At 37.9% G+C, this 144,179-nt stretch overlaps 1 protein-coding gene across 25 annotated transcripts; it reads left to right on the plus strand.

Moving 5' to 3' along the window:
* Positions 1–1,886: 1,886 nt before the first annotated feature.
* On the plus strand, positions 1,887–111,197 carry EPB41L2 (erythrocyte membrane protein band 4.1 like 2). Of its 25 annotated transcripts, none has more exons than XM_071436656.1 (25): positions 1,887–1,987; positions 5,654–5,735; positions 49,604–50,079; positions 51,088–51,300; positions 64,253–64,357; positions 68,782–68,824; positions 74,666–74,741; positions 76,198–76,416; positions 76,858–76,945; positions 78,192–78,344; positions 78,739–78,836; positions 83,309–83,481; positions 84,972–85,153; positions 86,693–87,340; positions 89,264–89,296; positions 92,335–92,481; positions 93,786–93,890; positions 96,628–96,771; positions 97,744–97,797; positions 98,007–98,567; positions 100,380–100,502; positions 100,989–101,087; positions 103,147–103,227; positions 105,815–105,953; positions 109,960–111,197. In XM_071436656.1, the coding sequence occupies exons 3-24, from the start codon at positions 49,618–49,620 to the stop codon at positions 105,920–105,922; spliced, it is 3,915 nt and encodes a 1,304-aa protein (XP_071292757.1). In that variant the 5' UTR covers positions 1,887–1,987; positions 5,654–5,735; positions 49,604–49,617; the 3' UTR covers positions 105,923–105,953; positions 109,960–111,197. The 25 variants fall into 25 exon arrangements, with proteins under 25 accessions (XP_071292757.1, XP_071292730.1, XP_071292829.1 ...); XM_071436629.1 differs by lacking the exon at positions 89,264–89,296 and adding an exon at positions 89,524–89,586; XM_071436728.1 differs by having other exon boundaries at positions 87,275–87,340.
* The last annotated feature ends 32,982 nt before the right edge of the window (positions 111,198–144,179 follow it).

Raw genomic sequence — 144,179 nt, forward strand, 5'->3', positions numbered from 1 at the left:
GTTTTTGAATGTGGAGCAAGAGATACTAAAAATAATTCATCAGCTTTATTTAAATTATGCAGTGTAATACATAAAACATGAAGATTACAACATCAAGCAATATAGCTGGAACAAATTAAAACTGCTTCTGCATATGCATTATAATTCCTTCTTTAATTACTGGTCCCTAACCTCTTTCAGTGGATGCAGAATGAACATGTGGAATTAAGCACAGATACCTAATAGTGCCTGCTCTCTATTTATTGCCAACTCATTGCTTCTCTCTGCTTACATTAATTTCCTTTAAAAGCTCTCCTATGAGCTGCATGGTTGCTTTTGCTTCTGAAGCACTAAGATTTAAGAAAAAAATATTAATCGGTATCAAATAGGACTTGATTTCTTGACGTCGCTCATTATGAAACATGTAGAATATATGGTGTATTGCCTGTTGACTTAATTTTCACTAGCAGGCTACCCTAAATGAAACCCCAGCATCTTAAGATTGGCATTGTGAAAACACGTCCCTCAACCTCTTCACAAAAAATCAGATTAAACCTATGTGTTACATGGCATCACACAGAGATTTTTGAGAAAGAAAACTTTGTGTCTTACAATTTTTTCAGAATTCTGTAAAGGACAGTCAGCAACCTCAGTCATGATCCTGTTCCCTGCCTTCTAATTTTCCTAGAAATTTCCAAGGATTACATATGAAATGCCTCATTTTACTACACAGCTCTGCTCTAAAGTAGAAAAATCTATTCTGTGTACTACAAAAAAAGGCACGGTCTGGTACGCGTGAAGGCTAGGCAAGAAATCTGTGCTTTACTTTAGGTTATAATGCACAAAAGGGATGAACTTGTACAGACAACATATATTATGTGCTGGATTTTGCAAAATCAGTATGACTGCACACAATGTAAATAATTTTCTGTTTCCATAGCACTCCCAGGGCCTGCAGCCTGTGCAGCACAGCGGTTGCCATGAGTTTTTCACATCCAAGGCCTTTTAGCACTCAGAATCCACACACATATCCAAACACCTCAGGCAAGTGAAAGTCAACCCCCATTAGAAAATGCAGGTTGTAAGGAGGCCTCTCACTTAACCTCCAGCTCAACAGCAAGGCCAGCTGCGTGGTCAGTCCAGGTTGCTCAGGACTGCATCTGCTTGGGAGTGGAAATCCCTGAGGAACCCACTCCCACGGCCCAGCTGTCCGCAGCATGAGTAACTTTTTCCTTACACCCTGCCTGACGCTCTCCTTTCACCTCACTCCCGTTGTCCCTCGGCAGGACACTGAAGCCCCTGGCTGCCCCTTCTCGACCTGCTGATCCTATCGGCAGGCTGCGGCAGTCCCGACCCTCAACTTCCCCGCACGGGAGGATCGCTCCGGCCCGGCCGCCGCGGGGATCCCGCGGGTTCCCAGTGGCATGTCCATTCCACCCGCGCGCGGGGGCCCTGCTGGAGGCGGCAATTGCCGAGGGCTGCGGGGAGCCGGGAGGGGTCACCGCCTCCCCTCCGTACCCGCGCAGCCCGCGGTACCGCGGGAGCTCATTCCACTTGGAGACACCGCGGGACAGCGGCACCGCACCGCGCGCACGGCCGGCGCCCTGCCCAGACCCGCCCGGGACCATAGCTCGCCAGCGGCGCTGCCGGACTGTGTCTCTCCAGTGCGATACCCACGCTGCGACGACGCTCCCGAAACCCGTCCCGGCCCTGGGCTGGAACCGCACCCCCGACGGGCAGTGACCGCTGAAAACGGCCCAGGAAGAGCGGGCGGGGGCGAAGCGCTGCCCGCGGAGATTGACAACTGCGTTAACCAATGGCGACGCGGAGAGTGCGGGGGCGTGGCCAGCGCAGCCAGGCCGGGAAGGGACGGGGGCGGGGCGCGGGGGCGGGCGGGGCGCGGATTGGTCGGGGGGCGGGGCCGGCGGGGTTTTCTCCCGGGCTGGGCTGACGGCCGAGGCCGGGAACTTCGGGAGCGTGCGGGCGCCAGCCGTCGTCCGAGCGGCAGGTACCAGCGGGAGCGCTCCTGAGGGAGCGCCACTTACGCCGGCAGTGGGGAGCGGGGGATGGCAGGGAGGAGGGGGTCGGGCCACCATTGCGCTGCGCTGGGTGCGGCTTTGCCGCGTATCCGTCGCCGTTTTCGCTGGTCCGCTCCGCTTGCCGCGGGATGCGGAGGCTGCGGGCGGGGCTGGCTGGGCTGATCGGGTAGAGCTGCCTTCTTCCTTCCCTCCTTCTGTGCTGGCCCCGAGCTGCGGCGGGGTGGGTGGATGGGGGCTGTCAGTGCCGCGGCCGGCAGGGGGCGGCAGCGGCCCCGAGGACGCGCGTCCGGGGGCGGCGGGGGCGAGCGGCTCCGAGCCGCAGCCCCTCCGCCCCGGGCGGGCAGCGCAGCGGCCGGCGGGGCTGGCTCCTCCCTTCCTCCTTTTCCCGCAGCCTTGGGCGCTGGTCCCGGCGAGACGAGCCGTGCGGGGCCGCTCCTCGCCGCTCGCTTCCAAGCCTCCCTGGCGGGGCCGCCGGCGCGGGCAGTGCCGCGCCCGCCGCCTCCGGCCGCAGCTCGGGGCACCCCGGCCGGCGCTGCGCGGGCTCCCGTGGTCGCTGCCGTGCCTGCATCTGCCGCGCTCTTGGCTCGCCCGCTTCTGCTCTGGGGCCAGAAGAAAAGGGGTGTTTTTCCCCGAAAAAAATCTGTCCTGCTGGCTGTTGGTGCCTTTCCCGCACCCGTCGCGTGAATGCTGCGTGAAGCGAAGCGGTTGGTTTCTTAATTTCCTTCCTCCTAGAGCACCACTCCTCTCCTCCTGATAACTTCATCTGTTTGCATCTTGGGCTGTTCCTTTCTTTCGTCTCTAAGTTAGCAACTGCAGAAAAATGAGCTAAATAGGCCCCCGCATTGAGGCTGTTTGCCAAGAATCAGATAGGGGGTGAAATCGAGGAAGACTTCACATCGCTAATTTCCCTTCCCTTCAGGATTAGGGCAAAAATAAGTGTAGGATCCTCTTATATGGTTTGTGTCTACTGTTTTAAAATAAGGCCCCCTTCCAAGATGTGGCAACCTAGCCTCTGAGCATTATGCGCTAAGATCTTTAAAAAAAGATTGTTATTTATAATTTTAGGTCTAAAGTTCTTTTCCTATTATTGTTCTTTTGTAAGGCTTTGATTACAGTACTCTGAAGTCTGAGTACACTTAAAAGAGCTATTAACACTATGGTAACATTTTTTTAGTGTGCAGCATTTTTCACAGGTAAAGATTCCACTGAGTTGAACTTAATCCCTTTTGATGTTAATAGTGTTGTCCACACATGTGTATGGCTAGAAGGATTGCTGATTGACATGAAGGGAGTTGTTTTGAGGGTTTGTCAGCTTAATGATCATGATTTCCACCTTCCAAAAAAAATTGCTGCCAGAGAGCAAGTAATTGCCAGCTAAAGTAAACTTAAGGTGCTTTGATACCAGTAGTAACTGGCAAGCAGTTGATTTGGTGTGCGTTTTACTTCTTGTAAAGCTCTCCAAGACCAGTTTTTAATTTAAATTATATATTCTATATTTGCTTTAAAGTGCATTTTCTTAGCTTTATAACCTTCTTTTCTGTCTGCTGTCATGGGTGCTTTCAGAGTATTAGTGAAATGCAACAAGCACAGTTCTACAGAACTTAGCCTTCAGCAAATTCTCATCAACTCGTGTGTATCCAGTCCTGCAGAGGTTGAAATGACAAAATGCTTCTTTGAGAGACTAGCTAAAAGAAAAGCTGTGTCCTTTAGCATCATGTTTTGAACAGCAGGAAAATGGAGCCGCTAAGCTACGGAGCCAGCCAGTTACAGAACAGGAGCAGTTTGGTGGCACCCTGGGTTAGGCAGCAGTGGCCCTGGAAGGGCGTTCAGCAGAAGCACTCAGCTTCAGCTGCTGCTCTCCTCCCTTCCAAGTTTCCATTTCTGCTGGCCATGCTGCTTTCTGTCTGCTGTTGACCTCTTGGTGGGAAGTTGAGCTGCTTTCTTTTGCCTAAATTGCAACATTCTGCTGAGTTTCGTTACCTTTGGGCTTAGAAAATAACCTTCCCTTCAGTGTTTTCTGATCTCGAAAATTTCTATCAACAGTTTGTACCTGTGGCAGATGAGCTTGCATTGTAAAAATATAATTTACATGGCCTAGACAAGACTTGCAAAAATGTGTTCTCTCTGCACCTTTGTTGATAGTGGAGAAGAGGGGGAGTTAAAACTTCTTAACATCCAGGGCTGTGTGGAATAAACTTCCAGGCTTCATTCATCTGGAAATAGACCTTTTGTTCCACTTCTACTTGGATAATTTTCCAGTAACTGCAGTCAATTAATAAAGTTTTTTTAGATTCAAGGGCCAAAACAGGTAACATTCTGAAGCTAGTTTGGCTTTCTGATGTCTTACTGGGGATTCAGTGGCAGCACTGAAGAGCTCTCACTTAGAGAAGGTAACCTGAAGAATAACTGTATTACTTCTAGTAGCAGGTATGATCTGAATCAGTTTGTGAGTGTGGATATAGGCAGAATATTCATTTTTCATGGGACCAGGTCCCAAGTCATGTCTTTAGAGATGAAGAATGTGGGTCATAGGTGGAGAATGGAAAAGTGTTCTGGGAAGTATAGACATGTAAAGAAGGCATTGTGGGTTGTGATAAGTAACTTGGACACATGTTCTCTTTAAGCTGGTGCTCAAAAAAATCAAACTCGGTTTATAACCAATGTTTAAAATATATGACAAAGTAAAAAAAAATCTGTAGTTGGTGGTTGTGGGGTTTCTTTTTGAAACTGGCATTTCCTTTTGGTGTTAATCTGGGAAGCGTGTTTTAGTGCAAAAAATTGATCTATTTTAGGATTAAAAGGGAGGGAACAAAATAAAATGATATTGGGTATACCTGTTACATGGATGACAGCTATGAAAGTATTTACTGGTAGAAAAAGGATCTAAATGGTTTATGTTTTTAATAGCTGTCTGTAATGTGTAGCTCTATTCTAATTTTTGAAAGAGGAAGTTTTCCACATTTTAGTTTGCTGTGTGTAAGTTTCAGTAGGTTAAAAGTCATTTTACTGAAGATTGTAATGTGTACCATATTTGCCACTAGGTATTTGTAAAGCAAGGTTGAATGCTTTCCTGGGGAAGATGTACTAAGTCAAACTGTGGTTTCATTCTGGAATTGGTCTTAAGTAGGGGGGACATTCTGGAATTGGTCTTAAGTAGGGGGGAGTGAGAAGAGGGAAGGTGGGCTGTATTCCTCATTGCAAGCAAAATTAACCCAAGAAAAGCAGTGTTGGAAAACTGTTCATTGCGTACTCACACAATGGGTGAACACAAGAAAGAGGATGGGAGCAAGAAAAGGGGATGTGGAAGCATCTGATTGTTGTAGTCTGGACTATACAAGAAGCCAAACTGCATTGTAAGGGGTTATTTCTGGCCATCTGGTTTTGAAAGCAGACTACTTTAAGCTTTAAGAGTGTTAGACTTTAAAATAAACTGCCACACTTCTATTTTGTTAAGAGACAAAAATCAAAGTGCAAGTTAAATGATTAGGTGTGGGGTTTCTTTCTCTTCTTCTTTGTCAGGGTGTTCACATTTTCAAAATGTTTATCATTTCAGCATTGTTCACTTATCTGGTTTTCTAATTTATTTGGTGGGTTAATTTTTTGATGTAATGTGACTCTGAATTATTCCCTTACAGGCAAGCAAGATATTGTGCTGATATCCAGTTGTCATAGTTGATTTCACTCTACAAGTCTTCAAGATTCCTACTGGAGTGAAAGGTAATTTGTGCTTTATTTTTTTAGGTCAGAAGATTCATTGTGTGAATTTACTAAATAGGCAACATTTTGTGTTCTGTTTCAACTTCTCATTTACTTTAGCTATTGATGGGATAAATTTACATGGCTTGAGTTGTCAGTTTTGTGATGTTATATAGAAAAAACCATCTAGATGATACCGTAAATATTTTGACTTCTACTTAAGAGCTTTGTGGTGCGCACTCTTCTGTGAAGGTAAATTTTACAGGTAACTTATTTCCTCCATAGACTTCACCTTGTCTTTGAGAAGTTTGTAAAGATTTACAGACTAAGTGAAGGCCTTATCAACAGAATATTGATTAATTGCTATTGGGTAATCCAAAAATAGCTGTTGTTTGGCTAGTGAAATGAGGAAAGTATGTTCCATGTATAGTATGAGATTATAGACTTGTGTGTACTGCAGGTGGGACAGCTCAGCAAGAATGCAGGTTTATTTATTTTAATAGACTTAGGGGGGAAAAAAGGGTTTTTTTGCTGTATTGTCTGATGTCTTAGAGTTGTTGTAATGCACAAACACTGCATTACAACAACTCTGTGAGTTGGTGTTGTAACATGTCAGATGCCAACCCTTTGCTGTGCACATCACAGCTGCCTTTGATGGTATAATGTTTCATGACTGCGCTAAAGTATGGGATGCTTTCAAGGCCTGACTTCATTGAAGTTGGCCTCTTGTGTAAAAACTGATTGTCTCTGTGGATTCTCAGAAGCAGGTAGTAGTGTTTTGCTTATGTGTTTCTTTGATTGGATTTTTTTTTCTAAAGGAGATAAGGTACTACTACTGTTCATCTCTGTAGTGCTTTTATTAATAACAGCATGGCTCATCAGAGAGCTCTTGTGAAGAATTGCAGGAAGAGCCTCTCTTAAAACTGGTGACTCGTCAGTGTCTAGGGGGTTAACTGGGTGTTTTACTTGATATTGTATCTACCATGGGGCTCATATTTGCCTGTATCTTGGTTTTTCCTCCCTGTACTCTTTCTGAAGGGTGTGATAAAGCCTGTCTTCTAGCTTACCTTGCTCTTACTGAGTCATGCAGCATGTGTGCTCTGTAAGGTCATTGTTAGAAGATCTTGCCATTGAGTAGTAAAAGAGGGTTATCTAAGGACAGTTTAAAGAGAACTGTGGATTGCCATGGTCTCCTAGGCTTGAATCTTCCCTTTTACTTTTAACATTGTGTGTGGTTTTCTGTTTGCTAAGCAGTAGCTCTGGAAAAGTGTTTCATAGGAAAAGATGCTCAGTAACCAGAAAATAAAAATAGACTCAAAAAAAAACCAACCCCATGAACTCTCTGAAAGATCAGTTTCATCTTAAATTGCTTGCACTGATGACAAAGCAGAGTTTAACCAAATATTTATTGTTGAAATTACTCTCTAATTAGTAGTGTTGTACAGCTAAATGTAACACCAGATTTTACTGTAATTTGCTGCTATCCCCTTACTGTGGGTAGAGAAGTATACACTATAACTGTGGTATTCTTTATAGTGGCCTGGATAAGAATTTGACTACAACATTTTAAGAGCACAGAATGTTATTAAGAGTATGAGAAGCTTCAGTATATATTTAAAATGCATGATGTGCTCTCTTACCGCAATGGAAAATTAGAACAGCTTTTTCTAATTTGAAATACTCAGTTTTCCTGTATATGGGATTTGAAATACATATTCTTAATTCAAGTGTTTGAATTCATACTAGGCAGACCTTTGAATTCTAACTGATTGAGCACGAATTCTCCTACTTTGGAAAATCAAACCAAAATTTAAATCTGGTGATAAAAATGTCCTTGGGTTTCACATTTGTTGAAACACTTTTATTGTTTCCAGTTACTCACAAAAGCAGGGATTCATCAATTAAAATATGTCAGAATATACCAAGTATATCCTGCAAACTTCTTTGAAGGTTTCAGTTTTGGATCTGAAACTTTCAATTTCCAAACACAGTGTTTTGTACTTTGTAGACATTATTTGTAAACAGTTGATTTGCTGTTTGCTCAGCTGAAAGAAGCTGTTTTATCCCATTTGGTTTCTCCCTTTGAAGTTGCACTTAAAAGCTGTGTTTAAATAATACTGTAACTGCTGCTGTTTCATCATCAAGCAATTAAAGAAATATGCCCTATGTATCATTGATCTTCTCTTAGAGGACTGAATCCTTTTTTCTTGTATGGCTTTTTTGGTACTTTTCCTGGTAGGGCATTTCATTATTTGACCACAAGTCTGAAATAAACCCAGTGTCTGGGAGGGAAGGAGGTGGAGGGAGGGTGGACAGAGTGGGGAACATATATAACCAGAACCAAAGAATGCTGTAGCATTAAATTAATTTTTAAGTCTGTGTTTTGTCTTATGGCTGCCTTGTCTCCTCTGTAGACAACATTTGTCAAAGAGTATCTTATATTATGGTTAGAGGCAGCTGCTTGAAACAAGGCTGGGATTGCTACATATCAGTGTTACTGCTCCTTCTTTACAAACCCCGATTGTAAGCGATTTTAGTATTAAACCTGTTTCGGACCTCTAATTATCTCATTAGTTAACTTAAGCTGTTGTATTTGGCCTCACTTTCCCAGTGTGCTTTCTTGACTCTGTGTGTGTGCTTAAGAATATATTACAGAGAGTAAGTAATGCTTAATGAAATTTGTGCACTTACAGATTTTTTTTTTTGTTCCCCACCCCTCCCTGCTACCCTTACATTTGCTTATACTGAGACCATTGTATTTCCAAACATGTTGCATTTTTTTTTTTTCGCTTTGAAGGGTAAGGCATGTTTCTGAAGGCTGAAATTTCATATTCTCCAGATTTTTTTACTGTGTTGAAGTGTTAAGGTGAAATATGTAGCAGATTAGAACACTAGGTTTTTGTCACTTCTGGATTCAGTCCCAGTGACATTTCAGAAAGTAAGGATGCTGTTTAACTGTCATGGCATAGCTGCAGAATAATCACTTAGTGTTGAGGCTGAATAGTTGAGGTTTTTTTGGGGAAAAATTTACACTGTCACCAGCACATTATTCTTGTACTGTAGAAGAAATTAAACTATGTAAAAGGGAAGTTAGGAATACTGCAGCCCTGTGTTGTAGGTGAGAAGATTCTTGGAGGAAAGTGCCTTTTCCATAGAAATGCTATGTAAAATAAGTTCTGTTGTGAGATTTCTATGTTTAAAAACTTAATCCAAAGCAAAAATGAAGTTATGCTACAGAACACAGTAATAAATGACAGTGTTCTGACTTGGGTAGAGTGGCAGGGTCATGTCATCAATCTACTTTTAGAAAAACACACATATAACATTGCTGGCCCTTCCATATTCCCTCATATGCCCACTGGTTTTAGCAAATTTAGTAAAAGGCAAGTGACCCTACATTGTACTTTCATCTTTAGACCATTACAAGGTCAGGAATCCAAACAGAATATTTGCAGTCTTAACTAGAGACCAGGTATTACCTGTGAGACAGTTACCACTGAAGGAGGAGTTTGTACAATTTTAGCCCTGATATGGTAGGATGACTAGAAACTTCTTTAGTTCTTGTTTCTCATGTATTCTGGACTTCTGTTCCTTTTGTTTCAAAAAGCATAATGAAGCTCTATAAAAACACCCACACATTAGCTGCAGTATATTTTGCCTGAGCTGATTTGTTTGAAAATCAGAAAATTAGCCTGAGCTGATTTGTTTGATCTCAGAAATCCAACTCTGTATCTTGAGGAATCATGAGATTTGATATACTGGACTAAGAATTAATGTTTTTATGTACTGCTTGCAATTGAATTTTTAAAGGCTAGTGTGAGAGAGGCAAAACATGTCCCCACAATATTGGGAGCAAGTTTGCTTCAACCATTTTTTTGCCTAGGTAAAAGTGCATCTTCTTTGCCTTTTTCAGACCTTCTGCTCAGTTTCCCTGATTTTTTATTTAAGGGAAAAAAAAAAAACCACAACATTTTCTTCAGTTGTATTCCAGGGCAACAACTAGTATGAAACTGGTTGGCTTACCATAAAATTACTCAGTGGTGGTACATCCTGCCTTGGATAAAGGGCAAGACATGTGCTGTATGTAGCACATTAAGACTTTGGAATGGGACCAGATGAAAACAGTTTTTATTGGGTGAACTGTTTAGTCACTGTCATGAGCCCTGATTTTCTGTCTTGAAACATCTTGTCTCCATAAACTGTTGAATTATGTGGGAAGATTAATTTGCCTGGTGGAGTCACTTGCAAAAGAAGAGAGGCAAAAAGGCCAGTGTGTTGCGGTCCTCATGTTAAGCCTGTTGAAATCAAAATCAACCTGCTTCATTCTTTTACTCTGAATGACCTTTGCTTGCTCATAAAGGATACTCATTTAGAAAAAAGTCTGGATCTTTCCTGTTCAGAAGCTCACAAGGGTCTTCTTGTTTTACTCATATTTAAAACAGCTCAGATTTTCTTTAATGATTTTGGTTAAATGTTTTAAGACTTGAAGTAGTTATGCTACAGAGATTTTTCCTCAAGTGTTATTTTTACAATCCTGAGTGGGTTTTCATGGTGTGTTATTCCCAAGGTTAACAACAGTACATACTCTTGCTAGAAGGCTCAGTATGTAAGCAGTTAAACTAACAGCTCAAGACACAACAAGTGATTTTATGTTCTATGACTCTTTTTAGATCTCTGGTTATATCAAGGTGAAAGGATAAGTGCTAATTTCAGGGAAAATGTGTTTTTTCTCTGCTAGTTCATTTGGGTGTTTGGTGGTTTTTTATTTATTTTCTTTTTTACTTGCCTATCTAATGCTTTGTTTCAGGTAACTCAGGCAGTATGTTTGTATGTGAGCACTGGTAAACTGCTCATGAAGGTAGCAACTCAAATTCAAGGAAAATAAAGCTAATATTATCAGAGATCTTATTTAATGTAACTTTATTAATTGGTTAATTAAAATTAAAGTGGTTTCTGTAGCTTGTCAAATTATGCTTGTTCTTTCATCATACTTCTGTTTTTCAGTATAAAATGGAATAAAGATGATCCTTCTGATTTTGAGAAACCAAGTTAGTTTGTGTGGGGTTTTTTCTGGGTGTGGAATTTTTGATTTCCTTCAGAGAAGAGCAGCTTCTGCTGACTAACTTCAGGTTATGCCTCCCACCAGTTTGTTGTAACCAGTCACTTATCTCCTGTTATCTCTGTTTGCACTCTATGGGATTGTGGACAGACTCTGGTATAGCAGTGAGGCATCCTAAAGAAGGTCTAGGGAGGAAATTCCCCAATTTAGTGTTCCCATTAGAAAACTCCAAGCTATGTGCTGCTCACTTACTTCCCCCCTTCCCCCCACCCTTTCCCCTTCAGTTGGATAGAGAGGAGAATTGGAAACACATAAGGTAGAGAAAGTGGGTTGAGATAAGAGCAATTTACTGGAAATAGCAATGAAATAAGAAAAGGAGCAGTAAGAGCAAGAGTATTAATAACAGAGTGTACGAGGGAGGTGAGTCACATGAGTGCTCCCCACACAGGGCCTGGTGAATACCTGACTCTACTACCACACTAAATGATGTAGAAGGGACTCCTTCCTCTGTCCCCAGAAAATGCTGTGAGGTGATATAGAATAATCTTTGACTCCTGGCCAGGCCCCCTCTTGGCTACTGTAAAAATTAACCCTGTCCTTGCTCCCTCAGAACATTATCCTCCCCTCAGTCTATATCATTCATGTCATGCACAAATCCTACACCTACTAGCTATATATGTACATATATAAATGCACATAAGCATAGGTATAATTTCAGTAGTCAATGGCTGTCCCTCCAAGATGTCCATTGAGTTAATTTGGTGTCTGTACCTGGAAGACATCCTAGATGTCTTCCTTCCTATCTTCCAGGTAGTTGTGAGCTATATCAGGAGCCTCATGTATCTGGAGCAGACCATATTCATTGCCCATGGTAGTTATGGCATACAGTGTCAGTGCCATTCAGCAGCCAGTGTTACAAAAGTTAACATTACAGACTGTTCTCACTCAGAAATCAAATCCCTTTGAGGTACGCATTGTGTTTCCCCATCCCTCTGCATTACGCAGCAACTACTCGAGCAAAAACAGTCACACAGACAGGTTTGCCTTTGCTTTAGGCAGGACCAGTCCAAAGTGATATTCCTCAAATGCACCACGGAGACTTCATCCCCTTCTATGGTAGGTGGGGGTTTTGATTGGGTAGGACCAGCTTGATTGCTGGAGCCTCTGTAGTTAGCTAAACCAGGTAGCCTTTGCTAAGTGCAGATTCCAGTGTTTGAAGGCCCCATTATCTGCTGCTTTCAATGTGGTTTCTAACAGTCCTATGTTCTGTTCGGTTTTCCCAGAGGCTGGCACATGCTTGGGAATAGGGTACACCACTCAGTCCTGTGCTCTCTGGCCAGGTGTCTGTGAGACTAGTTCTGAAATGAGTCCTGTTGTCCGACTCAGTTCTCTCAGGGGTGCCATGTTGCCACAGGCCAAGGCCCAAGATGGTGTTCTGGGCAGTAGCACCAGGCACAGGGTCTGTATCCAGCCATCCAGGCTGGATGTTTCCACCATAGTAAACATGTAGCACTTGCCTGGTGTGTTTTCAGCAGTGTGATCTAGTCCATATGCAGGGCCTCCCTATGTTTCTATTTCAGCCTCTATCTTCAGTCCATAGAGGCCTTGCCTGCTGGATTGCAGCCCATGTTTCACAGTTATGGATAACTTGGGACATAGTGTCCATGGTTAAGCCCATCCCTCAGTCACAAGCCCACCTGTGTGTTGCATTGCTTCCCTGATGATGTGAGGCATGATGGGCCCACTGAGCCAGAAATTACTCACCTATATGCTACCTGTCCACATCCACCTGAGAGACTTTAATCTTGGCAGCTTGGTCTACCTGTCCATTGTTGGCAGTGTTCTTTGGTAGGCCAGCTCTTGGGAACATGTGCATTTTTGTGGCATACTTTTATGGCCAACTTCTTCACCTAGGCAGTGATGTCTTGCCACATTTCAGCAGCCCAGATGGGTTTCCCTCTGTGCTGCCAGTTGACCTTTTTCCATTATTTGCTGCCATCCATGAGTCAGCGTAGAGGTTGAGCACTGGCCATTTCTCTTTCAGCAGTATCTAAAGCCTGCTGGATGGCTTTCAGCTCTGCTCTCTGGCTTGATTCACCTTGATTCACCGTGTCCCTCAATAGCTTCTACAGCTTGTTGTGTAGGATTTCATATGGCAACTTTCCATCTTCAGTATGTGGCAGGAACTGTCAGTAAAGAGTGTATCGCTTTTCATTTTCTGGTGGTTGATTATATAATAGGGCCTCTTCAACATGTGGTACCTTCTCCTTTGATTATAGTAGTCTGAAATTTTTACCTTCATGCCAGTTCTTGCTGACTTCCAAGATCCCTGGGTGATTGGGGTTTTCTATTTAAGCTTGCTGTGTGATCAACACAAGCTGCCTACTCCATGTGGTGTCAGTGATGTGATGTGTGGCTGGGACTTTCCCTTTGAACATCCAGCCCAGTATTGGCAGTTGGGGTTCCAGGAGAAGCTGTGATTCAGTGCCAGTCACTTCTGAGACAGCTCAAGCTCCTTCATAAGTTGCTGGTATCTCAGTTGGGGTGTAACAGGCCTGGGATCCCTTGCATCCCTGACTGCAGAAATCACAGGCTTTGAGTCTCCCTGGATGCTTTTTGCCAAAGACTTCAGGAAGGACCTTTCTTCCTGGCTGCAGTGTAAAGCACATTTTTCACATCTTGTCCTTTCCTGACTGACCCAAGGGCTACTGCATGAACAATCTCTTGTTTAATTTGTTCAAAAGCTTGTTGTTGTTCAGGACCCCACTTGAAATCATTCTTTTTCTGGGTCAATTAATTGAGAGGATTTACGATCTGACTGTAATCTGGAATATATATCCTCCAAAAACCCACAGTGCCTGGGAAAGCTTGTGTTTCCTTCTTACTGCTTGGTGGGGACATGGCTACTGTTTTGTTGACCACATCCACTGGAATCTGACAATGTCCATCTTGCTGTTTTACTCTTAAAAACTACTTTCTCAGATGCTTCAGATATAATATTATTTTAGGTAAAGTATTAGTTCAAGTACCTAACTGGTAACCTGAAAAGCTGTGTGGAAATTCTCTTACTGAGGTTTTTGGGTGTTGGAAAGGCTCTCTTTCATGACAGACAGTTAGCCTTGTTTTAATCCAGAAACAATGCTAGAAAGTTTTGCAGTGTATATGTCTTTAATAAAACTACAGAGAAACAAAATCATAGAATAGCAGATTTGTCATCTGTCAAAGCAAAGCTTCATGAATTTTAAACATTCTTATTAGAACAGCAAGATTCTGCTATAATGGGAATTCCACCTCTACCATTTTCCTAGATGTTTGCTCTTACTAGGGTATTAACAATTTTTTATAAAAGACAATTCTGCCATTAGATTTTTTGCAAGCCTAAAGTTAGTTATTTCCATTTTTCAGTAATATAAATTAAAATTACAGAATTTTTTCTTTAATATATGTTTGCAGAGCATTATTAGCCTGAAATTATATGTAAATTATGATAGCATAGAGGGAAAATGTACCACTGTGTAGCAGTGAATTGGAATTGGGGATACTTGGGATGTTTCTATGATTCATTATTTCTTCGTCTGGTTTGGAGAGCTTTGAGTGTGGCTTTTGTATCTTTGATCATGTCTATCTTATATGTGCAAACATTTGAACAGCAAATTCAGTCACTAACTAGATAGTAATTCTTTTTTCTTCAATACTAATTTTGAGCTAATTGAAGTAGTGATGTCAGTGGGCAGCTCTGTGTCCGTGGATCATACTTTTGAACTATTTGCTCCTATTGTGGAAACTTTAAAAAGAAGAATGCACTTAGTAGGCTGAGTATCTCTAGTCTGTATGGAGGTAGTGTTAAGCAACAGAAGTTGGGTTTTCATTTTCAACAGTAGAGGTACTGTTGCATGTTTTTTTCCCTCTCCTCCAGTTTATGCTCTAAAAGTGTGGTTTCACTGTATTTTCTCCCCTTCATCCTTTCAGCTCCAAACAAGCCCTTTGCAACCTCTTCTCCCCACTTGATTTTCTTCTGTTCTTTTTTGTTTTCCCCTTGAATTAAAGTAAACACTGCTGTTGTTTACAAAGCTCTGTGCTGCTGAAGAATTGAAGATGGCTTTCACTCTGCTAGTCATCGCTAAAGAAACATTTCTAGTGAGTTGAGAGTGGTCTCATGCTTACATGCTGTGAAGTTATGCAAAACTTTTTGTCTCTGATGTGAGCAGTAATATGTTACTTGATCCACAGCTGTATTTTTAAAATGCAACACTATTTTAGTATGGAAGGCTTCTTGTTGCTTTATGTGAAACTGATCACATTCAGGGCTTTAACTGGAATTGAAGCAGTTACCTCAGAATACTTTAATTAAAATAGGCAACATAACTGTTGCTACAATGAGATAATCTAATACAGACCTTACAGCAACATGATTGTAACATAAAGACTCCTATGTAGAATCAAGCTAAGTTTAATATGTTCCCAAATTCAGCCAGGGCTTCTGACCTTTTCTTCTGAAAACAGCTGTTGCTTCTTTCACCCCCCTACACTAGAGGAGATGCCTGGTAGGCTATTAAGGTATATCTTCCTTTTCGTGAAAAACTTTCAGTTTTCTGACCTGTCTTTGTACTTGAAAAGCACTGCCATAGGCGACACTTACTTATCAATAGTACGCATCAATTCACATGACAGAACTGTCTTTGCTGATACCCTGAAGGCTGGTAATTCTGCAAAGGGCTTGAATAGTCTGCAAGAGTTTTATCAGTAATTCAGTGCTTTTCAGCCAAGAGAGTGTGTTACTACTATATTTAGTTTTGAAGTTTTTTCCACTGATTTGTTTGTAGTTACTGTTTGGAATTATTTTTACGCTTTGTTGTATTGCTGCTCTTCTTCAAAACACACTTGCAAATTTTAGCGTGGAAGTTTTGAAGAACTGAACAGAAAGATCAAATTCTTCAAACTCTTACCTTGCTGTTACACAGGGAGAAGTGGTAACAAGGGAAAAGTCACTGCATGTAGAGTGCATAGTTACAGGGATCCTGGGCTTTGACTTCTACTAACTTTCCATTTCTGATTGTTAAAGAGGGCTTAACAATCAGAAGTGGTGAGGCCTACAAGAAAAGGAGGAATCTAAAGTAGCCTTTTTTTTCCTTTGGGTCACCTATGTTTTTTGTTCTGCAGCCTTTTGTACCCTGGTAGGATAAGCTGTACTATTTCGCCTAATGGATCAATGCCTGTAGTCTTTTTCTCTCAGAGCTGGTGGGGCTTTGTGGTTGTTTTTCCAGCTTCCTAGAGCAGGTGGTGATACTTACAGGTCTGACTCGGAGCTAGTTACCAAATAGCATAAAGTGGAGAAAGTGAGAAGTAATCAGACTTGCAGTCTGAAGTAAAAGCATTGCTGCAGGTTTGTGCTTGCAAGACATTTGAGGCAGCCTAGCAATGTGTGATCAGTAAAATATTGATTTGTTTCCTGTAAATGGTTTTTATTTCCTCTTAATCTTGGGACATTTTGACTTAAGCATTTAACTTGATCTATGAAGCTAAAATATTTCTAAAACATCTTCACTGATTGTTGTTGATGTTGACTTAATGTTTTTCTTATATGGTATTTAATTAGAGGAATTAATCTCTTCTGATTATGATACTGTCATTGCCTACAGTAATACCATATTTTTTAACTGACCTCTCAGTTAAATAAGTTCTTGCATCAAAATGGTTAGTTATAGTGATTTTCTAGAATCATCACTAGCAGTTCACACAAGGGAGGATGCTGAAATAAAGCAGGAGATAGACATCTGGAAAATAACTTTTTGAGAGGAATGTAATGTGATGAAAATTATGATTCCTTTATCATCAAAATGTAGAGATGGATGCATTAAGAGTTTTCTGAATGTTTATAATTATTTTCTTTTTGGTGGTCGTGTGACTGTATTATCTATGTTTGCTCTGTAGCTTACATAAGCTCAGGAGACCAGAGTGTTGTTAAGTGAGGTATGTCCTGACCTTTCAGAAGAGTTTGAGATGCCATTGAGTTCTAAATCAGATCTGGCTAATTTTTGTAATAAGATGTCACAGACCCTTGACTTTTTTTCTCTTCCCCATAGAGTCTGAAAAATATCATAACTTGATTTTTATTTTTATTTTCTACCAAGTTAAGAAAATAAGGTGGCTTAAGTTCTACAAAGCCGGCAAGTGAACTTGTCTGATGTATTTTGTGTTAGATACTTCTAACGTAGCCTACTGAACTTGGTAGGTTTTTCAAAAGAATATATGGAATTTGGCATAGTCAATTCTCTGGGTGACACCATAGGGTTTTATATACTGTTTACGTCTGAAGGTATTTCTGTCTAAGCCATCATTGCATTTTGAAACTGTCCATTAGTGTGCAGATTGGAAGTAGATGGACTACCCAGCTGTGAGTAAAGGTTATCTTTTGATTTAGGACATGATACTTCTGTTCCATGCACAACTGATGTGTTTTTTGCTTCCAGGCTTAAGAGGTGACTATGCCCCCTAAACTGCCACAAATTCTCTGTCTTTGTGATGGGACTACAGAAATGATGTCATTAGTTATTTGTAATCTGAGGAATTGTTGCAGCCCAAATTTCAGGGTGACTCTCTTAAGTTTTGTGTTAGAGTACATTTCATAACCAGTGTAAGCAGAATCAGTTTGAATACTTGCAAAACCAGCATGAATATTTGACCAAAATTGTCAAACTAGCAATTCAGGAGAGAGGGTTGGGTTTTTTCAATCTACATCATCCTCTTTGCGTTGTTAGTTCAGACACCTGCAGCAGGCACAGCTTTGCAGCTCTATCTGCTTTTATGGTCAGCTAACTATTGACATGTTTGAGTTGCAGATTCTTTGGGTTAAAAGCACAAATTAGTTTACTTTCTGAACATGTAATGGTGGTGGATGGGGAGGAGATGGAAGAAACCCAGAATGCAAACTCATAAGTCCTGCAAAATGAATAAACTGAATTTAGAGATCCCATCTATCTAATATCCGCTGAAATTGTCTTACATTGCTAGATTTTCTTCTCCTACATTATTTCAAAAGAATTTTAATAATGATAATACTGTGGTAAAAGCAAGAGATGAGCAGTAGACTTTTGAGATAATAATAATAATAATAATAATTTTTTCATGAATTTGAAATATTGTTCCACTCATGTACTTTCTCATTTTTCCTCTTTTCATGCTCTTATGCTTCACTATACAATATTCAGTAATAGTTAGAAGTAGTACTATGGGAATAATGGCTTTAAATTTAAAGAGGATAGGCATAGCTTAGATGTTAGGAAGAAGTTTTTACTGTGAGTATGATGAGGCACTGGAACTGGTGGCTGTTGCCCAAGGATGTTACGCATGTCCCATCCCTACAAGTGTTCAGGGCCAGGTTGGATGGGGCCCTGAATGACCTGGTCTAGTGGGAGGTGTCCCTGCCTGTGGAAGGGGTTTGAAGCTACCTTTTAGGTCCCTTCCAACCCAAGTAATTCTGTGAATACTGCAATACTAGCCTCTCAAAGCTAGTGATAACAAATATGTTGTTGACCTTCTTGTAATCCTCCTCAGCATTCATTTCAGGTTTTCCTTGAAAGCATCAGATCTTTCAGTGTTTAAAACTGAGTTGCAGTGGAAGAACTTATGAGGCACAATATTCCATGACTTTTTCATGCTCTCCTTTATAACAAAATATCAGCTTTTCCCCCCTGCCACTTATAAATGTTTGTTCTGTCAGTACCTCTTTTCTTTGTTTTGTTGTATTATTCCCTGAGTATACTTGATGCTGAACCATCCAAATTAACACTAGATATGTATTTGTTTTGTGTGGCTGGTAGGTTCTGACAGTAAAACTGGTAAGGCAAATAAAATAGGTTTACTTATGGGTTTATAGTAGACTCTCTTCACTAATTGGGATTTCTTTCCTACCAAACTGGCTTTGCATGTCCTGTATAAATTAAGTATTATTGAGACCTCTGGACTGTTGCTAAATTTAGTTCAAATTGACCATTGAACTTAAACATTACAAGAAGAATAACAAACAGATGAACAGGCAGTATGATTGCATAGATCTTATTTCTGTAGGAAACCAGGCTAACAACTGCAATGTTTCAAACAGCATTCTTGTTGGAGTTCAATATAATCTTTTCCAGCCTTTTCCTAACACGTGGTGATGGTTGATATTTCTTGTTCTCAGGTTGATTAGGTTAATAGCTGGTTTTCTGAAATCTTTAGCCCTTTTCCCTGCTTTTTTACTTTTAAGAATGCTTAATACTTCTGTAAAAGTGAGTGTTTGTAGACTGCCTTTTACTGTCAGGTAGAGTTTTGCTGCTATATAAGCTCTGTTGTTCATTGGATCATATAATTATTCAGGTTGAAAAACACCTTTCAGATTATTAAATCCAAGTGTTAGGTTAACACTGCCAAATCCACCACTAAACCATGTCCCAAGCACCACATCTCCAAGTCTTCTAAATATTTCCAGAGATGGTGACAACTACATCCCTGGGCAGCCTGTTTCAGTGCCTGGCCATCCTTTCAGCAAAGAGATAATCCTTTCTATCCAATCTAAACCTCCCCTGGTGCAACCTATTTTATTTGTTGTTACTCGGGAGGCAGACACTCATCTTGCTTGCAACCTCTGTTCCAAAAACCACGTCAACTGCTTTCCTATATCCTCTCTAAGTTTTTATGTTCAGGCTGCTGAATATAATTTAGCAACTGAAGTCTCTGACAGCTTGTTATGAGTGAAAGGTCTTATTTCCTCCTTTTTTGCAAATAGGAAATGTTAACTAGCAGAAGGATGTTACAAGTTAGGGAAAATACAGTTGTGATTGTTACCTTAGTAACACTTAAGTTATTTGCTGGGTATCTTTCAGTACCTGGAAACTCAACTCTGTTAGACCTAAATGACCACTGTTTCTTCTTTGAAATCCTTATTATGAAAGCAAGAGTTTTCTTAAGTGTATTATGATTATTTTTGACATAGTGTTTTAATGCTGTATCAGTATTATCAGTATCTCCTTCACATTGTTTTTGAGATGTATTGTTAGCTACCTCTAATTTTTCCTTAATGAGGAGTCTTTTGAAATTCTAGCCTTGGTTTGTGTAGTATTTTACAAGTATCATTCATAGTAGTATACTAAATAAATTATTGAACATTTACCAATTACCATGCTACAGTAATGAAGTAAGCCTGAGAGTCTCAGCCCTGTACTGTTGTCTGTTATTTGATTCCCTGATACACAAATTTGCTTTTCGACAGAAGCTATCGCTCAACTTATATATATATATATCCAGGTTTCTAATTAAACTTTCTGGCTGAAAAGTTTGTAGCAAATTTCCCTACTCCTCATTTTAACCATGGGTATGCCATGATTCAAGGGTAAAACCCCTAATCCTTCTCAGGTGTTCCCTTGTTGTTTCCACCCAGGAGAGAAGCTACTAGTACAGGATGCTGTGGAGTGAGCCCAGCAACAACTGGGATCATGTCCACCAACAAATCCAGCCCTCCCACATGCTTTGAAGTGTCTCATGGGTAATATGAGGCAGAGACTCTCTTAGATTCCAAAACTTGTCTGGGTGATTGTTATCTGAGTTACTAAGAAAATACAGAATATGCTCAATCAAATAAACCTGAGTATTCCAGTCAGATAATTAACTGAGCTTCTTTTAAATGTGAAAGGTGTGCTGTTTCTTTTTCTCTGGCCTTAAGCATGTGGGAAAGAAGATCATTTCTAAGCAAAGGGAAAAGGAAATTGTCTCATATTTATTAAATCCTTTTCCTATCAGGAAGTATGCATCAGGATTATATGCTTGGCAAGCAAGAGTACATATTTTGGCACATTTTTCTCTTTGTAACTTGAACAGCCTGCCAGCATTGCAGGCAGCACTAGCAGCAGTCTGTGTCCCAGACAGTTTTGATTATAAATCCCAGTCTCTGCAGCGGGGCAGAAAGCTCTATGGGGATGGGCACTGTTTGGTCTCCTTGGCTCCTTTTCCTTCCCAAGTGCACTGGGGAAAGAGAGGGTGGGGGATAGATGGAGAAAGCAGGATGATGGTCATGCTTCTGGTAACTCCCCTCTGCATCCTAGTTAAGTATCCTGTGAATAAATATCCTGTGTAAGTTTGAAGAGAGTCCAGTCCTGTTGTGATGGAACTGATGGTCTGCAATCTAATTGTATCTGAAAGATCTCCAATAAACCATTGTTTGAGTGCACCAACCCCCAGAATTACAAATGGCATTGCCCACACAGGCATTCCAGAAATTGTGGACACAGTCTTTTCTTGGTTGTCAAGTGAAAGGTTAAAGGGTAAATATCTTTTAAAGTTCTGTTGGGACCAAACATAATGTTGTGAACTTTAATCCTCATTCAGTGCTCAGACCTGTATTGCTAATTGTGCCATTTGAGGTGGCAGTGGCTTCCCCATTTACACAAGAATGAGGAAAAAATAGCTGAGCATCGTTATGTTTGCTGTGAAGATTTTCTGGGAGAGTGATGGCCGTGCTGCTGAAATGACTTGCGTTTTTTAAATAAATAAAACTGAATTGTGAAGGGAGGCAAATGAGGAAGAGTAGATGTCCTTGTATGGGAAAGATTCTGAGGAAAAGGCTGGATATCCAACTATCCTTTGGTTTTTCAAGAAGAATTCAGTACCTTTAGTGCTTGTTTATTTCAGATACTCAAAGTGATTACATAAGCATGCTTAATAAGGTAGCTAAAGTGTTATGTTAATACAGTTTGAGTGTTATGTTAACTTCTTGTTCTTCCAAGTCATTTGACTAGAATACAGTTCTGAAATTTTATGGGAACCTTCCATCTACGAATCCATTTTATCATCATTCTGTGGAATGCATATGGAGAGTAGCAAATAATGGAATTTTATATGTCTTTCCAACTTATGCCTTCAAGCAACTTTTACTGCATTTAAAACTTGTTTTAAAGTGAGTAAAGCTTACATATTAAAATCTAGGATATTCCCTTCAATATTGAAGTTAATGTTTTTAGTGGATGGGAGAGAAATGTATAAGGAATATTTTGAGTAATTTTTGGATTGTAAACTGGTTTTATGATGAAATTAAATTACATATTTGGATTTTGTTTAAGATGGGATGTTTTTTGAAATATTTTTTTTAGCCAGCCAGTTTCTTCTAACACTAAGGACATTTAAAGTTATCTTAAACTTTATATCTTAACAAAAAATGGAAGCTTATCTACTGACATTCTTTTTAACCTCATGTAAGCAATATATTTGGGTCTGTTTTTATGGCATGTAGATTTCCTGTCTACCTATTTGGTTGTGTGAAATGCCTGACACAAATTGTTGGTGCTCTTAGCTTAGTTTTATTATATCTGTTGGTCTGTGGTTTGATCCCAGATGTAGCTTTTTAAGTCTGGAACAAGGAAAGCTGAAGTTACAAAGAGTGAAAACTTTGGTTACCATGCATATAGAAGCTATTCTTTGTAATGCAAAGAAATTGGTTTAACAAAACAAATTATTTCTTTTTCCTCAAGGGCAAACTGAAGTGCTGCCAGTAAAAGGACTCTTGAAATAACTGCAGTCTTCCACAGTTTCCTTGTATCTGCCACATGTGAAGTGTTTTGTACCTTTTTAGAATCAAGGTATTGAAGGAGACTTTGTCATGAAGATAAAGGAGGGTTGTTTTTTTTTTAATCTAGCATGGAATCTGTAATTGAGTTCATAACCTTGCAAACATGTGAAAGCTGTTTCCTGAAGATATTTTACAAAACTGGATTTCTCTGTACAGAGATTCAAGAAGTGGATTCCCAAAGGCAGTACCACAACTTGTCGAGATTGGTCTTTAACTCCAGGTATCTATCTTGAATCGTGAATTCTGAATCTCATTTCTGAGGACTTGGTATTTCACAAGAGAGTGTGTAACCATAGCCAAGGAAAGAAAATTACTTAAATTGTTACTATTTGTCTTAGTTGTATCATATAGATCATTCAATGAGTTGCTGTTAAATTAGCAGAAAAGTGTTATTGTGATTTCCTAGACTAAGTCTCTACTGTGTGTATAGCATGAAAACAGAAAGGTTTGATTGATTAGTTGTTATAATTCCTTTGGCAGCAGTTCTTCATTTAGGAAGCTTCTGCCACTGTGCCCAGTTCTGTACTCTCTTTTCCTTACCACATTAACAGACTGCTGCTTCAACTTCCTTCACACATCCTACAGAAAGATTGTCTCTTGTTTATTTCCATTTGCTGTTTAGGTGGCTTCTCCTTAAACAACATACCTGCAATAGTTCATTCTAGATATCAGCTGGGGAGTCACATATTAAACCAAAATTGTGATCAGCAGTTGTAGCCTTACTAGGTGGTACCTAGTAGGAGAAGAGGGAACATCCTTCTTCCAGGCAGGGAATTGCTGTTCATTCATTCAGTTAAAAATTAGCTTGGTTAGGAATGGGCTCACTTGATGTGCACTGCAATGAAAAATTTAATGAAAGAGCATGGTAGATGATTTTTGTTTGGGGGAGGGGCACCAAATGGGGCTAGATTTAACTGGATGGATACTATAATTTAAAAAAATGGTGTTATCCTTTCTACCTATTAAATCATGAATTTAAGTATTCCTGAATGAAGCAACAATACTTACCGCTATAATAATGCACAGAAATAACTCTTTGAAATTATTACTGAAAATACTTTATGCCTATGACATAATTCTGGCTAACCTGCAAAGCTCTTAATGACTGACAGATTGTGGAGAATAGTGGAGTACAATTTTTAAACACTTAAAGAATGAGCCTATGGCTGAGAAGTACTGGCAAGCTGTAGATACTGCAGATATGAAGAAGAGTGTTGAAGGGAAATGCAGATGTTATTACAATAGTTTTAATAATTTATATGTATGCCCTGAGTCTCTGTAAAATGCAGGTAGCTGATGGCAGCAGTTCAGTTAAGTATAGCTCTAAGCAGAGGGACAGCTGTAAAGGTATGAAGAATTTAGAGTATAGCTTTGTAGAATAATTGCAAGCTTAATGCAGAAGAATGTCTCCTGAGGCCCTTCAGGAGGTTCAAGTGAAATAATTCGCAGTGAATTTAGCAGTAGCTGGAAACAAACTAACTTCTTGTTTTGTTTCAGTAGTAGTAGTAGTAGCAGTCTGCTTTCCTTCTATACCCACCTTCACCCTCCCAAAAAATGAAGTTTAACTGAAATGCTTTGTTTAAACCCCTGTGAGGGCTCATAGGAATGATTATGCAAAAGTTTGCCAAACAGCTGGGGTTTTATAACCAAAAGTTAATGTTGAGGGCAAAGTCATAGTTTTAATGTTTTTGGAAGGAGGAGGTATAAACAAAATTTGCCTTTGTTATATGCTTTGCTTAACAGTTTTTGTCACTGAATTATCTGTAGGTGGGGCTGATAAGGGCAGCAAAACCTCAGTCTAAAACTAAAGGATAAGATTCTCTGGTGGAGGCTCTGTTTTGTCTGCTTTGGCACAAAGGCTGCAGGGCTGGCTGAGGGTGCTAATGCTGAGTGTGGTCTGCAGCCCTCTATGCCTCTGCATCCTGCCCTGTCCCTGGATCTAAGACAACTGCGTGTTGTTGCAATAGCTCTCTGTTGTGAAAGGCAGAGGCAAGCTAGAGCAAAGCTTAATTCCTGCAGTATCCTTAGCTCTGCTTCTTTTCTGCTTGAAGGTGGTCAGGTTCCTGGGAAGCTGTCAAAGGTTGGTAATTTGGATAGAGAAGTCAGGAGCACAATAACAGGAGTGAAGGTGGGGTTGTCACTAAACTATGGAAGAAAGGATGGAAGTTGGAGCTGGTACTGGTGCTGCAGCAAAAATGAATTTAGCTGGAAAAACCTAATTTTCTTGTTACTCTTGGGAAGCCTTTAATTTGTGCTGCCTTGTCCCCAAACTTTCAAAGGAATGGTGTTACTCAGTCATGTGACTGGTGCCTCTTAACAGAATAGACAAAAACTAAATATCAGCTATGCTTAAAAGTATCTTTGTGATTTGCTTTTGAAAATGCATTCATAATAATCGATACCATGCATCTCTCTGATAGCTTTTTCTAAAATAACCTTCCTTTTTATTCTTTGGCTTATCAGGATGTTAGGATAAAGGGTTGAAGGAACCTTGAAAAGCTTTAGTGTCTCAATAATGTGTACAAAACTTAAAGCTAAGGTAATTTGAGAAATGTGGTGCTTGACCTATGATACTGCTCTAGTTTGCTGTTAGAATTGGAGGAACTAGCCAAACCAGTAAATCCACTGTGTAGAAAACAGTATTCTGGAAAAAACCTTCAGCAAATCCTTTATAAATCAAATAAATATGTTATCAACTGTGAAAGTCTTCAGTTTCTCTATAAAGGGTCAGTGCAGAGTAACCAGTCTTATACTGGAATAAATATGGTTGTGTCATGGCAATAGAAAATTTTTTACTACTGAAGATTTCACTTCTCAAATTTGCTTCTTTCTAATATTTCTGGAGTTATGAAATGTTCACCTTTAAGACTGTTTTCTACTTACAGTACAACCATTTAAAAAACATTAATATTTATTGTACCTGTAATATTTATTTGGATGCCAGTCTTGGAGTTGCCCTGACAATGAGTTCTGAGATGATCAAATGTATCTCCTATAACTTCTAATGCATGTAGTGCCATAGAAGGATATTTCTCAGTTTCTGCAATACAATATACTTCAAACTGGAACTGATTATATATTTATATTGTATTCCAAAGGCAGCCATGAGTTAGAGATATTGACAAGTCAGTCATTGCAAAGTAATGTGCTGTGTGTCCTCGGATGAAACAAGTTTTCCTTGAAAATTTTATTTCTGTGGAATAACTCTCTCATTGTTGTGTTGCATAGTCAGATGGAAACCATTGTATTATGTCAGTCTATGCAAATTTTGGAAAGGAGATTAGAAGAATCTCTTTTGGGTGTGGATTTAGTCACTTCATTTTTTTCCTTATAGCAAGTATTCTTTCTATTATATTGAAATTTTCAGAAATAGCCATAATTTTAAATGGACATTGAAAGGGATGTGGTTTAACAGTCAGTAGGAAACAAAATTGTTTGTAGTTGCTTAGTGCCATCCTAAAGCAGCACTGCTGTTAAAGTGTCAGTAAACTTCATTGCTCCATGATTTCACACCAAGATTTCTGTTTGCTGAGAATTCAGGAGTTGTAGACTCTTTCTAGAGAGGGAAGCATTGGCAGTAATTCATGAGTGGGACTGCTGAGTGCAGTGTGTCCACATGGATTCACTGTTACCTCAGGATGGTCCTGTGATGTCCCTATGGCTAGTGGTGATTTAGGTGACCCTGTCTGACATTGTGATAGCCTGATATTGATAATTTGGAAGGGGACTGTCTTCTAGGCTGTCAGAAGGTACATTTACTGTAGTTGTGGACTGTCTGCGACCATGCTGTTGCTCAAAGGTAAAAGTTAGTTAGCTTCTGTAAGTTTTATTTATATAAATACATTTTTCTTATGCTTATGTCCATAGAGAATATTTGAAAAACACATTACTGTTCAGACTTAATTCTGAAATGGAAGATTTCTATGAAAGTGATAACTGGCAGTTTCTGGGAGTTTATAGATAGCCTGTATTAAATATCTGTATAAGGGTATATATAGTGAGGGACATTGCAGTCACTGCTTTCTGATAGGAAACAGCTTGTAGTTGGGGAGCTAGCAGGGGCACAAAGTTAAACAGCTAACAAACCAATGATCAAACCACCTTTTTTTTGAAGAGAAGCCTGATAGTCTAATTTTGTAGGTGAGATTGCTGGAGTGGACTTTTGTCTTGCTTTGTTTTGTATAGAATTTACATCTATTAATTGAAAAGTGGCAGAATTACATTTTTAGTGCATGAGTCCTAAATGTGAACATTGCTGAGTTAGAGGTTTTAACTGTGGCAGGCTTGGTGTATTTGCTTATTGAGGCACTGGTGTGTCTGACCTAATTGGGTCATAAATTCCAGCTTTTGTTCTCAGCATTTTTTTGAGGGCTCATCAGACTTTAATACTGATCACTGTATGAAAAATTGCTTCTCACCAAATACTCTGGAAAAGTCAAGAATGGTAACCTTTGGAGCTTGAAAAGATCTTGGAAGGTATTGGCTTGAGTCAGTTACTTCATTTTTTTTTTTGGTAGTTGCAGTGCTGCTCTATTGCTTTACTATTTTGACACCTACAAGTTGAATGGTATAGTGATTTGTAGCTTAGTGGGAAAGTAACCTGAAATTTTGCAATACTAATATTTTTGTGCTTATAAAGAAATAGCTCAAAATTTGTAATTTTCATTTAACTGGAAAAAGTATTATTACACAAAATATATGTAGAGGCTGAGTTAAATGTCTGTAAATGTGAGAATAGGCATGATGCTCTTCACACCAGTTTTTATGTGTATACATACTTTCTTAGACAACTCTGATATACTGTGGGTTTCTTATGGAAGTCACTTATTAACTTCAATTGTAAAAGTAGTTGCATTCAAAGCACATTTGCTTCTGGCAGCAAAAATTCACTTAAAGACAAGAAATACTTTAGTAACTGCCTAATACTTTGGCTCTGTTAATTAGCTGGAGTGCCTTGTATTACATGATTTAGTGTCCATGTGGAGAATTAAATATACTCTGACTCGTAAGCAAATCTTGCTGTAATGAAAAAAAAATTATCTATGGTTTGTCTGGAAATCTTTTCTGTCAGAGTTAAAGAAATACCTAATTTCTGTATGTTGTGAGAATTGCAATGGTAGCTTGGTCAGGTGAATTGCAAAACATAACATAATGCAAATCAGAGCATTCCAAATTGTCAGCATATGCAGTTCTTCCTCAATTTTTCTACACACAAATGTGTGAGGCTTTGGCAGACTGTACAGTGATGTCTGCCATGTCTCCCACATAGGTTGCCCTGTAGCATCCTACTGCTGCCAAAAGGATGGGTGGGTGAGGCTTCTGTGCCTTGCCAAGAAACTTAATGGCTGATTGCTTGAAGCAAAGCTTCTTTAGTTGGGTCTCTTTTTAAACTTAGCTGTAGATCTTTTCTAGGTTTATCTGCACATCCTGACTGAAAATGTTAACACTGGAAGTCTGGGCTTTTTTAACCACTACATTTTAAATTATAGCCTGCTTTTAAAGTTAAAGAGATGAGAGAACTGTAAGGATGGATATTGTGCAAGTGTTCTGCACATGGCACACAAAAAGGTAGGATTCAATGAGTTTCTATGGTTAAAAAAAAATACATATTCGGTTTCAGCAATTGCCAGTTAATATTTCTTAAAAGGCTTTAGCATTTATGATAATCTGAATGATTTTCTGACCAGTCTTTATTATAACAGAAATTACCTGATGTCACATGTGGGAGGGTATTTCCTGAGGAATTCTTGGCTGGATGGCATATTAGACTGTAGTATACAGAATTAAAAAATGGCTGGGGTTGAAAGGGACCCCTGGTGATCACACAGTCCTACCCCCCTGCTAAAGCAGGTTCACCTACCGCAGGTTGTACAGGATCATGGACAGACAGGTTTTGAATATCTCCAGATCTGGAGACTTCACAGCCTTTCTGGGTAGCCTGTTCAGTGCTCTGTCACCCTCACATAAGGAAGTTTTTCCTCATACTTGGATGGAACTTCCTGTGTTTGTGTTTGTGTCCCTGGTTATGTCACTGGGAACCACTGAAGAGTCTGGCCCCAGCTTCTTGACACCTGTCCTTAAGATATTTGTGTGCATTGATAAGATCACTTCAGTTGTCTGTAAGCCAAACAGTCACAGCTCTGAGAGAGATGCTTCTGTCCCCTGATCACCTTCATAGTCCTCACTTTAACTCTCTCCAGTAGTTCCTTGTCTCTTGTGGACTGGGAAGCTCAGAACTGGATGCAGAACTCCAGGTGCAGCCTCATTAAGGATGAGTAGAGGGGCAGGATCACCTCCCTCCACCTGCTGGCAATGCTCTTTCCAATGCATCCCAGGATAGCATTGGCGTGTTGGCCACAAGGGCACACTGCTGGTTCATGGACAGCTTGCTGTCCACCAGGATCCCCAGGTCCTTTTCTGCAGACCTGCTGCAGGTCAACTCCTAACTTTTACTGGTGCATAGGGTTATTCCTTGCTGGCCTTTGTTGAGCTTCATTGGGCTCTCCCCTGCCCAGCTCTCAAGCTGGTCTTGCTGAGTAGCACATAAACATTTGTGTGCAAGCATTAAAAAAATGTGTGTACTCATGCCTAACTCCTCCATCTTGTTGTAACTGCTAATGCATAGTGACAATTCTTGGATCAGCAATGTCTGGATCTCTTAGAGCTCATAGATGTTACTTGCATGAGTTTATTAACCTGGCACTGTGAGTAGGGCTTGTTAAATGCGTGCAGGTGTATTGGTCTGACTGCTATTTGGCAACTCCTGATTGTCCTACAGACTGGTAGCTCCCAAGCCTTTCCTTCTACAGCTCTTGCACTTTCATGGCAGCTGTGCTTTTGGTCTCTCAGCACAAAGAGCTGCTTCTTTCAGATATCCTGTGAGCTACTATGATGGGATTAAAATGACATTTTCTTCCATAAGTGCCTGATTTGGATGAGATATTATTAGTGTAACTTAATATTAAAATTTAAAGTTTTAATTAGCCTGCTCTGTGTGCATGTTTTGAGGTAAATACTGGTACTACTGCTTGAAGACTTTCTTTTGTTTCTCCTGTGAGACTAGGATGATGAAAGACTGTGAGACTTCTAGACTTAGCCTATGGATAATCAGAGGAAAGCAATTTGTTTGTTCACAAACTTTCCAGCAGCTCTGTAATGGATCTCTCGTGGCTGATGCATGTGACTATGTTGCTCATAAATTGACCATGCTTGAGTGCACTGATGATAAAATAAATGAGTGGATTATTTTTCTCAATAGGCTGTTATGTCTGTCAGTGATTAAATTATGAGAGAGTGCAGAACACATTCCTTGAGTGGCTAAAAAGAGAATTGTCTCTTCAAAGCAGCAGAGAAAGGACATTGGATTTCTGTGTTCCTATTCTGAAAAACTAAAGTGGTGCATAAAGGAGATGCTGAGTCCTATGATAGCAATGTAAATTGACAAAGTCATACTTTCAGTTTTGGTAAGTGTTAGGAGGTTTGAATTGTTAGATACTAAAGACTCAGAATAGGTCTCCTGCATCATCAAGAATTGAAAATAAACAACACCTATTTCAAGACTTCGCAAGTACCACTTGGCTTGTTAATCCTGTTGACTTTTAGGGAAACTGGTCCCAAAATCTCATTTGTTTGTTTTATGAAAAAATCCCAAACCACTTAACTTGTATTTAATATAGTTAGTCCAGAAATTTATAACCATTCATTTTTAGATCAGATTTTCTCAATTAAATTTGTTTACAATAGTACTGTTACTATATAGTTCAGATTTCCTCATCCGGTGGTAAGGGAACTCTGAAAGCTATTGTAGCTTTTGCATTGCAACAAACAAATGAGCATGATATGTGTGTGCCTACAACATGCTTTCCTTGCTCTTACATAATATCAGTTTTATTCATAAGTAATGTGATACAGCATATTCAGTAAGTCAAGCATATTTAGAGACATCATTAGAAATTGCTACTAATCACCTTAAACTTCTTGGGCTCTTTTGATCTGTGCAGCCCAGCATCTTGCCTTTCTTATGTTGCTGAGAAGTGGGGGTTGTGTGGCACTCCAGCCAAGTGCTTGGAGCGGAGAGGCTCCAGCCTTGTGTAGGGCTGTGTTGGAGTCAGTATCGTACAGTACTGAGGTATCATGAATGGAGGAAGGGATTACAGTAAGGAGAGGAACACTCACCTAGCTCTTTTTGTCTAAAATGTTTAATGTTATTGATAGATCTGATGGTTTAAAAATCTAGTTTAGATATTAATGTTGGGAAAAATTCAAATTGTATTGCACATTGCTAGTTAGGGTGGATTAATCTGGGTGGTCCCTCTGCACTGTGCAAAGCACTAAGCCAGCTAGATTGTTGATTAATTTAGCTGTAGCTACTTCATCTGCAAAAAAACACCAAAAAGTCTTAACGGGTAGTTAGAAGTCAAGAAAATGCAAGCTTAAAATAAAGGGTTGCTAGTGTTTGGTCTTAAATTCATTGAGTAGTTATACAGCTCCAATTTAAAGGGAGTAATTTGTTTGGAGTCTTTTGGCAAGGTGGAACTACCATACATGGTTGTGGACAAAGTTGTTCGGTTTGGTTTTATGCTATTCAGCAGCAGAGTTTGTATTAAAAGTTTCCTTGGAGGGCTCCTGATCCCGAAGTAGCAAAATAAATTGGATATTCATCGGGCACTTGCATGAAGGGCACTAACAGGGAAATCAGTTTACGGTTCTTTTGAAACTCAACCCTGTCTATTGAGACACTTTAGGAATGGAAAATTTGATTCTATAATAGTTTAGTAATTATTTTTTCTTTAATGTTTCATTCACCAAGAGTGCATACACGATTTAAAGCATGAGAAGAATGTGTTAGGGAAAAAATTATGTGTTTAGGGAAAAAATTATGGTGCTATTCAATTTATTAAACTTACCTAAATAATAGAATAATGAATATTAGAGCCTCGTTCTGTTAAATTTTGGGTTAGAACAATATGGAGATTTGGTAATACATCCTCTGGGGATCAGAACTTGCTGTATCTTTTTTGGCACTCGTGATATCTAGGTTAAAGCTAGGGAGGGTGTGTTATTTATGTAGTAGACATGCTTCTTAGTCATACTGGAAATAAATCTGTTGGCTCACTAAGACCACCTTTGAGTCAAGATTTCAGTCAAAATACTCTTACGTCTGCCCAGAATTAGTTTCTTTGCCTGCTTGCTGATTACATTTTTTTAGTTTCACCAAGGTAAGGAATGGAGTTTAATAAGGGAAATTAAATTCGACAGACTTTGTTTCCAATGGCTTTGTTTACACTCTTTTTTGTGTGTTTTCAGAGTGTGTTTATCCTATGGTCAGAAATGGGACTGCAGCTACTCTTAATGTAGTTAAGGATGAGGTACCAAAAATGCTGCAGCTTGGGGTGCCAGCCCCAAAATATAACGGGTATGTGCCAAACCAATACGCTGAGTATTACAGTTACTCCTTTTGAACTGCTGTTACTTGCTGAAGTAGTTTGGGTGGATACAGACACATACTTGCTGCTTTGAGACACTGGAGAAAAGCAGCTATAAGAACACCTATTTTCTAGAGTTTTGTGATTTTAAAAAGGGAAATGTTGAATAAGAAGTCCATGTTTTTCAGCAGTACCATATTTTGTGATATGGTTAGATAAGCAGAAGTACGTCAAGAACTGATGTTCTTTAGTAGTTACCAATCTAACAACAAGTTTATGTGCTGATGGATGTGACAAGAATAGCACTGTGAATTGTGAGACAGCATCTTCTGCCTTAACCTGTATGTAGTTTTGTTTGGGAATTAAATTCTGCTTGTTAAGAATTGATGTAAATATAGATATTTGGACACCACAGTTAAATTCAAAAGAGGGATAGCTCACACATCAGTTGGATACATTTGTATTATTAAAGTAACCCATTGCAAGCTTCTACCACGCCTGGAAGAATTTATGGTACATCTTCTTACTCTTCAAAATATAGTGACAGACTTTAGGTGCCATGGCAGAGCTGTAAAGGATCACTGGAATTTTCTGATAGGTGTACAAGAGATTGAGTAGGATTGGGGAAAAGACCTTGCTGCTTTGTATACTGTAAGTGACCTTATGGGTTGACCATGTGTGTAATTGAGTATCACAACAGCAATGCCAAATGTAGGATTACATTACTGCTGACAAAAAATCCATTTTAACAACTATCGAACAAAAAGAAAGTTTTTTTGAGAAAAATCCTGAAAATACCTATGTGCAGGCATATGCTCACAGTTTGACAGAACAGTAAGTACTGCCAACCAATTGAAATCAGAGGATGATTCTTCAAGATAGTTTTGTCATCCAATCAGTGCAATCTGTGTGTTTAGAAATGCTCAGAAATAATACCCTTCTGCAGACTGTGCTCACCTTTTAACATAAAAGGTTTTTCACCCCCTTATTGATGGACTTGGTCAATGAATACAGGCAACTGATATAAGAGTAGGATATGTAGCACAGTGGGTTACCTGTTCTAGTTGTTTAAGCAATACAACTTCTCTATTTCGGTATGTGGTCAGTTCTGGCTCTATTTAGAATGTACCTAAAAGTTAGCATCTAACCTTGGGGGCTTTTGTTGTTTTGCCTTATACAGAACTTAGGATTCCTTATTATTCTTTTTAGAAAAAAACTCTATTTATGAAAGATTAAACTGAATACTTTAGAAGGGCTTCACTGATGTCTCAAATAAAAACTTGAAACTCTTTAGAAAGTGGTTTTATGGAGTATTGCAGTCACTTCATTAATGAACTTGAAGATTTTAACATTTTCAAACTAGTTGTCAGATCTGTTTGACCATCTGTAATTAAAGCAGCCTAAAAGAATTTTTAAAACACACAAATAAAAATTTCTATACAAAACAGCCTATTTTTTTTTCTCTAGAAGTCTTTTATAAATGTTAGCTTTTTTTAATGAACTTAGTTTCTAAATGTTAACTTCTCTTGGATCATTCTCAAAGTGCTCAGAGCTAGAAAAAGAAAAACTTGCTGTAACAGAGCTTGTTAAAATTTGTTTGCATTCCTTTTATTCTTGCTGTGTTTCCTGAAGGGATTGAACACTAAGTAGAAGAAATATTGCACAGCTTCCAAGAAACTTCAGTATTTTCTCTTTTTCGGCAGGACCGTAATGCTAGAAATTAATGAAAAGACAAATGGCATCTTTCCCTCTTACAGTTTTTCTTTTGATAATTGATTTTTGTTCCTGCTGGGTTTATTTTCATTTACTCAAGCATGTATTTATTTTCATATACCAAAGGATTACTACGGATTAGTTAGAGCCAATCTCAAAGTAGTGTCATGGTCAAAATTGAGAGAAGAAAAAGACTGTGATGTTTCTACCACCTCTGCAGGAGGTCTGCAAGCAGTAAAACCTACTCCAAGTTGAGTAATGAAGAATATATCTTTTTGCTAAAACTTTATATTTATTCTTTGACCTGGAAAATCTACTCCTCAAATAAACCCAGTCCTCCTTTAGAGCGAAGATGAGGGCTATTCTTTGTCTGCCGCGCAGATTGCAGCTCTCCATGTATCTTAACGTGTACTGAGATTAACATGGGCTGTGCAGCACAGCATGCGCTTAAACCCTGGCTCAGATTGAGCAGTCACAAAATGGATTGGTGACTTAGGCTATTCATCCCAGCCATGACAGTTTAAAGGAGGTCGCTGACAACGTCAACAGAGCATGCAATCCTTTTCTTCTACATGGGCTTTGCCTTGTGGTTTTTGTCAGGCAGAATCAGAGCTATTTAAGTCTGCCACTTTCATCTCTGTTACTCAGGGGCTGTTCTGGAAGAGATTCCATATGAAAGGAAGTTTGGTGTTCATTTTTGATACCTGTAATCCCTTCAGTTAGGGAACACGAAGGTCTTCATAGGCTATGGATCAAGAAAATAATCAATCCATGCTTTTCAAAACAAGATACTTCAGGAGATGTGTGCAGAAAAATCTGATGATTTATAACATTCTCAGATGTTGTTATCACTTTGTTTAAAGAGTATTTCTGTCACTGCCCCAATTATTTGGGATGGTGAAAACGCTCACTGGAATGTATGTTGTGTTGCTCAGAAGAAGAAAAACTGAATCTCTTCAGCTTCCCAGAGTATCTTTGTGATATGTTGGCTGAACTGGTTTCCAGTTGCTTCAGGAAGAAAGAAAATCCCAATATTAGATTGTAGTATAGGTCTCATTAAAAAATTAGCTGCAGAAAGCATTCTTTATTTCTGAAGCTATTTCATTCATGTTATGTATTTACCTGTGGCTTAATTTGCCATTACTTGAATGGCTTTTAAGTACTACATTTGAATTTTCTTTTGTTTTGATCAGTTGGCAAATAAGGAGATTGACATAATTTTGAACAGCTTATTTTGCTTGTTCTTCTGTGGATAAGATTTGAAAGAAAAATCCAGCTTGCATATTAAATTGTTTGTATTATTTTTGTTCAGGTGAGGTCCTAAACTGTCTGGATGTAAGCCAGGCTCTTGACACAGTTTGGCACCCTGGCTTTCTAGCAATGGTGATGGAATTAAGAGTGGAAGACATAGTACTTAATTGATAATCAGGAAGATTCTAAAAAAAGCAAGTAAGATTAAGTGAAGGTACTAGAGGGGAGGGAGAAGAAAAGAGGATGAAAGAGATGCTTATACATGAAACTAATATGAAGTAAGAAGGGTTTCAGCATGTTACTAATGGTGAAACCCACACATATCTGAAAACAACCTTGTTTCTATGTCTTGGGAATTTTAGGGGACCCGTTTCCCATTACAGAATTATGGAAACGTGTGCTTGAACATGGTTCTTTCTTTACTGTTTTTTAATCTAAATATCGCTTGATCATATGATTATAAATATATTTAAAAGGCCTAAATATTCATTTTAGTGTTGAGTAACATAACCTGGTAGTACATTTTCAGAATAAGAATTATATAAATAACTTGAAACCTTTTTGGATAGTTTAGTGTATTTTCCATTTTATGTGAAGTACTGTACTTCACATAATATTTTGTATATTTCACATAATCTTTGTGGGACAAAAAATATTTTTTTTCTTTAAAAATTTAAAACTTTTACTTGGAAGTCACACCAGATATGCTGTATTACTTATCTGTATATATTAAAAGAAATGCCTTCAGTTTCATTCTGTGTTTCCCTTTTCCAGTAAGTTTAATATTTTAAATTTTTATCTCAAGTGTTACAGTATATTCTGTAGACATGTGCAGTGTAAAATTTATTCTCCTTTGTTAAAGAAGACAATGAAACATTGTTTTAATTGGCATGAGAAATGCTGCAGTTACTCTGTGAGGAAAGAAGACTGCATGTTCATTTTGCTTCAAGTATTGAATTGTTTCTGCGCAAATGTGGTCATGGTGATTAATGAAGTTGCTGGGAATCATGATGACAGCAGTACTCCTCTTAGAAGGAATCAACCAACACAGAATTCTTCACCTGATGAGCATTTGGTTCATTTTGTACATAAACATGGTGAAATTTAATTCTGTTGAATTAGAATGTATAGTTAATATTGTCTGTTTCCTCCAGACTTGAACTGGACTTCAGATTTTCAGTGATGTCCTACAGCATGAATTAGCTTGAAATATTCAACATGAAAATGTATTTCTTGATGTGCACAAACTTTTAGCTTGTCTGATAGTTTTCAGTAGAAATTAAGCTGGGAATACTTCTGTTCTTGTTTTTAATTTTACAAGTAAAAAAGCTCATTTCATAACTTGTAGCTTTCATAACTCCCACATAAACCATTCTGACACTGTATACAGGTAATGCAATTTTTGAGCACGTTTAGATGACCTCACAATGTGTAAACAGGTCAAAAAGACTTGTCTCCACTTATTCTCTTCTATGTGAAGTTAGGAAGATTGCTTTTGTCTAAAGAAAACTAAGCTTCCCCTGTGGACTATCACCCTTATATTTTAGGAGAGACATGACCTCTGAGTTTCAGCTGAAAGTAAGTGAAAGGCTATCATTTTGTCTCCTTTAATGGAACAATTAAAGTACTTCATGTCAGTGTTTGAGAACAGAGGTCTTGAGAACTGTTTTGGTTTTACTACTGTCGTAGTGAGCATGCCTCAACTATCACTTTCTCCTCGTAGAGCTCAAGTTTGTCTAGTTCTAAAATTTTTTTTTCTAAATTTTGAAAATCAGAAATATTTCTTTAGATGGGTCAGTTTTGTAAGTGCTGCAAAGCACTTAGCTCATGTTCAGATTGATATTTTACACATATGGTCTTGGAGCTCTTCAACAGAAAGTAAATGAGCTATAATTCATGATCTGTTTTAAACCAGAACAAAGCTTAATCTGTAGGAATTGGTGAGCCAAAGATATAGTTGAATTGTTGAGGTAGTGTGCCTCTAATCTTGATGTTAAATGGAACAAGGACATTGTAGATAAGCCAGAAAAACCAGAAGTGAACTAATCAGAATTCTGTCATTTGATGGATTTGGAGAAACAGTAACACAGTTTTTCCAGGAAGTACAACTTTTCACTTAGTTCATTAGGCAAAAGCAAGCATTTCCTACCTAAAAATAAATACATGAAATAATTACAAGTGCAAAGGAAGAAGTATTCTTGTTTAAAGCTTCCAACAGAGGAGCAAGTCTTGATACTTGTCACAAAATTGATGTGAAAAAGTGAAGAAGGTCCTCCTCTGGAAGAGCCTTAAAAGTGATGTGTGTATAGATGCTGGATCTCCTACAGCCTAGCACTTGAAGGACCAACACTTGGAGATCTTGTGGGCTGACCAGTAGCATCTGTGATATAACATAGCCTGTACTGGAATTCTGGTGTCTTCCCACCCTGCCCCCCTCTCTGGCCTCACTGCAGCTTTTTGGCTATTAGACATATCGTGACCTTCTTTCCTGTTTTGTCTTCAGTGTCTGTTTCCTGTTTTTTCCTTCCCTCCCTCACCCCATTTTATTTTTACTCCTGACTTTGTCCAGTGGGGTCTACTTTGTTTCATTGCTAGCTTGATTTTTCCAAGTTCTGTCTTTATAAAAGAAAGAGAGCAAGAAAAAGTTGAAAGCTATAGCTTCAGTCCTTCCCTTTTAGTCAGTTTTTGTATCCACTTTTTAGTGAATTTATTAAACGTTAATTTGCATGGTATTCATACTGTCTCCCAAAACTCAAGTCTGTCACATGGGTGTATTTCTCCCAGCCAGATAGACACATTTTCTAAGTCCTAGAAGCTTTCACACAGTTTTGTTGAGGTTCTTATGTTTTTGCAGAACTCTGAGTAGCATGCCTCAGACTTCATCCAGACCAGAGCTCCAGTTCTTCATCTCTGACATCTCACTTTGAGAAATAATCAGGTACTCCTGATTTGTGAAAGAACATGATGTCATTTTAAAGGGTCATAGGACTGTGACTCTTGTACTTGCTGTTGACACATGCTGTCTATTGCTTCCACACACAGGAGTATGGTCTTGCAAAAAACTCCAGTTGTTAACCAGTATACCATGATCAAAAAAATTTAGAATTAAATTTTGTCTGTACACTTCACCAATTTTAATTTTCTCATTGCTTCATATTTCAAAGTACTTCAGATTTTAAAAATCTAGACAGGACAAGGGAAATACTTCAGATTTTAAAAATCTAGACAGGACAAGGGAAATCAATGACTGTGAGTTCAAACATGATTTTGGATTTAACATTAAATGCATGAGAATCATACCTGTAGAGAACAGCTGGGTAAATATGCTTTCAAGCATTTCTTCAGTCAGCACATAAAATGATGAGCCCAAAAGGAAACAAGAAACCCCTCAGCCAATGCAAACTGGGAGGGTCACTCAAAGGCTTTTCAGTGCGGAGTTCATAGTATCGTGCTGTATGTGTTTGTGATAATAAAATTATAAGATGATAAATTACTGTCATCTTGGAACTGTGTTTGCTTAGGACTCTTTCAAAGCTTTCAGACTTTTCAGCATGTACAGAAAGAGAACTGAAAGTACAGCCCAAGAAGGCAGAATAAAGCCTCTGCTTGGCCTGGAAGCTTACTGTGACAACACACCATCCCCATTTGTATGTGGTCATTAAAAGGCTTTTCTGCAATGGGTGAGGCTGCTTTGGTAAACTGCAGTTTGTGATGTATATTCTTATGTTTATATGGGAATGTAATTAAATTTGTGGTTTGGCAGGACAACATTCTTTTTCCTTGTCTACAGGACAGTTCTAAATACTCCTCCCCACCTTGTTCTTGGGGTTCACAAATGAATTATTCTTTTAAATCTTTCTTATCTATTGTCATTCCCTAACTCTCCAAAGAAAAGTTTGTTTAAATAGTTACTCCCTTGGGACTTTCATGCATATCCTGTTATCTGCTTTATATTACAATCTTTCATGCTGGGAATGTCCTTCCAAAAAGCACAAAACAGCTAAAGCACTTACATGACTAATAAACATGTTAAGTGCTGAAGTCTAGGCACAAACCCAGCATTATTAGCATTGGGTTTTGCCTTTTTTTTCCATTAAACTTGTTTCTGACCTCTAGATTCAGACATGAACTAGGCTCCTTTCACTTTGTCTCACCTAGAGATGTTGCAGTGGTTGCAGTGTTGTTAGCTGTGAAGCCACTGCCATGAAAAGTAGGAAACTTTCAGAAAGTGCCTCATGTTTTCACTCTTCTATTTAAATACCAGCATTCAGAAGAGCCCATGGGAGTGATGAAGTTTTGGCTGCCAGTTTTATTTGCTCAGCTAAGAGGCATCTCCACTGCTTTTTGTTACTTGGGATTGGCAGAGCTAACTCCCACAGGAGCAATAGATGCATACTTTTTAGAAGAGCAGTGTTATCTCTAGTTTCAGTACTTCTTATATATTCAGTACATAAGTATGTAGGAAATAGTTTGCAGTGTTGCGCTTTACATATATTATTCGGCGTGCATTATAATTATTTTGAGTAGGTGGGAAATACTCAGCAAATTGGTTCTGCTTTTTCAAGGGACTACTTCTGTTCCAGCAGCACATGAAAGACTCAGTTAGCTTGTGCTAGCTGCAAACATAAAAACTAAAGTACCAAAACACGACCTCTCAGGTGGCTAACCTCTGAGGTTTGGGGAATGTGGGAGAACAGTCAGGGAATATTGGATAGGTTTTCTTCATTGCAGCAGGAGGTGAGAATTATCCTCGTTTTAACTATTGTACTTTTCATTTGCGGTAGTTGTTTTTGGTTTGGTTTGGGATTTTTTTTCATAAATTATGTTATACAATTAATGACCACATGCTTACTTGCATGTGCATTAAGCTCTCCACAGGTTCTTCAACAGATGGTTCACATACTGGTAACAACCTACCCAGCAAAGACACAGCTGCAACTTTCCAAAAATACTTAACCATATACCTTGAGACATTGCACTTACTTGGAATTTGGACTAAGCCGGGGATGTCATTTAATCAAGTATTTGAAACTGAATTTATTACTGGTGGAAAGTGTGGCAGTATCAATTTCTGTATTATTACTTGAATCCTGATTCAGGAAAACAGACACTAAAAAAAGAATTGTGGCAGGAGATGATTCTCCTGACATCTGCATAAAAGGCTTTATAATTTTAATTGTCACTTTTTCCAACTCTGTTTCCCTCAGTAAGGACAAACATCTACCAGTATTGTTCAAGTGGCTTGCCTAAGAGAACTGTGCCCTCTGTGGTGCTTACATTTGGCAATAGCAAAAATGAAATGCCCTTTAAAGTGGAAATATAGAACTGATGTGGCTGCCAAAGAAGTCACTTTTGTGGTTATGTTTAGACCCTAAAGCTTTGTAAACATTTGTCGATTGAACTCTGGTCTTGCACATGCCAGAGCAAACTGTCTTAATGCATTTGTCAGTTGTGTTTTGGCTATGGTTCCTAAGTTGGATGAGCTGAAATAAAAAGCTAGCAGGCATTTTGAATGTGATCTCAGTAGCATCCACATCTGTATGACATTCAGCCTCAATGTGCTTGTGAAAAAAATTTAATGGTTACATCTGCTTATGAAAACTACTTTTAAATGTGTGTGTACTGGTCTCTGTCTCTACTGAAAGCACAGACTAGTTGCTTCTCTTTTTTCCCTGACATCGAATCCTCGTATTGCAGAGATTTCTCTTTTTGCATGCTGTTGTGCACTTCCTGAACATGTGAGAGGGTAATAATTCTCTATATGACTTCCACTGAAGAGGAAATGGATACTTGTCAAAACAATGATGTGCATCTGGAATTCCACCATTCAGGAACTTTATTACACTGGGGTGTTCCAGTTTGCAGTACAAAAATTTCTCAGGTACTGGTACATTATTTTTCACCAAGTTGGCAAGTGTTTTGATTAACTATGTTATTGTAAGTGCCTTGTAAGCATAATGCATGCAAGAGTGAACATAATGTTGTCAGTATAAAAAGAAGCTGGTTTTAATCTTGCCGATACATTATAAATAGAAAGAATGATAGTTGGAAATGGAATTTTTTATTGTGCCATCTAAAACTCAATCACCTCCAAATCAGAATAATGCAAATAATTTACAGAACTCAAACGGGGTGTTCATTGTCCACCCCCACCCTCCACAGCTTCTTCATTAAGAATTGGAAAAATAGAAATGTTTGCCTGTGCTTCAGTGAAATTGTGTGACTGTCATAGAACCAGCCACTTGGCAAGGTGGGATAGAGTGGAAGGATAGGAATGGAGATCGGAGGGACAGCATTGCTCGGAACGAACGAATACTCACTGCTGCTTTTAATCTCTAAAATTGTGGTTATCATGAGGGTTTAATGTGAACAGCCAAAACCCACTGTGAACTTGCAGAGTTGATTTTAAAAACAGGGCAGAGATTTTTCTCAAAATCTGTGTTGATCTTAGTTTGTTGGACAGATGACAGGAAAACAGAGCTGTCTCTTGACCCATGTTCATTTTCTGTCTGCTGGAATGAATTTGGAACTAAATCCCGTTTTTCCACTTGAGCATGTCCTTCTCTAGCAGTGTCAGGGCCTGGGTGGGGTCACTTGTTCAATACAGCTTTTCAAAATGACTGTTGGATTCTCATCAGATTGCAGCACTTTTTTCAGTGCTGGAGAAGAGCACAAAGCTATCTTGATAAACAGATTATATTTGTGCTTAGGTACTCTGGCAAAGACAAATTTCTTGATTTAAATTAATTTGCTATTTGAGACTTACTCTTTGCCTTAATATAGCAGTGTGTTTGTGGATTGAAAATACAGAAGGAATAGATTTCTGTTATCTCTGTGTATGGCAGAGATGGCCCAAAGAGAACTGCAGGATGTGTATTTGCTTAAATGTGATCTCAATTTCCAGTGTGGGCATTGCAACTTGGCTATGTGTAGTATTTATGTTCTGATTTTCTTGAAGGCCTTGGGGTTGAGTTTTACATGTTCCATAGGTGCTGTTACAAACATGATGCAGTTTTCACTGAATTTCATTTGGTTTGGAAAACAGCACTTTGCAACATTATTTTCTTAGTTTTATTACACGTTTTTAGACTGCTGCACAGTGTCAGGAGCTAAACTTTAACAAAAATAGCTTTTAAAGAATTCTTATGGGTTTTCATGTCTTGTAGTATTATGTTTCCTTTCTGGAGTTTTCCTTCAATTGACTTATCCATTAAAACTAAACCTTAAAATTATATATGGGTTTCAGTAACCAAGTTATTCACCAGGCAAAATAGAGATGGCCTGTGGCAGGTGTTCTATGGAAAGTTGAGGCACTTGGGTGATGAGTATGTGTTGTGCTGCTTTAACTGGAAAATGAATTTTGAGAAATGTAATGTTCCAGGATGTAATTTGAGTTTACAGAGAGTAGAGGTGACTTCCCCGGAGTTGCTTTACAGAAATTTGTCAGCATAATAGTTTTATTGTGAAAATATTCTATCTAAACTACAGATACTCACTTTGCAATTTTAGACAGAAGTAGTTTTTTCTGTCACATTCAGTTTGCTGTCTATATCCTTGATTTTTTTCTTTGCTTTCACAGCAATCTTCAGAATTACACTAGTATTTGTCTTACACTGTTGTTTCAGAGCTACCTTATAAATTCTCACCTTCCTATGTAGGAACTTGCCAGTGTTTTATGATGTGTTTTCTGTGCATTGCAAGGAATAGTTACACAGCTACAATAATTTTATCATAGTATAAAAATGAGTTCTAGGAACTTCAATATTTAAATAAGGACAAGAATATTTGGGAGGGAAATATTGCATGTTTGCAAGTCATCAAGTGTATGATGGCATGGATACAAACATGAAAGCTCATAAAAAACCTATTATTTTCAGTAGTGATGTCATCATCTAGATAGAGGGATGCTTATGTGTATAGCTTCTATTAGCTTAGGGCTGCTAGCCACTATGACATGCCTGTAATTCCCTGGAAACTAGATTTGGTAGACATAAGATTCTTTGGAAGAAGACCACTGTGTGCCATTTCTACTCCTGGAGATAAGCATAGACATTATGTGAATATGTGAAAGTATTTAGACGCACACGTGTTCATGTACGCATGTAACTAATTTATATTGTCATGGAGTCATGATTCACTGTCTGGCTCTGAAGTTAGATTTATTAAAATATGTTATGCTAATACTTCTCTAAAACATTCCACCACTTGTCATAATCTGGGATTTACACTTGAAATTGGAGTATTGTTGCTGTTTAAAGTTTGGCCTTTGAAATGTGCTGCTGACTTTCAGAGCTATTATGGCACCATCTGCTGACCAATGCACAGAGTGGCAATGTCAGTTTGCTCACCGGGTTACCTCCTGGAGAATGAGCTCCCAGTTTAGGAGGAAGCCGAAGCAGAATCAAGAGGAGAAAGGGCTAATTTTTTATGGGTTTACATTTGGGAAAAACTTTTACTAGGAGATATTATTACAAAGGCAAAGTCAGAATCAATACAGATTTCATTGTCTACTCACCTGACTTATTGCTTAAGCTTCCTCCATGAACTGTGAAGCTTTAAAAGAAGGAATTTGGGGGTTTTTTTGGCTATGTATGGCACAGGATTGTTCTCGGTAATCGGTTTTTCAATGTGTTACCTTCTGAGCCTGCAATGAAGAGCCATGACAACAGCAGGAGATCTGTCCAGGGCCCAGCTCTGGTGGTCTTGTCACAGCCTGGGAAGCCAATGGACTGTGACAGGCTTCTGCCCTGTGGCTACTGCAGAGACTCACAAAAAAGCCGAGTCTGCAGTCTGTCTCTTCAGCCTCTGCAGTTAACCTTGATTTTTGTGCACAGTGATCATCAGGGAAGGAGCAGACTGGAGCAGTGCTTGGTGTTCAGTGTGTGTAAATGCCTAGGTTCGGGTAAAATTGCTAGATATCGTCATTGATTAATCATTTAAAAATAGGTGATTGGATTTTAGGTGCATAAAGGTATTGGATTTTATATATATATGTATATATATATATTTGTATATATATGTTTTATATGGTCTTTGACCTTTGTATGATCTATTTTGTTTTGGGAATGTGCTTAAAAATGAGTGTAATCCAAATTATTAGATTCAGCTTTCAAAGTATGTTTGTAGGTATAAACACTTCTGTGTATTTATACATACAGAGAAGGATGCAAGTTCCTGTGGGAGAACTAGGGTGGTGTTGGCTTGATATTTGACTGCAGAACAATATTTAATTGGGAACTCTATGAAATGAGTGTTGCAAATTGATCTAAGCCAATTTTAGAGACGTTTTTGCTTTCTTAAGGATCTCAAAATTAAAAACTTCATTCTTTAGTAGAATTTATTCCTTGGTGTTCAGAGCACTCCATGTCTTTTCAATTGTAGTAATACATTTGAATAATGACTAAAAGGAGAAATTTTATTTACCTTTTACTTGGTTTGCTTTTAGAATGTGTTATATTGGTACCTTCAGCAAAATGATGCTACATGGAATCATGGTATACCATGAGTTATGTTGTTTATGTACCAATGACAAAATACAAGTCTTAAAATTAGCAGAAATGTAAAATAAAATTATTCAGTTACTACTTTCAGCCAAATTTAAAATATAAATTATTGTACTCTACAGAAAAGAACTGATTTTTGTTTTTGAAAAAATATAGTTGTAGTACCAAGTTCCTCAGATATTACCTACTGTTTAAACCAGATTCTTCTACACTCTCAAATACGAATAACTGTTCCAGCTAGGATTTTACTTCTTTATAACTTTTATATCAACAATTCTTACATGTTGAAAGCAGCAAGCATGAATGATGTTTCCTAACCAACTGTGAAATTCAGATCAGGCTTCTGCTGAGCTTCAGATCAATAATATGACAAGAAATAAACAACTTTATTTGGGAGCATTTTTGCTTTGTTTTAGGCAGTTGAAATACACATGACCTTGTTTCAGGTTTTTGTGTATATTTTTTCAGATGATAGAAATTTTCTTTGATATATTTTTGGAATTTTTTGTGTGTAGCCCATGTGAGACAAATATTTGTAATATTTATGAAGGTAGTGATTTAAAAAATAAATTATTAATACTATGGTGATCCAGAAAATTACCTGACTTGCAGAGACACACATTAGCTTTTAGTGCACTGAGCTGTAATTTATTTCTGTAGAAGTAGGTTGATGTTTTTTTTCCTTTTGTTTCTATGACATGATGGTTTCTCTGTGAATCCTAGTAGACTGATGGAGATAAAACTATCAAAGCGATTTTTATTTCTTGAGTTTGCTGTGAATTTCAGTGACAAACTGAAAAAGGAAGAAACAAGTTTAGGGCTGTTTTTTCTACTTTTATGTAGTCAGAAAATAAGTAAAATGAGATCCAGAAATGTATTGAAAAAGGATCTAGATTTGTTCATCTGTGCTGATAAATAAGAAATACTGAAACAGAAACAGTGGATTAAAGCATCATCAAAGAAAACTTTATTTTATTGCAGTTGGTTTTAATATTGTCTGTGATATTTGAGCTACGCTACTTTTTTCTTTCCCTCTCTTTTTTCCCTTTTATTTTTCTTAAACTTTATGTTATATTTGACATGTCTTCTATTTCTAGTTTATCTATGGTGCCAGGAATCCTTTTGGTCAGAAAACTACATTTCAAGAATTTTTGCTAGAAGCTAGAAGAAAAGTATCAACCAGGTGACCAATCTATACACCTGAGAGGAAAGAGTGTAAGGAAAAAATGTAGCATCCTTTTCTGCTTTCAGCTGCGAACTTGGGCCAGCACTAAGTTTCTTCTCCTCAGAGAGAGGAAGGGATGAATGGAGAGGAGTGAGAATATCTGTTGTCTTCAGTTGCTTCCTGATCAGCACCCTTGCTTGGGGAAGTTGGTAGAGTTATAAATGGGGCAGATCATTTGCTTCCTGTAAAAGTGGGACCGGTTTTAACAAACTCACCCTTCTCTTCAGAAAGTGCAAAGTGCTTTGCAGTACTTTTTGCCATCCCACCCCAACCTTCATCCTTGCAGTTTAGGTAGTCATTCAGTTGGCCTGAGCCAAGTTTTCAGGAGGATTACAAAAGATACAGCTGTTATCACTTGTGGTATAATGTTTATAGGTTTAATGTCAATTGCAAAATCTACCAAGATTGTTCTTTTCTCTGTTCAGACATTGGTAATCCTTTGTTTGAGCATCGCCCTAAGGTTCCTTCTCTTTAGTCTGCTCTTGCTGCAAGATTGTTTTTCTCCTTTCTCAATTCCAAATGAAACACAGGATTAATGTTACCTTGCAATACAAAAATGTGAGATAAGGAGAACCCTATCAACCCTGTCCTGCTGCAGTTGTTACAGAGCTTAGAAAAGATTATAGGGGCAAAAGTATTTAGTGTGCTCATGCTACGTAGTAAGAATAAATGAGAGTTTACTTGAAGACAAGAAAGCAAGAAAACATGCAGTTGAAGTTGAGAATTTCAAATTTGCAATCTGATTTGATTTATTTCTTCCCTATATCACTTCTAAGACAAATGCTGTCTGCTGTTTGTTTCCATTTGCTTTCTGATGCACTGTTGGCTGTTACACCAGAGCTGTGTGAGGTCTTCCCTATCGGGGCAGGAGGGAATCAGGAAAAAGACACTTTCAGAAAACCTGGTTTCTTGATTGCTTGACTGTAGTGAAGGTAACAGCAGAGGCTTTACAAACTGCAGTAATACAGAGCTCCAGTGTTTTGTCCCTCCCTATTTCTGTTTTTTCTGTGAACTACAAAACTGGAGGATCTGACAGAGCATTGAGATAGGGAATGTGAGACCCAATTTTGTTTTTCTCAAGGGATAGCTAATTCTTATACTAACATGCCACCCGGGAAAAAAGAAATCTATCAAGCAAATGTGGTAGAGAAGGTAGGTGTTTTGGGAAGACTGTAACTTACACTCTTGGTCACTGCCCTTGTGTAGTTAACTCTTCCACCTCTTCACAGTTAATTCAGAGACTACTGGGGGTATAAAGAAATATACAGGCTCAGCAGAGAGGTGTGCTTCCTTTTGTCAGGTACTCCTGTCTATTCCTCTTCTCTTCCTCTCCCCTCCCTGCCCCGAAAAGCACCAGAGTTACAAGCTTATAGGAAATTGAGCTCATGAAAGAAATCTCTCCTGCTGTTGGGCATCAAATAAAGGCATTAAGTGAACATGGACAGACCTCTTCAGACCGGGGCTGTAACAGGTTTCCCTTGCTTCTGCAGTATAAAACCAAGTTCTCTGTATAACTTTGATTATGAAAACCTGGACCCTTGAAGATGCAAAACCTTTCTTGTTTTCCATCGAGTGAGTTTGTACCACCCACTGCTGTTCTGTCTAAATTTAATCAGTTAAGATGTGTGACTTGATATGCTCAGTTTCTTTTATTGTTAGAACAATATCATAGGGATGTGTTTCTAGGGTGACTGATTTTGCTTAGCTCTAAGGAATTTTCTGGAGATGTCTCCTTTTTGGCTGTATAATCAAATTGTGGTATGAATTTTGAGAGTGGCATATAATGATTTTTTATTAGTTTGTTCATATATTTCATGCATTTCTGCATATTTTGAAAAGTAAAACAAAAAAGTGCAGGAAATATAGTGGCTTCCCTAGAACTTCTTTGAAGATTTGTATATCAAGTATTATAAAATAGTTTTAAGCTACTTTCTGAGAAAAAATTGGTTCTTTCTTAGCGATGTATGAAAAAAAAAATCACCACTATCTCTGTTACTTATGAAACCTCCCTTATGAATTCATAAAGCTGTGTGTATTGTTATTCTCTGATCAGCAGAAGTTTCAGTTTTTCTCAGGGAAAGTTTAGTTTGGTTTTCTAGATATTGTTCATTTTTCATTTTGATTATAAAGCTTTACATTATTATGTTAATAAGATGCCTACCATTTGGAAAGAACAGGAGCATTTCTGTATGAGACACAAACGTAATAGCAAAATGTAATTTGATTAGTAGGAGCTTGAAAACTAGCATACTAATATATGGCTTTAAATAGCAAATTCTTTAATCTCAACAGTCAAATGGAAACCTGCCTTTCAGAGAGGCCTGTTACCTCTGAGATAAATAGTACTTACATAATGTGTAATACTCTATCACAAGCTTTAATAATAGTATTGAAACTTGAAGGTTTTTATAAAAAGTGGTAGAAATTATAACATAGTAATGTAATATGCAAGTTATTACATAACTGTAAGATTTAAGCTTGACATGTATTCAGAAGTCTCTAGTGTAGCAGTAAAGGTACTAACTTTTAATTTAATTCCTCATTGGGGAATGCTTTGATTTTAGATAGTGAAATGCTAAGAGATGAACAAAAAACCCCCACACACCATTGTAGCTCCTTTGGTCTCAAGATGCTTAATGTGAATTTGTAGATACTTCAAGGCTCCTATGTCTAGGCTTCTTAGTAAGATAACTATCAAGATGGTGTTTCCTTTGGCTCAGTATTGCTCATCTCTGTGGCCAGAATGGCCTCTCTTGTGTATTTAAGTCTCTATTAGCTTCCTTTTTTCTTTCTTTCATATTAGGGATTGGTTTAGTTTAACTGTTTCTGACTGCCTATGGATGTGCTTTGGAAACCTGGAGGCAAAGTGTTACTGCTGCCTTGTGATCTAAACTAGTTCTCAGTTGGCTTCAAATGCAGCTTAAAGTGCTGTGCAAGTTAATTGCATCAAGCCTGAGCTTGATAACCTTCTTGACTCTTTTTGGGCACGGGTGGGAGCAGTGGAGATCAGCAAGAGTCCTCAGCCTAAGAGCCTCCTGCCTCTAATGGCATGCAGTGAAGATAATCGTAATGGAGAGGGTTCCCATGCTATAAAGATATATGTGATTGTAAATCACTCGCTAAATTTTAGGCCAGAAAAACAGACCATCAATTTAAAATTGTTTTCAGAAGATTGTAAGTAAATACCCATGATGGATAATGAAGTCTAACCATTATAAACTTTTGTTGGACCCTTGTATGCTTATTTTTGTTGACTCACTTCAATAAATTGGAAAAAAGTAGCTATACTACATTTTAGAGCAGGGCAGCACAGTACAGTGCCACACAGATAACAACATTTGTTTATTCTAGTTAATTTTTTTTTCAACAAATACTAATAAAGTTAAGTTGAAAGGTTATTATTGCATATCCTGTTGTTACAGTATTGTGATTTATCTTTCATTTCACTGAAGGAAGAGTAAGCAGAAGTGATGAGAATATAAGAGTTACATATGATTTTATGTTGATTGGTATGAAATTCTTATTAAGAACCTAATCTTACCTTAATTAAAAATGTATGCTCCCCAGCATTATTAGTAATTTCAACAATATCACTAACTTACAATTTCACAATTTTTCATACTCACTATCATGCTCACCTTCCTTTTGTACCTATTCTTTGGTAATCTTGCTCTTTTCATTTCTTCCAAGAATTTATTTTAAGTTCGTAAATGTCACTGAATAGTAGGGGGGTTGTACCTACCATTTCTACTAGAGAAGGTGGTTGCTCTTCTGAAGATTCATTTTCTGGGTCTGCTGAGGAGCTCAGTAAAAAGAAAACTGAAGTTACCTCTGAAATAATCTTGGTCAATAACATTAAGAATACCTTATAATAAAACAAATGCCTTTCAGCGAGCAAGGAGAAGGAAGCCGTAGATCTTTTATCTGTAGAGCACTAAGTTTTAGCTTACTGGTCTTACTTGTGAACTCAAAATTTGAAAAAAAAAGTATTTCTTTAACCCTACTAAGTTTAATAATCTACAAGAGTTTATGAACTGCTACAAATTACTGCAAATAATTAGTTAGTAAAAGTTGTGATGCTGCATATCAAAACTATTTTTATTGTTGCTTCTTTTAGTGTCAGTTGTGATAATGACAACTGAAGTTGGTTCAGAGACCGAAGTAAAGAAGGATTCTGAGCAGCTGGGACCAGACAAAGCCAAGGGCAAGCCTGAAGAAACATCAGAGACTCCAGGAGATGAAAAGTCCAGGGAAACATCCTCTGGAGAAGCTCAAGATTCTTCTGTCCCAGCACCAACCAGCCAAAGTAGTCCAAGTAGCCAGAAGAAGGAAAAATCTTCACCTGAAAGCAAGGGTATTTCTCGTTTCCTTCCCCCTTGGCTTAAGAAACAGAAGTCATACACCTTGGCAGAGCCCAAAGATGAGTCCAAGAGGAAGGCCACAGGGGAAGAGCAAGTAGTTGAAGAAAGTGAAAGCCAGGCACTAGGAGGGGTGGCTCAGCCGAGAAAGAGCTTGGAAGAAGCAACTGAAAACCGGCAGAATGCTAAAGCAGATGACAAAGAAAAACACTCCATTAGCAGTGCTGAAATACAGGTACGTGTGGGAAGGCTCACGGGTACTTTGGAGTAATTTTAATGAAACCTGATTAATGAATTATGTAATTCTTGTAAAGCTTTGTTAGGATCATATTGGGGAAAAAATGACAGCTATTCCAGTTGCTAGGTTCCAGTCCTGCTTTCTGGGAAATTGCATGTCAGCTCTTAACATTCATATTCTAGGGTGGCAAAGGCAGATAGAGAATGTTATGTATGAGGAGGTGCTGGCACAGTTGACACTGGTCAGCCTGAGGAAGAGAAGGAGGAAGGGGAATTTTATCAGTATGTATTAATACCTGAATGGAAGCAATGCTGAGTAGCCAGACCCTTCTCAGTGGTATGCAGTTACATGACCAAAGGCAAGGGACCCAAATTAAACCCATGAAATTACATCTCAAATCACAGGAAATCTTTTTTACTCTGATGGGGACAGGACCTTTCCTTGGCAAGGGACGTGGCCAGGTGGTGGTGGTGCAGATTATAGGCCCCCTAAGGGTGGTAAAGGGGTGGGTCAGACATTGAAACAGATCAGCCAGAGATACTGTGGAGTCTTCCCTATGAAAATATCCAAAACCCAACCGGATATGGTCCTGGGCAAATTGTCCTCTGTGACCCTAGCGGCATTGGACTAGATCTCAAGAGATCCCTTCAAACCTCAACCATTCTGTGATTCTGTATCACTTGGCTTTCATAAGCACTGGGGTTTTGTTTAGTATAACTCCTGGAGCTTCTTAATAAATTTGTTTCTCTTTGGAAGAAAGCCAATAACTCATATTAAAAAAAATGGAAATCTTATTTCAAGGAAAGGGGAAAAAAGGCACCTCCTGGTTTTACAGCAAGAATATCTGGTCCCTAAAAGAAGACCTTAGTGCTTATGCTGGTTATTGTGTTTCCAGTATGTGCATAACTTTAATGAATGGTTACTGACTTAGTTATTAGTAGCTTATAAAAGGAATGGACAAGTGTAAAATATTCTCCTTCCTGAGTTTAACTGTATTTTATATAGCCTTCCAAAGAAGATGGTAAAGAAACAGAAGTAGAGGAAGTTGCAGAGAAAAAGGAAGAAACACAAGAAGAAAAAGAAAAAAGGGAGACAAAAGAAGTGCAGACAGCTGAAATTAAAATAGATAACATTCCTAAGAAGTCTCCAAAGAAAATCAAAACTGTGCAGTGTAAGGTGATGCTTCTGGATGGCACGGAATACAGCTGTGACCTAGAGGTAAGGCATCAAATTATATAAAGAGCTTTTTCTGTAGGGAAAAGAAAACTTGCTTTCTTTTTACCTAGTGTTTAACACTATCACTAGGACTAATTTAATGTTTCAGTTTAAGAGTCTATCTTTAAAACCATATCAGTTTGTTCTTAAAAATGCCCTCTGCAGTACACCTGGTGATTATTTGACAGCTCAAACTTGATTATTTTTCTAAAACATTAAGTCTTTACTGGAGATAGTGGGACATGTGCTGATAAAGTTTTCTTGAGTTCATCAATTTTTTTTAAAGTTATCTCAGCTGGAGATAATTTCTTTTAACCCTTGAAGTTTAAAAAGTTTAAATTTTTCTTCAGAAAGCAAAATTCCATTACGGCTATAAAACACATATTCAAAATTCTGTTCTAATTCCACATTTTCACAAAAATTGACTGCAGGGTAGTAACCCTGGAGTAGTTGTTGGTTTGGGATTTTTTTTCCACATAAATCAGGATGTTTAAATCTGAATGGCATCTCTGTTTTAATTAAAGGCTATGTGAGTTTTATCATCCTGGGCTTTTTCCCCAACCTAAAATGAGACTTAAATGAAGTGGTGGCTTACCACAGATCTAAGAATATACCATTTTGTATTTATAACTCAGTATTTTAAGTCTGTCATGATCCAGTTAAGTCATTTGCCAAGAAATAAGTTTTCTCATTATTTGCAGGAAAAGTTTCCTGTAAGAACAATAGTAAAAGTAATTAAAGAGGGGAAAAAGTCGTGAAGAAACAATTTGTTTTATATGTTAATTTGAATTATTTATAGGACAGAGCAGTGCTGACTGCAATTTTATGGATGAATTCGTGTTCTTAAATACATGTAGAGTTTTTTATGCTCTACTACCATATCAAAATACTTAAAGTCTCGGAAAGCTATATCAACTGATAACTGAAATTTCAGTTTGTGCTTTCTGCAAAAGATCCTAGTATATTTCTGATAGTCTTTTTTAGTCTTCCTTCAATATTTAGTGTTTGGGTAAATGTTGGTTTATTTCTGCTTTTTCAAAGTTACTGAAATGATATTAGAATTAAAAAGCAAAGAAACAAAATTTTTGCAGTCAAAGCCCAGTTTACTTTGGTTGACTTCCTAGTACATCAGGTTTTAGTTTAGGGCAATTGTCATGATTTTCACGTTCCTGATGCTTTTTCCAGTATACTATGGACTGTAAACCAGCTTCTTTATATTTAAAATATATATACTTGCTAATGGCAAAGTAAAACTGAAAAATACCTTGTTTTCAATACTGTTATATAACAGCTTTTGGTAGAATCCTGTCTTTTTCTAATACTCATTCTAAACCTTCATGATAATCAGTAATAAAATCTGACCTAATACACTATTGGGGATTTTTCTGTTTGACTTGCAATCCTATTCCTTTTTCCTTTTAGAACTGCATCAATTTATATTCACATAAACTAAAAGGACTGTGAAAGAAAACAAAATATGAAGACAAAACCTCATTAATTTGGTCTCTGTTAAATTTTGCCAGTTGTTCATTCCTACTGTATGTGCCTTTATATAAGGCAAGAGCTGGGTGCAAGCATAAAAGGAAAGAAAGCCATGATGCAGTAGCTTCAGTGTCAGCACACAGATCAAGGCTGATCAGGATTCTCACCAGTAACTAAATACTGAGCATTTTGTGGCCAATTAGTAGATATAATATTATACAATTAATTAGTAACAGTGATGAATCATGATATGAGGACTTAATACTTGAGTTCAGCTATTGTATACCTTAGATTCACTAAAATCTAAAAAGAAAATCTTGAATTAATAGTAATGCTTTGTTTCTTAAAAAATAAGTGTTGATGCATTATTCTTAGAACATAAGCTATTTCAGTCAGAAAAACTTTACTCTTCCAGCTTGAGTATGTTCTAATCAGTAAATGGTTAATGGCAAAAGCTTGGAGATGTGATTTGGAAACTAATGGAAAAAGGGAGGGTTATGGTTGCATGTGAGAACATTTGAGATGGAGAGACAAGTCACATGGGACCTTATAGAATACACCCACCAGTACTCAGTGAGTTGGCTGATGTTCCTTCAAGGCCTAACTTGACCATATTGGAACTGTCCCAGCAGTTAGGGGAACTTCCTGGGATTTTTTCTTTTTTTGGGGGGGCGGGGGGGGGGAAGCAAATGTCATTCCTATTTTCAAGAATCTTTTTTTAAATGCCATCTTAGGTTCTTAAAATTCATTGTTTTGTGTATGGCCCTTTTAGAAATACAGTTAGATCTCACTTACTTTTGCTCTCAGGAAAAAGAGGTTGCATGAAATTTCACCTGTTCATCATGGCTGTTCCAAGTACCTGTTTTTCTCTATTTTTTTTGTGTTTTTTTTTTTTAAGTAAGATTAATCCCTAAGTAATTGAGAACGCTTAGGCTTGTTCTGCACTTGTACAGTTACAAGCCTGCACTTTAAGACTTCATACTGTCTGGAAGGGCAGATGAGTTCAGGTAATAGGAAATCCCTAGCATTTCCTATTAACAGCTTCTAAAATAGCAGCTCTTTTGTTACTGCTCATTGAATTCCATGATATATGCCAATTGTTTAGTCTGGCACCTCTCTCTTAATTTTCTTCTATTTTCCTGTATTATAAGAAGTACTCTTAATATAGATTGAGATGCTAGATGAAGAGTTCTGACAGGGTTTTTTTTTATTTCCATTCTGTTTTCTGTCCATCCTGTTCATAATTTTTCCTGAGAGAACAGAATATCAACTGACAATAATCTGTGTGCTTAGGAAGAAATGCCATTTCAGTAGACCAGAAACTGCTCTCTAAACTCCTGTCCATGTGATAGTTAGATTTCTATCCTGCTTTATATTCCCTTTTGCTTTGTGAGCTTAATTTAATTTTAGACATATTTGTGGTTATGTTTCTTCAGCTCCAGTTATTTAAAACATTTCAACATACTTAATTTTTTATAACACGATTTTCAATTTTGAATAGGAAAAGAAGGAAACATTGTTTCATATGTTTTGTACAAAACCCAATTTTTACACATATCCAACCACCCCCTCCCCCAGTTTCCATTCCCCTCCAACACTGAAGCTGATTTTATTTCTTATTTTGCAAAGTAACATTTGGTACATAATAAATTAGAATGATTTCTCAAAGATGACTGAAATAGATTTTTTTTCAAGCTTAAAAAATTGATATTTCAATTCAGGAAAATATTGGTGAGCTTTTACAAAATATGTGTAACAGTTGTATTAGAAAAGAGGCTACAGTTTTTGCTGTAAGGTTGGTGTTTAATGACAGTTTATCTGGAATTAGTTTTTTAAAAAATGTATCATCTCTGAGATTTAGACTGGGCAGCAAAAGCTTTATAGAGGTTGTTCTGAACCAGACTCTCCATGCTTCACTAGACATTTCTAGAAATTTAATATTTACCAAGTGACAAGTGGATGTCCTAACTTGCTGTAACTTGAGTTCAGCTATATTTTGAAACATTTCAGTTCTGTAGTATGAAGCTGAGATAGGCAGAGGGATTAATTTATGTGATTTGGTCAAGTCCTGTAATTGTAATGTGGCTGAAACAAATTTGTGTCTGTTGACATACTTGTTTTCTGTCCTGGCTACCACAGATTGGTTTGTGTAATAATAATCTTTATATTCTCAAGGATCTTCTTGTCTTGGTATGGCAAGATCCCCTGTAAGCAAGAGGTTAATGCTGCATTATTGTCAGCTGAAAAGGACACAGGTGGAAGTAGGTTTTGCATAAAGAAATCATATATCATGTCACCTTTTTTTTTTTTTTGCACTCTGGAATTTTCAGATGAGAGGTTTTGGAGCAAATATGTGTAAGAAAAGGAATATATATGTGCTATTTTTAAAAAAATCCAGTTAAAAACCTAATTATAGCACTAAAAATTTGCATGTATGTGCATTTTTTTCTAACTGGAACTAGATCGGTTTATTTTGGATGGATTAGGTACGTCTGCAAAATTAGCATCTCTTATGTTAATAAAAAAGGGATTTATTACAATTTAAAGTCTGGTTAATATGAAATTGATGTAACTTCTGCCTAATGAGGCATTTTCTTGGAATCTGTATTGAGTTAAAGCACCTTTTGGAAAAAAGAAGTATATGTGACATACAAGTTGCATTGAGAAATATATCAGAGTAAACAAAAACTGGTTTCTGTGACAAAATATTCTGAAAGTGAATTCCTGTGGTGATTGGTACAGAATAGAAATGGGAGGGAGGTGCTCACTTGGAAAGACTATAGCTTTAAGATGTTGAGATAGTATACTTATATATGAAATTGTGGGGAAAAAAGGGAAGTTCACTCCTGGTGAATTAGCATGTTTTTAATAGGATATTAAAACATCTTTGCAAATGACTGTAATTTGATGCTGTTCTTCCATAGTTCAGAATTTGTCATTAAATATTGCTGTAGGAGTACAGGTACATTTGAACCTTTCTTGTTTCTTTGCACTTGGGTTTTATGTATTGGTAATTACTTTAAGTTCTTTTTTGCAGCCACCTAGTGTTATTTGACAGTGGAGTTATTTCTTCTGGCTTGTTTTTGCATGTCTTTCACATTGCCTCAGGCATGCCTGACATGGTTATCTTTAGATTTCAGTATAAAGCAAGTCTCAGATATTTGTCTTTTTGATGTTACTTTGTAAATTAATTTATCACCTCTGAGAGTCATCTATTCTTTCCCTGAGCACTCTTTATTTTGCCTTAGTAGATCTTTGAGTAATGTGAACTTGACAGTTTGAACTTAAAGTCAGTAATTCTTTATCTGTGGAACTGTTTGAACAGGTATTTCGGTTTCTTTTGTGATTATTTCTTTTTACTTCTCACCTGTCTTTGTACTTTCATTACTTTTGAAGATGCAAATTTGAAGGACCTGGTTTGTAATCTTTCTGGAGTATAGCTTCTCCAAATATCCTTGTCTGAACGCCAGTGTAGATACAACACCCAAGGTACTCCACTGTTGCCTGGAGAAGTCCATGACATGAGAGCTAAGCCTTGTGCTAGGTGAAACTTGAACTGAACTTCTTCAGTTCTTTGTAATTTGAAATTCTCACTGTAGTGTTTCGTGGTTTTTGATCTTTCCCAGAAATGAACTGCATTCAGTTCACCAGTGCAGAGATGCTGATTGTAATCTTGCATGGTTGATAAAATGTGGTCTGCATCTCAGCTGCTTGCTCTGGGAAATTAAAATTTGAGTGGGAATATGTTACAAACATTTATACAAGCCACTCTTCAAACTTGCTTTATATTGTTATTTTGGAACCTGTGAAGTTTTATAAGGCAGCAAAAATATCCTCCATTACATTGTTATATTAAATTCGTTTAACTTTAGTATTTTAGTTCCTGAAGTCCATAGGTTCCATATTAATAAAATAGATTGATTTTCTGTGCTCTGTTGCTTTAAAGGAATCTTCTGAAATAAGTCACAAAATAATATTGCATGCAGGTACTTTACTAAACACAGGAGTTACATGTACGCAATATGTGCATTCATAGAGCATGAGCAATTAATTGAATTATTTTAAGCTTAAAACTATTGTAACTCTTAAAGATAACACCTACTTAGCCTCAGAATCTTCAGAGTAATATGTGAATACCTGGAGAGATGGAAAGAGGAAGAAGCTATTGTTGAATAGTTCTGGGGGAGCATGACTTAAAACAACTTTAACAGGCTGTGAATTGTTAAAAAACTTTGTTACCTTTCATTACTTTAAAGAGAGTTAAAGGAATAACAGCCTGTAAGTTTATCACAGACAGTTCTCAAGGTACTGAGAATGAAAGCTAATGAGTGGTATTTGCCAAAGACTGTGACTGAACATTTGTGCTTCCTTGAAATGACAGAACCATATTAAAGGGTAAAATAACCTTAGTTCATGATTCAATAGTGTAATATTTGAGATGGCAGTTGAGTTTTAATAGCTTGAATGTGCAGACTATTGGAATATTTAAGACTTAATTTTTAGGAGGAATTTTAATTTTTTTAGCACAGTGCAAATGATGTAATTTTGACCTACTCCTTTCCTGATAATTGATCTCTACGGGAGGTGTAAATTACTAATGTGTTACTGTGAACTACATGTATCTCCTGCTTTTGTGGAGGAAATAAACTTGCTTTTTTCCTCTCATTCTGTGGTTTTGTAGAGAGTTGTGAAGAAATTCTGTCACTGAATTTGGGATCTGCAGTAAAGACTGGTTTAGACTTTCTGTTTGAAATATAAACTGTGTTTCAGTAGAGAATAACACAGTTCAAAGAAACAAAAAGAAGTGCTAAGTGCATAATGATTGCTAGTTAGAAGCAAATGAAGATCCTATTGGGTTTGTTTACTGCATTCAGTCAGTGGTCTAATTAAATATTTATGACAAAAGGCATTTAAAGGATGCCAGCACTGACCGTATTTTATGCACGTATGAACAAGTGAAATATATCAGGGTTGACACAGACTCTATGGTTACTTACAGTTTGCTAATACCAAGTAAAAATACGTTTGCTCAATGTACAATTAAGATCAGTCTTTAACCCTGAATTAAGAAAACTCTGAATGAAGCTGATATGGAACAGATGTTTAATTGTAGCTGAGTTTTGATTTGCAAATCTTTTTCTGACTGCTCAGATGTCTAGTCTAGGTTTATTCAAGCACTGAAGTAGTCTGTTTAAAGTATGACATCTTTTATTTAGAAAAAGGAAAATAGGGATGATGTTAAATTTGGCACATTCTTAAAATATTTGTCTAGATTCAACAGACACCATCAAAAGTAATGTTTATGAGTGAAGTCATCTCAGTCCCTGGGGATTTTTTGCCTTCCTCTGCACCATTGAGCACGGCTTCTTGCCAAGGGCTCCTTTGGGCCATTCTGCCTATGTTCTCTCCTGCTGCTTTTGTGCCTCCAAGGCACCACTCATTCTCTTCCTCTCTGCCTTTCTTTGCCACTCCAAGTTTGTAGCAGGAGTGAACTCCTGTATTCCCTTGGTTTGGTTTTCCCAGGGTTCTTGTTTGTACAAGGCACTCTGGTTTGCTGCAGCATCAGGAGCTGGCACTTTTCAGCTCTCCCTGCATGAAATACAGGTGCAGGCCAGGCATGAGAGCACTTTTCATGCATCACTGGCCAAGAAGCACAACAAAGCAATTTTTTGCAGCCAAAAAAATATGCTTGTCATTGTTTTCAAAAGTATGATGCATATCAACCCAGGCTTTTGCACATCTCCTCCTCTCTTCCATTTGGCCAATCCTTATTCTTCAGGTCTCGGGAAACAGGGACTGCCTGGTTCATATTCCAGCTTCTCCTTTCTGTGGCCTGGCCTTTGCCAGACTGCAAAGGATGTTTTGATTTTTTTAAACAAAACTGGGGGAATGCTTTAGCTTGGGCCTGGCTACAGAATTGCATTGTGTTAATGCCTGTGAGCACTGGCTCTTAAACCAATTCAGAAAAATAAAATTAAATTCAATCTTTTTTCCTCTGGTAAATATGTGTCTTTGAAAATGTTTTTGGAGCTGAAAAACTCCTGGCATTTCAGGCACATACCAGTCTCTTAGTTAGTCAGCTCCTGGGTACTGCTCCTGTGCTTGCCTTTAGACACTTGTGGTTAGTCACTTTGGAGATAGACCCTTGCTCCCATGGGGTACTGTTGTTCTCAAATGTAATAAAATGTTTTATTACATTTCTCCAAGGGAAATGGCTCAATCATTTCTAAAAATGAGGACGAGAAGAAAACAAAACTCTGGGGAAATAATAGGTATTGAACACTTCAAAAAGTCACTTGGTTTGGAAGCATGTCTTGCATTCAGCGAAGGGTTTGATCTCTGAAGAGATATGTGGAATTCTGCCATTCTGGGGAAACACAGATTAACTGAATGAACACAGAAACTTGAAAACTGTACTTGTTTTTGTTGGCTTTTTTCCCCCCAGATTTCTTCAAATGGTTACATAAGTTTGAGATAATCCACATCTCTCAGACCCATCAGATGGTACATGCCTCCTCCCCACACAGAGACATTCAATGCCTAGGCTGGGACATGATTGCCCATTCAATCCTTTCTGCTAGTGCAGGGCTGGGAAGAAATGTTGAGATTTCCCTCTGCCTGTACTGCTACAGAAACAAGAAGGAAGGAAAAAGAATAGGATAGATTGTTTCAGGTGGAAAGGACCTCCAATGATCGAGTTCTGCTGCCTGATGACCAACCCTTTAAGGGTAAGGAAGCACCCATGCCACAAGGGCTGACCTAAAGGTCATGTCCAAATGACTTTTAAACACTGACATGCTTGGGGCATCAGTCACCTCCTAGGAAGCTATTACGCTGGTTGATCACCCCTGTGGTAAAGAAATGCTTCCTAATGTCACATCTAAACCTTCCATGGTGCATCTTTGAACTGCTTTGATATGTTCCCATGTGTCCTGTCACTGATCCCATGGAGAAGAGCTCAGCACCTGCTTCTTCACCTTCTTCAGGAAGCTGTAGGGAGCAATGAGGCCACCCCTCAGCCCCCTTTTCTCTAACATAGACAAGCCCAAAGTCCTAAGCCAGTCCTCATAGGGCATTCCTTCCAGCCCTTTCCCCAGCTTTGTTGTTGCCTTCTGGACATATCCAGGGACCGTCACATCCCTCTTAATTTGTGGGCCCCAGAACTGTTTACAGTACTCAAGGTGTGGCTGTACCAAAGCTGAGTGCAGTAGGATAATCACCTCTTTTGTCTGAATGGTTGAACACAGGGTTTGGTGCATCCCAGGATGGGGTTTGCCCTCCTGGCTGCCCAGGCTCTCCCTGCTGGCTCACACTGAGCTGCTGCTGACCAGCACTCCCAGATCCATTTCTGCAGGGCTGGTCTGCAGCCACTCCTCTCCCAGCTTACGCTGGTGCCCAGCATTACTCTGTAACAGGTACAGATTCTGGCATTTGCTAAATTTCCTGCCACTGACTGCCCAATGCTCTAATCTATCCACATTGCTCTGTAGGGTTTCTCATCCCTTAAGGGAGTGAGTAGCACCTCCCACTTGAGTATCACCAGCAAACTTGCTAATGGTGCATTCAACTCCTGCATCCCTATCATAGATAAATCTATGGAACAGAACTGGTAGCTGTGAATGTTTATATTGCATCAGTAGTTGGCAGCTCATATATAGTCAAACAGATCCATGATATCCTAATTCCCAATTGCATAGAAATTTCCATTGTGTATGTCAGCTGCAATTGCTTTGCTCTGGTTTGCTCTTTTTTTGAAAAGGACATAAAGGATGGAAAAATTCTACCTCTGGTTTTACGAGGTGATTGCATTATGAGGTGGCATCTGCAGAGTCTAAATACAGGCTTGAAATTGGTACTAGAATAGCCTTGGTTACATGAGTTCTTTTTATGTTCTCACTTAAAAGAAAGCATAACTTGGCAGCAATACAGAATACTGCTGATCTGAGTACTCTTGTGTTTTAAACTTGGCTCTGTGAACATCTGTTTGCTTGGCTCTGTGAACATCTCCTCACTTCTCACTCTCTTGGTATAGCCAGGTTGAATGTGCTCCCTTTTTTGTGGAAGGAAGGATGGACTTACATTTTTACTGATATTTCTGCCTTATAATTTTGGAACAGGAATATTTGTTGTGCTATAAACACATGTGTGTATATATGGATGCATAAATATATATGTATGCATAGGTATAATAAGAATAGTGATTATAATTTACACATTGGTTGTTACTATCAGTTGACATCTCAAACCCGTGGTAGAAAATTAAATGGAATCCATTTTATAAAGTAACAAACTGTGCAAACCATGATGCTGCCTTCTTAAGAGTGCCCTACTCTATTAAAATATTTCTAGCTTCTGAACTGACTAGTTATCTTCAGTTCAAGTTAGAGACATTCTACTAGGAACATGAGTTTTCCCAGAAAAGTTATGTTATCCTGTCATTGAAACTGTGTAGTAATGCCTGTCCCCAAATGGCTTACAAAGAAATTGCACTTGAAAAGTATTGTTTTGCAAATTAAATATTCCTTTAGATTTTTAAAGCTTTATCACTATATCACTCTCTCTATATATACACACCCACGCACACATATATATGTGAAATAACTCAGAGTCTTTCAATTCTGCAAGTAGGATCTTCTAATGAAAACCATTGCTAGTAGTGAGAGGCTTCTTATGCTTTTTAATCCATAACAGAGCTCTATAAATACTAGTTGCTGTTGGTATGTCTTTTCATTTTGCTGCTGTCTAGAATGTAGACTCATACACTTGGGCTTTGTGACATGGTAGTGTTTTTCCTTATGTGGAAGAACCATGAATTGACAAAAAGATGTTTAAAGATACAATGGACACTGCTTAGTGTATCCAAGTTCTTTGTTTATTATGACTTCCTAATAAGAAGCTATGCAATATTTTACAGTTATACTTGCAATATATTTCCTGTACATTTGCCTGCCTTGTGTTTCTAAATGTCAAAGACTTGTTATTAACTGTGAGTTTTTATAAACTTTATAAAAAAGCATCTGATTCTAGATGTGGTCTTGCTTTGATGGGGTACATTATTTTGCATTAATCTATAGATTTCCTTTACTGAAATTTGTATAACTGAAACTTGCATTTGCAAGATATGATCACTGACCTGCACATCAACTTTGGATAAAAAGTTGTATCTATTACATGCATCTAAGATTCTTTGAACTCTCTCTTGCTTATATTTTTTCTGCTTTCAATTTACCACTTTTCTATATTGGTGATTTTTCTTACTAAACTGAAGGTGAAGCTGTCAAGAAAATTAAGTGGTTACTTCAGATGCCTAGAGGAAGTAGTCATCTTTCCTGAGGATTAAGATTTTTTGAAAGTACCAAACAGACTTAAAATTCCCTGGTACCCATTTCAGAAGTCACTCATGACTTCTACTTTCTTGATTTAGCCTTCCTACTTGGGCTACTAAATGTGGTCGTTTTATAATTTTGCTTCTGTGAAAGCTTTATGATCTTCCTGAGTAGAGTAGCTGCTGGACAATTGGATTTTGAATAAAGCTCTGGATTCTTGGGGAAAAAAATCAACAATGCCTTCACTCTTTGCTCAGTGCATACCTTCTTTTCTCCCCTCTCCCTCCGCTCTTGGCCTTTGCCGAGCTGCGGGAGTGCCGGAATGGGGCCCCTGGAGTGCTCCACCACTGTCTGCGGGGACAATGGCCACAGTGTCACCCAGGCCTACACAGGGGCTGCCGATGGCGTTTCTGTGGAATGGCAGTGCTGTGTGGCATCTACTGAAATCTGTAGGATAAGCAAATGCAAAAATTCCTATAAGCTGGCAGACCTTTGAAAAGGCCATGTTGTGGCTTTATGATAAATGCCACAAACAGCAGAGCTGTCATGAAGGAGTTGGTTCAAACTGGAGGCTGCATGCCAGTCATGGTCAGATTTTAACTGTGGAAAGAACTTCTCATCTCCTCACCCCTGAGCATGTGGTGTGAGCCATCTGCTCTAAATCTTTGTCTCCTGTCAGCAGGAGACTAAGATTTTCCTTAAAACCTGGCTCACAGAAGTAGAGCCTGGACCTGTTTTCATTACTGGCACTACAGACTTACAGAATGTTTACATTCCCAGTTTCAGGTACAAGAATCACTGAATGATAGAATGGTTTGGGTTGGGAGGTACCTTAAAGAACTTCTAGTTTTTAAACCCCCTGCTTAGGCCGGGACACCTTCCACCTGACCAGGTTGCTCAGAGCCCCATTCAACCTGGCCTTGAACATTTCCAGGGATGGGACATCCACAGCTCTACTGAGCAACCTGTTCCAGTGCCTCACCACCCTCACAGCAAAGGATTTCTTCCTAATACCTAATCTGCACCTACTCTCCTTAAAGCCATTACCCCCTGTCCTGTCACTACGTGCCCTTTCCTTCCCTTCTCTCTTAAGCCCCCTTTAGATGACTGGAAGGCTGCTGGAAAGGTCACAAGAAGAACATATCAAACTTCAGGAGTGACTGCCGTTTGCTTAAGCTCTAGTAATACTGAGCTCCCCAAGTAAGCTTGAAAGTGGCCATTTTAAAATGCTTTTTAAGAAAATGGTAAAATGATTATCAGTCTTCAGTTACTATATTTATAAAGCAACAGACTATAATACGTAAGCTAACCTCAAATAAAACCTTCAGGTTTTTTTCCTTTGTTACTGACTTCCAAAAATAATATTTTTAGGAAAAATAAACTTCTTGAAGATTTCTTATTATTTATCTAATTAATTTTTTGGGTACTGAAATTCCAGAAATACATGGATAGAAAGCAGGCATCTTATTTTCTGCCCCTTGAAACAAACCACTGCAGTATATAGACAACTAGACATGTTGCATTATGTTCAGCTTCTGCTTGCATGCTGCTTCTACTGGTCTGAGCATCAGCTCTTAGTGGTCTGCTTGTTCTTTTTGTCTTTTGAAAATAACACACTTTATTTTTCAGTGCATTCAAATAATGGGATTCATAAGTCACTGAGATGTATACCAAAATGATAAAAAATGCTAATGTTAACATTGTAGAAACTATATTAATTTTTAGAAGATAATACAGAAAAAGTTGGCTCAGATAAAGAAGCCTTCTGCTATTTAAAAAATGAAGATCCAGAAAAACCATGACTATTTAGTTACACTTAATAGTGCAAAATATTTAAATTTTTCAGGTATTGAATTTTCCTTGTGTACTTACATTGTTGTTGTTTCAGGTTTTGAAAAAAGCATTAAAATTTCTCTGTTTTTTTGTCAAGGATATGTATAGCTTTGAAGTATGGTGAACAGTCTTTGTAAAAAAGCTTATCATTTTATAATCCACTTTATGTGTATTTTAAATTGTCCTGAATAATATAATCAAATAACAGTACCTGTAATTAAGGACCTTATTGATTTACTTATCTTAATTTTCTTTTTTTTTTCTTATTCTTCCTTTTTTTTTTTTCCTTCTTTTCCTACCCTCCCACCTCTCAGAAAAGAGCAAAAGGACAAGTGCTGTTTGATAAAGTATGTGAACACCTCAATTTACTGGAAAAGGACTATTTTGGGCTGTTGTTTTATGAGAATTCAGAGCAGAAGGTAAGCCTGTATGAGGGTTTTGTTTGTTGTTTATCACTGCCACTCACTTCAATAGTTCAGTGAGGTATATTCTATTAAATGTTTACTATTTCAAACACTTGAGTAAATTTTGCTGCCTTTTTTCATAGATGTGTAAGAATGCTTTGTGAACATGAAAGGAATCTAGCCCATAAGTCTGTTATGACTAGACCTTTGAGTTCCTTTATTATTAATTTTAAGTTTTAAAGAAAATTTTTGGCCTTTGTAAAGAGGCTGAAGGTGGTCCATCACTGGTATTGGATGCTCATTTTACAAATGAATGGCATTTGAGATGACTGCATTTGGAAGGATTTCTTAAATACCATTTGGTAACTTCCATCTTCTTTTGCACTTGCTTTTTTGTTGGATGGTTGAGCATATCTAGATTGCTCAGCTGAGGAAAATCTTAAATCAGTCAGTGGTGAGTGCTCCATTAATTACCAAAACCCAAGTTATCTTTTTAACATCTTAACATTACAGGTTTGGGCTGGGCTGCCTGTTGCTTCCTCCATGAACTAAAGATTTATGTGTTGTCATCTTTTTCTTCAGAAAAAATCAGATGAATAATTACAACATGAAGCTGGAAAAATTTTATTTCTTATTAATCTGTATTTGCAGTAAAAGCATCATTGCATCATACTGCATCTAAAAGTTACTGCTTTTTTTCTTTCATCTTCCTCTTTACAGTATTTTTAAAAAAAATAAGTGTAATTTCCTGATCTGAATAGATCTGAATTTCTAGCAACTTTCATTCTGATAAAGTTTTTTTCTAGAGTTAGTTGCTTTGGTGCAAAGCTTTCTGTGAAGTATTGAGCAAAATACTTAATTCCTCTATATTAAAAATCCCCATATACAAAATGAGCTTGTTATAGTATTACTTAGATATTTAATTTTTGTTCTTGATTTCTAAACCATTTCCAGATGTAAGAACTTCTTTGGTGTAATAATGAAGAACATCTCTGTTGATCTTCTAACTAATATCACAATCTTACCTGTTAGTTTCACTTGTTGCTTTATTTGTGCTTCTCATTATTGAAAAACTGTACTGTATATACACAACAAAATAATGTAAAACAGCAGTCTGATCTCTGGCAAGAGAGAAAAGGTCTAATACTAGACCTGGGATCCTTGACTTGTACCAGAAAATAGCCCACCGAGTAGATCCCAGGAGATAAAATACAGAGCTTCAGGTTTTTTGAAAGTTGAGCAAAAAAGTCTGAATTGGTATTGGGTTGTGTCTTTTTTTTTTTTTTCTCCTTTTTTTTTTTTCTTCTAGTTAGACTAAGACTTTCTTGGTATTCTTCAGTCATTGGAATAGAGAAACTGAGGGCCACCCTTTAAAAGACCCCATCTGTTTTTTCATATGTCTTTTTCCTTGGAGATACTAAAAACTTGACTGGATATGGACCTGGGCAACCTAACCTAATTCAAAACTGGCTCTTGAATCACATTTGAACCAGTTATGTCCAGAGGTCTCTTTCAGTGTGAATGAGTCCTTGAATTCCTTATCCATTGACTATGAAGGTGGTACTGTAGCAACACTCATAACTATTTACATAAATTAATAAGGATTTACATAAATTGAGAAATATCTGATAATGGGGTCCTTATTCAGAAGTAGAATAGATTACTTCTCACTGAGTTATGGACAGCAGCAGGCTTTTATTTAAAAACTTCTGGAGAAATCTGATTCTTTTTGTTATGAAGACTAAACCGGAGTTGCTGGATTTTGTCTTCTTCATACAAATACATTCCTAGTTATTTGGAGAAACTTATAAAAAACCTCTTTCCTAGCAAATTTATGTTTCACATCTCCTACTTTCTCAGAACTTTTTCTGGGTTTAGGGCGCTCTTTTTAGTTCTCCTCTGTATTGAGTTACTTTTTAATTTGGTACCAAATCTTTTTATTTTTCTGTTATGACTGTTGCCTTTTTAGATAAAAATGCCACAAATCCCTGACCTCCAGGCCAGTCAGTACTAAATGCTGAATGATGTGTTTTTCCCATTCTTGTGCACTTATCAGAGCCACCCATTTATGAGCCAGCTGTTGAATGCAGCGGCAGCTGTGACGCGTGGCAACTGAATGCCAGGCACTCTGTTGAATTAGAGCTGCTCCCCAATGCCCCATCGGGGTACCATTGGAGGAGCAGTCCCATTAACTCTTCTCCATGGGTGTTCTGTGCAGCTGGGAGAGAGGTTATGGCTTCCAATCAGAATAATTTTTGTTAGCTTTAATACACATTTCAAAACTATTTAGGCCAAATTGGTAATTAATGATTTCTTTCATTTTTTGCAAATGTTAAATTTATTAGGCTGAAGTTTATTTAGAGATTTCATGGCATTGCACCCTCAGAAGTTCATGAATGCTCCATTCACACTGTAATTGGTCTGCAGAAGTGTTAGAAAGCTTCTGCTCTTATGTTTTGGGTGCCAGCTGGAAATGCTGCTTTTCTGGATTTGTACAAAATACTTTTGTACTGGTAGAGAACATTTTGTTCTTTGACAATGCATTACTTTGTCTCATCTATAACCTTACCATTCACAAATTAAACAAATAGATTTCTGCCTACTGGAGCAAAGTAGTGTGTGTACACTTTGTCTTTTGTTTTGAAAGACAGACCTGTCTATTCTTCATTAAGAGCTCTAATTTAGGGTAGATTCTTTTGTGGTGTTTGTTTTTATCCATGACAAAAGGCACAGATGCAAAAAACCCCCACCCCTGTAATTGTGCCTATAAATGGAATATAAGCATCTGATTTTATTTGACAGAGCAGTAATGAAAGGTGGTAGCTACATGTGCTTCCAATAAGCTTATTTCAGGCTTGGAAATATCAGAAAATGAACTTTATAACTTGTGTAAAGGAGGGATTATTCTTATCATCTTGCAGCATAGTCTGTATTGTATGTTCTTTTCTCCTGCTTTGTAGTGATAAAAGATGAAGCACTGAAAGTATTATGTACTCAGAAATCCTATTTTTCTGTTGCAGTTATTCCATGCTATATTCTCTATTTATTTAGTTGATGCTGTGTCTAAAATGTAAGGATTTAAGATACTTCTAGTTATTGTAGTTGCAAGAATATGGCTGTGGGTAATTTCAGAATGGATTCCTTGCCAAAACTGAAAACCTAGGATGATAGCTGTAGCTGAAGTGCATCTCAGTTTATAAATTATTTGAAGACTTAGATTGTCTTCCAGAGCCTTTCCATGTCTATGTTCTTATAACAAGAAGACTGACTTAAGCATTATAAATGGTATCCATGATTTTGTAGAAGTGCTTTCTAACTCTTCCTTTGTAAAAATGTTATGGACTCTGCCTTCTCTGGAAAAAAATATCATATCTATGGAAATGTAGATATCCCAGACAAAGCAATAAATGTGAAATTATTGTCTTTTTCTAAACATTACAATTGTAATAAATTACAAAGATGGGGATTTGATTTTCATTTGTAAATAGTATTCATCTAATATGCACATGGTGCACTGCTGATGAAATCTACTTGGACCAAGCTCATTTACAACAGACAACTTGGTGTGCTGGTCCATATTCATAGGAGGCACATTCTCTGTCAGCAGGGGTAATCTATGTTAAGGATTTGCACAACTGCAGAAACAAAGTTCCACATCCTCCTCATTCACACAGATCTGCAAAACTAAACTAGCATTTTTATGTCTTCTTGAGAGAAGATGGACTTTGGGTGCAAAAGCCGCTAATGGAGACTGGGGGATGTGGTATTGGGAAAGAGTGTTGCATCTGGAATTTGTTTGCTATAGACTGAAAAAGGTGGGTCACATTATACCCAGGATGCTCTGCTTTGCTGAGTTAGGTGAGAAACATTGGTAGAAATAAGCCTTTGGCAACATTTGTGCTGGCACCGAGGTATTCCCTCAGACTTTAAAACTGCAAGTACCTGCAGTGGCCTGTGAAAAAGCAGATATTTTCCTTGGCCTCACAAGGCAGTATCTAACTCTTCCCTGCATTTCATGTCTGTCTTTGAAACATTGCAAAATCTGCTGTCAGTATGCATGTTTCTTCCATGAATGTGCTTGTGTGTGTGTGTGTGTGGCCATGGGAAGTAAAGGTTCAAACTCAGTGAAGGAAAGTCTCAGTAATTGTAGTGAAAAGTTTTATGTTCCTAGTCTCTTAACCTGTTTTATTAACATGTATGGGTAAAAACAGTAAACAGGATTGTCTGAGTTACCAATGAATATATGTTACAGATTCCTTAGTCTCACTTCCAAAAGTTAATTTTTGGATGATCTATCACAAAACAGTCTCTTTGCACACATCACTAGTAACTGAAATGTAAAAGCTAATGATTATGTTGTACAGATTATATCAAAGTATTTTTGGTATTGAGGATTTTAAATGCTGGCTGTGGTTTGCTTGTTCATTTTTATTTTTCAGAACTGGCTAGATTCTTCAAAGGAAATTAAGAGACAAATTCGAAGTAAGTACTTCTGTATTCAGATGTTATGCTCCCTTTTTTTCCTCACAGAAATATTCTTCATTAATTTAGTAGCCTGGATGTTGATTGCTTACAGCTTTAAAATAATTTCTATCTGATAGTGATGTATTCATCTTAAACAGGAAACAAATCTTCTATTTCCATCCTGTGTCCAAGTAGAGGAGAGGGAGCGACTCAGAATTATGCTGTAGAAGTTAATGATTATACTATAATTTGTTATTATTATTATATCTCTATATTATAATGATTAATCATAATGTTATATTGGAAATTAATCAAATATAGTATTGCCCCAAAAATTTCTCTTGTTGTGTGAGTAATAGTTGATATTTTTGCATCCTGAAACCATAGATGTTTTTCAACTTCGTGCTGATAGTTGGTTATTGGATGGAGAATGCCATCATGCAAAGATGGTCGTGATTGTTGTCATAGAACTTCCTTACTTTAAAGAATCACCAGAAGAATATGAATTTACAAAAAGAGAATTAATATGTTTTATAGAAAATGAATATTCTTCAATACTGATCAGTCCACCATTGACTTTTTTAATAATGTCCATCATTTTCAGAATGGAGATGGCATAGAGAGCATAATCTTGGAATGTCTCACTACAATACTTTTCAGACTGAATCTGCTTGAAATGCCTTTCTATTTCCTATACTCAGTACATGATGAGTAATTTATTTTACTATGTTTGCATAAAGCTCTGTCAAAGCTCTTCACTAGCTGGGGAGAAAATATGGAGTAAGTATGGAGAGTAAAACTAGGTGATACTCTGCCTGAGCCTACATATCACAAAATTAGTGGCCACTAAAATATGCTACATAGCCCCTGCCCTTACTGAATGTATTGTCATTGCCTTACTCATTTGTGGCCAAACTAGGGTTTTTGTTGTTTTTTTTTAATGGAAACCTTTTGGTAGTACCTGATAGGAAAGTGGGGAGAAGAGGCTGATGATAATATTTGCAAGCCTAGACTTACAACACAAGAATTTAAGCTAAGAAACTGACTGTACTTGTAATTAAGAACAGCAATGTGTTATTTATAATGACAAACAGATGATTTCTTTACTGCTATTAACTCCAAATTTAAGGGCAATAGTTAGTTTTTCCAGAAGTCATAGTGGTATTAATTCCTTTTTCTTCACATCTTTGCCCATTGATGAAATCCCTTAATAGGAAGATGTTTATATTCTCATTATAGAAATGAAAGTTATAGAAGCATCCTTGGAAGCTGTTTTTTTGATCCAACATGCTCTTGTGTAAGCAAACTAGACCTATTAAAATTGTGAATGTACTAATGTGCAAGTAGCACCCACACCTTTAATTAAGGAAAAGTTACTGGTATTTGAACTTCTGCAGGTCTTCAGTGAAAATCTATTAGTTGTCCAAATATGCAGGCTAAAGGCTGTTTGGTTTGGTTTTAATAAACAACAAAAGATGGAGGATGTTGCTACTTTTTGTATCAACTTTGCTGATACAAATGTTGATATCTTTTTGTATTCTGTAGCACTTTGCATGCTATCTAGCCTACAAGTTTGAAGTGTAAGAACTGACCTGAAAAATTTTTGGATGCACTAGACAAAGTTCTTCTTTGTCAAATACTGTATTGTATGCACTACAGAAATATATGTTAAGGGGGTTTGATTTTCCATACAGTATGAAGACCTACATTTTATACTGGAGGGGAAGTCCATTGAATGTTATTGAATGAGGAATCATGATGGGATGGTTTTTTTCCTCTGGTCTATAATATTTCAGAGTTGATAGGCATAATTTAAAAAAAAAGCAAAGTAAGAACAACATAATTGTAAGGATTTTAAAATGATGCTTGCTTACACCTATGTGCAAGTAATTAGTATAGTGTTAGTTGTGTTCCTCAGCATTAGTCTATAAAATTTCCAGATATTGGAATCTTACTGCAGGCACATTTAATCCTCCAGCTATTTAAGTATCAAGTAATGAGACTTTTTTCAGGCTTAATTCTAAATATATTTCTCTTTAATCAAGAATGGAAATCCTGTGTACAAAAATACTCAATAAATTTAAGATACCTGTAAAACCTATTAGTGCATTTGAAATTTGGAAATTACGAAACTCTTGAACCTGAGATTAGCTCAGTTGGATAGAGCTTGGTGCTAAAAAGCAGAAAAAGCCAAGGTTGTGGGTTCAGTCTCCTCTATGGGCCATTCACTTAAGAGCCAGGATTGCTGATCTTCATGGGTCCCTTCCAACTCAGAATATTTGGCGATTTTTTTCTCTCATATGGCACAAACTGAAGCACTGGCATGCTGGATAAGTGTAGTTGGATAAATACATTGATCTGAACACATAAAGGTGACACTTTCAGAAATGTAGTTCAACACATTAGTTTGCAACATAATATTTTCAACAATCTCTATCTCTCTTAAATGTGAGCAAGACCAAAACTCTGCACATTGGGCATGTATGTACCACCTGTGACTGGGAAAGATGAAATAAGAATCCTGTAGTCTTCCCCAAGTCATGTTCTGCAGGCTGTCTCTTCCTGTGTCACAGTCCTCAGCCCCTCTGTGACATTTCTTACTTGTACAGGTTGGCCTTTGGCTGGGCAGTTATGTTGGATCTCAGCAATTACTGATGTTACTTCAGCTAATGAACATGATCCACAAATTACTGTCTCTGTTCTCAGGGCTACAAAGGTGACAAAAATCTTGTTTGCTTTCAGCCAGCCTGATCTCTTCAGGAAAATGAATTCTTGACTTTTTTTAACTCATGTACTTGGCTATCCACTGGCATGTGTTAAAACCTCTAATTACTTCTTTCAGGGACAGGTAGGTAATTACATTTCTGTCACTATCTTTTTGAAAATTGGTACATCTTAAGTGGATTCAGGCTTTTGCAAAACTGAGAATCACAGGTAGAATACTGTGATGGTACAAGCAATAGCAAATGACCTTGAAATGGTCAAATCTCAGATTACACAGAGGATGAGTTGGGTCACCTTTATACAAAATTCAATTTGAGAATTTATCTGTTTAACCCAAAGGTAATATTATGTCAGTTAAATGTTTTTCTAGCCTACAGTATGGTTAGTATTTTTACTGCAAAAAATACTTCCATATCACATATTCTGTGTTCTATATCTTGTAAGAAATGGAGAGAGTTCAGATGTTCTGAGAACAGAATAGGCTGGGGAATTAAGAGAAGTTTTAATTAATTAGGAAAGAGCATTTGCATTTTAGGTGCACAACGCTGGCTGTTTGATTTTAATGCTAAAAAAATGTATGGGTATGCTCAGGCATCAAAATATCTCTTTATGCAGGTCACTTCATGCAGGTTCACTTTATTTTGTATCAGTCTATTTTATATGTATTTAGCTATATATCTCTAAGAGTTGTAGCTAATTTTCATCTAAGCTGATTACAGTAGAGTGTAGATTGTTATTGTTCAAGAGAACTAAGTACGTGTGCCAAGGGAAGGGTTTTCTTGCAAAAGCTGACATACAAGAGATCATGAGTAAAAGCCAGAAAAAGCCTTTACTGGGAAAAAAACCCTCACTGATTTTTCCCAGTTGAAATAGGATGAATCATGGTAATTGTATGCTGCTAGCTGGTTGGTTATATTGCATTCTTTACTCTAAGAATGGGTCTAAAGTTGCCACAGAAGCATTTTTTGATGTAACAAGCTGGCTAGAAAAATTTTTGACATTTCTGTAGCCCTTACTACTGAAAATCAAAACAGAGAGCCTTATCAGGGACAGAATGCTAAATACAATTTTAAATCAGCTCTGGGGTTGATATTTTTGTCTTGGCTACCAACTCTATGAAGAGCCAGCAATAATGTGCATTATTATATGAGGGCAACTATGATTATATGCCTCATTTGTGCAGCTATAAAAATTCTGCTTTAGTCTGAAGTAGAAATATAGGCTGTGAACATTGTAATAAACTTGCTACTCTTTATTTAGGGGATATATGTACTTTCAGCAATCAGGTAAAATACATTCTCACCAGCTGTCTAGAAAATATTTAGTACAAAATCAACCTCAATATTTCTTCAATAAATTAGCAATTTAATCAGTGTAAGTAGAGATATGATTTTTTTAGAAAGCCTACACACTCAGAGGATTTATGCACTTTTTTATAGAGAATATAGTTTTTTCAGTTTTTTTTTTTTTTTCTTCAAACCATACCTAAGTCTCCAGTCTGCAGTGCTTTCTGAAAGTTAGCTGTAGAAATGCTGACCAGAAAGAGCAACAGTTAAACAGGAATTCATATGTGACTAGTGTAACTGCAATTTTAGACCAGGAAAAACTTGAAGGTTTAGTACTGGTGTGGAAGGACACATCCTTCATCCATTTCTCCACAGCTCTGTTAACATGACAGCTCTCCTTGAATGCTTTTTGTATAGACATTTTGGCCCTATTGCTCATACTCATCACTTTGGTTTACCCAATATCAGCATCCTTCCATTAAATTATGCTGACTCCCTGTGAGATGATGGAAGTAGGTTAATCTGTTCCATCTTTAACTGTGTTTGTTATGCTGTATGTATTCATTATTGTTAGACTTCTTTTTCCAAGGTATTTTTGTCTTAATTTGCACTGCATTGCAGTAGGCAATGCAATGATAAATGAGACCTCATTTAAGGGTCCTGCCTTATTTTGTACACAAAATTGTACAAAATCTTGATAACTGGGAATGTTAAGATACACTAAAACCCAGAGCTCTCAAAGAGAAATAGTGGCTTAGCAGCCAGGTATAGAATGAGGTTCACACTTAAACAAAAATTGAAGTGCTTCAGTGAATAGCCACGTGTGAAAAACCAAAATAATTTTTTACATGTTGGAAGACATGAGAAATTCTGACACACCTCTTTACCTTTAATATATATGGAGTTGCAGAACAGTTTTGTTTTTTTTAAGAAAGTGGCCTTAAATAATATCAGCACTTTTTTCTAGCATTGTGTTGACAGTGGCATTTTGGTCTTTTTTTGTTGCTGTAGAAAGACACATTTTTCAAAGCATGATTTATCTGTGTAATACAGATTTCTAAAATAATTTATTGTCCAAAATACTAACATTCTGAAAATGTATTTTATTTATTGATGTGTGACTTAGCTTCCAAATCTTAAAAATTTATTTAAAAACAGAGCTATGACTAAAAGCAACATCTTATGCTTTTTCAAATTATTAATCTAGTTTTAGGCATGCTTTTGCTTAAAAAAAATGCATATGTTATTAACAATTCTAGCATATGAAAATTTAAATATCACTGTTATTGTAATTGTTTAATGTGGTGTTTACCAGAAACAAATTTTAAAGTAGGAATGGCTAATATTTCTGTCTTCCACACATTCTCAATGAATAATTTATTATCTTTGTTATATACAACAACACAGAGCTCATTTTGATATCATGTTCACAGTTACTGTACAGTCTCTCAAACCAAGTTTAAACAGAAGGAGACTGTTGGTCTTGGAGGAGTTGGAAATAAACACAAATTCAATGCAAGTGCCTTTGAACACATAATATCCTAGAATTGTTAATATATTATGGTCTTTTTCAAATTAAAAATGTCTTCTGATATTTGTATAACTTACTGTAAAACATTATTTTAAAACAATTTTTAACATGCTAATCTTTCATTACATCTGTGGGTCTCTCCCTGCTAATGAAAATAATCTATGCTTCTTAATAATGTACAGTAAAAAACAGAAAAAATCTTCCTTCATGATTTCAGCAATTAGGATTTATTCTACTTTCTAACATTTTTCAATAAAGTTTTTTCTTTGCTTACTTGAACTTAATTGAGATTAACAATCAGATGTTTCCCATCTTTAGGTCTACCTTGGATATTCACCTTTAATGTGAAGTTTTATCCCCCTGATCCTTCACAGTTGACTGAAGACATCACTAGGTATGCACAGGCCCTAATTTTAAACTTTAAATTACTGTTAGTCTAATTTAAAAGCCACAGAGAATTTCTTCTTCAGTTTCTGGCTACTGTACACTATAGATATTCTTACATACATCAACTGCTTTTTGGAACAAGGTTGAAAAGGTGAAATGAAAACTTCCGGAAAAAACCTGAGCAAGAGGAATTTTTAGGTGGGGATATGATTTGTGCAGCAGGTAAGATGTGAGTGATAGTACGTGAAAGAAGCTGGTGGTTTATTGTCAGACTGCTGCTTTATTATGAAACAAATGAGGGCACAGGGGTCTTGAGCAAAGCTCAAAGGATCCAAGATACTTCAGTAATACTAGTGGATGAAAATGCAGATTTACACATGTGCTTTATATAAAGCCGTAAAACATAATAAAACCTGAAAATAATTATCTTCCAAACATCTTAGATAGAAAATACTTGGAATGTGGTGGATACTAAGCACCTAAAAGTAGCATTGCAAGGCTGATAACTGGGGATAGAATGCAGGGAACTAATTCATTTTTCTCACAAGCTACAGGAAACCTAAATACTTTGGTTTGGAGTTAGCTGACTCTGCTGAGGCAGGATATATGTTACTGCTACATGTTGCATTGGATCACCCTTCTGCATGAAATAAGATAGCCATGCAAGTGTGCAGCTAAAATATTGCTACAGATAGGGATTTGTAGCATCCTAAAAGACGTTGAGTACAGAGTGTATTTACAAGAATTTGTGTGTGTTTTCTTTGAAAATTTTCAATGGGTTGGTTGGTTTTTCTATTGCGTGTTCAACTCATAAAAACATTTTCTGGTTATATCTTCAATCTAAGTTTCACTAGTTTTTTAAACATACATTAAAAAAAATCTCTGCTAAGGTGGGCATGTCTGCTGATGTTTAACTTGTTAAATTTGGTGGAATGCTGTATACAGTACCTGAAATACTGAATTGTAATACTACTTGGTTTAAGAAAGGTAATTATGGTTTCAGTACTAAACTAGATTTCTGTATTTCATGACACGATTAGCTTGTGAACTGCAAGGGATATAAAAGTTGGAGTTTCAAAGCCAAAGGGAAATGTCAAAGAAATGCATAGCTTATATTTTTAAACCATAGATATCTACAGGCTACAATGTGAACTAAACAAGTTCCTAAGTCAACTTTTGTTTAAAACTAGGTAGCTTTTTATTAATTTATATTGGAAATCAGAATTTTTCCTGCTTTTCACATTTTTTATGAAAGTAATATTGACCCTTAAAAATCAGGTGAAATTTTCTGTGTGGTAATACTACTCAAATAATATAAGGTCATTATTACTGCATTCATCTACTTTAAAACACACCTTACATGCATCTTGATGAATTCTGCCATATTTCTCATTATCTGCCATAGGTAACCCTTTCTTTGTTCTTCTTTCTCTTGGGTTGTTTTTTTCTCCTTTGTCTTGCAGGTATTTCTTGTGCCTACAGCTTCGCCAGGATATTGTATCTGGCCGACTGCCATGTTCTTTTGTGACTCACGCCCTCCTTGGTTCATATACCCTGCAGGCTGAGCTGGGTGATCATGACCCAGGGGAGCACAGCAGTGATTATATCAGTGAATTCCAGTTTGCACCCAATCAGACTCAAGAAATGGAAGAGAAAGTGGCTGAGCTACACAAAACACACAGGTATGTCAGGTACAGTGGGTTTAAAAGAAGTCATCATGCTTTGTCACATTTATGTCAATTTTCCTAAGAGTATGTGTAAATCTGCTGAGGTAAACTTATTGTTACTTTGGAAATAGTTTCTTATGTAACTAAAAACTCTTTGGTGTATTTAGAAAGTTGAGTTTGAAAATAGTAGTTGCACTAAGGTCTTGGTAGAGAACTTTTGGAAAGTATTTTTATATGAATTCATTTGAGCAGTATACATCTGTTTGAATGAGTGAAGGTGGAAATCTGTACTCAAGTAAAATAATATGCTATGAAAGAACACTTTTCCTGTAGAGCAAAAATCCTCTTGATGCCTTATAAACTGAGGTGTTTCTATCAGTCTGAATTCCAGGATTCCACTCACTTTTGACACTCAGGTTTTTGCCAGTAAACTCACAGCTTGTTCAATGGTTTTAGGGGCTTGACTCCAGCACAGGCGGATTCCCAGTTCCTAGAAAATGCTAAGAGACTTTCCATGTATGGAGTGGATTTACATCATGCCAAGGTATTGGGGATTGGGTTTGTTTGGTTTTGTTTTAGGATAGACATTCTAAGTATTAAAGAAAATACTATATATATAGATTATTTTTTTAAAGTTATATGCTTAATTATTGCCTGTAGGCCTTTATCTTTTGGTTATAATAATTACTCAATTTACAACTCTAACATCAGTAGAATTTATATATAAGTTTATTTAGTGCATAGATATGTGCAGCTTGGAAACAACATTTTACTCCTAAGAGCAAATAAAGACATTTAGAATGTCATATTTTCTATGCCAAGGAGATGTAGGGCCAATATAGTAAAGCCTAAAAGAAAATGTAATTATTTTCATAGTACCTTAAGAGTTAAAAATAATATGGTGGGAGGTCATGGGGGAGGATTTTGGTGCTTTTTCCACTTCCAGGGGTAGGTCAAATCACATTTTCATTTCAAGTGGGAATTTTTTTTTTTTGTTAAAACCTCAGAAGACAAATGAATAACCTCCTTCCACTCCCTCTCATAAATCCAGAATCTCAAATCATTAGGAAATTTAAGGTATTGTAAGCATATCAGTCTTGCATTTAAAAAAGAAAAGCAAGAATTTTAAGTACTGGAGAAACATGGTTAAATTTTGTTTTGTTAGTTCTGCCAGTGAAGCAGCTCTATGATGACTGTGTTGGCATTTGATGTAGTTGGTCAGTTGTTGGAGAGGACATGAGATTCTGCTGTATGGTGTAGTGTATCAGTAAGTGATTTGTTTTGTGGCCTGTAAAACTTGCATCAAATGCTGTCAGTGAAAGAGAATGCTCAGAAACCTGTTCATTACCTCCTCTATCTTTGCTGGAATAATACGTTACTGTAAAAGATCATCTTGATCACCAGCTTGTTCAGACTTCCACTGACTGCTTTAAGTGGGACAGGCCTGGTTTCATTTTTCTTCTTTTAATATTTATTGAAATTATTGCTAGCGCACACACTGGCTATACCTTTCCTGCTTTTAAGTTGTTAACTTAGTCCCTATTACCAGAATATTGAAGAATTTCCCAGAACTGTAGCATATGAATGCCAAAACCATTACTTAGAGTCCAAAGTCTTTCCTGTAAAATTAATGTACTTGGCTATTTCTAGTTTTAGAATCTCATTGTCAGAGTCAGGTTTGAATATGAAACATGTCCCAGTTACAATATTCCCTCAAGGTATGTCAGCAATAATTACTTGTTTGGAGTGTTATTGAAGTGATTTTTATGAAATTGTCTCATACCTGGTAGGATTCTGAAGGTGTGGATATCATGCTGGGTGTGTGTGCTAATGGCCTGCTGATTTACAAAGACAGACTCCGGATCAACCGCTTTGCTTGGCCAAAAATTCTGAAGATTTCCTACAAGCGAAGTAATTTCTACATCAAAGTCAGGCCAGCAGAAGTAAGTAGCACCTTTCAGTCTTGTTTCTTTTGTGAGTTCATTTCTGTCCAGCAACAAGAAAATATCCTCATTTTTTCCACAGCTGTCCTTATAATCTTATGATATATTCAAATAGAACTTATGAGTGTTTTTTCCTCTTCAGATTCTAATGATTGTATTAAACACCTGTCTTGATTAGTAAAGGCAAACCAAGAAGAAGATCTATTTTATTTAAGTATAATTCTTTTAAAAGGCTGGAAATTCTGATATTTTTAAAATTTTTTTTAAAAAATCTTGTGAAGTCTTATGGCAGGAGTATTACAGCTTGATACAGTAATGGAACTATCTGAACTCTACCTCTTAATTAATAGCCAGCTTAAGGAAATGGATTAATTTATTTGTGGATTCTTTCCAGCTGGAACAGTTTGAGAGCACTATTGGGTTCAAACTGCCAAACCATCGGGCTGCTAAAAGGTTATGGAAGGTTTGTGTGGAGCACCATACTTTCTTCAGGTAAGTGATAATTCTCTCCTTCCCCCACTTTGCAAGGTACACTTATATCTTTCTTTTAAAGGGTGGAGAAAAGTAAAGATTTCCCTCTTCTTTGCCCCTTGCAGTATCACCTTTTGGATAGAAGATACCCTGACAATAATTGACCCCAAATTACCAATTCCTAAAGTCTCAAGTACAATTAACTGCTTTATCAAAACTTTCAGAGTGCTAAGAGGATGGAACTAAACAAGTAGTCATGGAGCACTGGAGGTATGCAAGAACTGTCTGGCCTCAGTCCTGTGCCGTGCGCTCTGGAATCACCCTGCTTGAGCAGGGAGGCTGGACCAGATGACCCACAGTGGTCCCTTCCAATCTGATACATTCTGTGATTTGTGTTAAAATTTCCCAAGAGACTGACTTTTCAGAATGACCATCTAAAAAGCCTTATACATCATCACAGAAGCTCTTAGGGCTTGACAGTAATCTTCATTCAATTAATTTCAACATTCTGCTGAGTGTAAATGCTTCTAGATGAACTTTTCCTTATTTATGAACTAGGTTGAGTTCACAGTCATTCTTCAAAAAACAAAATCACTTTAAACAGACTATTTGTTTATGTAATAATCCATAACATCCTATGCATTTTTTCTCCAGCAACTGAGGAACACAGAATTCTGAATTGGTCATTGAAACTATGATCTATTTGTAAATGAGCGCCTTAACAAGAGGCCAAGAGTTGTTCCTCTGTCTACTTCCTTCACTGAAAAGGATTTTGACATTGTTTGATTTTTATAACACACATTCCATGAGTGTGTACATATGTCCCCTGGAGCCTAGGAGTCACAGATTTAGGCTGAATCTCCTATGAACTGGATAGGCATTGAATCTGAGTTTTTTCTTCAAAGCACAGTACCTAGGGTGTGTAATGGTGAGCTTTCTCCTTCAGCAGCCTGTTTGTTTTTTAAAAAAAATGGTTGTGTTTTAAAGTAGATGCAGTCCTGTTGCTAATTGCTAGACAGAACTTCAGAGAACTTGGGGGCCAGGAAGCCTAAGCAGATGATTACTGGAACTATCTCATTGGATGGTTTTCAGTATTCAGATTTTCATTGATTGTAGCATGTTCTTGAATGCAAAGGTAGAACTTATGCTGAAATTGCCAAATCTCAGCATAAATCAGTCCAAATGCTTAATTCAGAAGCACTTATTTTTTAAATCTTGATCAGAGATTTTTTTTTTTCATGTTGATAGAATTCATTTATTAACACAGTCCAGCATTCAATCCTTATTGAAAATTTGAAGACTGCTATGGCTGGTGATGTCTATTACCACAAATAGCATGCAGTTCTATCCACAGTGAAAAGTTTATTAATACTTTTCAAATAACTCCTGCAGTGATTTGTTTTGTTGGTAAGATGTATTTCCTAGTTTTATAGTAATAAAATAGATCTGAATAAGGAAAAAGCAAATCTTCTGAAAGTCAAAAATCCTAAACTGACAGCTACCATTTGCAAGTCTGAAAGCTTTCAGAAGCATTAATAGCTATGAAATAACCTTACTAAAGAAATACTGACATAATAAAAATAATTGGATTTTATTCCAATCAGAAGTGGCTTTTCCTAACCAGGAATGACATTATAACAAGAATTATGTAACAAATACTTGAACCGTTCTGTAAATCTATATACTCCACTGATGTCATCAGGGAGAAAATCCTCAGAACCTCTCATCCTGATTTAAAAACAGTAAAATAAAGCCAGCTCTATCTCCCTTCAAAGATAAAAAGCAGAAAGCAATTGCTACAGTCCAAGAGACTTTAGCTCATCCAGAGCATGTGTAAAGCTTGTGTATGATGCTGCAGTAAATTGTATACAGTTTAGATGCATATTTATAGCTCCCAAATCTCTTAGCATGCCCTATATAACATGGTAAGATTCCTTGTGTTGTCTTATGTAATGTTTCAGTTTATCTCAAATAATCACATTAAGATCTGTTTTCTTATAATGTATAGAAAATTCACTAGTATATGAAGTTATTTTTAAAAATTGTAATGAACCGTATTGAAAATGACTACCAAAGGGCATTGTATTCACTTGTTATCAGCTCAAACTTAGAGGATTCCAGTAGCATTTTCAAAGAGCAGCAATCTCCATAAAAAAATGCAGTCAAACCATATATCTACATAAAAATTTTGAAGTAAGCTTAGCTGGCAGCTCTGGATCTTAACCAGTGTCTGCAGAAATGTGCTTTTATTTCTGCTTTATGATGTCTTATTTGACATTTTCATAATTTTTTTCCTCAGAATGTCTTAAAGTGGTAAAAGCACAGTTTTCAGTTATTTATGTAATTAAACCTGTAATACAAAAATCCCTTCAAATGCCCTTAATCAGGACATAATTAGTTCTCTTGTTTTTTCCACATTAAGAGATTAAAAGTTTATCTCAGCAGGGTGCAAGATAAAAACAGCTGTTAGTGCTGCAACCTTGCCAAGAATGGAAAATCAAGAACTGAAGGAACCTTGGAAAAACCTTTTTAGCCTTCCTACTCTTAGTACATAATGCACTCCCTCTTGGAAATAATGGGGAGAAGAACTAGACTTGAATTGTTTTCTTTATAAATGTTGGAACAAATTAAGATTTAGGTGCATGCATGTGCATCTTAGACATGCATGCATGTCTAAGAGCTTAGACATGCATGCATGTCTAAGAGCTCTATGCTTCTGGCTAGTGCCCAGTAAACATCCCCTCTTAGCGAAAAGGGGGAAAGGTGTTTTTAAGATTTAGGTTTACTTCTCATTTCCTACTCTGATTTGGTTGATAAGAAATTAATTTATTCCCAAGTCTAGTCTGTTTTGCTCATGAGGGCAATTGGTGAATGATGTCTCCCTGTCCTTATCTCACCCATAAGCTGCTTGTTACATTTATCTCTCTCTTTTGTCCAGCTGAGAAAAGGGGCTGTCTTTGGTGGGGCCCTGTTGTCAGGCATGGTCATCTCACTGTTCTGTTTGCTAGGTATCTGAAAATTCTTCAGTTTTGCTGAAACAGATTTAGAATGATTGTTGTAGTCTTCAGAACCCAGTACCGGATACTGCCTTAACATATACTGGATCAGATTCCACTGACACAGATACTTCTGTGCAAATGCTCAGAAGAGGAGAACAGAGTCAGCAAGTTTGACCTCTTACTTGCCCATCTGTGCCACTCTCAGTACAAGTGGCATGTGAATTGCTGGTTCTGTTTGAATGAAGTTGATGTTCAGTAAGCTGCTCATTCTTTGCAAATTCTCAAATCAAGAAGCTTTGTCTGCAATAATCTGCAATAGTTTTATACAGAGAGTAGGCCATGATGGGTGAGCATGTATTTACAGCATTACATTGATCCAGGAAAAAAACTTCAAAGGTCTTTCCAGAGAAGGGGGGACTGGAAAGAGTTCTTGCAGTGATGACTGTTTGCCTTCTCAGCAAGGATGGCAGTGGACCCTCAGTGTTGCAGCTGATGGTCAGATTTCAAAAACAAAGTACAAGCAATAGGGTTAGATGGTTGTAAACTTGAAGTCCTCATACTGAAGGAAATTCAAGGATGTAGAAAGGACCTGTCTTCAAACTCATGTGATGGTGGTACAGAATCACAGAATCCACCAGGTTGGAAAAGACTTTGGAGATCATCAAGTCCAACCGATGATCTAACATCATCTTATCAGCTAAACCATGGCACTAAGTGCCACATCCAGTCTTTTTTTTAAACACCTCCAGGGACAGTGACTCCACTAGCTCCCTGGGTAGCCCATTCTGGGCTTTCTGACAAGGGCTCCAGCACTTACTGTACAAACACACATACCCAGCATTAACAGTATATGTAACCCTCTTTCTCACCCTTTCACAATATGCTTCTTCGCCCCACTCCTTATATCCAGCAAACATCAACCTATATAATTTTACTAATGACACTGTAAAGAAACTAGAGTCTGAATGTAAACAAACTTGTTGCTGTTGGGTAACAACTCTCCAGTCTTCTCAATCTTTTTCACTTGATACTCCCTTTTATAGAGCTTTGAGATACCATTCCCTAACTTTGTGGAAGAGCTGCTGTATTGGTACCTCAGAATATAGGAAAGGCAGTAGAAGTGGAATGTATAGTTTTTACTATAAATAGCATTCTAAGGAGAGATCTGAGAGGTATTCTACATGACCTATAATGGCTTCAGCTTTCTACAAAAAATTGAAATTTAACCAAGATAACACCAAAAGATAGGAGTCCCAGAGTCTTAGTCATACTGTGGAAAAATGTGATGGTTATCAGCGTCACTCCAACTGCAAACAATAAATAACATGCATTGTTTGAAAGGTCTTTGAAGAGCTTACAGTAGAATCCTTTCTTGGAGAGCACAAATTACACACTGTGAATGGAAGCTGAAGTACAATAAGTAGCTTCAAATTACCTCATTAAATACTTAAAATAAAGCCTTTTAAACTGACTTTCCTCGTATTTCCCTTTCAGACTTCTATCACCAGAACAGCCTCCAAAAGCGAAGTTTCTGACCTTGGGTTCCAAGTTCCGCTACAGCGGCCGTACGCAGGCGCAGACCCGGCAGGCCAGCAACCTCATAGACAGACCAGCTCCGTACTTCGAACGCACTTCCAGCAAACGTGTTTCCAGGAGCCTTGATGGAGGTATGGGATTTGAGTCGTTTTTTCAGTGTTGTGATTGCATTATGTGTTGTCACTCTGACCTGACCGACGTTTGGAAATGTTAACGTTATGGAAAGTCACTTGACAGATTTATGAATTTCAATTTCTAAAGCTACTTTAGGTAGTTGTCAGTATTAGGGTGACCTAAACTTTAAGTTCAGTCACTGCCTGAATGGTATGGCACTGCTGTGGATATATGGAGCTCACTATATTGGGTATGTATACACTACTCATGCCTTCTTGAAGGCCTAGGCACACACTACAAGCTCTTTATAAAACTGTTTGGTCTGTGGCATCTTTTGAGATCTGGGTTAGCCTGAGCATCTCTAAACAGAAAAGGCTGAACGAGTTTGACCTTCTCTGAGCAGGGGTTTGGACTAGCTGACCTCTGGATGTTACTTCCAACCTAAGTTAGTCTGACTTAGCAAAACTTACTTGTGGAACCTGAGTAATGTATACCCAAGAAATGCTCTATTTGCCATCCATGAAGGGATCAGAAGATTAGGTTGCAGAACTTATAGAGGCTCCCCAAAAGCCTTACATCCCAAATGCCACATTGCCCATTAGCTGGGCTTGGCTTAGCATCTTAAGGGAGTCTCTGGTGTGAAGCTTAGACTTTTGAAAAGAGGGTATTCCTCAAATGTACTCCAAGAAACACGTCTCCCTCTCAACTTTCTGCACCCAGGCTTTGTAAATCCAAGGCATATGGAGATATTACAGAACATTACTAAATGAATTAAGTTTTTATCCAAGTTGTATTTATTAAAACTCCTTCATTTAATGAATTCTCTTTTTGATTACTACTATTTTGATTAAGACAGTCATCATGATTTAAAAAGAGAGCCAGCCATGCTATGCTGAGTCAAATAAGAGGAAGATAATTTAAGGCCTTTCACTCTCTTGTGCTTTGACTACGTTCAAGTATACATGCTTAGTACTTCCCCCTTCCAATTCTGCAAGCATATAGGGAGGAAAGTTCTTACTTTCACTGAGCTGTTGGTGCAGTTTTGCTAAGTTCCAATGAAAAATACTGTGACAATTATATGCATAGTTATTTCTAGATTGCATTAAAGCAGTCCTCTCAAATAGTGAATTTCCACAACATACTCTTTTCATATTTCTCTCTCTTTTTTAATGGTGATTCGTACACCCAAAAGAACAATACCTTCAATTTACCTTCCAAGACTAATCAAGAAGTTGATAAATACTTGTCTGATACAGTGAGGGTCTTTTCCATACATAATAAGTGCAAGTTTTATGACAGGCTGCACTGCTGTTCATATCAGTGCAATGGGAACCACAGATTTTTGTAAAGCCAAGAAGCTGAAAAATACTGTATCGCTCACAATGTAACAATACTAGCCTGTATTGGTCATTGATGATATAATCATAAAGTGCTTTTCCTAAGAAGATTTAAAACCAAAATGTTTCAGCTTATCCAAATTAGCCAAAATTATTTTGTTCTATAATAGCTCCCATGGGTATTTCAGACCAAAGTCTTCTAAGAGACTTCTCTGCTACTGGAGGGCAGGCTGCTGGAGATAAAATCATTGATCTTGAAGCTGCTGGTCAGGCCAAGTTAAAAGATGGTGGCAGAGAAGAAGATGAAAGTCCACTCAAAACTCCACAATTAGAATTGACTCAGGATGGAAAGGTATGTCTGACTTTCACACCAAAATTATTTATTCATGTGAATGTGTGCATCCATGTAAGGTTATTTAGTGTCTATCAGTTCTGAGTATCATACAGAACACTATATTAAAATATTGAAGGAAAATTGTCAAGTGCTTTCTGTGTGTTTAACTTAATGTAAGTGTATGTAAGCAAAAGAGAATACAAACTTCTAAATGGCATTGACCTAGAGTATCTTTTATTGCTGTAAATCTAATTTAAATGTTCAATAAGCTTGCATGAGTTCTCGAAAAAAATGTTTCAAAGGGTAAATCATGTTTTATTCACTCTCTTAGTTTGTTTAGACTTGAATAAAAATGTTAATATACCATGGTTGTGTACACTCTACAAAGTTTGGTATATTATGATTGAATTTAATTACCATAGGTAACAATTTTGTTTTAGTAGCCATTGCTGAATTATTTAATCCTTTAAAAACTTTTATGCCGAGGTATAGATTTCTGTGAAAAGTTGAGTACTGTGATCTGTTTCTGTTGCAAATGTTTGCTTTGTCTTGTTTGTTTGAGCTACTGGGGGAATAGGTCAAAAAATTTAATTTATATTTTGTATGATTTGATGTAAAAGTTTCCTCCCAAAGGGCCCGGTAAAATCTGCTGCTCTTTCTCTCTTGGAGATCATTTCTTTTTCAGCAACTCTCCACAACTTAGTTTAATATTTAAAGAGTAATTTTTTCCTCAAACATTTTTGCAAGTTAGCTAGCCATTTTATTCTTGGTGAAACTGCTGAGTTTGTCTGTGCAGTTCATATGTTCCCACTGCATTCAAGTGTAGGAAGAGAACAAATACCATAGCTGCATTTTTTTTTTTTGTTTGCTGGCAAGTTGAAATAATTTTGAAATAGATGAGAAAAAAGGCACATGCAGTTTCTTTATGGGAGAAAAATGGTAAAATGAATTACTATGTTTTGCCTTTGAGCTTGTTAAAATTGGTGATTCCCCCTTGTGTTCAGAATGGTGTATCTTTCAATATTTTAACCAGAACAGCGGTGGAGGGGAAGGCAGTATTTCAGGACTTTGTTCCAGGAAGCTGTTCAGTACAGTTTTGTTACACATGCTTATTCTGTGAACAGCTTTTCCTCTTTCCCCTAGTGCAGATGCTTCTTTTCCTTTCTGGTTCTCTTTAAATCTTAGAGAAAACTGTTACAAACCCAAGTGCCAGCTTGTCTTTCATGTACTGCACTGTCCTCTGACCTTTCTGCCAAAGCTCTGAATGTCTGTCTGCTTCCATCTGTTTTAAGTGACTATTACAGTTCAAAAGTGCACAGTTCTTTACAGCCTCAGAACAAAACATTTGTAATGGGTTCCTTTCATAATCCACAGAAGTAAACAAGTTGGATGCTTGTAAAACACAGTGGGATTTTTATTTTTATTTCTATTGCATTAGTAAAGCTATCCCTTCTTCTGTGTATAAGTTTTCACTAACTAATAATTTCTCTTTTTTCCCCTCTTCATGTGCCTTCAAACTTGCATTTTTGTTGTGCTTTCATTTTCCACTGCGCACAGAATTTTTTTCTTCAGCTCACTCACGTACACCCATCACCACTGCCCATCCATTCTGTGTCATCCCATCTCACAAACTTGTCACCTGTCCCTGAGATCGACATGCTTTCAGATATTTCAGAGGAGGATCCCTTTGAAGAGCCCCTCCTTACCATTCCAGACATTTCAGAGTGCAATTCCATGGAACAAACATCAGATCATTATAAAACCAGAACAGCTTCACCAATTAATACCTTTGAATCTGTGAGACCCCTAGCTAGTCGAGGCTCCCCAGCTGTTGAGGGAAGAATCCATGCCAATGACTACAAAAGCACTGAGCTGTGCGTCTCATTCAGCTTCTTCAGATGCCTTTCTTTTAGTGTCCGTTCGCTGCTTGATGAGGATGGCTATATTACTTTTCCTAGCCTTCCTGATGTTTGCATTTCTTTCCTCCCACCTGGCCTTCAGCACTATATTCCTATTACCTCTCCCTCCTTCATACCTTCTTTTCTCCTTGTCTTTGTCCTGCTTCTGTCTGCTTTCCAGTCTATTCCTTTTTCACTCACATTTTCCCTTCCTCTCGCTCTGTCCCTCTGCTACCTGGAGCCTAAGGTGACTTCCTTTAGTAGCTCTAATGGCAATGACCTGAATGACAAAGCAGAGGAAGAGGAGGTGTGTAATTTTGCTGCTTAAATGTTGACACTTGCACATTGCATTTATGCTTGTTCTCAAGAGGCTTGCTCAGTTTTGCACACTTCCTAGTTTAGAGGTGTGTCTGTGTACATGCCTGTACATACATATATAAATACACAAATGCACTTGTGTATATCTGTATCTTTTTAGCATTTCTCTTTTGTGAAAAATTGCCATTGTAGGATTTTTACTCAATAGATAGCTCATGGTTTTTCTGCCTAATTTCCTACAGCATGCATAATCTCATTGAATTTCACAGATACTGAGCTGCAGCTGGACTTGCATTGTAGTTCAAAATGTTAATGAGCACATAAAACTGAATACTGAAAGTGCTCGGTGTAACAACAGAGATGTAATTTGGTACTATTTGCAAGTTCTGTTTGCACTGTCAATTGGTTTTAAAATGCCTGTCTCCTGCATGCATTGACTGGAATGCACATCTCTGAAGTTCTGTTTAGATCTGAAAAATGAAATTCCTAAAAGCTGAATTCAGAAAACTGTGAATACTTTAAAATCAGTGTTTTGATTTCAGATGTTTCGGCTCTACAAGGGTGTGTGCAAAGCTGAGTCTGTCCAAGGCACTTTTCTTTTTTTACATGCTTTGATTAATCTCTAGCAGCAGTTGAGACTGATTTCTTTCATTAGCTGGGATTGCAGGTTATGTTAGACTATGCCACTGAAATCTGAGCATTCTTTGGAATACACTGCTAAAGTGTACAGAAGCCTCAGTCACACCAGTATGTTGCTCTGATCATCTGGAGTGGCTGACAAACTGCCTCCTTTCCTTATGTCTGCTGCACCTGTTACAGCAATGCCACTAGAAAAAGGTCTTCTATTTTGATCCTCAAAGAAAATACTAAACCAATTATTATAGAATCAAAATAGAGGCAGATCTGTTTAATGTTGAATTTAACAAAGTTTGCTAAATCAATGTACATATTAAAGACTTGCTAAATATGACACAATGCCATTATAATACCAGTCTAAGTATAAAATAATGAAAAATGCGACTTTAGGATTTTCTCCATTTTCCATAGCCTAATCCAATCAATAATTTTTAGCGTAGTTACAGAAAACAGAACCCCAGATAAGTCAGAAATTAATAAAAATGTTATACGTACCATATCATTCACACAGAATCCAAAATGCAACAGTATGAGCAGTAAATCCATCTTCAAATGTATAGATTTGCACAGTGTTGACTTGTAAATGCATCTTTTCCCAAGATTACCAGTTGATATTTGTACTTGTGGAAAAAAACTGGGAAGTGGTTCACCTTTTAAAGAATGCTGTTCCTTAAGGCATTCAGAATACTTGGAGATAAGATATGAAGGTTAGCTACAGAAAATTGCTCACAGAATGAATTGCAGTTTAAGAATAAATATATTCACTTAACAAGGGGTGTGTGTGTGTGTGCAAATAATTCATCCCAAGACAACAACATTCCTAAAATTTAAGACAGTTCGTAAATACAGTGTTTAAGTGTTTGACTTGAACCCTTAACTCTTTTTCCAAAAGAACTCCTGGATTAGATTCCATTTTCCCATCAGTTTGTTAGAGAATTTAAGTCACTTATCATAGAAATTATGCATATCATTTTTGTTTGTTACTCATTCTTAAATTTTCACCTGGGAAACAATAAAAAGTGCAGCAAGAAAGGGACACAGTGTGAAACTTCCATTTTTCATGCCACTTATGCCAAAAATTACTTCAGCCATTCTACAACAATGTAGGTGCAAGAAGACCCAAGTCGCTTAATTTCAACATCTGGGGCCGAAAAAGTAAAGGTCTGTAAAATCCAGCACGCTTTGCAGCATTTACAAAGAGATGAAGCCTCTGTGTTAGTCTGTAAGCCAGTGTTAACACTTCCTTTTCTTGATAATTTGTCACGCGCTCACACAGGTGGAATACGAAGAGGAGGAAGCACAGCAGAAGGTGCTTGGTTGTTCTTGTACAATTGAACCTGGCTGTGGCTGCCTGCCTTGTTAGCACCCTAAATTTGCTGTGGGTTTTGTCTGAGTAGTGCCTTTTCACCTCACCATTTTATTTCCTTTATTTAACTGTCTGATTGTAAGGGTCCTTTTTTATTTGCTGGTCCATTTTATGTTCTTTGTTTTGTTTTGTTTTTGTTTTCTTTTTGTTTATGTGGCTCAATTTCACAGATCAGTTCCTTGAGAGTAGACGGGGAAAATATTTATGTCAGACATAGCAATTTAATGTTGGAGGTTTGTATGTAATACAAAAAATACTCTCCATTCTCACGGGCTGCCAGGCTGCATGGGATGGGAGGTCACCTGCAGGCTGTTATGGTCACACTGCATGAAGTGCATGGGGAAAATTGGCTTGGAAATGTTGCATGTTGCCATTCTAGTTTCTGAGTTTAAACAAAACCCAAACAAATGCACAATACCCACAACCAACCCTCAGCTAGAACACTGAATGTAAATTTGTGTATTTTTGCTAACAAATGTTTTCAAGGTGGCAGCTGGGAATAATAGCCCTATTTAGATACATCAGACACATGGGTGCAATTCATAATTCTAAATGGGTTTTTGTACATTGTACCTCAATGTTTGCATATTCAGATGAGTAGAGTTTCCAGCTTTTGCCAGTTTAATCAACCTTCCTCAAATATTTTAGCTGAATAAATAGAGTTAGTAAGGGGCAAGCAGTAGAAGTATAGAAAGCTAATTCTGGTTCTGACACTGGTTTTAGGAGCATTGAAAAATGATGCAAGGATCAGATATTCAAAGGGAATGTTTGGATACCTTTGGAAATATTTGCTGGGTTTTTTCCCTTTTCAAATGGAAGTAAGTCTTGCTTCTTGAAGGTTGGTTTTCATTGCAGATGAGCAACAGCAAAGAGCTTTGAACAGTATGTTCATGTGTAGTGCATTGTCACTGAAGTAGAGATTTTTTTATTATAAGAACTTTGGTATAGATTGCTGATCTCAATTATTTTTTCCGTCACTGTAGTTATTATTAGTATCATTTAACTTGTGGTTAATAACTTTAGCTAGTAACTGAAGATATTTTAAAAAATCCTACTGCTGTCTTTATTTCATTCATCCAGATGGGGCTATAAATAATTCCCTTTGTCACAAAAACAGTTTTTAAAAAAATCATTTGTTTTGTTCAGTAATAAGAAGATGCGTGGATCGCAGTAACCCAACTAATGTTTTATGGCTTTTTGCAGCTTTTTGATAACTATTGAAACTTTGCTTGTGTATAACTTACTGAAGCACTGAAAGTGTGCATTGCATAACTGTGCTTTGATCAAGTCCAAGAAATGTGCCTTGTGTCAAGCCAAGACAGGTCTCAAAATAATGGCGGGATTGTTACGAGTTTCAGTTGTATAATAGAATGCCTTTGGCATAAAATTTTACTTCACTCAGAAAATACAAACTTTAGGGGGACATATTTTAAAGTCTCATTTGTTAGTCCAGGATGAAAAGTGGTCCTGTGACAATACAAACCTACAGAGTTGCCAGAAGGGGAGAGGTTCAAATGTTCAAAATGCATGCAGGTTTATCCACAAGGTTAGGAAATAGATGTGCAGCACCAAACCCTTACTGGGGCTGAACACGCAAGTGAAAAGAAATGAGAAACTAAGGAGTTTGGGGTGTGGGTTTTTCATGATTTAATGTGAAGTGTCTTTGCATTGCAATCACTGACAATAAAAATCCTAACCTAAATGGTAGATTTTAGAACATTCTACTAAAAAGCATTTAAAATCCTTGTAAAAAATCCAGATTCTTTACCTACATAATTATTTCTGATTACATTCTTTTGACAAAACTTCCTTAATAATTATGTCTGCATTGATAATATTTCATTTCAATCTTCAGTCTTTCAGTTCTTTACTAAAAATGGATCTGAGACTTAAACTGGAATATAACTATAGAATACTACTGAAAAAATATTCTTGTGTTAGTGAGCATAAGCAACATAGGCTTTTCTTGAGACCTGGAATGCTAGGAGGAGGACAAATGTGAAAGCAGGGTGAAATCTGCTTCTCTCACCAAATCCCAGCCATTGTATTTAGAAGACAATGAATTTATAAGAAAACTAAGCATATATATTTTTGTCTGGTTACTAGAGCAGTTACATTTTGGCATAGCTCTTGAACTTTACTTCTGCCCTGTAGCTGGTACAAAGTAAAAGAATACCTTGTAGTTATTTGATCCAAGGTGCTGCAGTTTGGCCTCAATGGTCATGAGAAAATCCAGTTCCCACTGTGGTGTCCCCTTTGGCACTGGTCTATGGAGGTGCCATTTAGATAATTTTCTTGGTACTGGCATGCACAAGAACTATTCCTACTTGTCTGTCTACTGTCAGGTTCTTAAAAGTAGAATTGGCAGGTAACAGGTTTTAAGTCTTTAAATCTGATACTTCCAGTAAGTTTAAGCCTGCATGAGAGGCACGATGATGTTGTCTCTCTGAAGCTAAGCAGGTGTTAGCTGCTTGCATATTTGGCCTTGTAGTATTGTGTTCACAGATGTAAGTATTTTTCATGGAGCTTGTAATATCAAAAAAGATGCATTTTTGTGCTCCTTGGGTTAAACGATTCTTTCTTAGAGCTGTGCAATACCCTGAAATGTTTGCATCTGTTCTTAAAAATTTTAGGTGAAAACAAACAGCTCCTGGAAATTATTGTTTCAATAATTAGTAGTGTCATGTTTTGGATGAAAGTAGATCTTTGCTAAAACCATGTACAGCATTATTTTCCTTTGCTTTAAAATATGGAAGAAACAGTGCATGAGTAAGACCTTCACTACAAAAACAAAACCAGTAAAACTTGGTCCCTTATAGTCTTAAACATTTTTATTTTGAGGCACTACAAAGGAGATCACCATTTCAGACACAAGGCACTTTTCTTGGTTTGGCTGCTTCTATTTCTTTTTTTTTTTTCCAGTTAAGTTTGCTTTTGTTGTCGTGTTTTGTCCTACTTTGTTTTATGTTGCGGGTTGCTAGGACCTGGATAAGACCCAGGACGACTTACTGAAACACCAGGCTAGCATTAGTGAGCTCAAGCGCAATTTCATGGAATCCACACCTGAACCACGCCCAAATGAGTGGGAAAAGCGGCGTATCACACCTCTGTCCCTACAGACACAAGGGGTATGTCACTGCACACACCTGTCTGCATGCCTTCCCATACAACCCTCTGTGTCATACAGCAAATGCAGTTTGTCCTTCAGGTTAACACTTTGTCTGATGTAATATTTGTTTATACTAAGTATACATTAACTTTTTTACCATTACTGTTGGACCTGACTTTGAAGAGTGGGTGGAATTTTATTCTTCTACATGAACAACTGAATTAGAAGAAAACAGTAGTGATGGCAGCATTTTCCTGTATGTTAAGGATATTTTAAAATTCATGCTGATTTGCACAGATTGATAGAAATAATTTTTCAGTGACAGTAGAACTTTTCCTTCCTTTTCTGTATATCTTTATCTCTTCATAGACAGCTTGGCAATAAATGCACACACAGTTAGTGTTTTGTTTCAGAAGGACTTGATGTGATCAGTTAATTAACAGTGTTGACTTCAGGACACATTTAATGTAGTTGCTAATATTTACCTATCTTAGGCTTTAAAAGTCTGTAAAATGAATTTATCTACTTCTCTCTACCTCTCCTTTCTGACTGAACCTTGAAACAGCAGTATGGAATACAGTTTTCTACAAATATCGCCCTCAATGCCTGTAGCAAGAAACCTAACCAAAATTCTTATGCTGTTGTGAAACTTTTAGTTCTGTTGGGTTATTAACTGTTTCTTTCATACAGTAGATGAGTACATCAGTCTTTCAAAGAAATCAGTTTGTTGTGCTGTTGTCCTTGTCTATCACCATGGTTCCCACCTTTCCTTCCTTAAATGTATTGTTGTCCTATCCCCTTAAATTCTTCAGCTTTCTTTTAGTCCACAGAAAGGTGAGCTTTCAATTAAGCAGGCCTGATGCTACAAAGTTTTTGATAATATGACATTATTTCAGTAAGATCTATAAGCTATCTGAACTGTGAGTATGTGCATACAGAGAACAACAACTGTGCATCACTTCTTTAGTTTGTTAATTTGTGGTTACTGACAAGAAATTCCTCAAATTTCTGAGTAGTACCTTAATATTTCTACCTATAGTGGTATATGCACAGGTACAAATGTTGGTCATAGGTTGAAACAGGCATTTATATAAAAGTGTTTAAGTTAATTTTTATTATATGGTTGTGTGATGATTTCTTTCTCTTGATGTTGAGGCCCCTGCAAGTTCCTTTATATCTGGTGGTTTGGTTGTTGTTTTTTTTTTTTGCTCATCTAGTATGTTCTGTCACTTCCAGATGATTTGATTTTATGTTTATGTATAGTGTATGTCTGTCTCATTGCTTGTTGATTTACACTGGCTTTATAAAATGAAAACCAAATAGAAAAAAGGAGACCACATTTTCCAAGTGAAAACACTGCCTGGGAAGGAAAAACAATGGATTACAATGCCATGGACTGCTGGAGCAAAACCAGAGGAAACCCATAAGGTGGCTGCCCTGAAACCTGCTGCTTTTCACTGTATCTGCTGTGGGCTAGCTTGGTGGCTTGGGCACTTCTTTCTTTTTCTTTTTTTTTTTTTTTTTCCCCTTGAAGGATATAATTTTTTAATGCCAATACTGAAAGGAGAATGTTGAGTTGTAAACCAGGATCTCTCTGTATATGTGCATAGATACACATATATATGAATGCCAGCAATGTTTTACTTAAACATCAAACTAATCATGAAGTTCTGAATGGCCACTGAAAAAGAAACCCAGTGTTTCACTACTGTTCAATACTGGAAAATTGCTGTATTTGATGTGTCTAGGATGACAGCAAAACATGTATTTTCATTCTATACAGAAATAATTGCTTGCAGTTATTTGACACTTCACACAAGAACTTTTGCTTTGTATGTTCACTGTGTAATGATTATTCAAATCAGTAATGCTGTATAAGCAGCTTCATTTCAAAAGCAACCTGTTCTGAAAACGTCTGCACTTCTGTACCTCTCTTTTCATTTAGGAAAAGAGGAAGGCTTTGTCCCTGATAACATCTATGCAATGAAAAGCTCTCTAACCAGTGGGACTAGTAGCAGTGTGATAGTGATGATGAGTAGCAATTGTGATGTCACTTTTTTACATCACTTTTGGTCTATTAGGTTAATGTGAAGCTGGCACATATTTCACTAACATGTACATATGACATTTGAGGAACTGTGTTTCCATCCTGAATTATTTGTTCATGGATGCCTGTTAATCCTTGCCTGTCCTTTAGGATAGCTGAATAATAGATGAGAATTATGCAGGGATACCACTGCTAATATTCTTTTTCTTCTTTTGCTTCAGCGAAAATGCTTACAAGTAATTGTCTTATTATTTTGGGTACATCTCATTTGTGTGACTATACTTCTAGATCCACCATACTCATGCAAGTGCACAGCATCTGTGACTTAATTAAACAAAAACTGACACATTGATATGTATTGCAAATAGAAGAAATATTTCTATTTTATGGATACCCAGAATATTTTTTTCTTTAATCCATCCCCCACAGCTTGTAAACAGTATTTCATGTTAGACTGTATGACTGTTTACAAGAAGAATTTGCCAGGAATTTAAACACAGGCTGATACAAAACTGATTAATTCTATCTATAAATTTAATCCTTTTTATTAAATGCTCCAGGGAACAGGGGTTACATTATCAAACAAATTGTGTGACTATGATTTTTGTTTTAAAAGACTGGAAGACTCAAAAAGTTGAAGATGGGAAAATGCTAAAAGATGGATGGTGATATGTGCCTGTCTTTAATTTTTATTTATATATATATATATATATATATATATATATATATATATATATATAAGGGGGAGCAGGGATAGAGAGAGATGCACACAGACCACCTACCACACAAAGATTTTGGTTTTCCCCTGCGGGTTTTTTGGGTTTTTTGGTATTTTTTACTGCTTTGAGGGATCAAAAAACAAAGTACCAGAGTGCAATGAAAAGAGGATCGTGAACATTTTTGCTTTTTGATGCAATCTGTTAATAGACGAATGTTTCTTGGGTGGAGTAATCTAGGGAAAGAAAGTAGGAATAAGGAATACATCCCCCTATTGGATATTCAATGTTGCATGAAGGCAGATTTAAAAACTTGCATTCCTGTTAACTCTTCTTAGCCACTATTGAAATAAACTTTGAATTTTAGTGTAGGAAAATTAAAAACCGAGTTAGGGGTTCTTTTTCTTTTCCCTTCTCTGCTCTTCTGCATGCCATTCGCGTTGTGGTGTCCGTAGAGTAGCACGGTGTAACCTCTGTCAGTTCACGCTCCCCATCACTGCTCGCACGGGGAGTCCCCAGGTTGTGTGCATGGCACCTCGGCTTTCCTCTGGCGCCTGCTTCTGGCATGGTTCTCTGCAGTGCCCTTCGGGAACGCTGAAACGTATCTCATGAAATGTTGTCAACATCTGTGTTACGTCCGTGTTATGTATTTGTATGTTGTTGGCTTTTTATTTTAACCACTTTTACTTCTAACTTTTTACCAGAGCTTGTGGAATGAAATCTGGAATAAAGAATTGTAGCTTTTTCAGACTCATGTACCCATGTGAACTTTGAAAGTCTGCTTAATGATACAGATTTCTAGCCCTACAGAAAACAGACCAGATTATGAACATATGCTTTAAAGCAATGTGTCACCTTTCATGTATGTTTGAGAGATACAAGTTTTCCCACTGAAATGGGAAAGGCTTTTTGAAAACAGATTTTTAATCAACATGAATTCGCTTAGGATATTTAAGTATTTTTTAAAAATATATATATATAAAATTTATCATAATGAAGTAAGAAATATTTTAACATTTCAGCGCTGTGGGTATGTATTCTAAGCAAATATGTCTGACAGCCCTAGAGCTCTGATCCAGCTGGGCTTTAGAAGGTATCAGAAATGGATTTTAAAAGGGAAAAAACTCCCAGTAGTAAATACGGAGTTACCAGCTAAGTAAACTGCGCTGTTTGGGAAGTCCGTGTAAGTGTCGGTATGTAAATGTCGATGTGTTCCGTTCGCACGGTGTGTTGTGCGCGCTGGAGGCGCAGCCCCAGCTGCGCTGTGTCCCCGCTGTCCGTGCCCCTGCTCCTGCCGTGCCTGTGTCACGTCTCTCTCTTGCCAAACCTCTCCCTCTGTAGGTGGCTGCCGCTCCGTCCGCCGCTGTCTAATTCTTTCCTTTCCCTTCTCTGACCCGTCTAGAGCCTGGAAGAGGAGATAACCTCCATTTTGTTTAGTAAGGAGCGCTTCGGCGCCGGCACCAGCGGGCCCTTCGCCGCCGCCAGCCCGGGGCCAGCAGAGGGCGCTGCGGGGGAGCAGACGGGCGCCGCCGCGCCGGGGCCCCAGGTGCTGCTCGGGCGCGGGGCCGGGGCCCGCCGGGGACGGGACGGATCCCGCCGGGACAGGGACAGGCGCAGGGACAGGTCCGGGCTGCTCCCGACCGTCCCGGCCTGCCTTAGAGCGGCGTGCCTGCCTCAGAGCGTAGCTCTGCATCTGCAGCGCGCCAGAAGCAGGGAGGAATCAGTGCTTGGCTAAGCTTACGCTCCGTAGGTGCTGCGCTAGGTAAACAGCCATAAAAGCTAGCATTAAGTCACAGATGGTGTGTTGGTTTTTGTATTCCTTTCATTTGAGCTCTTAATTTTGCTGCAGACTGTTCACTAAATGTATGTTCAATTAAAAAAACCTGACACTCTAATACATCATTTACTGCAGGCTTTCAGATAGCTGTCATTATTTTGTTATGGAACAAATACTAGTAAAGCTGCTTTAATATCATCCTTTTGGCTCCAAACCAAATTCTTATAGGACCTTCTTTTGTAATCATATCTTGCTATTCTGACAACATACTACCCTAAGCAGTCTTCCTCTCATTATCTATTAAGTTGCATAAAGTAATAGACCAAAGACAAACAAACTAATAAAACCTCGCAGTAATGCCCTTTTGCTGTTTTTTAAATTATGGCAAACTGGTAGTAGAGCATTATTTTTTCTGATTACTTTTGTTTAATATTATTTATTCTTAATTCCTGATTTAACTGAGAGAAATAACTGCCTTGGTAACATCACTGGCTAGTACATTCATGCTTTTTATTTTCAGGCTTTCATAATTCAATTCTTACACCCATAATAATTTCCATAATTCTTACCTACTTTTGATTGAATATTTAGATGAAGTGGGCAACTAGCATCTTGCAGTGAATATGTAGCATCTCTCTAGTATCACGTGTACGCATTCTTAAAAGCTTGCTTGGAGGATGTTGCACTGTTGAAAAGGGTTATGCATTGATTCTTGTCCTCTGATTGCTTTTTGTTTCACAGAGACATGCTTCCAGAGCAGAAGGGCCTTGTACTGGAGTCAGCGATGCTGATAAGGTTCTGCAGATTTTTTCCATGACTAAATTTGGCTCTAACTCTTCCAATCCATCTTCATTCTTTCCTTCCTTCTTTTTTTCAGTTAACCATCACAATCATCTTTTGTCTTCCATATGACATGAACCAGCTATTGGCTAATTTTATTTTCATCGTTTTAATTTATTCATATACTCTTCTTTTGTTTATCCTCATCCATGTTTTTTGTGCAGAGTTCACATGAGACTCTGGACATAGTGGAGGAGAAGAAGCAGGCAGAGTTTGGGATAGAAGAAACACTAGTCGTAGACGAAACCAACAAAGGGAAAATGCAAGTTGCCACTGATGCTGGGGAGACATGTAAGGTGGAGCACGTGTCAAAAAAGGACTCTTCATCATTGCCATCAGATAGTAGCAGCAGCAGCAGTAGTAGTGAGAGTGAGGATGAAGAGGTGGGAGAATACCATCCACATCATAGGGCAATTGAGGAAGTCATCAGGGAAGAACAGGAAGAAGAGGAAGACATGAAAAGGAAAGAACACGAAGAAAATACGCAGCATGTGGAAGCCATACCAGAAGGCAGTAAACTAAATGTACCAGTTGAGCACACACAAGTTACAGCTGAAGATTTGGTCCAGGAAAATACAGTTACTGTAGCTACAGAAGAGAAGAATTTGTCAGAGCAAATTAAGCAAGATGTAGGTGAAGAAAAAGAGGAGGAACAGCTGAAACTCAATGGAGATGTGTCTCATGTTGACATTGATGTTGCACCACAATTAATTTGTTGTTCTGAGGTAAATGGTAGAACAGTATGACAACTAGATTTAAGCAGAGATATTTCTTGGGGTGAAAATATACCTGCCTTTCTTCTTCTCCTATTCCTCCACGTCTTCTGGCATCCAACAAGATTCAGATCATTTGGAAGGGGAAACCATTGATGAGCAGTGAAATTCTGTCTCCTTCAGTTATGGTTTCTGACTTTTTGCTAGAACTGAGTGAAAATCACCAGTAAAGGCAAACCTTCCGAAGACTGAGATCTCTTTTTTTAATCTCCTCCGTATTTTATATGCACATACATAATGTGTATTTATTATTTACGTGTTTCCAGTGTTTAAGTCTTGTCTTGTCTATTTGTCAACTGTTTTTGACAAGTCCATGACATATAATTGTGATTGGAAAACTATTGCAAATTGAAATTAGAAAGCACCTGTCAGAAATTTTTGTTTCTTTTTTCCGCGTATTCTCTGACTACTTTTCTTGCCTTTTTTTCCCCTCCTTCAATAAAACAGTATGGATTTGTAGGTTAGAATGTGTATGGCTAGAAATTGCAGAGGTGAGAGCACTGCACTGTTAAGTGAGGAGGCTCGTATCACAATGTTTCTGTGAAGTCTTCTAGTGCAGTAGATACTTAGGAAGCATGCATGAGTTCCTGTCACAACCACTTGTTTTAAGCCAAACAAGGCTGAAGAGTTCATTACTGGGCAAGTGATAAAGAAGCAGAAAGGGAAAAAATGAAAGTCAGGCATGTATGTCTTTACAAATTTGTCATGATCTTCTGCTCAGTTTTTCACCAGTTTGGTGAGTTTTTTTGTAGTTCTCTACCTGCTTGTTCTTGCAATGGTGACAAAATTTTTTTTCTTCACTTTTTTAATTGAAACAACTCACATTCTTTCTTTTGTTGTCTTTTGCATACATAGCTGTTCTGATTAGTTTATCAGACTTTTAAAATTTACAAGTTCCCACACTTCCTAAAAGCGTAGATAGTTTGGAGAAAGGGGAAGAAGGGCTGCTGTGTGTGCAAGCATGAAAGGGTGTTTGGGTTTTTTTCCCTGGGATTTTACCCTATGTGTATTCAAAATCAATATAAGATAGAGGCTGCTGATGCATCTAGAAAAATATCAAAAGGCTTTAGTTCTTAAATCTAATGAAAATATGCTTCAATAAGTAATGAGTTCACTAGCTTACAGACCCCAGGTTAATTGCTTTGTTTGTGATATTGCAGAGAGCACCACTAGTTTAAATTGGTGAAGTAGCATTTTAGAATCTTTGTCAAAAGAAGTCATTGACTTAGAGAAAAATTTAGACTGCTTAAAATCCAGTTTGCAAAAGCTTTTCTTTTCCAGAAGTAATACATATTAAAAAGTTAAACTTTTATGGAATTTCTAGTCCTGATTTGCAGACTGAGGAGTGATAGGTATTTTCCCAGGTTAGTTCTAATACAAAGTTTATCTGTCTGATCTAGCTGTCAATTTCTTTATGCAAACTAAGATTTTTATTTTTTTATTAGTGATGCTTTTACACATTTTTAGTACATGTGTTGCAGCTTTGTTTTAGCAATTGCTCTTTGGTACTTACTGTTGGCTGAAACACTGAACTTTGACAAGGTTACTAGAAGATTAGATTTTCCTAGAATGTTATGGATATCCCAGAGGGCTGATGTATTAATCTTCATTTCATTTTGCTTATTTATTGCATGCTTTTGTATGGGAAGTCAGTCAAATATTTATCTTTCTGTTATGCTTTTCTTGAGCTTTTTGTGTTTTCTTGGTCCACTTTACAAATCTTCTTCTGTCTTTTGAATTGATTGTTTATTTCTTGCATCACAGCCTCCAGTAGTGAAAACAGAGATGGTAACCATTTCAGATGCCACACAGAGAACTGAAATCTCCACTAAAGAAATTCCAATTGTTCAAACAGAAACTAAAACTATCACATATGAATCTTCACAGGTATGGTGATGGGTTTGTTTGCAATCCTCTTTTTATTACAGTTATGTAGATCAACATAGATAATGTCCAGAAATGCTTTTCAAAAACGTATAGTTTTTTCCTAGCAGATAAGATTATACTTTGGCTATGAATTAGATAAGTGCAATGTTACAAAACCATATTACTTAAGAAGTTTTAATTTTATTATTCTGTATAAAGACTTAGTTGCTGACTACAAAAGTATAACTCACTTTAATCTAGTTTTGGAAACTTGATTAAAATGTCTCATTTCTCCTGAAAGGAACACATAAACTGTGAGCATGAATTCTCCACAGGAATGGGCCATAATAATAGCCTGACCTGACTCTGCAAACTTGGCTGGCTTCTATTTAGATTTCAGTTCTAGCTGAATTAAGGAATGTGTTTAGTGGGAAAACTGGTCTTTTTTCCTGTGAAAACAAAATTTTTTAAATGCCAATATACAATGATACTTTTTTTTTTTTATAGCTTGATGGAAATGCTGCTGGTGACAGTGGTGTGCTCGTGAGTGCCCAGACAATTACATCAGAGTCCATTTCTACTACCACAACTACACACATCACAAAGGTAAATTATATTTCATGTCTTAATTAAAAAAAAGACACCGGACCCTCAAAATACAATTTTGCATGAAGTTTCTTGTATATCTGCTAATTAATTGAGGAGAACTAACCTGAAATGGAAGGGATTCATTCCAGGCATGTGTGAGAATTAAATCTTTCTGTACAGGTTTTGAAGACAGAAGTCCTAATCAATAAGCAGGAATTGCTGGGAATAGGACATGTAGAGGAGGAAAAATATGATTAGTGGCTTTTCAGTAGTTCATATAGGCTTTATTTTAGCATTGGACAAATGAGTATGTAACAAAATTTTTACAGGTTCAGCCCTGTCCTCACCCACTGATATCCTACAAAATCTTTGCTAGTGTAACTAACTTGTCTGAGGTCCACAGGAGACCTGTTAATGACACTGTGATGAACTGAAACAATGTTTCGCAGACTTTGTGTTCATCATCCTTGTGCTTCTAGGTTTAGGGTATACTTAAAAACAGATTGTTCTGTCAGATTACTTTGCAAGCCTGTTTGGATGCTGAATTATTTCCTCTGCATTCCATGCTTGAAAAGGAAAGGAAAACTCAGTCTTAACAGGACATCCCATCTCCTTCATGAAAACATGAAACATGGAATGTTTCGTGCCAGAGCGTGTTAGAACTACCAAAGCATGATGATGATTGTTGTTATTGCTAAGTTATGTAAATATTTGTCAAATTTTAGGCCTAAATAACACAGTTTTCAACTCCTATTTGAACTCTTAGCATATTTACTAAGGAACTTATAGAAGGCATTATTTAGGGTAAAGAAAAATGGAAGAGGGAAACAAAGTGTGAATTCAGGATTCTCTCCCCCCCTCCAAGATACAGAAGTTTTACAACATGACAGAATTGAATAATAATTCACTTCTCACTGGATATATTTTCTAAAGATTAAAATATTCTGAAGATTGAAAGTCATATGCACAAAACAATAGTGAAGAATAATGTTGGAAAGTGAGTCACATGAAATAAAGTAAGCTTGGAATTAAAAATACATATGTTAAAAATACATTTGTTATAAAGACTAGCCAAAAGATCCTTTTCAGACTCCTGCTCCTTTTGGGAATCATTAAGGCATTACCATTTTAGGAAAAAATCTTTCTTCAATGAATTGAATCACAGTTTTGACTGGAAGTGTACATTTTCTTGTCAAGTTCAGTTGTCAAATAGTCTTGCTTCTTGGAAGTAACAATTAAAGAAAATGGTTTCTGTCTTGTCTTCTACTGAAAAATTACTGGAATTACCATGATGCAGCAGATCCTTATGTTTTTTGAATTGATGATAAACAGTCAGTAACAAGATTGTTTGATTTTCTAAGCTGACTTTATTTTATATTGCACACTGTGCATTACTGATAAAGGGACCTTCCAAAATAGTTTTAATATTCTAATGGTGTTCCTAACAGAGTCATCTTGGCTCTTCCCTGGTCAGTGTAGTTTATTCTTTTCTCATACTCAGGCTGATTTAAAAGGCAAATAATGTTATTTCTGTGAGAATGTTTTTATAAGCTGAGGTGTTTGAATCATATAATCACTTCTTCAGAATAAGAAGTGAAGAATAAAAGCACAAAACTCAGCAGTGTGAAATATGTTGAAAATATCTGATGAAGGTCCTTGAATGACAGAACTGAAAACCAGATCATCTTTGTATTTAATGGTATAGGATTATGACTATGGAAAGGCCCATGATAGATGGGTTGAAATAAAAGAAGACTCTTGGAATTTCCATGTTGCCAGATTTATATGGCAGAAGAAGCTGAAATTACAATTTGCCAAACATGGGCTCTAGTAACAGGAGTAATTCTCATTGCTTGATTTTTATCAAGTTTCCAATTACTAGAAGGTGACCAACTGCATAGCTGAAAAAGGAGAGGATGATTTAGCACTGAACACATTTACTACTAATTGCAAGTCAGACACAGAAATCTATTTGCTTCAATGGAACAGAAGGCTGTGCTTTGTGAAAATGCAGAATAATTACAGGGGTGTTTTTCTGTTTGGTTTTTTTTTTATTTTATTTTTCCGACATCTGTAGATGGTAAAAGGTGGTGTATCAGAAACAAGAATTGAGAAGCGCATTGTCATTACTGGAGATGCAGATATTGACCATGATGAGGTGAGTATGCAAACCTAACACTTAAAATGTGGGTTTTGTAGTCTGGTGAGATCTAGATGATGTTTCAGAAATCTGAAGTAAGAGAAAGGTAGAAAAATTGAACAAAACTATAGAGAAAGACCCTGAGACTGTTCATTGTGGCATAGTTATTAAATAGTTATGTTTTGCTATTAAGAAACCTTTTAAATATATGTGAAAGAAAAACAGCATTTGTAAATTTGCATCATAGATCATGTGAATGGGTTTTTGCTATTTTTAGAGGGATTACTTTTTTTGGAAAAGACCCAGTTTATTTAGTGCAGCTTTTGTACTGGAAGGAAAAACATTACTGAAATAATCTTATTTTGATACGCTGATCTGGATAGAGGGGAGTATCTACTGCATTGTTGCAGCAACATCTGAATGCAGCACTCATTTTGATTGAAAGCTTTGAAATGCATTAGAACATTAACTGCTTGAATTTAAATATTAAGGTTTGGCCAATATTTGTAGAATTATGTGTAACAAAAGTAATTGTTGATCTGCTGTAATTGTCTGTACCTTTTATCTCCATCAGTACTAAAGCAATATTTTACAATATCTTAGTAACTAAGGTTAAGATCACCTTCTATGTGCCAAATTAATAAGGCTGAATTTGAGCACTACACAGGAAAATAATTGAGACAAGTCAATTATCTAGTCTTTGTAGTGATGATTACACAGGGTTTTTTTAATCTAAGAAACTATAGTAACAAAGGCAACCAACAGTCATTGGTTAATGCAAATGGAAAAGCCTACCTTGCAGTGAATATATTTCTAACTTCGTGAAGGCTTCTCAAATCAATGTAACAGTTTAACTTTTGAATTGTAATATAGTGAGAATTTTCAAGGAATTTATTTTCATATTTTTATTTGTGTCCAGGAAGTGTCTTTTGGCAAGTTGAATCTCTTCTTGAAACTCATAATTAAATGACAGGGCTGCTTAGCATCAAGCATGAATGGATCTTGTTTGCCTTGACACCCATTCAGTGCACTTCAAATGTCTGGAAAGGTCACAAAACAGCTTTAATATACCAGACAATTCTCAAAGCCCTTCTTTAATTTGTGAGAAGTGAATAATGAAGTAAAAAATGAAATTATAAAAAAAGGAAGTACAAAATTCAATTTTAATTACTGAAGTTTAAAACAGCAGTGAGCAGCTTTTAAGAGATTTAAGAAATAGCTACCACTTTTCTTAAGTGAACATGAAGCTTCTTAAATGCCCAAACGACATGCTGGATGTGTTTTATTTTGTCTATTAGCTCCCTATATTACTATAATAGTTTTCAATAGGAAAACAATATTTCAGTGTTGAGTTTTAGAATATGAATGTTTTTATTGTTATTTACCAGATAGAGTCTTAGGGGTTTTTAATTGTTTATGGTTTGATTGCTAATAAACAGCAAACATCAGTATTGTACCAATACACATTATGTGTCCTGTACATATTCCCTTAGAAGGATTTCAAATTCAGTGTCACATAATAGTTAGGGTGCCTAATGCTGGTATTTTCAATCTCTCTTCAGAGTTAGTTATGTCTTCTCTCACTTAATACATGTAGCTAGCTCAGGAAATAATAGTCACTTTCCTAAATTATGATAAACCTTTTTGTTGCATTATATTTTTCTTGCTCCTTCTAGTATTTTGGGAGGGGTTAGTTGCATTTGGTACTAAGGTGAACAGGTGAACTGTTGCTTCTGAATACCTTCCCATGTCTTCTGTTTTTTTCCTTGTGTTAGGTTCCATCAGTAATACAGCTCACTGAAATAAGATGTGTAGTAAGATGTGGGCAAGAAAGAGAAAGCCTCAGGTGCTATTTCACCTGTGATGATTCAGAGTGTGCTCTTATGTGGTTGACTATGATGTAGAATGAAATATTACATTTCAGTTGGAAGGGACTTATGATGGCCATCTGATTCAACTGGGTATATTGGTACATCTCTTAAGTGATAAAATTTATTAAAATGGGGAGGGATTTTAAGCAACTGAATGATATTTGCATTTACACTTCCCTGAATTAAGCTAGAGAAATTTCTCTTAAACTAATACAAGGAGAAAAATGGGATTCTTGTGCTGAGAAATTTGTTATGATCTTATTCCAGAGTTTCAGTACCACACTTAGTGTACATTCCAAAGTATCTTTCTGTTTTGTTCAGGAAACTGAAGGGCACTCTTGTTTTTCTTTACTATCTTAAACTCTTGTTAAGGGGTATTTTTTAGATCCTTTGCAGAAATTCAAAAAGTTCTGGGATATAGAAATACTTTTTTTTTTACATAAGATGAGCTAGAAAATTATCTTATAACTTTATGGCTACTTGGTTGCTTGTTACTTCCTGGAAATCTTGGTAAATTTTTAATATGGTGGGGTGTTTTTTTCTTTATTTTGGGTTTTCTGTTTTGGGAATTGGTTTGGTTTGGGGGTTGGTTTTTTTACCTTTGATGTCTAGTTCAGGGATTTACAGTTCTGAGAAATTATAACCAAATTTTCCAAAGGTACTCTCCCATTCTCTGGCCCCACGTGCATGTCCTCTTGACTTTGTTAAGTTCCATGTTTCAAATACATTTGCAGGCCCTAGCACAGGCAATCAAAGAAGCCAAAGAACAGCACCCTGACATGTCTGTGACGAGAGTGGTGGTGCACAAAGAAACTGAACTTGCTGAGGAAGATGAAGACTAAAATCAAAAATGCTCTTGAGCAAATAATTCAGGTAAGCTTTAATGTAGACAATTAACACAGGAAAATGTGGCATCAGTTTGCTGTTCCATTCGTGTCTTTTCAGCTGAAAAATATGGGGCATCTTTAAGATAGGGATTCCCAGAAGGGTGAGTTGAAACAGGTGCTAATAGAAGACTATTAGTATAAGAATTTTTATCTTTATCAGGTCTACTATGGCATTAATTTCAGTTGCAAATGTTTCTATACGTGTCTCCCAGTTTTGTAACCATACTCTCACAGCATTTTCTGCGTTGTCTGGTCAAGTTGTTACAGTTTATATTGAAGTGGGTTTGGGCTATTTATGCAAAATATGAAGGATGTGTCACACTTTTCTGTTTATCTGCACAGTTATAGTTCTTGCCTAACATCTTGCTTGTTAAGTGGGAACTCTGTGTAGTTTTCAGTAGTGAAAGGACACACTTGGACATTTCAGTTTAGTCAGATAATCCTTAATCCTAAACACACTGAAATTTTTGGCCTTTTATCATTTTCCCAGGCAAGAAGGTAAATGTATTGGAAGCTCAAGTTTTAAAGCCTTTTATCAGTTGAAAAAGCTGTTTGAAGTCATGTTAGTTTGTTAGGCTCTCCTTTCTAGGTTGAGAAAAAAAGAAGGAAAAAAACCACAATATGGTTCTCCTTCATGTATTCAATAGAAAGAGCAGGATGAACACTGAATAAATCTGCTCTTGCACTTATTATAGACTAAAGTCTTAAAGCTCTGTAACCATTTGGGGGTGTAAAGCTTTAGGTTTCTTGTGCTTGTCATGCTGTTGGTATGAGACTAGAGCTTCAGGTGTTTTCAAAATTGATGATTTTGTTAATGGTAGATTCAGATTCAAGAAAAAGATTTTGTTAATGGATAAATGGGTATATCAGTGGGAGAGATTTATAAAGAAATGTAAAAACCAGTGGTTTAAACCTTCATTAAGAGACCTCTGATTTTTTACTGACCAGCCTCTGTATTTGGCTAGAAGAGCAATGGTGTTATTGGAGCATCTCAAGGAAAATTGTCTTAGTACAACTTCAAGCTTTTAATATGCACTTTGATCAATGTTGATGTAGGGGCAGACAGGGTAAAAGAAATACATTTTATATATTTTAAAGAAATGAGAGTAGTCATGATTCTTATTTCCCTGGTTCAGTATTTTATACAATGGTGGTTGTGGCCCGTGGACAAGAGACTTCTATGTCCTGTGCAGGCAGGTGTTCCCTTAGTTTTGAACAAAATTCTTTACCCAAGGAAAGTAGCCATTATAAATTTCAGCCTCCAGCTGTAGCAGACTTGAGCACAGCCATGAAGTGCCAGGAATATATGAAAAATGAGACACTGACTTGATTCCAAATTTGGTGTAAGCTACTACAGGGGAGGACGTTTTTCACATAATCCTGATAATCTGTCATGTTAAAAAGATCAAATTTATTGCTGTGCCTGAATTTCCTAAAAGCTGATGATATAACTGTTGAGTATCACTTCTGGGATCCAGAAGAGAAAAAATTCAAGTATCAGTTGAGAGGATATGAAGTGCATCTATTGAATGCTGTTCCATGGAGCATGACTGTTATCAAGGAATTGGACTCTTCCTGAGCTAGTCTGATCACAGATGTGTATTTTCAGCTGAAAGACATACACTAAAGCTTTAGTTTATTTAATCTACCTACAAGTGTCTCTTTTCTTAACAACTGGGTGGTAGTGAGAGTGCCTGTGTGTGGATGAGGAAGGGGAGAACTAATATCCATTGCCAGATGTTGACAGGGATATGGTCAGTTAAGAGACTGCCCGTGGTGGGGGGAGTGTTGGGGCAAGAGCTTTTCACATCTGCTTGCAGAACTCTTGGGTCTCATCACTGTACACATAACCATCCTGAGAGTTTGTCCTGAACTCCTGCTGTGTGCAGTAGAGAGCAGCAATGTTGTGTGCCATGGAGAACATGAGGATGAGTAGGGTGGCCTGCCCTCTGCCTGCAGACAGGAAGTTTACCCAGCTTCTCTGTCAAAATGGTTCCAATTCCCTTCCTGACTTCACACACATTGTGCTAGAACTGCAATGTTTGTTTTGGTCATGTGTGGTCAGACAGTATTTTCTGGCTAGTTTTTCCTCTGAGCTTCCCAGCATGTAAATTTACATAACTTTTCAGGATGTAAAACACAGTAGAACTGAGTTTGGGCTGCCTCCAGAAAATTTCTTCACATTTGGTCAGATTATTCTGTGTTAGAAAAAGAAATTAATATTTTTTTTTCATAAATGTACAAACCAGGAGAAAACATGAGTCACGTTCTGAAGTGCTAGATGAGGACTCACTGGATATTCATGTTGTAGCATTAATACTTCTAAAAATTATTTTCACATTAGATAATGCTAGAAACTAAAAATAACACTGGAGGTGGGGTTGCTTGTGAGGGAGAGTTGGGGAAAAGCACCAAAAATAAGAAACACTGCACAAATGTCTGTTTTTTCATTGTACCTTTATTTCAGCATTCAGTTGGGTTTGTTTCATGCCTTTGTTGCTTAGTGACACTGAAAATTAGTATAACAAGTATGCTCCAGTTTGGGTTTAAAAGCAGAGGGGAGGACAGGGAACTGTACTGAACTGTGAGATAGGGGGGTGTTGATGAGTCCCCACATCACATAAATGTTCTAGAAGGCTTGGAAAAATGCACATCAGTTTGTGAGAGCTGTTTGCAGTAAGGAGAATGCCTGTGCTTTGGGTGATTTCATTGGTCCCTTGGTACACAGCAACATTAAACATGCACACTCAAACCACCCCTTGCATATTTTCAGCACTTCCATCGCAGGATCTAAGGTAGAAAGATACACTGAGACAGCAGAACAGATGGTTTGGATTTGCAGGGTTTTACTAGTCTGTGTGTGCTACCATTACATTTTGAATTCATTATTAATCAGTGTGAATTTAAAGGTCTTGCAGGCAGGGATTGCCTCTTCTCTTACATGTGTGTAGAATATGCAAGGTTCTTCATGTTACCTTAATCTTGAATCAGTGTTCAACACAATCTATCCCATAGAAGTAATTACATCTTTTTAGAGGGGACTGGATCATGGGAGGAAAAAATTATTTTGGCAGGTTTGCACCACGTTTCTACATTAGTGACCAGCTGCAAAGTTGATTCTGTTCCTTCATCAAATATTTAACTACTTTATAAAAATTTTATTTGGGGAAAAAAGCATCCAAAGAATTCCTTCCATTGTCTGAGGGGCTTTTTTTTTTTTTTTTTTTTGCATTTTTGAGAAACATAGACATTGTGGAATGGTTGTTTGCAAAGGACTGGAGTGTGTCAGTTGTTCTTGTCTGAGTTTGTCAATTGCTTTACAGGTTCCTGGTCTTCAATGCTTGTGAGAGAATAAAAGAGGACATTTCTCCATGCTACTTTTGTGTCAGACCTGGAGACTTGTTTGACTGATGCCTTTCAGTTAAACTTTAGGGGGAAAATTTAGTCATCTAAACAAAAGAAAGCCACCTGAAGTGCCTTGACTATCTGTCAAGAGCCTTTTGCTCTCCTGTGCTAAGCCAATGGAGTCATGCAATGAATTTTGCATAGTTGTTTCTGAGGCAATGAAAGCTCTGACAACTACAGCAGTATTCTTTGTGTAGACTTGTTTTCTCTAATAAAAGATACTGCATTCTGATTCTGAAGGATTACTGAATTGAACAAGTACCTTCCTTTTTTTTATGTTTAGGTTGTGGATTAAAATTTTCAGTAAACTGAAAAGGGGTTGCAATTAAAATAACATGAGAATTTTGGGAAGAGAAGAAATGCTCTAAAGCAGGATGAGTACTTTGAAAAAGTGTAGTACTGTATGCCTAATGACTGAAGGGGGTTTTGGTCAATGCAACATTTTTTAAATTAAATAACCTTCCCTTCTTGTAAAAAAAAAACAAAGAACCCTGCATTGAGAAAGTTACTTTCTGATTCTGATGTGACACTGACATAGTATCTGTTAGAACTGCTTATGTAACCTTCCATATCATTTTTTCTTCCAGAAATCTAAATGTCACTGACCACGAAGAATTGTAGTCATTCCAAGTCATCATGACTCCACTGAATCCACCAGGCCTAGCAACAATGACCAGATGTTCAAGACTTAAATGCCAATACCAAACTCCTTTTAACATCTTTGGTCTATATTCCCTTACAGTCTTTCTTGTTTATTTTTATAACCACTTCTTAACAATCTTAGAGTTTTGGTTTTTTTTAATGAAGTTCTAGAGGGTATGATCTTCTTTTGCACAAATACTTGTATTTTTGAAACTGATTCTTAATTATATGAAAGTGAACAAAAGAAGTCTGGAAATCCTTGTTCACTGGAGTAGGTGATAATTGTGCAGGAAGGAGGATCTTTACTAATTTAGATATAGTTTTTTTCAGATATCTCAAGTGAAATCTCTTACTGGAGTAATTTACAGAATTTTTTTCAGATTATTCAGGTAAATATATGATATCACATAATGAAGTTTTTTATAAAAATAAAACATTTGCTAAAATTTGAAAAAATATATTTCTTTGGATAAATTTTATACTGGTATCTCTGTAACTCTTTCTTTTCCAAGGTTCTCCTCTCTGCGGAGCAGAGATGGTGTGGAAGTCTGTAGAGGAGAAGGAGTTGCAGACAGATTTCTTCTGACTGAGCACTGTGTTCTTTTTGCACTTTGGTGCCAATGCTCAACTTTTTGCAGACTTTTTGCTGTCTGCAGCATTCCAGATAAGGAAAGAAGGAAGAACAAAATATCTTTCTCTTTTTCCAACAAGAGATGATCTAGGCAGCTTAAAACCGTAGTGCTTTCTTTTCTTACTGTGTCCCAATTTCAGTACTTCCATTGTTTGGATACATGTGTAGAATGCTCGCTTGCTATTAAACCTCACTGTGTCTCCATGTTAGAACTGACATTTCTGTTACAGAGAAGGTATATGTTTCACATGCTTCCTCTAATGGTTAATGCAGGTTTTTAGGCTACTGAATAAAAGATGTAAGATGAACTCCACTCATAAAGTAGTACGAGAGTACCATCAGTTGAGACTGCCATGGCAAAAACCTGTTAATTATATTGGGGTTTATTTTTAATTTGTTCTTGATGGGGGTTGTTTGTTTGGGGTTTTTTTTTGCTGTTTACTCTGTGTATAGTTAAAATGCCAAATTAGATTTATAGTGGCTTAAAGTTGTATTAAGTGATATTTTGCTTTCTGTAATTCTGTTATAAAATAAAGTTGTTTATTCTCTGTATGACTTTTGGGACTCAGACATAAGCTTGGAGGATATTTGAAGTGAGCAGATTACTTCTAAGAACTGCAATTCTTAAGGTCACAGAACCTTAAAAAACAGGGATTAGTGCAAGTGGTCTGCAGGGCTGCTAGAAGGGTGGCACAATTACCTGGTAAGTACCAGTGTTTTTTTAACATCTTCCCATAAACTCCTGATTTCTATATTAAAAGAAGAAATCCTCAGCTGCCAAAACAGAGGAGATTTGAACATCACACTGGAAGCTGAAATGCCCCCCAGTCCACAAGTGGTTCTGCTGAGTTCATTGAGATAGGATTTACTGTGGTTTTCAGATAACAAAACAAATCATAAAACTTCTCACTACATTCTCCTTCACTTCTGAGCAGTGTATTTTTGGTGCTATTCTCAGTTTAGACGGCTGCCATCTGTCAGCACACTTGTGTAGCAGAAGTTCTCGTTGGCTTTGGCTCTGCGTCGTTTGGATAACGTATGACAACAGTAACAGAGATGCTAATTTCTGTACGTATGTAGTCATTCTAAACTGCATTCACATTACCTGGGGAATTTGCAGGTAACAGTCTTACCTGCTTTCCTTCAAAGCCAGAGATATTCTGCTTTTCAAAAAGGGGAGGAGAACCCCATCCAGCTTGATAACACTGCCACAACGCTGCGTGAGTAGGGTGGTTGTCAAAGAAGTGGCAAGTTTGGGATATGTAAATGTAGGTCAACATGAATACACATGCATTTAGAAGGATTTCTCAGTGGATTTTTCCTACAAAAGTGTAAGAAAAGCTATGTAAAAATCTTTAAGGTATTTTTGATATGGTGTAGTATTAGTTGCAGATCTCATTTGGTGGGTGGACAGCACGTTGCTTGAATTCATTGATTTTGGATTGGTCTGATTAGTTAGACAGTAGATCAATATTGGTTTAATTGCACTTGTATTTCATCCTTAAAACTGCAAATATAATATTCTTGCAACAATATTATTTTCACTGAGATATGTCTTTCTTCAAATACTAATAGAACCTTTTGTCAGTGAAAAATTAATAGTATTTTCAGGTCAGCATAGCTGTCACTTGCATTGATTAAATATGTACTAATTAAACAGCCATTGTCATACAGAAAAATCTAAGCCCTAAGTGTGATCAGTCATAAAAATAGTCAAGGTTTACAGATTCAGGTTGTATGTAATTATTCAAATTATCTGGAATATTGTGCAATTCTGAAGTCTCATTATTACCTTTTTATATATAATATACCTACAGCAAAAACTACAACATGCAAAAAAAGAAATTGTTCTCAAGGCACTTCACAAACCAGCTTTATAATACATGGGTAATTTCAAATACAATTACAGCAATTAATTCTGCTTAAATACTTTGAAAATTGAGTCATATGGGTCTTACAAAAAAACCACTTAATACATCTTCATTTTTAATAATGATAACCTCAGGGTTCATAATAAATGTTGGACTCGTTCTACAGATCATTTCTCAGATAAAGCTTTTGTAAATGGCAGATATGTAGCTCCAATGAAAAACTTTAAAAAAAGGTTTATTGCTCAAAGCAATGAGGAACTATAGTACAAAGTGTTTCTTGAAGTATTCTTCTATTTGACAGTCCAGCTGAATAGTAACTTTTAATTGGGCCACAGAAGACATTAAACAGATGGAATAAAATATTGACTACACCTCTGGAAGATTTGAAACTTTTGATTTTCAGGCTGCTCAGTTGTTTGGGGCTTTCATACTGCATTTGAAAAAAGAGCAGTAATATTAATACAAATTACAAGCATTGGAAATGTTGTGATAATTCCTGTAGTGTTAAAATATTCTGTTTGGTTTGAGGCAAATCCTACCAGAGTTTTTGAAGGTAAGTCTGTATGAATGTCTCTGCTGGGCCAGGCTAAGTGACTAGCTGTCCCAGATCTCTGTCTCTGAGGCTACTGGTATTTGCCTTGGGGTGTGTGTAACTATGATTGCTATATTAGAAAGTAGCACTTTCCCAAATATTCTTCCAGCCTTGAGCGATTTTCGAATACGTGCTGGTGTATCAGTCTTTATCAGTATTTCTCTGCCTCTGGATTTTTAGCTAATTGCTTTTAAAAAATTTCCTCTGGCAGGCATTTTAACCCTTCTGTGTGTCTTAAGGAAAAAAGAACCAAAAGCACTTTTTGTGTCTTTTCAACCTGCCCCTGCTCTAGCATCCTTGGACAACATCACTGCAGACTTTGGAACAGACACCTATCAATCACTCTCTTCAGTCATTCCCCAGCCAAAAGTGCTTTCTCAATTCTTTGTCACTTTACCATCTCTCTCAGTACCTTTCCAGCTTAAATGTTGAGACCTGAAATTCTGTTCTGGGAAGCGAAAGGGGAGCAGTCATAGGCAGGAAGGTTTTAAACATGCTTACTGGTTGTAGGTGGAGTAGAGTCTAACTTCACATTATTGCTAGAGACAGGAAGAGAGAGGACTCTTCAGTGACAGCAGTAATTGAAGATAAGTTATTTTCTTGCAGTTACTCTCCATATATGTTTAGAGAGTACAGTTTATCTAGACAAAGATGTTGTTCTGTGGTGTTGCTTAAATATGTATTTTCCCTTTTTGAAGGAGTTGTATGGTGTGTTTTATGCTGGTAGCATGAAAACATATTTCTTGACACTTTTCAGTAATGGAACTGAAAACAACAAGGCCTGAGAATTTTCATTGCATGTTACTAAATTGTGAATGTCAGATCCTCCTACATGTTAGCAGTTACAGCTCACTAAGCAGTTCTGTCAGAGGCACAGAGTCTATGTATATAGTATTATTTTTGGTATCCATACCACTATTTTACAATGAAGTGCCGTTTAAGAGTGTTACCACTTCTTGACATTTCAAATCTCCCCATTCTCAGGCACACTGTGGAATTAACAAAATCAATTTTCATTCTGCATTTTTTACATGTGGTCCTGTCCAATCTTTTCTTGGGCAGTGAGAGAGTGAGTATTTGGGATTCTGTGTGTTAGAATTCCTTTAGCATCTGATCAATATCCCAGGTCACTGCTTTAAGAAGGCAGTGTCCTTCTTAAATGTAGAAAGTAAATTCTTTGCAGCAGCTGTCTCAACTTCCTTGCAAAAGATTGTTTCCATTTCCAATCAATTCCCTCTTCACCTGTGCAATGTATTCTGTGTTATTTGCACAGATATAAACCAGTGTGATGAATTATGTCTTTTTTAATTTGGGTAGTATTAAAATGGGGGAGAGTGTGTAAAGGTACTTGCTGTTTAAATTCCTTTTTTCTCCACAGACTTTGATAAATTACAGTGGTTTTTTAAACCTGTGATCATGGTCCTATTAAGTATTTCTATAAAATTATTCCAAGGAGTTCTTAAAAGTCTATGAGAACTGAAACGGTGCAAACCACACATAATCTCAGAAAAGGCATTATCCACTCTCACAGGATGAGTAATGATAAATAGCTTTATTGAAAGGTCATTGCAGACAACAATCATTAGAAGACAGAGACAGTAAACACTGAGGACAGTAATGATAGTCACTTCTCATTCCTTGCCAGTTAGGGTTTAAACTTTGAGAGTCAGAATCAGAGAAGCTAACAGCCAGTAGTACTTGCAAACTATTTGAGTTGCATTGCTGTGGGCCATCTGCAACAGGCAATCTGAGATGCACTTAAAACTCTGCATCTACAGTGACAGGGGAGCAGGAAGGAAGATTTTTTTTTTTAAAAATGCATGTCAATTTACACACAAAACACATAACTCCATGGTTCTGCAGTTTATTTGCAAAAGTCATCCATTTAATTTGTCCTTAAAGGAGAGTAATAGCTGTTTTACAGAATGCTAACTAAATCTTTCCATGGTTTCAAAATTCAGCATTTTTGGTCAGCAGAGAGAAACCCTTTTGTTTCCCGCTGCTGTTACATTTTGCTTCCAAATTCTGTGGAAAGAATACTTTACAAAACCTACAATCTTTCCTGAAGTGTACAAGCTAATAAATGTCAGTTCCCCTTCAAAACCCTTTTCAATTTCCCAGATGTCAGTGCTTGATATCAGCTTGTTACTTATGCATCTTGATTTCATAAGGCTGCCTGCCTTGGATGTGCCAGCTCAGCTCTCTCAGGAGCTCGTTATGTCCTTTCTCCTTGGTAGGCCAGGGAGGGGCTGGTGGGGAGGACACTGTCCCTCCCCCCAAATCCCAGGTCACTCAAGGGAACCGAGGCAGTTCATTGCAGGAGGCCTCTGCTCTTTGCTGGGCTGCTCAAAGTGCTGCTTGCAAGAACTCTGAATGGCAGCAGCTGTTTCATTAGGATGGCACAGCACTGGCTTCTCCTCTCCAGTTTTGTTTTCATGTGTGGTATTCATTTACAGCTGGTCATTGTTAAGCCTGCAGGGCTGAATACTGGGTTTAAGCTTGCTTCCTGAGATGTGAAGCTCCCTTAAATGTCCTTGAGTTCTTGTATCTGTTCTCTTTTTGTCTGGATCTCCTGGGTTTCTTCCACTGGCCACGGTGATTCATGAAGGCATTCCTAGAATCTTGTGCCATGACAATTTCCTCCTCAACTGAAAAATAATCCAAACAACACAAAAATTCCATAAGAATATGCTGATTTCTTATGGTGAGTTTTTATAAAGAAAAAGAGCTGGCTTATATTAATAAGAACTAATCTTGCTAAGGTGAAGGTGTCTAAAGTGCACACTGTTATTAGTTGGTCCATGATCCCAGAGGAAAATCTGAGTGTGAGTCTGGGGCTGTTACTATGCCCAGTGAAGTGCTAGCAGGAACTATTGACATCAGCAGAAATGCTCTGTTTTCATTTGCCTCCACAGCTTTCAATCAGAATAAAACCCTTAAACAAGAGCAAAGAGCATAGTTAGTTTACACTGGCAATTCATGTTCTGCTTTACAGAACTGTGCTGTGGGAACCTTGATCTGGCCTGATCCTCCTGATGCTGCCTGTGGTACAGACAGAGCAGAAAAATGCTTGCTGCCCACATAACTGGACATCTTCAGAACATGACTGTGCTGTTGGAGGTTTGGAGATTATTTGAAGAAGGATGGAGAAACAGAAAATAAAAAAATTAAAACCCCATAAAATACTTGTCATTGCTAATTGTTCAGAAGAAATGTAGGCTGTTTTTGTTAGATGATTTGGTTTTATTTATAAGGTGTTTATATATTGATATATTTATGCAGAACTTCTCTCTCGCTGCACAGAGAAAAATTAAATGCTTATTTAATAATGAAGCAAGGCAGCCTTGATTTTAGTAATAAAAAATTCTCTCATTTTTTCTTTTTTTTTTTCCTTTTTATTTTTTTTCGATAGAAGAGATATAGGAAAATGGGCAGCTGAAATCTGCAGAATTTCTATTGTTTTGTAGGAGAGATAGCATTTGAAGGAGTCTGTTCTCAGGCTTATCTATTTCTCTCACCTGATGGTCTTAAGCTAAAGCTGGCTCCACTTGCTTGTACAGGGAGAGCTGCTCAGGATTTTTTGTGTAATTTGGCTGGAGGCCAAAACAGTAGGTTGGTTCTGACAGTCTCAGCTCAAGAAAAAGAAGATCTTGGAGACAGAGCTGGGAATGCAATGCCTGAAGTATTACATAGACAGGAATTCATCTCACATCCTCTTGAGAATGCCAGCCAGAACACCTGTGATCTGCAAACTAAAGTGTCTCCTTTCCTGAGGCATTGAAAAGCCAGATGATTCCCTTCAAGCATCCTTCTGGGTTTTGAAAGAGAGAAGCACAGCAGCAATATTCCTTTGGCAAATTAGTCTGCCAGCTACCTCATTCACCTCTCTCTTACACCCTTGATTACTAATCTCAGAAAATTTACAAAACCATTGCTTGCTTAAACCCATTACAAATCCAAGGCTAAATTTTCTGTGCTGTAAGAGAAGCAGAATTTAACATCTGGTGCTGTAGATTATTTACAGACCTGCAGAAAGTGTGTTTAAGGAGGATATGAGTGCTGTGGAAAAAGGCAGGACAGTCTGTTTCAGCAGTTGATCATGCATCACGAATGCAAATGTCTGTGGGTTTTTTTCACATGGATTCATCTGGCTTAATGAAAGTATTGTCTGAGCTCCAGCAAAATACCTGAAGTGATGGGATCAGTAGCCCACCTGCTTTTCCTGGCTTGCTTCATCCTAGCTGGAATAGAAAAGTGAGAGCATCACCAGGTAACAGGGAGTTCAGTTGCCACTCAGTATTATTTCATAATAACTAATGTCTGACTTTATATGAGCACAGAGCTCATATAATTTACTGATAATTTACTGAAAGGGAAAATATTTTATCTGCTTTTATCTGAAGTCAAATGCAATAATGTCACTACCTTTCGTTTCAACCACTTTCAAGTAAGAAAACTAATCTCCTGTTACTTAGCCATCCTATTTCCTCACAGATACTGAATTGCACAATGTTTTGGCATTGCACTGTTTATTGTTGTTGTTGTATTAGCGTGTGAAAAACCACCAGCACCTTGCTCTAAGAATAATCTATAACCCAAGGCAGGGCTGGGTTAGGCTTGTGGAGCAGGCTTGCCTTGCAGATTAATTCAGCATCTGAAAGCACATCTTGAACAGAAAATGTTCGAGTTTTAGCAGCCTGAAGGGAACTTGAGGTCTGTGCTCATATGCAAACACCTTTCCTCTGTTAAAGCCTCGCATCTAAATGCCTGGAGACGTTACACAAAACAGGAAGTTTGTTTATTTTACATTTCTGGCTGTATATGACCTGTCTTATATTAAGTGGCCAAATTTTCATGATAGAGTAAAATCTGAGTGCACATATTACAGTGTTTGGCTTGTGAGATTTTTAAGTGAGATTTCTTTCCTGGTCTTGCACTGATGGGTAAATCCTTCTCCTGCTGGGCTGGTGCACCCCAGGCCAGCTCAGTGTGAGGCCTCAGCTGATCTGCAGAGCCCTGTGGACAGGACTGGCCTATCTGCCCCAGCCTGCTCTGCTAGAGCTGAAACCTGTAGGGGGAGAAACATTGTGAAACTTTGTCCCAGGCAGGGTTCTCACCAAGCTGTATCAAGAAGCATCTGCAGTTTACAGAGAAAACCTGGGCTGTCCTCTTAGCTCTCCTGACACTCCGTATGGATAAAATGATCAAAAGGCAGAGAATCTGAGGAACAAGCTTAGGCCAGAGTCAGCAGGAGTGCTTTCAAAGAGCTGCAGGAAAGAATGGTTGAGGCCTTGGATTTGAATGTGCCCCGAGGCTGGCTTTGGCAGCTAAAGCAAGAGCATGTGTGGATCTGCTGCTGCAGCTGCAACCCGAATCTGGAGGGCATGAAGATCATCCCATCAAGACTGGATGGTCTGAGGTACAGGATGTTCCTGTCTAAAAGAAACTCCCTGCCTGCTACAAGCGTAGCCCAGTTGGGCCCGGTGAGCAGCCTTAATTCTCAGTACGCAGATGTGTTACAATCACTGCACATTTGCATTGGGATCAGGGTTTGGTTTTGTTTTACTCAGAAGATGGATTTTTGAAGTGAGTTTAAGCTGATTTAAAAATAGAAAAGGCAACGTGGCAAATGTGCACTTAGGGACAAAGTAAGAGAAAATTCATACTTTTAAAAGAACATAGACACATTCTCAAAGCCCAATTACTTATAGGGTGTAACTGCTGCCACCTGTCTCACTGAAGACTTGCACAGTGTAAGCACAGAAGAAAATGATCTGTACTTCAACTGCCTTTTTTTGTTGTTCTGGTTGCCCCTTCTATAGTGTAAAACAGTAAAATCTCCTATAGTATAGTATATTAAACTATGGCATTTTAAATGAGGGTCAATTCAAGTTGTAAACAAATACTTTGTGTTTTTCAAGAAGGAAATGGTCTAAAATACAGTACAACTTTATAAAATTGTTTCTGATCATAGTTGTCTTCAGTTTAGTTAATGGTACAAGCCTAAGTTGCCTGTTGAATGAGAAGGTTTGTCTCCCTCCCAGTCTTTGTCCCCAAGTCCTGACTCACCTTCTCTTAGTTTGATCCTGAAGTAGACAATTAGCAGCAGCAGGAGTAAAGTCACAGGCAAAAAGATCCCAGCAAAGAGAACAGAACCAGGCAGCTCCCTCACAAACACTGACAGTACGTAACCTGCGCTCATTTTCCTCTCTGGAAACCGTGCCAAGCCAGATCCTTAAGGTGTCCAAGTCTGGACCTTATTTATTCTGCTTTCTTCCTTTTTCTCCTGATGGACATTCTGCCCTTTGCTCAGGCCATTATCTCTTTTTGGACTTTGGTTTGTTTGTCTAGGTCTGTGATCCCAGAAGTACTGGAGTTCACTCACAAAGTTACTCAACAACAAAGTTTAAAAGTGTGTGCTGAAGTAATGCAGGGCTTTGAAACCTTTGGATGTTGGGCTGGGCAGGGCTCAATATGTGAGGCTGCTCCTGCCTTTTGAGCAGTGTGGGTTCTGTCATCAGCTAACACTGTACAGGCCATTCTGAATAATAAGCACCTTCTTCCTAGATATTAATTTTACAGTAGATCTCAAATTCTCACTCAGGGTGAGGACCCTGTTGTACATTCCACACAGGCACATGTGGTCTCAGCTCTGAAGAGTTTTCAAACCAAACCACTGAGGCAAGAAGCTGTGGTGATGTGGTACCAACAGCATTCTTTCCAAAGAGCAGCTGTGGAACAATAAAACTTAGGAAGGTTTCTTTCTTAGTGAAGCTGAAAATGTATGATTTTGGGAGGGCAGATGTGCCAGAGAGTTCAAGAACCTTTTAAATGTTCAAGTAGTTCCATTTTTCCCATCTAGTCACCAGCCTATGGCAAAACTGTGCCTTACATGCATTGAGCTTCTTAATCAATTTTTTTTAAAGATGATTAGTCATTTTATTGCCCTCTACACCTTCAGATTTGCAACCATATTGTAAGCAGTTCTGTCCAAGCATCCAGAAAGACTGTGCAAGGTTTGCTTCACTTATTGGGTAGGTGGGTAGGCTGGAACCAAGGGGAAATGCAGTAGATTTTTAGGCTTTCAAGAGAAAGAGGTATTTCTGTGTTCACCTTGTTTTCTTCACCTATTGTTTTCAAGAGGCAAAAAACCTCAGCTAAAAACTTTTGAAGTTTTTTGAACTGTAAGATATTTGAGGTCCTGTCTTTTTAACAAGTTATGGACAATATAATGTTTATAGGCGAATTCCTTGTTTTGTGAATTACCTGCTGTTGTAACTGATAAAAGAGCAAATTGAATGTGTCTTATTTCTTGCTTATCCTTGTTCAGCTTCAGCTTTGTTGTATTTTATTCTGCCTTTTTCTACAAGATGTTTGACCTCATTCGTAAAGTGCTTTATGAACTACTGATGAAAAGCATGGATTAAAAGCCAGATGGTGAAGATATTAATATTATTATAGGCCCATCTGTTGCCAGATAATTCCTTCCTTGAACAGATACCTGTCAGCTGTGATCAATAAATTCCTTAGACTTTTTTTCTTTGTGCATGAAAAGTTAATTCCCTTTTTTTTAGACGATTGTGATTGTTGCTGTTCAGGTTTGCAAAACAGTTGCAGTGTTTGATGAACACTCTTCTGGCACATTTTTTAAAATTCCTTCCTAACTGATGTTCTTATATAAAATTATCACGGGTAGTTAGAGAGCTTGGTCTTTGAGAGTGAAGTCTGTGACTGAATTCTGAGCACTGTGACATTACAAAATGAGCCCGGGATATTTCTCTTTGATACTCCTGATATGGACCATAATGACATTTATGGGCACCAAATATCTGCATACAAGGGCAAAATACTTGGATTTTTAAAATTGGGTTACTCTGTGTGCCTGTGATACAATTTCTTTCTGTCAAATGTGAGTCCGGTGAGGTGAAATAAGTAGCTTGACTTGCTTGTCACACCTGCCTCTGGTGGTTTCAGGCACCTGATGGATTCAAAGTGGTTAATTTTTGCTTCGGAAGAATAAGAAAATTCTCAACTCTCCACATTTGTACAACCTCCTTGTGAAATGGCAGCTGCCAGCTCTGGTCTCAGCAGTGAGGAACAAAACTTGGCTTGTGGCTGCTCAGGGTGGCAGATATATAATACAAATTTCTATATTGAAGCAGGATAAATGCAATGGAAACGGGGTCAAACGCATTTTTGCCATGAAGGCAGTTGATTTCCCACCTGGGCTGGCTGGGATGGTGTGTGTGAAGCCAAGGGGAGCTCTGCTGCTAGGCAGGCAGGGTTGTTTGCAGCAGCAATGCCTCGCATGTCGTCTGCCACAGCCAGAGGAAAACTGGGAAATGTGGGCCAGGCGTGGATTACTGACACAGGAACATATGGTTTCCTGGCTGATCTGTGGAGCTTGGGTGTGTTTGGGAAATAGATGGATTCACAGGCTTTGTGAACTTGTCACTGACTGTTCACCCACTGGAAAAACAGAACTGATTGCTTGTTACCCCTAAGGCACTGCAGGGTGGGCCTGCCCAAAGTTTGCTTTATGGTTAACAGGGATTTCAGCCATTTCAAAGTTTTCATTTTGGCTTGAATCAGAAACCTAATTTCCTGTGAGAAGGAATTTCAGGAACATTAATTTTACAGCCAATAAAACTCTTATTTCAGCTGTGTCATTTTGATTATTTGCAAGAAATGTGAACACGAATGAATTAATTCAAACTTCAAATGACTTTCTATTTTTCAAACTTGCCAACTAACACCAGAAATTATGAACATCACACCTGCCTTGTTGGAAGGAATTACTTTTACTGCTGATCTCTGTGTGTGTGTGTGTGTGTTAAGGACACATATTTTCACACACATTCTTGTTGAATATTTTGTTTCAATCACAGTTTCCAAAGGAAAACGTTCTCTTAAAATTTCTATATGGCTTTAGTAGGGGATATAAAAAGGCAAAGAAGTACCTATTGGTGCTGAGGGGAAAGAGGAAGATGTGCTTGTGAAGACTGAACTACAATAAATAAAGAAAGCCTGGTTATTGCAAGTGCTCAAGAGCTGTGGCAGAAGCCAAGGTGCTCAAGTTTTGTACAGGCAAATTGCCAACGTGCACAGCAGATGATCTGGCAGAACTGAGGTTGCTCTTTCTTAGAGAAGACACTGAAAAATTTGCTGTAAGACTGAAACTTTTTGTCAATCAATATTTCTGTCATAATGGTGGAAAGAGGAAGCAGGAGTTCGGTCCTGGCTCAGTAAGGACAGAGCCTTCCAGCACACACCAGTGGGTCAAAACTCTTATTCCTCCCTGAGCCAGGGCTGGAACTGGCCCCAGAGGACTGGATATTCCCAGAAGTGTCCCTAGCCCAGGATGAGTGTTGGTAAGCTGGATAAGGCTATTGGTAAATTAGTAAGTTTACACTGCTCAGAAAACACATTTTGGGTGAAAAAGGGCTTTAGTTCCTGGGGCTATCAAGGCACAAGGTTTCCTGAAATGTATATTAAGATTATTAAATTTAAATGCTACATGAGCATTTAGAGCTATCTTTATCCTGGGTGTTCTGCTAGAACACCAAAACTGTCTGTCTCCTTTCCAACATAAATTCAATAAAGGTTATTAGATCGGGTAGTTTGATATCTTTATTATTACAGGCAATTTCATTTCCTTCCATGTCCTTTGCAGAATCCAATAAATTGATTGAGGCTTGTTTTCCCAAAAAGCACTTAGCCTTTGTTTGAAAACATAAGGAGACAGAGAATCATCTGTCCCTTTCCATGCCTTGTTCATGATTTAAAAACACCCACTTCACGTCTGGTTTGGAGCTTGACATAGTTCTGCTTTCAGCCACTTATCCTGCCTGCACCTTCATCAGGGCAGCAGGGAGTTTTGGGGGATCTGTTATTTTTCCCCTGTGGAAGCACTTATGCCTGGAAATGTCATGTCTCAATCTCTTTTCTGTTAAGCTACCCATTCTGGTCTCTTAATTCCTTACAGCAGGAAATATGAGGGTTTTGCCCATCCTTGACACTTTCTTGCATGTTTTCTGTGCTTTGTCTAATTTTTAAAGGTATCTTTTGAAATGTGGGCATCCTGACAGTTGCAATCTCATAACAGTGTCACCTGAGACACTCCCAGAGGTAAATTTATGTCTCTATTCCCATTTGCTAATCAGTTTTTCACTCATTGGGTGGGCTTGTGAGGCCCTGATTAGCAGAGCATTTGGAGGCACTTGAATTACACACCTGCTTGCTGTCTCACTCCTCTTCAGGATTGTTGCTGCCCAGGGCAAGTTTTAGAGATGACCTTTTAAGCTTGTTTCTAGATGGAAAATTTTTGTTTGGAAATGTTATAATGGCTTGCGTCATGATAAACCCAACAAAGGATCCAGATCACACAGCCTCATTGTTTGTCACTTCTCCTTACTGCTTAGCATCAAGCCTTTGATTATCTGCACCTTTTAGAAGTGCTGATTCTATACAAATTTCTACCTGAGGGGTTTTTTTCCCCTCTCTTACTTTGCTGATTTTCTACTTTGTTGCTTTTCTAATACAAGTATTTGTGTCTGAATGGTGTCAACTGCCTCAAGTTATTGATCCAGCTGAAAAGCTGCATGAGCTGTTTCTGGACTTTGAGGGAAAGTGTTAATGAGATGATTGTGAAACTGGATCCATTTTCTGGTTGAGTTTGGAGATGGCTGTGCTGCCAGATGTGTAACCACCGCCCCGCCAGAAGCACTGCAGTAGCTGCCCTGTGGATATGACTCTTAAGATCCCTGCAGCAATTCCTAATTCATTACTTGTGTGCTCTATTCATATAGAAAAGTGATTACTTTTTAATGAGCACATATTGTGCTATTGATTGAAGTGCCTTAGGACTTCTAGGTGTATTGAAGCTGTGGTTGACTTTATCAAAGAGACTTGTAATCTCATTAACAAAGTAACATCTATTTTGCATAAACTATGCTAAGGAGCTTATTTATATTCTGATTTTCTATCTCTTTGAACAAACTTTGTATTCTTCATGGCTTGCATTTATTTTTTTTTACCTATAACTAGGCCAGATCATTTGAGCATTGGCACGAAAATAATGGCTTTCTAGGCTTCTCAATATTATGATTAAGATTTATGAAAAATTAGCTGAAGTGTAAAAAATGCCAAAACCTTCTTGGCCAACTTCCAGGTCTCTTTCAGGCTTCTTGATTTTCAAAGTTCAGTACAGGCTATTTAAATTTCAGCTTTGTAGTTAATCACCTGTACAGGTGAATAGTAATCTACCTGTGCCCAAACATCTGGCAGTGGTACAAATGATGAGCCTTTTCTTTGAGCACAAACCAAAATATTTATTGAGAGTGATATATCCTATACAATTTCTTAAACCACCCTGATATGAGCTGCTGTCAACATCTCTCTTGCTTCCTGCACAATTCTGAAAGAATAAAAATCTGATTGTTCCTAATCCTCTGACCATGGCATTTCATTTGACCAAGGCTTGTCATGCTTGTCCTTGACTTAAAATATGACTTGGCAGAGAGCCAGTAAATTTCTCTTTTGGAATTATTTGTGCTTCTGTTAAATACAAATTTTAAAGTGTGTTGGATATTGTAAGTTAATAAATATTTACTCTCTTCATTGAACAATTTTCTAAAAATTTTGGAAATGAGTTGATTTCTATTACCCACTTTAGAGCATGTGTGTGTGTGTGTGTGTACAGTTTCTTGTCCGAGCTGCCCACTGATCACCTGTATCTAAGGAGTCTGGTTCCCAATGACTCTCTGTAACCAGCTGCTCCTCACCAGTTCCAGCACAGGGACTATTTCAGCTGTACCTGGCATAACCTAGTCCTGCAGCACCCCTCCTGACAGCTGAATCCCTTTCTGTTGGAAGACCATGGATCTTTAGGAGCCATATGATGAATGGTCTCTGCATGAGACTTCAAGTAGTGTATTTAATTGAGGAGTATCTTTTTCTTTTTAATTAAACACTGCAAAACAAATTGAATCTCGTTCTGTCTCATCTCTCAGACAGCTCATGGCTGCCTGTCAGTGTGCTTTTCTCCTTGACTAGTAAAGATAAAATCAATGTAACCTTTAGGCAGTGTAGATTGAGTGAGTCAGTGAGTGAGTGAGTGAGTGATGAAATATGGTGCTGCTCTGATGTGCTGGAAAGACAGAGCCAGGCTGACCTGGGAATGGTTGTACAGTGGTAACACAGCTGTCTTTTTGTCTTACCCATATCCCATGGCCCCAGCTGTGATGGCATTTTGTTGTATGACTGCTCAGTGCCAGCTTGCTTTTCACACAGCGACAAACAAAGCAAGAAACTAGAAGAGTCTCAACTTTCATTTGGTGTCCTGATGTGTAACTGATCCTGAAACCACTAGGTAAAGGTCTAGAAAAGTTATCACAGCAGTTGTAAAATCTAAGCTGACTTTTTTTTAGCTGGCTTGATTTCCAATGTGATATGCTGTTTGTTACGTTTCAATTGAATTATGCCATTTGTTGTCTCTTGGTTACCTAATACCTCGTGATATTATTTTACAACATGTCTGCTGCCCTAGTGTTGCTACCCTACCATACCTCAGGGAGTTTTGAGTCATCATGTAGCTGTGGAGTAATGCACTGTTTCTTTTCCCACTTCCCCATAGGAAATGATTATGGATTGCAGGCTACAGTGGCAAGATTTACAGATGTGCCCAGCCAGCTCAAGAGGCTGAATTGGAAATGCCCCAGATTCTGCTTCTTGGGCAGCCTGACCCCAGCCCCAGCTGATTTTGGGGTTGTCCTGTGCAGGGCTAGGAGCTCAGGATATTCTATGGTTCCATGACCCAGCATAGGGCTGGGGCAGCTGCAGTGTGGATAGTGAGGGAGGCTGCTCAGCACCTCAGATAGGTTTTGAACCCTGTTGAGCAAGCTATGGGCTGAGGCTAATGCAGAAGCATTTTATTTGGTAGCTAAACATGCACAGATGTGTAGCTGTATTGAATTTGAAGCACGGCTCTGCAAAGTATAAAAGTGGTGTCTTCCAGATCAGAGTGATTTCTAGAGCATCTTGGCTTATTTGTGCCTACTTGTGTGCCCTTAGTCACTTGAGCCACAGCACTTCAGCTACTTTGCAGGACACCTGAGGATTTTACAGTATCTCTGTGTGACCTTATTAGACATACTTAAGAAACAGCCCAAGTTTCACAGAGTAGATAGAGCTGTAGACAACTCAAGATCCACGTTAAAAGTGTCTGTGCCACTGTTGCCAGTAAGTCAAGTTGTTTCAAGTTGCTCATTACAGGTTTTGCAGACATTTTATGTGGGTTTTCCCTGCGAGATTCCCTCACAGGAAACTGAGCTGGGACTGCCTCCTGTAGCACAGGCTCCTTCTCTGGAGAAAAAGGGTTCCTCCATGGAGGGATCTGAGCTGCTGGTTGGATAGGGACAATCAGAAACTTGCTGGGCTAAGGCCTGATGTAACCTGGGTGAAAATACCTGACAGTGAAATGAGCAGAGCAGCGAGTTCATCAGCAGCGCTGGGGAAGTGAGTGTGTGTGCAAAGCTGCCTCCTCTGTCACAGCATCTGGGAGGAAATGAAATCTCTGTGTGAGACAAATTTTCAGCTGCTGCCAGCGAAAGCTATGGTTAGTTTAACACATTTTGTCAGCTATCTAGTACTCAATTAATGTGACATGAAATGAAATGGCATGAGCACATATCATTCTCTGTTATGTATTTCTGGTGAGTGCTAATTGTCATTCCACTTTCCACACTGTACATTTACACAGTAATGAGTTGTAGCCATCTGCTGGCATGAAATGATCTTTTTTTTTTCCTCCTCTTCCCAGAAAGGAGATAGACAGACCACCTTTCATGTTTTTCCTTATATTCTAACATATCCAGAAAACCTTATGCTTAATACTGACATTGGCATCAACAAATGCTAATTTACACATGGAACCATGTAAAACCAAGGGAAGAGCTTTTAATCCTGCCTTGTTTGATGATTTAAAATAATTATTGTGGATGTTCTGTCTTGGGGAATTTTATGTAGTGTTTCAAGAGAGCAGCAACTGTGTTTTTTCCCTGAATGAGGAATGCATTCTAAGGTCTTTTACTTATGAAAATGATAAGGCAAAGATAATCCATCCTCATCAGAAAACTGCTCCATAGGCAGCAGCTTCTCTGTCATGAATGTTAAACCATGCAGAGCCATGGAAGCAGAAAAATGGAGCTTCAAACTGGTAAAACAGAAAGAAGGGGAGAGACAATAATTCCTGTTTGGAACAGGTATGGCTGCTCTGAGCATCTGCTGCCCCAACTTGCTGACTTTTCACAGTGTATTGACAATGCTGATAGTAAGATTTGACTGATATGATGGCCAGTATGTCTGTAAGAGGAGGCAAGACTCTTAAGCTGATTTTGTACAGGTACCTCAAGACATTGATTGCATAGTTGATACTGAAGTGAGAGAAAATGAAATATCTTTTGCTTAAAATAGCAATTTTACTAATTTGCCTTTTACACTGGAGTTCCCAATGTTTCTTGTAAAACTCACTGTGTTTTTTACATCCCCAAACCCTGAGATAGCAAGACAGTTTTAAACAGTTATCCACTACTGTTGATACCTCACCTACTTCATCCTTGATTTCTCTTAGAAGTCCTCAGGAAATAATAGGAATACATTAGTGTGCATTTTCACAGTTAGTTCAGTAACTTTGTTTACAGCCACTTCAAATTTCAGATATTTGCTCCCCCTTATTCTCCACCCAGAAATTCCAGCATGGGAGTCTCCCCAGTTTATTCCAAAGTGAAGATTTACTAAAGGAATTCCTTTAGCTTCCCTTCAATGGCTTTGCCAGGGGTTGCCCTTGTACAGATTTCTGATGCTTATTCAAAAAATACATTTAGTACTTTGACTCCTTGAAAAAATAGAAGTCACAAATGTCAAGAGAATCAAATAAAACAGATGGGCAGGAAGAGCTTCAGATATGTTTAATGTATTAAACACACTGAGGACTCTACCTTGCAGTGTGCTATCAAGAAAACTTTAGTTTGTATGGACTGAAAACTGTATGAACACAGAGTAGCACTTTGACTACTCAGTGGGTATGTGTCCCCAAGCAGATTTTTACCTGCCCTGCCAACATGTGGTGGCTAATAACTCTTCTGTGAGTTTGTGAGCTCATGCCTTCCTGGGCAGTAATCAGGGAGTAGCTGTGAACTCATAGCCTACTCTGCCTGGTGATATATTTTTGTGTTATGGTGTGTGCATGCCTGGATCTGAAGGCTATGATTTATCAGTCTTGAATATCTGGGCAGTTTTATTGTTTACAAAAACAGAAACAACATGGCATCTGTAGAGCTGCAATCATCTGTAATTATTTTTGCATGCTTCTTCTTTGGTAGGTTGAAAGGCTGGAGAGAAATAAGTGAAAATACATTTTTAAAAAAGATTTTTGATTAATTTTCTTTTCCAATCACCCACACACTGTTTCTTCCATTCATGCTGTTTTTATCTTGGTGGCATTATCTGTTTTCACTTACAGTCGTGTGACAGCGACCTGCTGATTTTTCAATGGCTTCCAACAGCACTTATTATCTAGCACTCTTCTTCAATCAGTGGATTGCGGAAGTACAGTGCACTCAGGGATACTCAGATAATGGGTTACAATCAAACAGCGTTAGAGAGCTGCGTTCTCCTGTCTTTCTGTAGTGCTTATTTGCACGTAGGGCAGAGCCATGATACCGACATTTGAAGTTCTAATAGGGCTTTCTATCTAAGGGTCCCCAGGCATTGTGCAAAGCACTGAGGGATTCACTCCCTTAAATGTGCTGGGACTTCAGCACCTCCTGGGGTTGCTGGAACTCACAATTCTAATTTTGCAGCAACAGAAGTTAAGATTTTTACCCCATCTTCACAAAATTTTAGTAAGAAAGCAACTGCTTTATCTTCTAAGCGTTTCCTGAGTTCGCCTTGATGGAAGATGCACAGGGCAGCTGTAGTTGGCAGATTTCCCTGAGCTGGATGGAGGCAGAGAATCATCTCATTTAATCAGTAGCAGAGTAATTTAGTGTACCTTTGGTCATACCCAAAGAACTAAGAAACATCTTCCGTATCACAATTCAGTGGGGAAAAGGTGGGATGGCACACTGACAGCAAAGAGCTGTGACTTTCTCTGGGCTCTGAACACAAGGGAAGGTAATGGCTGCAGGTTACTGGGTTTGATGATTTTAAATAATTATTGTGAATGTTCTGTCTTGGGCAGTTTTGTTCTTCCTCTGCCTGAGCAAGGAAGAACAAAAGCAAAAGGCAGTAGGCAAACTAGGGAGATGAATTAGAACAAATTTTGGTGTCTTAAGCCTGAGAGAAACTGTGTTAATGGCACTGTTGGCTACCAAGAATTTGGAAAAGCAAAGCCCACTTATCTTTTGATTACTAAAAAGAGTCATGTTTCTCAAAAATAAATAAACAAACATTTCTATCCCTACTTCACTTCTCTAAATAATAATGTAGCTTGGAAGTGTTCACTACCAGCTGAAGTATAAAGAGACAGGGAGAATATCTCCTATAACCTATTTGGTAAAAGAGGATAAGGAGCTCATATGCTGCTCCTATTAACTCTGCTTGCTGGGGGTAAGAAAACAGAGTTTAAACCCTAATAGCCAAAATAACAAGGGAAAAAAAGCAGGAAAAGTGAAAGCAAATCACTCAGTTTACTGCTCTAGCCATTATTTGGAGTTACTGGGAGAACTAATACCAAAAATGTGGGGGGATTACTCTGTTCCAGATATTAGCAATATTCCAGTATAACTTAGGGAAGTTCACCTAAATGCCAAGTCTGCTGTGACTGTTGATTGTGTTTAACAAAACTAAGTTAGCATCGTCAGGCTAAAAAAAGACTTAATTGAAGTAATTTTCTGTACCATTAGAAAAGTTCACAGAGTATTGAAAGACTTTCAGGCTACAAGAGTATCTTAGAGAAAAAAAAAATTACTCAGAAACATTAGGCTTACTTTGAAAACACTCTTAAAAGGTGGTATTGTTACCTTCTCACTAGCTTGTCTCAGAGAATATGAAATACTCTTCTCTTGTTATAAATTTACTGATGGTGCTGAAATAAAGATCAAAGACTCTTCCCCCTATTGCATTAACAGTTTTATGGAGGTAACTGCTGAAGGGAGGCTGAGATGGACATTCAGTTTTTCTAGTAACCATTTGGAAATCTGCTCTTTTTACTTGCTGAATTATTTTGTGCTGCCTAAGAATATTTCTTCTTTTAACTCCTTCACAAACACCCCAGATGGTCTTTGTCATTCACTGTCCCTCTGCTATGATCACATAGATAACAATCTCTGGACAGCTATAATTCTCGCTGTAAGTATTTTCTAGCATTTGAAAGTAAGACAAGAAATCAAAGAAATATCACTTGAAAAGTCTTCAGGAAGCTGTCTAGCCAATACCCCTCCTCTGAGGCAGGGTCAGGAGCAGCTGTGTCTCTTGAACATGTCAAAATAACCTATCCTTAAATCCTTAAAACCCCTTGAGGCCGAGGTTCCAGTAACCCCCTGAGATGCTGCTTCTCTGGGGCACCATGTAATGAGTGCTGTGCTGAGACTTCTAGACTGCTGTCTAGCCTAAGTGGCCCTTACTGCAAATTAAGTGATTTATTGTTCTATCTTTCAACAGCAGTCTGCTCCTATCCCCTTTTTTGACACCTTCTGTAACTTTGTCCTCCAGTTTATGTGTTCTTTCATTCCATTTATGGGAAAAGCCATTCTCCATACCCCCCCCACCCCCCCCCCCCCCCCCCGCCATTTTTGGTTGTTATTTCCCTACCTTGTTTTTGAAAGATTTATAGTTGTGTCTGTTGTTCTCTAAATTATGCCCAACCTTTTGAGAATAACTCACTCAAACTCCAGGTGGAGGTCCCAAGTATCCTCCAGACTGTAATGCTTTTCTTCTGTCTGGCAAAGTTTTTTTCTCATATAGGTCTTACCCAGGACAGAACTGTTCATTTTTTTCCAACTGTGTCTCTTTACTTTCAGGTTTTGAGTCACAAAAGCCACCAGGACTGGAACATATCTTGGCTATTTTCCACTGTACCTGTGTATCATTCAGTTTTACTTGTGGCATGGTCCTTTGTACTTTGAATTTTATAATTTTCAGACTATTGCTCCAATTGCTCACATTCATTTTAAATCTTTTAAATCATCCTAATCTTTTCATCTTAGCGTGACCTACATGCCAACTCATCACCCAAGTCATTGATAAAGGTATGAAATAGATTTGTCTCGGGACAGACTGTGTGACCTGACTTGAATGACCCTCTCATTTAAAGCAGATAGTCTAACATATAAATGTGCATTTACTTTATAGGCTTTATTTCAAGCTCTTTTCTGAGAACAGAAAGGGACTGCATCAAAGGCATGCTAACATCAAGACATACTGCAGCAATAGTCTCTTTCCCTACATGAGACCATGTTCTCTTTTTTTTAGAGAAAAAGATGAAAAGGTTTCTTACAGCTTGTTCCTGACAAATGCAGTGCTGTTGAGGAAGGACCTGCTTTCGGGGTTGGAAACTCTGCAGTGACATCAGTCAAAATTGTAGAGCATCAGCTCCCTTGATAAAAAGGTAGTGGGTTTTTTTCTTCACTCATATCTTTAGACAGATGCAGTTTTGACATGCTCTTTCCATTTAATTTCTTGTCAAACACATATGCTAGCTGAACTACAACCATTTTGTGAATAAGTTAGCTAGCCCGTTGACATTAACGGGGGATTTTCTGTTGCCATAATTGGCCAGAGGCCTAGCTGGCTACAGCTGAAAGCAGTTTCCATGCCAGCACAAACAATAATTGTACTCAGCAAATATTACATCCTGGCAGCTGCAGCTGAACCCTGTAGCTCAACTCTATTTTAGCCTATATGGGTCCAGTTAATAGTTATTTTATCTTGAGGTAATTAAGGTGGCTTTAAGGCTATTTGGCCTTGATATTAAACCATATAAATAATACAGATGAGCTGAAATTTATTATTTTTATATTGGAGATATTCTAGCAATAAAAGCAAGTAAGCAAAGAATTAAAGTAACTTTACATGCTTTTCCTGTTCTCCATTTGCCCATGTGATAGCATTGGCTGTCCAGTTTGTATGGCAGGATGCAACATCAAAGCCCAGGCAGTTTTTAAATATAAAAAACTTTCTCATATATTTTCCATTCACCTTTTCGTTGTTGTTGTTTAGGGGTTGTTTTGTTTTCTTTTCTCTTCCCTTCTACTGTCTTCTCATCCTCTTGTTTTTCAATTAAGTGCATTGGCTGTGGTCTGCTCCTGATCTGGCATGGTGGCAGGAAAGGAAGTACCAGGAGCTGGAGGAATGGCTCAGCTGGCACTAAGGTTTCAGGGTTTATCCTACAGCCAGTGGAGGGTGGAAGAGCCCAAATGCTCTAGTGCATGTTGGGGTGTGGACTGCTCTCAAAAGCTGGTGAGTTCATGCTGCAATTTCTTCTGGCCCTCTGGTGCAGGAGTTGACTTTTGGCTTCTCAGGGGCTTTCAGGGCTTTCTCATCACTCATGGGTGTAGGTACCATCTGGTCACTATCTGTGCTTCCAGGGGGTGTGAATGGACTGGAATTATATGGTATAGGTCATTAGCGCTGAAAGTTAATTGCACATCCATTCAACCTCACTTTGAGGTGAAATATTAAATCTGCAGTGTGTGTGCTTTGGAGGGCAGCAATGTCTATTTTCAAGATAGGCCTAAGGGGTGAAGCTCAGGTAGCTTGTGAACTTTTCTAGGCAAGGCTGAGTTGCAGAGCAAGCCTATATTGCTGCCAAAGAGCACACTGCTGCTTGTAGTGCCTCTTGTTTCTCCTTTCCCAATGGGCTGTGTTACTGTTATGCCGTCCTGCGTAATATTTACCCTTTGTCTGCAATCACAGTTGTTAGGAGGGACATTGGCCTGCCAACAACACATTTCACAGCTATAAATCACCTAAATTAAGTGTTAGTATTTGCAAGAACATAGAGTATACTCTAGTTTCTAGGCCTCCAGCTATTCCCATTGTCTCCCTTTATTCCTCCCTTCATCGGAAAACTGGAAGGTTTTTTAGTAATACACTAGGAATAATAAAAAAAAGGACCTGAAAGTATAATAATAGAAATATGTGATGTAGCTTGCAAAGTTCAGTGAATTTCAAACTTGGAATGGAAATGTGCCTTCCCCTAAAAAAAAAAAAATTGATTAGGTATTTCCATATAGGCAGATGGTCACCTTCTCTTAAAAGCCAAGTATGAGACAATTGTGAGCTGAAACATTGCCATGATATCCAACACCTGGTAAAATAGTGAGCAGTAATGTAGGAATATTTTATTGCTTAATTTTCTTTATTGGGTTGTTTTCTATGCATGGATTGATTCCCTTCTCAGTTCTTAGTTTCATAGTGATCCCCTTCTCAATTCTTATTTTCATCTCTTCTTGAAATATGTGCTATGGGAAATGGAGTGTTTTAGTTTTGCTCTCCAATATTGTAAAGAAAAGTGTTCTTACCCAAAAATAGCAGAGCTTTACTTTTTAAAATCTTCATAGGTGGATCATGTTGCCTTTTTACACCAACACAAATAACACAGCTCCCAATGTTAGTTAAAAACATTCTCCTGCATTGCATTGATCTACTGCTCATCATAGGCTATATATACATAGCTCTGGAAGCTTTAAATAGAACTAAATAAAAAAGCAGCCTTGGGGACTGCATAACCCAAGTACACAGCAAGAGGAAAAAAACTCAAGTAGACCACAACAGTTAATGTAATAATCAACAAACTTAGCTCAGAGACCATGGCTTGTGGTAGTTGTTGTATCAAGGAAAGTTTTCAGAAGTAATCTGGGCTCAGTCATTGAGGCCGTTTTAAGTTGCTACTTTCTGGTCACCTCCCAGACATAAAAGTGCAGTAATTTGGAACTCAGTGGGTACGTGATACAAACTGGCAGTGTGAGCCTCTCAGTCTCTTGGTGCTGTTCAGAAAAATAGGCCAGTCAGGTGGGTCAGAATATGGGAAGTCCTGAAAGAGAAAAGAAGTAGTCAAGACTGGATGCTCAATAGCATACAGAAGCAGCAGCATGGATAGATTGAAAGATGAGATTCCAAACTGATGGCCTAGAAAAGCAGATTTTGCAGGTGTGCTCTGCATGGACACGAGCAGATGGAGAAGAGGGCAGGGCTGTGCCTCTTTGAGCCAGGGAGGAGGAACTTGCAGAAACAGAGGCATGGAAATGAAAACCTCTCCCTCCAGTCCTGAGCACACACTTACAAATGCCCAGTTAGATTTTCATGGCTTAAGGTGCAGACTTCAGCTGTGTGAGTAATCTTTCATGGATTAAACCACTGTCACCAGAGAGGCAATTAACGCCAAGACGAGCTCACAATGCTGGATTCACACTTTACTGTTAAATCATAAACAAGTTGAGATTGCATAGTGGGATATTTTGGACTTTACCCTTAAGAGATTCACAAAGAAAATAACTCTTGAAAAATGTAAATTATGCTCAATATCTACATTCTTCTGCAAAGCAAATTGCAAAGTTTATGCTAGCTTTCTGTATTATAGACTTTGTTTTCCCCAGAAGATACAATTTTTTCTGAACTAAGTACTAGTAACAAAGTGGATTTGGGGGCTCCCCTAGAATGAGAGGAGCTAATTTCACATTGCACTTTCCCCATAAAAGTTCACCAACTGCTGTGCTGAAAGGCAGCACGTATGGTAGGAAGGAAAAGATCCCTCCCTCTGTCTGCTCTTTGAAGCTGCACAATCTGTGAAAAAAAAAAAAAAAGCTTTGGGAATAAAAAACCCAAGAATTAAAGAAAATTTGCTATTAAGTACAATTTCTGATTAAATTCCTGTTTTCATGCTTTTATTTGGGTAATTTTGTCAGCTCCCACATGATGTGCGTATTGCTTTCAGCCACCAGCAGAGCTTTTCATTGCCATGCAAAGAAGTTGGCAGTAATTTATAGAACTCTGACAATGTGCTTTTTTTTCTTTATCCCAGTGGCACCAACCTACTTTACTACCTCTAAAGTCAAAAATGCACCACAGTTAATAGAGAATTTCATATTCATACATACAACTGGTAAAAAAGAGCTGCTTTTGCAGCTTTTATGCTCTTCTAAGGTCTTAGCTTTAAAACAAACACCTGTCTGAAAATCTGCATTGACCTAATATTTCCAGTGATGCATTTTTGATTGGATACATGTCCTGTCTCAGATTATTGACCTGGATAAAATATAAAACAGGTGTGAGAAGCTGAAAGTTAAGACTTTACTTCATGGTATCCCTATGCCAAAATTTTGACTATATGTATTGGAACAAAAATTACTCCCATCATTGTCACATCAGTCAGTCTTCCTATGACTATCAGAACATGTGTCAAATCAAGAGGCAGTATGAAAGCTTAATGTTAAGCTCAGTTTAGCTTCAACCACTAGTTATTTTGCATAGGCTTCCAAAGCACTTAAAATGTTTGGAACAGGAACAAAAAAAAAAAAAAAAAAAAACAAAAAACAAAACAAAAAAAAAAAAAAAAACAAAAAAAAAAAACCAGTAAAACTTGGTAGGAATTCAACAAAAAGGAAATTCAGCACATGTCTCTTCTAACTGATGCTCTCACAAGTCAGGCATTCAAACATATCTTTGGACTTTTCTAAATTTCTGGAAACCACCACTTTGAGACATGAGCTTGCATATATGAAATGATCAGATGCCATGAAAAGCACTACACTATTTAGTACCACTTTCCTGAGCATGTTTGATGTTTTCCTTTGAAAAAATCAGTGCCCAAAACTCTCAAGAATATATTTCTAATTAAATATATAATTCTAAAGTCTCTGCCGAATGGCCTTATTAAGCAAGCTTTGTCACTTAAAAAAAAAAGGCATTTTGTAAACAAACTTATGAAGGAAATTAAGGAACTCCCCAAGGAAGGGAATGGTTTTGCAATTTTCCACACTGTTAATTAACTGTGGTTTTAATATTACAAAAATGTCTTGGGGAGGGTCCAACAGAGTTGGGGAATTCTCCATATTAAGCAGTTAACAGCTGTCCCATTCCAGCTGCATGAAGGACAGAGAGCAGACACCAATATCTGAAGGAAAAGGAAGCACTGCTATCTCCTTTTAAGTGCAATGGGCTGGGGGAGGGACATGGCTGGCCAAAGGTCAGATGGGTGGACTTTAGTCAGAGCCAGAAATAGAAGCATGGTGGCTAGACCTTCAAGTCTCAAGGCCATCTGTGTTCCCTTACAACCCTGATTGCAGCTAAGGTGCTTGTTTGTTACATGAGAAACCTCAGAAAGGTTGGTTCAGATAAGAATTCATTCCTCTGAGAGCTTATCTCAGCCTAACTCAAACTCTTTGACTCCTCTGAGCCTGCAAAGGGGGTGTCTTGCAAGAACTTTTTAAAAAATATGTTTCTGTATTTTAAAATCCAGTTGGAAGCAAATGGGAGAGCAAGCTAACAGGGATGAAAATTAAAGATAATGTGAAGTGGATAAACTAAATTTCAAATCCCAATATGATTTGATCTGTCATATTTTGGTGAAAGTCACTGTGGTTTCATTTTCTTTACTTCCCCCCTTACACTGGAAAGAAATTGAGCCCTTCCCCTGCCCCTCTTTGGTGAGCTGTATCCTTCTTGACTTATAAAGTACTGTCCAAGGTATCTTGATGGAATGTGGGAGGAAAGGTTCTTTCACCCAATAAAGGCCAGCATGCATTAGGGATCAGATCCTACTGCAGGATGCAGCAACCAGAAACTGTGATGTGCTGAACCTGTTCTGTGCTGTTCCAGCAAAAAGCAAAAGCTCACGTCCTGCTCATTGGTGAGTTTAAACTTCACTTTCTTACCTTGTCTCAAAAGCCCCTCAGCCCTCTTGTTAGGCATCAGAAATGCCATAACAAGGTCTGGAACATAGTTCTAAGGCAGACTGCTATGGAGAGACAAGACAAAAAAACACTTATGAGAGAGATGCAGAGATGAGTTGGTGTGTTTGAGTGCAGCACCTGCTGAAAGAGGCTGTCCAACATGAGCCATTCATTTTCCATTGCTGTTGTTCATTTTCAGCTGAACTGCTCCTGGCAGGACATCTCTAAGGAATGTAGCATGACTGCACTGCATTACTTCTCTCCCAGTTAAACTACAGGAAGAACTGGGAATCACTCTCTGATTTTTGGGTAACATTAGCTCAGTCCAGTTGTCCAGTTCTTATGGACCTCTTCCTCCTCACCCGCTCATTACCATTTGCCTCCTATTTAGTGATAGCTGGTGGAAGGCTGTGAGTTTTCTTGGGTAGGGATGGGACTCTGAGGGATTTTTTTGTCTGCAAATCTCTCTTAGGGGAAATGTCTTGGTCAGGTATGGTTTCTATACGTGCAGAAAAAGAATCTTCCTCCACAAAGCCTTTGGGGATATTGAACTGAGATGTGCTCTAATGATTGCTTTTTCTTTACTACCCTTACTGAGCACTGGCCTTAAAAATAACCTTAAAATGCTTCCTTGCCTTTTCTGTCCTTTGAATGCCAAGATCTCCTTTGATTATCTCTGAAATGTCTTATTTACTTGATAGTTGTATTTCTGGGTACAGACTTACAGGACGTTAAATGCTCCTTCTCTGTGATCAAGGCCCCATGGTTTATTGTAACACAAGGACATTTAAATGAATAAAACCATAAATTTCATGCCATGACACTGTATAAATGCTGTTTACAGGTTGTGAGAGACTGGTCTGGTAATGGTTAATGGTTCAAACCAATCACCTATTTGTGTGAAGGCTCCAGGGTGCTTTGCTGAGGCCAGGTTTGCACTTGTGTAAGACAGAGGGGGCTCTGCAATTGGGCTTTGAAGCTGATAAGAGGCAGATTCTGCAAGATGGGATCCTTCCTTCCTTCCTTCCTTCCTTCCTTCCTTCCTTCCTTCCTTCCTTCCTTCCTTCCTTCCTTCCTTCCTTCCTATACATTTTCTTAAGGGATATTTTTATGCTTCCATATTGCAATATTACTATACATAATAATAACCAAAATGGTTACATACTTGCTTTCCATTGCAACAAAATTATTCTAAAATAAGCCTTACAGATATATATATATTATTTTTAAAGATTTTTTAGAAAACCCACAAATCATTTTGAGTCCTTTCACTCTAATCTGCCCCAAGGTCTCTATTAACAAGAGCCTGAGTTACCCTCACCTTCTGGTGAATGTTTTAAGGGAAATACAACACTCTTTGGCAATGATGTAACAGCAGCAGAACCTCTCTCCCCTCTATCACCTTTCCATTTTTTACATTTAAAAAAATCCATAGCATTTCTGTGTCTAAATAATATCCTTTGCTTCAGACAGGTGTTAGCAATTAGCATATCTCATTCTTCTGATGTATATCCTGAAGAGCAAGCAAGGTTATTCACAGACAATTAAGCAGTCTAGGACTGAAGTTTGACTTAAAAAAGATATTTATTTTGCTTAATAAGTTGCTGTTAGACAGATGCTTCCTGAATCAGTGAATAATCCCTTTGATTTTTTCATGACTGCAGTGAAAGCTGAAGCTCATCATCCCTTAATAAATTGTAGACCCACAGAGATCTGCTCTACTAAAAAGTCTGCAACTATAGTGTGAGCTTCCTAAGGGCAGATCTGCCCACAGTTATGTGTTATCCTAAGAAGAAGCTCCTTCCTCTGGCCTCTGATCCAAGAGTTGTCAGATGACACAGAAGGCTGGTCTTTGAAATCATGTCTTGGCACGAACTATGAATCACTTGTCCTGTATGAACTATGAGACTATTTTTATTGCTGTCGAGGAGTTTATTATGTCTTTATCAGCAGCAATAATTGCTTATTATATGTTGCTCCAGCTTCTAGTTATTTTTTGGGGGATTTACATCAGTAAAAGAAAGGTAGGCTAACAAAAAGGCAGCATAATTATGTGAAATTCCAACTTAACAAAACGTTGAAATACTATCATGGAGGTTCCTTAACAAGTTACAACTTGGGAATGCAGCACAAAATTTTATATTTAGATCACAGTAGTGAAGTATGTTTATGTTGTCTCTGAATGTGTTTTGGGTATCTACCAAAACTCAAAATGGTCTTGAATGTTCTTGCTTATCCTCCTATATATACTGAGAAATACAGCACTGAAGCAAGGAGGGTTTTTTGTGCAGGAAATATGATTACCAGCCATTAATTCTATCTTTCTCACTATTGCCCAAGACCTTGCTTGATTTGTGTACCCCTCTTTGTGCCTATGCCCACCCAGTCTGCATCTTAATGTGACAGTGTACAGGGAAAATGTGCTATAGGGTCTGGAAAATCAGCCCTTGAGAGCAGCCAGAGGAAATACTTTCAGCCTGAGAAGGAAGTGCCTGGAGCTGGATGCAAAGAGAGCTCTGGTCCTCCACTGCCCATGCTTGACCCTGCTCTGAGTCCCCGACTCTTATGGCAAAATTTTCCTTTCACTCTGCCCTAACTTCATACTTGCTCACCTCACAGGGAGATCCCTGAGACGATGTTTCCTTGGCTGTTTCTAGGCTCAAGCTGAAAACTGAAAGCAAAAGTCAACATATCCAACACAGCTCCATGCAAATGAATCCTTGCCACATCAACAGCAGCAGCAGTCCTGGGCATTCTCTCAAGTCCCCTTCTTTGGCTCTCCTCTTCTTGGTATCTCAATTGCCTGGGGGAAAAGCTGCTCCTAATTTACCCATTTGTTTCACTTTAGCTCACCCAGCAGCTCTCAGCTGTGCTCTGTGCGTGGGGACAGGAGATCCTGATGTGTTTACTGCCCCAAAAATGGGATAGCTCGTCTCTGCGGTCTCTTGATGAACCAGAGATGCTGCATGGCACAAGGTGTATGTGGGGCAATACAGGAGCAAAATAAGTCTGGTCTCTTTCAAAAACTCCTGCTCAGAAGGATCAGACCCCAGGAGGAGTCCAAGTGACCTCACAAATCCATCAGGATTAGTGAGAAGTTGAGTGTCATGCTGTGGTCTGACAACTGAGGGAGGGGAATTCATTCTGCTGCTGTCACTGCTAAGTGCCAAAAATAGCAATGGATGCATGAACTGGTGACAATAACCTTTTCTACAGAGAATTGAGGGCTCTGTCTGTCCCTGAAAAGACTGCTGTGTATTTCCAGTGTGTTTCTGCTCTGACTTGCCAAGTTCTGCCATGCATAAGGGTGCCTGGTATGTCTTCCAGGCATGCTGTTGGGCACGGTGACTTCAAGGGAATATGTGATTTGTCATCGTTAAGTAGTATAGAAAATACTAAGGGGATTAAATGCTGTTATAATTTCCTTGCAATGATCATATTGCAAATTTTCTTTTAGTACTTCTGGGCAAACAGGTCATAATGTCTAAATAAATTTAGAAAGCTGTAATAGTTGCTCTTATGCTTTAAATAAATTCTCAGAGCAACATTAGTACATTGACATCTTGGTTCGAGTTGATTTAGGAAATTTACCATGTGATACGCAATCAAATGAAGTCCTGGAGTAATGCAAAACTATTCTTAGATCCAGGGAGTGATAGTGACAATATGTGTAAGAGAGCTTTTCCACAGAGGGCCTCTCTGGCTCTATTCTTTGTTACAAAAACTACTGTGAAGCAGACATGTACCTGTAGTCTTGTGTGTTCATTCAACAAGGAGGACGAAATGTGTGTTTGAATGTACAACCCCTAATGATGGTCCCTAAATTTGAGTCAAAGCTCAGTCCCAGGGGAGAGAGAATCTCCTGTAGCCATTAAAGGGTCTAAGACACCTGCCCAGCCCCCTGAACTTATCCTTAGTGGAACAATGCCAGGTAGAATCACAGAACAACTCTGTATTAAACCATTTTTCTTCTTCTCTAGACTTGTTTTCAAGATATCAAAGTGCAACCACAGCAAATCAGCAAACCTAAGATGTCAACCTCATAAACATGTTTTGAAAAATAAATTATTAAATTAGCATAAATCTCAGAGCTAAAAAAAAAGCTGCTCTGGGATTAAATATACACAGCTGCTTAGCCTGTTTGTAATCCAGTTTTCTCTGAGGTATCTGGCAGTCAGAGCATAAAAGGCATTCTTAAAATTATTTTTTTTTTCTAGGACTTTCATACACAAAAGCATCTGGATACTTGGAACTTAAAAAAAAAGGAGGGAAAACAAACATAACTCAGACATTGCAGTCCTTATTAAAAGATAAATGCTTTCCAGGGATGTATTTCTGGTTAATATAATCTTGAAAAGTCTTCAGAAGACAATAGGTGTGAAGAACAAAGACAACTGATGTGGCACAACATCTCCTCGTAGTCCACCCTTGCTGGAAGCAATAGTTTAAGTTACTGATTCCAACTAGTTTTCTTGGAAGACAGAGCTCAATTTACATTTATGACTGCCTGAGGCTATTTTGAGAAATCCAAATAAAAGTATAGCTAGCCTTCAAAGCTGTCTCAGAAATGACACAGAAAATATTAAGCATACTTGTGGCTTGCACTTGTGTAGTTTATTATTATCAAGCTTACATTACCCCTGATTTTGAAGTCTCAGGGGAACATTTACTCTGCAAAGTGTGCATCTAAATGTAAATGTGTTTTCTGAAATGCATTTTGTTATTGTTTCTGAAATACTTTTGATCTTTTTTTTTAATTTCTCCTTTGCAAAACCAAAAAACCTACAGAAAACAAACACATTCATTGCCCTTATAGTGACAGTTGAGGAAAGAAAGAAACCAGCCAATCAAGAAACCTTTTTATGACTTTGGAGTTGAAGTAGTTGTCATAGTAGCTTTTGAGAAATGACAAATTTTGGAGGCCTTTAAGAGAGATGGATGGGTTTGAAATATGCTGTAAAACCACGTCAGAAATAGGGCCAGCTGACAGGGACTGGGTGTGTGGGCCAGGTCAGCACACCAGCACTGCACCTCCTTTTCAGGAGCACGCTGGATCTCCAAAGCCAGTAGCCCCTGCCTAGTCTTTGCCATGCTCCCATGGCACCATCCTGTGAAGTGCCTGAAAATTCCAGCCAGGGAGACAGGAGACTGAGAGGGTCTGAGACTGGGAGCTTTGCCGTGCTGAAGTACTGGAGTGAAGATACCTGCTGAGGGCTAAGGAGGCAGCAGTACATGTTGCTGATGTAATTGTCTTGAAGGCTTTGGATTCCTAGGAGGCCTAGGAGGGGTTGGCAGTGCTTTGCATTGTGATTGCCAGGGTCTCCCAGTGCTGTGAAAGTTCCAAAAAGGCAAAAAAATTTTCAAGCTTTAACAAGAGATTGTGACAACCATGTCCTGGAACAGCTATGAACGTGTGCCCTCATGTATTCTCATTTCCAGTCAGGAATAAAAAAGATAGAGAGAGCGTTAGTGTCCGACCTTCCCCTCTTTTCCAGCAGTTTCACTGTATATTTGATTTAGTGGTAAGTATCCATTAACTCAGAGTAGTTAAAGGGGATGAACTTTGGACTTTCCTTATTTCTTTAAGGTACAAAGATAAGAAAAATCCTAATTAGCTGCATCTCTTGTTTGAGATTTTTTTCAGCCTGGAAACATGCTCTTGTATGAATCAAGAAAGGCATTGAATTCTCTGTAATCTCATGAGATATTAGTTTGCAATTTATAGGCTATTGTACAGCTCTCTGTATATCATAGGAGCACAGTTAAATCTGTGTCCTAATCATTTATTCAGTTTCCTCACTTGGTCTGAATCAGCCCTCTATGAGACTGAACTGGAAAGTGAATTGCTGAGATCATCTGAGTTTAAAAAAAAACACACAAAACAAACAAACTGACAAATAAGTCAAAACAAGTTTTATTTTGTTTTTCTGTATGGTGGAGATGGAACAAACAGTGTTTAGCTTTGACAGCAAGGACCAGAGAGAAGGCAGGAAGTTTCACAGGCAGAGCAAAAGTACATAAATTTAGTACTGAATTTAGACCTTCCCTTGGCCCTTAAGGAGAGTCACTGGGGTGGAGGGGCAGAGAGGCACACAACACAGCGTAGTACCACAGTGCTGACTCTCCCCTTTTAAACTAAGCTCAATATCTTGTCCACCAGGGCTATCAAACTCAGAAGTTTCAAAAATATTTTAATCACTAAATATGTTTAGTTATATCTCTCCATGGTACTTCCAAGGCTAGGAGAGCATTTGCTTTCCATGTTAATTTATCAGAGATATTTGAAAGTTTACAGGAGCTTTTGGAAAAACAGAAGTCAAAGGAATAAACTTTTCCAGCTGCATTTCAGGGCAGGTCATTATCAGTGTAGAAATTCTGATAGACTAAGTGAGGGGACCCAGCATTTTGAAAGCCATCTCATACTTTCTTTTGAATGACAACAACCCCTCTGAAACTGAGATGTGTGGATATGCTTTCCTTCCACCCCTGCCTCCCTCTCCATCAGCCTCCCCAAGCCACTACCAAGTATTAAAAGTGATCCTCTTGTCATGCTGACAAAATAAATGAGCACGACCCGCTATTTTCCATAATAACTATTTGACATTAAAGCAGTTGGTAATTAAAGTAATCCTCACTCCCTGGTGACACATGCAGTGTGACAAAACAGAGGTAACATGGCAGCAGCAGAACCTGTCTCCTTTATTTACTTGCTGCTTCAGTGCCTTGTCCTGTCAAATGACAGATCATCTTTTGAATTACCAAAGAGCAACTGAGTTACATTAAAATGAATATCTGTGGTGAAAATGTTAACTTGAAAGCATCTGCTGTGATAGCCCATAAAATAAAATCAATATACTTTCAGATTCATCACATCCCTCCTGGGTCTGTGGTTGATTTTGCTGTGGTTTTCCAGAAAACAAAGGCTGCAGCTCAGCCCCTGGGCTGAGATTGGGAAACTCTGACCTGGACGGCTCAGAGATCCAATATGTTGCATGGCACTGGCACAGAGTGGGCTGATTTGAAACCTCCTCCTCTCAGTGTTACCTCAGCAACTTTGGACTAGGTACTTCCAAGCAGAGAAGGCAGTTAAGAGTGGAACAAAATGTTGGTTTAAATTATTTGGGTCAGGCTGGGTAGGTCTTAGCAGTGCCTTCTTTAGGATAGTCTACTGGAGAAACAG

This window comes from Agelaius tricolor, unplaced genomic scaffold (genome assembly GCF_023055355.1).
Source record: "Agelaius tricolor isolate 1412-34295 unplaced genomic scaffold, bAgeTri1.0.p SCAF_1, whole genome shotgun sequence".
Classification (NCBI taxonomy): Eukaryota; Metazoa; Chordata; class Aves; order Passeriformes; family Icteridae; genus Agelaius; species Agelaius tricolor.

Coding starts and splice junctions, on each gene's coding strand:
- EPB41L2 (XM_071436629.1), top strand. CDS start 49,618: ATGACAACTGAAGTTGGTTCAGAGACCGAAGTAAAGAAGGATTCTGAG. Junction 92,482..93,785: donor TGTCCCTACAGACACAAGGG/GTATGTCACTGC, acceptor AAAACCAAATAG/AAAAAAGGAGACCACATTTT. Junction 97,798..98,006: donor GAGTCAGCGATGCTGATAAG/GTTCTGCAGATT, acceptor TTTTTTGTGCAG/AGTTCACATGAGACTCTGGA.